At 43.7% G+C, this 144,179-nt stretch overlaps 1 long non-coding RNA gene across 1 annotated transcript; it reads right to left on the reverse strand.

The window, feature by feature from the left end:
• Positions 1 to 20,433: 20,433 nt before the first annotated feature.
• Positions 20,434 to 118,110, reverse strand: LOC115459037. The gene is made up of 2 exons (XR_003940194.1): positions 118,028 to 118,110; positions 20,434 to 21,813 (listed from the first exon to the last, which is right to left on the reverse strand). It is a non-coding gene; the product is annotated as an uncharacterized LOC115459037 (long non-coding RNA).
• Positions 118,111 to 144,179: the final 26,069 nt, after the last annotated feature.

The raw sequence follows: 144,179 nt of genomic DNA on the forward strand, positions 1-144,179 counted from the left end.
CAGGTTGGTTCTGGCTTTTGTCATCAGCTTTGCCATGTTCATTGCCCTTCTGGTGCTTATAACAGAAGTTTTTATACACTCGGTACATGTTAACAGTTTTAATCCTGTATGTTTCAATTTGTGAATAGTGAGGAATATCTTTTGACAGAAGCTTTTACCACACTCAGCACATGTGAATGGTTTTACTCTTGTGTGTATTCTCTGGTGCTTTGTTAGTTGTAATTAATGAATATAGTTTTTTTTTACATTCAGGAAAAAAAAGGAAAACATTTCTATTTAATAAGGTTTACTTTTCTTAATTTTGATCTATTGTTATGCTTTCTGCTCAAATGTTATTTTTGTTGTAATTCCTGAATATTGTTTCAGTTTTTCTTTAATTTGATCTGTGTTGAACTTCCTTGAGGTATATGTGGAATATAAGAAGCATTGCTTTGTAATGCTCTTTGAAACCAGACAGAACAAACTACTGGTATTTGAATGAACATACAGCTCCAATTAAGACCAATGAATTGGTTGATTCATCTCTGATTAAAAAAAAAACAAACACACCTTTTTGTGATGAAAAACTGGAACTTTGAATAATGTGAGACACTCAAATATTCAAATAATTAATTTTCAAAATTTACTGTTTGTTACACCTAGAGACACGTTTAAACATTACTTGAAGGAAATATTTCAAGTCCCACAGGACTCTGTAACACCAATATCCTTCAGCAAAGAAGGAAACACTTGAAGATCAAGGGGACATAGCTACTAACATTGATGTTTTTAATGTATCTGAGATATTGGAAACTTCTGGGATAGACTCAGTTTTGTTTGCAATGATAGTGATTACATTGGCACTGCCTTCAGATTGAGATTAGTTATTACAATTATTTTTCAAAAAGAGAGATGTTCCTTTTCTGGATTCTCAGTTCAGGATTTTTGGTGTGTTGCCTACCATTTGTTAACCTTTTTTTGTCATTGAATAAAAGGCTTTGCTTTATTTCTTTCAATTTTCTTCTTGTCATGGTTATATATATTTTTTCATCTTTATATATTTCCTTATATTATTGTTTCAGTGTATTTCATTACAAGTGATTAATCCTTGGATGGATTTTTGGTGTGTTGCCTAACATTTGTTAACCTTTTTTTGTCATTGAATAAAAGGCTTTGCTTTATTTCTTTCAATTTTCTTCTTGTCATGGTTATATATATTTTTTCATCTTTATATATTTCCTTATATTATTGTTTCAGTGTATTTCATTACAAGTGATGAATCCTTGGATGCATTTCACAATTTCAATAAATAGAAAAAAAAAGAATTAGGATGAGCAAAGTAACTGAATGATTCTGAATTTTATTCAGCGGTGTTTACCTCATGTTGATACAGGCATATTAGTGCTTCAGCTCTGCTCTGTGGTACCGATATTCAAAGTGAGATAGTCATCTGCCAATTCTACAAGCCTAACACTGAAAGAATTCAAGACATAGAAGTGCCTAGTGGCTAAATACTTGAAAAATATTAACACATAAGAAGCAAACCTTTGTGAATAGTAAAGTAATTGCAGAACTAGAAGCCATGATATGAAGTTCAGAAGGGGTAGACTCTGGAAGAAGAACAGGAGCTATTTCTGCATGGAAAGAACTGTGGATACCTGGAATGCCCTCCCACAATGAGTGGTTAAAGTTCAACAGTAATAGACTTCCAAAGGATATGGAATAAACATGGAGGATGTACACTTTCAAAAAGTGAAGGGATGATATGAGCATGACCTAATGCTACTAAAGGCCAGAGGCCAGGGTGTGTGTATGTGGTGGTGGTGGTAGTGTGTGTGTATCTGGGGGGGGAGAGCTAAGAGGTAACCTACACAAAGCCCAGTGGTTTTGACTGGGGTAATCTACATGAAGGACCCAAACTTCAATCAGAATGGAGAATTGGATGCTTTACATATTGACTGCTAATTGTGGTGGCTGTTTGGATTATTAGAAAACTTGGTAATAAGACACTGTGGGGGGTCTGGGGTGTTGGGTTTAATAATGGCATCATAGGGGAAGTTGGAAAGTAGTGGTAAAAAGTCAGCTGAAAGTTCAGGTAAATTACATGGACACAAAGAGCTAACATTGGGTCTCATATGGGAATCTATATGCTGCTCCTCTCCTCAACGTGGAAGACCTCCAAATGGATAGAAGGAACAGGCCAATCTGGTTCTTTTGTCCATCATTTACTAAGGAATAACTAGAGGTTTAGCACCCAGGCTTTGGAATCATTAGCCAATGAGGTTATGACACACAAATAATTACTCATAAGTCTTTTTCACCACGATATAAAATCTTGGTTGTTTGACTATATATATATATATATATATATATATATATATATATATATATATATATATATATTAAGAAACATTTGCTTTATACTGTTTGTAATCAGTCTTGAACTTCTTTTAGGGGATAAGCAAACAAAATAGCCAGAATTATGTTTCCAAGAAAATAGTTCAAGCTCAATTTATTTTATACCGCAAATTTTCAAAAGACAAATCTAAGCAGTTTACAATACATAATCAATATAGGGGAAGAAAAAGGAGCCAACACACCGCAACAAGGAACAACACAAAATGACAGTGGAAAGAGGAAAGATTACATATCAAGAAGAAAGGAATGAGGGAAAGGGAAAGAACAATATGGAGCTTAAAGCTGTCTCATATAGCTACCAAAGTCCTAGGAAGAAGGAAAAGCAAGGTCAGGCAGCCATCAGGCAAAAAGCCAAAGCAAAATATTATGCCTTCAGCTGAGACTTAAAGTTAGCAAAAGACTTCTCAAGGGGCAGATATTGGGGAAGGGCATTCCACAATGAAGGGAAAGCGACACTAAAGCAATAACTTTTAAAGACGCCCTGAAAGACCTGACAAAAAGAGGGAATCACGAGAAATATGTAAGCAATCTGCAAAATCCAAAATGGCGGTTTTAAACATATGTTGGGTGAATACATTTTGGTTAACAAATTATGTTTTCTACATCATTCAGTTAATTTTCCCATCTAATCTTATTCTTACAAAGAGCATAATTCATCAGAGCAGTAAAAAGTGAAACTGATATATTCTAAATCCCTGGTGCTGCAAAGCTCCTGCCAAGATGCAATAAAAACCTGTAAACATGACAGCAGCAGGTAGGAGGGAAGATCAAGAGGAAGGGGATCAAACAATTGCACAAGCTTTGGCTTGACAGTTTAATACTCAACTTGAGTCCATTTAGAATTGTTACTGTCACTTTGTTCAGTTGTTTTTCATGGACTGATAAACTGAGCACTGTATTTCCTAACTGGTTGTAAATGTTATGATATTTCTATTTGCAGGAATGAAAGATCGGTGAGCAAAACACAAAATATCAAAAAGAAAGGAACTACAATATTTTGATAGGAAAGGTAATACATGCACTCATAAGAGAACCTAGAACAAATTAACAGATTATACCAATTAAAAATCATCCTTCTCACTCTCTGTCCCAGGCACCAAGAGCACAATGAGCCCCATCAATCGTCAGTAAAAGTCTACTTAAATAACCATGCTTTCAACAGCGATTTAAATTTCTTTATATTGAAATCACCCCCGTAAAGACAAAGGTAGAGAATTCTAAAGATAGTGCTTTTTTCTTTATTGTTCCCTATGACAAGTTTTCTCCAGTTTTGCAAAGCGAGGTCCCAGTAGGACCCTACCATGATCATTTGTGGCCTGCAGGACCCCCACAGATGAATATGGAATTGTTATCGAAGATAAATAGATTGGTGTACCTTGACAAAATGCCTTGAAACCCAATAATTGTGCTTTAAATTGAATATGGTAAGGAATCGGCAGTCAATGATGATCTCGTAAAGCGAATGTAACATGATCAAATTTTTGTAAATGACACAGGAGGTGAACTATATTCTGTAATGTTTGAAGTCTAGTAAGCCAATGATTTAGAAATACCTAAATAGATAATATTACAGGAATACAAACGAGTCACAAAGAGAGAGAGAATTAAAGAATGGAAAGTATCATAGTCAAAGAACGTCCACACTGACAGAGAATTAAAACAAGCTCAATTATCGAGCCAATGATTGCAACAGTGGGGTTATCCTAGTTGACGGTTCATTCTGCCTATAAACGAGCCTGGTGTTCTCAACGTACTTTGTTGTTATTAGACAAACCTCCTGAGCAGATGGATAAATTTGTCTATGTACTATCTTATTCTACTTTGGCATCCGAGGTGTTTCAGATTATTTTACTTATAGCATGCAATAATGTGGTATCAGATGTACTTTTCTCACTTGGGGTAAGAAGATAAACAAAATAAAAATCCCAAGATGACTAAACTTCTTAAGAGCATTTGGACCTTCAGATAGCAAGCAAGATAGCCCAATATACTCTCAAATGGCATCAATGTATCTCCAAATCCTAATAAGTCCAAATAAAGCTCAATCTTCATTATTATTTAACATAGATATTTAATTAGGTAAAATTGTTTCTTATATTCATATTTTCTTCCTTCAACATTTAGAGTATATGCACATAAAGGAGCACTTAGCTTTAGAGTAGCAGGCAACCTCCCTCAACACGATCATGTTTTGTATAAACTGCATCAGGATGGAGGCTCCTCAGATTACTCTTCCAAACTTCAAAAGCTTTGCCCACTTCTTCTCGCATTCAATGAAATTTGGAAGCGTAATCTGGGGAGTGTTTTCTAATTCTGCTATATCTTTTTTGAGATATGGTGACCAGAACTGAACGCAGTACTCAAGGTGAGATCACACCATGGAGCGATACATAGACATTATAATATTTTTGGTCTTATTTACCATCCCTTTCCTAATAATTCCTAGTATCCTCTTTGCTTTTTTGGCCACTGCTGCACACTGGGCAGATTTCAGTGTTTTGTCTACAGTGACACCTAGATCCTTTTCTTGGGTGCTGACTCCTAAGGTGGACTCTAGCATCAGGTAACTATGATTTGGATTATTCTTCCCAGTATGTATCACTTTGCATTTGTCCACATTAAATTTAATCTGACATTTGGATGCTCAGTCTTCCAAGTTCCTAAGGTTTTCCTGCAAGTTTTGTGTCATCTACAAATTTAATTACCTCACTTGTCATTCCGATTTCCAGATCATTTATAAATATGTTAAATAGCACTGATCCCAGTACAGATCCCTGCGGCACTTCAATTTTCACACTCCTCCATTGAGAAAAATGGCCATTTAACCCCACCCTCAGTTTTCTGTCCAATAACAATTCATAATCCACAAAAGAACATTGCCTCCTATCCCATGCCATTTTAATTTTCTCAGGAGTCTCTCATGAGGAACTTTGTCAAAAGCTTTCTGAAAATCTAGATACACTACATCAGTTGACTCACCTATAGCCACATGTTTATTCACGCCTTCAAATTGGTGAGGCAAGACTTCCCTTGGCTGAACCTAGGCTATGTTCCATTGATCCATGTTTGTCTACATGCTCTGTAATTTTATTCTTTATAATAGTTTCCAGTATTTTACTTGGCACTGAAGTCAGTCTTACCAGTCTGTAATTTCCCAGATCACCCCTGAAATCCTTTTAAAAATTTGGTGTTACACTGGCCAATCTTCAGGTACTGTGGATGATTTTAGCAAATGGTCCCACGGATTCCCTCACAGGCTTAATGATTCTGATGTACCTGAAAAAGTTGTTACTATGTGTTTTTGCCTCTGTGGCAAGTTTATCTTCATATTGTCTTTTAGCCTTCTTTATCAATGCTTTGCATCTGGCTTGTCATTGCTTAGGTTGCTTCTTATTTTCTTTATTCTGATCCTTTTTCCATTCTTTGATGCTCTTTTGGCTCTAATAGCCTCTTTCACCTCACCTTTTAACCATGCTGGCTTTCATTTGCTCTTCTTTCCACCTTTGTTAATACGTGGAATACATCTGGTCTGGGCTGATTTCAAGTCCTAACTTTTGCGGTCGATCCTTTTAGCTTCTTTTTAATCATTTTCCTCATTTTATCATAGTCGCTGTTTCGAAAATTAAATGCTGTTACAGTAGATTTCCTTAGTGATTTCACTCCAGATATCAGCTCAGATTTAATCATGTTATTATCAGTTTCCTAGTGGAACCAACACCGTTACCTCTCGTACTATGCTCTGCATTCCATTAAGGACTAGATCTAAAATAGCTCCCCCTCGACGATTCCTGCACCAGTTGCTCCAAGAAGCAGTCATTAAGGTCTAGGAATTTTACATCCCAAGCAGTCTCTGGTGTACCATTTATCCAGTCAATACTGGGGTAATTGAAATCACCCATTATTATACCATTACCCAGTTTGTCAGCTTTCTTATTGTCTGTAAACATTTCTTCATCTGTCTGTTTGCTCTGTCCTGGAAAGCACACAGACAAACGGTCTGCAAGATGCTGAACAGCAAAAAAGAAGAGCAGTCCCATGTGACGGAATAAAACAAAATGTATTCAACGCAGTTAAGTAAAAACAGCATACAATTATCCTCTAACCACTCTTTTTTTTTTTTTGCTTTTAAGTAGTTAGTCGATATTCTACTTGCCTTGCTCATTCCAGAGTAATAAGCTACTTGTTCCAAAAGCATTTTAATACCAGCATCAGCACGTAACAGGTAATTATACTGAAATGTTAACTTATGTAAATAGAACAAACAGTGGTATAATTAGGATGTTGCTGATATTGTTTTTCAAGTAATTTCATGTTCCAAATTTAAGAGTTCCTTCTTTCTTAGCTTATACTGACATATAGAATATTCCAATGTAAACACAGAAGAACACCAGTCTTTGCACGCTCAAAATCACAAAGAACACAGTGAAGATGACACAAGAATATGATCTTTAGATGATGTTTAAAAAGTCCAAATTTATTGTGTAGCTCAAAGGACTCGACACGGCCGTGTTTCGGCCAACCGGCCTGCCTCAGGAGTCTTTGCAGTCTAAATTAAAACACATAAATAACTTAAAATGTCAGCAAGTATATACATACAAAATTAAATGAAACTGCACAAAGGACACAATCGGATTAATAATATTCTTACTTAACATTAAAATCATAAAAGTGAACCTATCCTAAAAATATAAAAATAAACAAGTATAAAAATGTTAAACTATTGGTATCACTTATAAACAAACATGACTAATAGACATAAGTAAAATTTAGAGAACAATCATCACAATTATAGGTTAAAATAATCTTCTGAATTATAAGTTAAACTAACCTTTCATAGAAATAAACAAATGCAAAAACATTGGTACTTTTTATAAATGAAAATAACTTGTGGACATAAGTAAAATTTAAAGAAAAGTCATCATAATTATAGATTAAATAATCTTCACAATTATAAGTCAGATGGATCTTTCTAAGATAAAAGATTTTTATATTCACCCAACAAAACACTATATACAGTGGGGGAAATAAGTATTTGATCCCTTGCTGATTTTGTAAGTTTGCCCACTGACAAAGACATGAGCAGCCCATAATTGAAGGGTAGGTTATTGGTAACAGTGAGAGATAGCACATCACAAATTAAATCCGGAAAATCACATTGTGGAAAGTATATGAATTTATTTGCATTCTGCAGAGGGAAATAAGTATTTAATCCCTCTGGCAAACAAGACCTAATACTTGGTGGCAAAACCCTTGTTGGCAAGCACAGCGGTCAGACGTCTTCTGTAGTTGATGATGAGGTTTGCACACATGTCAGGAGGAATTTTGGTCCACTCCTCTTTGCAGATCATCTCTAAATCATTAAGAGTTCTGGGCTGTCGCTTGGCAACTCGCAGCTTCAGCTCCCTCCATAAGTTTTCAATGGGATTAAGGTCTGGTGACTGGCTAGGCCACTCCATGACCCTAATGTGCTTCTTCCTGAGCCACTCCTTTGTTGCCTTGGCTGTATGTTTTGGGTCATTGTCGTGCTGGAAGACCCAGCCACGACCCATTTTTAAGGCCCTGGCGGAGGGAAGGAGGTTGCACTCAGAATTGTACGGTACATGGCCCCATCCATTCTCCCATTGATGCGGTGAAGTAGTCCTGTGCCCTTAGCAGAGAAACACCCCCAAAACATAACATTTCCACCTCCATGCTTGACAGTGGGGATGGTGTTCTTTGGGTCATAGGCAGCATTTCTCTTCCTCCAAACACGGCGAGTTGAGTTCATGCCAAAGAGCTCAATTTTTGTCTCATCTGACCACAGCACCTTCTCCCAATCACTCTCGGCATCATCCAGGTGTTCACTGGCAAACTTCAGACGGGCCGTCACATGTGCCTTCCGGAGCAGGGGGACCTTGCGGGCACTGCAGGATTGCAATCCGTTATGTCGTAATGTGTTACCAATGGTTTTCGTGGTGACAGTGGTCCCAGCTGCCTTGAGATCATTGACAAGTTCCCCCCTTGTAGTTGTAGGCTGATTTCTAACCTTCCTCATGATCAAGGATACCCCACGTGGTGAGATTTTGCGTGGAGCCCCAGATCTTTGTCGATTGACAGTCATTTTGTACTTCTTCCATTTTCTTACTATGGCACCAACAGTTGTCTCCTTCTCGCCCAGCGTCTTACTGATGGTTTTGTAGCCCATTCCAGCCTTGTGCAGGTGTATGATCTTGTCCCTGACATCCTTAGACAGCTCCTTGCTCTTGGCCATTTTGTAGAGGTTAGAGTCTGACTGATTCACTGAGTCTGTGGACAGGTGTCTTTCATACAGGTGACCATTGCCGACAGCTGTCTGTCATGCAGGTAACGAGTTGATTTGGAGCATCTACCTGGTCTGTAGGGGCCAGATCTCTTACTGGTTGGTGGGGGATCAAATACTTATTTCCCTCTGCAGAATGCAAATAAATTCATATACTTTCCACAATGTGATTTTCCGGATTTAATTTGTGATGTGCTATCTCTCACTGTTACCAATAACCTACCCTTCAATTATGGGCTGCTCATGTCTTTGTCAGTGGGCAAACTTACAAAATCAGCAAGGGATCAAATACTTATTTCCCCCACTGTATAATCTGACTGAATAAAGATGGTTTGATCATGACAATTGACACCCAAATATAAGCTGCCCATTATTTATCCCTATATTAGAATAAATGCATGCTAAATGTATCAAAACAGCAAGTTTCTTATACCTAACATTATAAATAAAGAAGTTTTAAGCATAAAAAGTTCAAAATGGATTCCACCTGGTAACCCTGATCCAGTTATCTTCACCTTCTACAGATGTGTCCTAGACGAAATTCAGAAATTGGAGCAGACCTCCCATAGCAAACATTTCTACAATTTAACTTGAGATGAATATGAGGAACTCAGAACACTTTAAAAAAAACAGAGATGTAGTTAAAAAACCAGCAGGTGGAATAGTAGTGATGGATAGAGAGAAATACACCAATGAAGTATACAGACAAATCCTTGATCAAGAATATTATATATGGTTGAAAGAAGATCCAACACCAAAACTGCAAGAGAAGATTAAAGAAATAGTTCTATTAGTAAATGACACGGGCTATCTAACTCCCAAAGAAAAACACTTCCTACTTTTGCCACACCCAGTGACTCCTATATTTTGTATTTTACCTAAGATCCATAAATCTTTGATAGATCCACCAGGTCATCTGACTATCGACCGAAACCTCACACTTGATACTCATGTGAAGCATACAACGAAGAGAATGTTCCACTCAATGTGGAAACTCAAAAGAGTAAAACCTTTCTTCCCGAGACATATCTTCCGCACCTTGGTACAGTCAATGGTGATAAGTCACTTGGACTATTGCAATGCACTATACGCTGGCTGCAAAGAACAAACTATCAAAAAACTCCAAACAGCCCAGAACACAGCCGCCAGACTCATATTTGGAAAATATGAATATGCTAAACCCCTAAGAAACTCCACTGGCTCCCACTCAAAGAACGTGTCGAATTCAAGATCTGCACAATAGTACACAAAATTATACACGCAGACACCCCAAGCTACATGCTAAACCTTGTGGACCTGCCTCCCAGAAATGCTGTAAGATCATCCCGCAAATATCTCAATCTGCACTTCTCCAGCTGCAAAGGACTGAATACAAACTGACACACGCTACCACCTTCTCCTACTTGAGCGCGCAGCTGTGGAATGCTCTATCTACAGACCTGAAAGCTATTGATGATTTAAATAACTTTCGCAAATCTCTGAAAACTCATCTCTTCCAAAAGGCCTACAAGGAAAATACATAGCCTACAAACTACCTCAACAAATCACACAATCACTACAGCTCACCTTTAACTTACCTAACACTTCCCGTCTATCCTCCCTTACCCAATCTTTAAACAATAAGAATTATACTTATCATGAAATGAATATGCTTATCTTCTCTTACCAACATTCAAACTTTAAGAATTGTACTTGTTATTACGAAATGATTATGTCATAACCACACTCTGTAAGCCACTTTGAGCCTACAAATAGGTGGGGAAAAGTGGGATACAAATGCAATAAATAAAACCTTTTATGCAAGAACATGCAACTTTCACAGGATTCTCATTCTCTACATGTTCCATATGTTTTAACTTTCTGCAATATCACATTGCCATTTTCTTTTAATGCAGTAAACTGGTAAATATGATAAGCATCATGTATTAAAACAAGCTATAGCAGCCAGTGTAAAACTGAACTAAGCTCAGCATAGTGGTTTACATCTGGTTTAGTGATTTTCTGTGCATAGCAAGGATGGTAAGGTAAAAAAAAAATCTGTATTAAATCATCAACTGTAGTTCTAATCTTAGTGCAGGTGAAAGCTTGGCTGTTCAACCAGGCCTTTAATGGAAGAAGTAACTAACTGGTTAGTCTCTCACACACACACAAGGCGTGACTTGGGCTGCACATACTGCAGCAGGACATGTTTATCCACTATTATTTAACCATTTCTCTGACCTCGTGTGCAACTTTCTTTAAATCAGTCACCTTACTTTCTAACTCTTCTTACTCTCTTACCTATCTATAGGTTACATCTTTGTTTTACCCTTCACTATCAATTAAAATGTTCTATTACGTAGTGTGTGGACATTGTAAGTAGTATACTATCAGGCTCATTTTTGAAAGAGGACGCCCATCTTTTGACACAATCAGAAGATGGGCGTCCTTCTCACAGGGTCGCCCAAATCGGTATAATCGAAAGCCGATTTTGGGCACCCCCAACTGCTTTCCATCGCGGGGATGACGAGTTCATGGGGGCGTGTCAGAGGCATAGCGAAGGCGGGACTTGGGCATGCCTAACACATGGGCATCCTCAACCCATAATGGGAAAAAAAGGGCGTCCCTGACGAGCACTTGGACGACTTTACCTGGTCCTGTTTTTCTTACGACCAAGGCACAAAAAGGTGCCCGGACTGACCAGATGACCACCGGAGAGAATCAGGGATCACTTTCCCTTACTCCCCCAGTGGTCACTAACCCCCTCCCACCCACAAAAAACATCTTTTAAAATATATTGTGCCAGCCTCAAATGTCATACGCAGGTCCATCACTATGCAGGTCCCTTGAGCAGTTTTAGTGGGTGCAGTGCACTTCAGGCAGGTGGACCCAGGCCCATCCCCCCCTACCTGTTACACTTGTGGTGGTAAATGTGAGCCCTCCAAAACCCACTGTACCCACATCTAGGTGCCCCCCTTCACCCCTAAGGGCTATGGTGGTGGTGTACAGTTGTGGGTAGTGGGTTTTGGGGGTGGGGGGTGGGGAATAACATGTATAAAATGTTTGTACGTTTGGGAAGCTTGCCAGGTGCCCTTGGCCTGGATTGGCCACTGTTGTGGACAGGATGCTGGGCTCCATGGACCCTTGGTCTTTTCCCAGTGTGGCATTACTTATGTACTTAAGGTAAGGGAGCTGTGTACCTGGGAGCAATTTGTGAAGTCCACTGCAATTCCCCCTACGGTGCCCAGTTGGTGTCCTGGCATGTCAGGGGGACCAGTGCACTACGAACGCTGGCTCTTCCCACGACCAAAGGGCTTGCATTTGGTCATTTCTGAGATGGGCATCCTTGGTTTCCATTATTGCCGAAAATCAGAAACAACCAAGTCTAGGGACAACCATCTCTAAGGACAACCTAAATGTCAAGATTTGGGCGTCCCTGACCATATTATTGAAACAAAAGATGGACGTCCATCTTGTTTCGATAATACGGGTTTCCCCACCCCTCCACTGGGACATTTTGTGAGGACATCCTCAGCAAAACTTGGGCGTCCCTTTCGATTATGCCCCTCCACGCCATACTTTGTATTATTTGAATATTTTTACTGCTATAATTGCCTATTGTTTATGTTTGATCTAGTCTTACTGTACACCGCCTTGAGTGAATTCCTTCAAAATGGGGGTAAATAAATCCTAATAAATAAATTAGCATGGAAAGTTATGCTAATGAACTGCACATGGAATTACCTCCCAAGTAGCAAACTTTGAGGCATTTTGTGAGAAGTTGGGGACTCTGACCACCTAGAATTACCTTAATGGCCTGTAACCTAGAATTGCAGGCATATAAAAGTGAATGTTTGTTGGCAAAAAGGAAGTACCTTAACCAGGGGCAGCCCAAAACAATCTGCTGCCTGAGGCAAAAAATGAGTTGCTGCTCTGGCTCCTCCACCACCACTCTTTCCTCCCCAACTCCTTTCCCTGAAATGACCTTTTCTATTATTTTCTTGTTTTTCAAAAAAAGGTGGCGGAAACCCCATAGGCTGCCTTGCCGCCGGTCCCTTCTCTCTACTGCAGGTGGCTTGCCTCTCCGACATTATTTCCTGTTTACTCAGAGGCAGGCCACCCGTAGTAGAGAGAAGGAACCGGGACCGGCGGCAGGGCAGCCTATGGGAGTTGCTACCACCGCCTTCTATTGAAAAACAAGAAAAGAAAAAGGTAATTTCGGGGAACGGGGTTATGGAGGGAAGGGCAGGAGGTGATGGAGCCTAAATAAGTGCTACTTGAGGACCCCACCTCAGGCAGTACAATGATAGGGCCGCCACTGATCTTAACTCAGTTATATGGTCTACTTCTGGGCTTGCATGGGGATATTTAAAGAGCCTTGCAGGTTGCTCAAAGTGCTCCAGCCAGAGTCCTTTTTGGATATTCCCGATATATGCATGTAACCACTATGTTAAAAACTTTGCATTGACTCCCTATTAAACAAAGGATTGCTTTTAAATCTTTATTATTAGTTTTGAAAGTAAGAAATAATCTGGTTTCCTCTACTTTGTTTACATACAAACCTGTAAGAGCTTTGCATCTTCTAGCACAGACCTTTTAGAGGTGCCATCTCTTCAGGTTATCAAGCTTGATGAATATCACATCTTCTTTTAAAGTTTAGGAGCCTAAATTATGGAACAAATTGCCTACGCATATAAGGCCTTGGATCAATTTAGGTAGGAGCTAAAAACATTGTTATTCTTGAGGGATTTGGTGATCAGCAAGCCTCTGAATAGATACGAGTCCAATCAGCTCAGGTAAATGTGTGTGTAATATGCAGTTAATGATAGTTTGCTGTCTGTGTGAGGATTCGGCCTCTGTTTGTATAATGTCATATCATCTCTGTGAATGTACTTATTGTAAACCACCAAGAGCTCTATGGATTGTGTGGGTTATAAATGTTCTAAATAAATAAATCACTGCCACTCTTCTTGACAATCACACAAATAAATACTGTTCACACCATTGCTTCTACCATCTTACTGCCCAAATTCTAAACAAAAAAAAATACAAAATTGTGTAAAAGGGGAATTTGTGCAAAAATTTCTCCAGGGATTCAGAAGATACACTCAAAGCTGTCCAGGTAATTTAATTTCACTGAAAGGTGTGTGGCAAGCATCAGTTTATTATCTTAAATAACAATGAAACTTAACCATACTGTGATGCAAAAGGTTTCTGCACAGGTTTACTATAAAAAATTTATTTTATTTATTAATTCTTTTAACAAATATATCCTACAAACAAATGAGATAAAATAGAAATTGGAAATAAAATAGTGCAATTTACACATAGTAATATAAAAGGAAAAAGAAAAGCACTTTCGTTCACAATGTTGTAGGATCCAAGAATTTTAGGAAAATAAAGGAAAAACAAGAAAAAATATATCACTCAATTCTCGCATACCTATACAGTGTTCCCCAGCCTGTCTATTCAGTGTTCATTGAGACTATACAATGACATTTATTCCTTCTTTAGCTACAAGAAAATCATCCAGTTGCTTAGGTTCAAAAAATTGAATCTGTTTACCCTGAAATAATACAAATCATAAACAAGGAAATTTCAATACAAAATTGGCGCCCAAGGCCAAAAAGGCCTTATGCCTTTTCTGTGTTTCTTCTGAGAAATCAGGAAATAAAGTTAACTTTAGAACCAAAAAACAATGTATCTAAATGTCTAAATGAAAGCTTCAAAACAGCATTGCGATCCATCTGCAATGCAAAAGATACCACCAAAGTAGTCCTTTGTGTAATTCAGGGGCGTATCTGCGTGGGGCCACAGGGGCCTGGGCCCCCGCAGATTTCGCCCTGGAGCCCCCTACTGCCGTTAACCCTCCCCCGCCTACCGTTGACGTCCTGTACGTATAACATGCTGCAACGTCAGACTCCGTCCAACTGGAAGGATGCAGCTTTCACAGCACGAGAATGAAGAACTTAAACAAGATCTCGACTGGGCTGGCGGGGGTTGGGGTCCCCCGCCAGCTGAAGTAATATTTAAAAAAACCGGCAGGAGGAAGCGGACCTCGGGGGTAGGTGACGGTGGTAGGCGGGGAAAGGGTTGACGGCGGTAGGTGGGGGAGGGTTAACGGCGGTAGGGGGGGACGGCGGCCGGGGGGGGGGCTATAATGTGCCCCCTCACTCTAGCCCCTGCCCCCCCTACCGCCGAACCTCAGATACGCCCCTGGTGTAATTACTTCTAATGATGATTCCAAAAAGGATGTGAGGTTCATACCAGATCCAGCTTGGTCTGGAGGAATCTTATCAGGAAATTTTCCCGTGACCAGCAAATACTGGCCTTGAGTTATAGTGGTAAAGAGTCACCTGACATCCCCAAGATTTCAATCAAATATTTCTTAAGCATGTCTATTGGTGAAATCAGCGGCGACCTGGGAAAGTTGAGCAGTCTCAAATTATGTCTCCTAACTTGATTTTCCAAATACTCCAACCAAAGATATGTAAAATTCTTTTCCTTAATTGAAACTGTACTCAGCGATTCCAATGTCTGAATTTTATTCTCCAAAGAATTTATTTTAGAAGACTGCTGGGCGGTTTCCTGTGCTTGGAGAAGAGCAGCCTCAGATAAATGTTTTATATCCTTAGTATTTTTCAAAGTCAGATTTTTTAAATAAGTATGCACATCAGATGTAAGGTCCCAAAGTGACTCCAATGTCACAACAGTAGGTTTCACAAAAACCTGAGTAGTTACATCAGGAGTAGTAGAACTAGATATTTGGTAAAGAGTACTCACAGTTTGTTGAGGTAAAATTTGTTCTGCACTTTGCATTATGTCCTGACCAAACATCAAATTCTTTGCTGCCTTGGAAGCGTGCCCTCCCTGCTCATCCGGTTCTTCATGGCCGGGGTCAGGACCTACCATGGCAGCGTTACTTCCTGGTTGTGGTGGTGCCGTTCGTAAGACGGGGCTTAAAGAAGCCCCATCTACACTGCTAACCGATGCAAGGGCGTCGGTTCCAACAGAAGTAGAAGACGCCTGAATGGGTCTGGCAGAAATTCCATATCTGTCGAGGGTCATCTGCGTCAGAGCCTGGGTTGCAGTGGGGGTCGAGGGAAACTCCCGCACCTTCCCTCTCCTCTTCTCCATAACTGAGGCACAAGGAGCCGCTTCAGCGAGTGACTTGCGGTAGGGTCTGGAAGCTGCTGATGCGACTGTCACTGCGCCATCTTGGATCCTCTGAGCCAAGCAACATTCATAACTGTCTTTATTAAAGACATTATCCAACATAACATACCAATCCACCAAGTCATCCATCCCTAGAGAAGTTGGCTCTGTGAACATTAGATAGAATCTCTGATGCACTAGATTTGATTACTTGCTGGTAAGTTATAACAAAACACAAATAATGGCTAAATTCTTTATTTTGTTTCAGTTAGAGAATACATTGAGACAGCATAGAACAAATATGATTATTTTTTGCTTTTCCTGTACAAGTATGAAAAGGCGACAATGTCAGCATTATACAACTTCTCAAACAATCTTCCAGTTTTGTATTAAGAAACACTTAAGCTTGGGCAGTCAGAGGCCTGCTCGGTATGTTTGTAGGAAATGGCACAGTTTCCGTGCCAGTGTTCTTTTGCTTCAGTGCATGCCCTCTCACCTGTTTCTGTACAAGGCAGCTAGGGTTGGGTATTTCATATAAACATATGCCTAATGCAGAGTTTGTTATCCACAATAGGATGGCTACAGAGCTGAGAACAGATAAAATTCCCAACTAGAAATTTTTGCTTAGAAAAATCAATCTAGTCAGCAACAGTCATGGGGGTATTACTTGCATTAGATATATATTCAGCTTCGGTTTGGATTTTTGAAATGGTGAGTTGCTGGTCTAAGATGTAACTGTGCCAGTGGTCAGTAGTTTGATTAATTTATTTGGCTTTAGCTCACACCTTTTTCAGGTACACTATTTTGTAGAGAAATACAGATTTTAACCCAAAAAACTGTTCTCTCTCATGGGGTAGGATAAGCACTTTTGTGGATATCATTACTATCTCATCAAACATCATTAATGCTATGGTTTTATTATACCATTCAGAAGGGCACACCACCATCTCATATAAAAATAGCCAGGTTGAGCAAATTTATCTCTATATACGACCAATAAGTTATTATGTTATTGGGTCGTGTACATTGGATGGATCACTACATATAGATGTGAGGTAAAAATGTTATGATGTTCACTCAACACTCTACCTCCTTCTGCTTCTCTCTTGGTGCCTCTCTTTTTGCCCTTCAGTAAGGGGTATCATATCATGTTCGATCTTCAGTATCATACCAGTTTTCTATTAATTCTCCCTCTTTTATGTAAAAATTAATTCGTTATTCCAGCAATTTCCTGAAAATAAAATGGCAGGGCATATCTCATTTGAAGTTATTCTCAACATGGTATTTGGTGGCCAACCAAAGAACAATCTCCTCTCATGAGCACTCCTGGCCCTGAACATCTCAATCAGCAAAGTGGCTGAACAACTGAGTAAACCAAGTCTTATACCTGATGCTCAAAATACAGAGTTTCCTTATGGTTCAGTCAGCAGAGCTTCAATCCAGACCAGCAGCACCCTCCCACATTACCAAAGCATTTCAGTGTACCCTGTAGTACCTTGGTATTCTAGTAAATATCTGATCACCCTACCAACAGCTCTCAATCCTAACCTGTAGCACTCCCTGCTAGTTCAGTACTGTGACTCACAAATGTCTGCCAATGCACCTTAGAACTGACCTGCAAACACTGCCCCTCATAATAAAAAGAATTAGGCTTCCTCTGAGCAGACGGCCATTCATTAATATGATGGCGGGCAAGAGAACCCCCCCCCCCCCTCAGATTTGTTAGCTGTTTCTGACCCAGTTTCTAGTGGTAAAAAGGTCAGTGAATTAACTACTTTACTACTAATCCTTTCAGCGCATGAGTTTCAAGCAAAGAAACTTTAAAAGGAACAGAGTGTCTGCTAAACCTATGAGAAACACTGAGAATGCAAAGGAACTTTTACCAATCAAAGACAAAAACACAGGCTATAGCTGTAATACCTGAGTCATGAACTCTTAGTAAGCTTATGTTTTAATAAAGCTATAAATTTACCACAGAGCAGAATCTGTTAAACATCCACACAAAGGAAATCTAAAACGTTTTCTCTCACCAGTGTTGAGACATTATAAATTCATGGAGCCGTCGCTACTAGCACTAATGCAAAACAAACAAAAATAAAACGTGGGATAAACCAGCTGGCTACAATATCTGGATCTGGTACATCTTTTAATGGAATACAGAAGAGGATGTGATCACTCTCATCAGGGTACGATGGGCTCAGAAAACACATATTCTATCAAGTTAATACAGTAAAACGGAGCAAACAAGGTGACAGCATGGAAAGTCTTGCTTCTTTCACATCTAGAATTCAATGTCAACATCAGCGACTTGCTGTCTTAGAAATATGATGGTTTCACATGCACAAAAATGAACTTATATAATCTTTATGTGATGCCTTGATCCTCATCTATGCTGCTGGAAAATTTTCACAGTCAATTCAATACATCTACAAATCCATTTATTCTATTCTGCTACTCAGCTACGTAAACTTACACTCAACAGAAACAAGAAAGGAGAACCTCAAGTTTGCAGGATAGATGCCTATTCTACATGAGAAAATTCAAATGAATCATACAAAGTAATTTAACAAGTTTACATTTCTAGACTTAGCCAAAAGTCTAAAGCAAGGTAAGAGAATATAGACAGTTCAGAAATTTATTTATTTGGGGGGGGGGGGGGGGGGGGGGAGGGCTCAGTTGTTCCTCTATTTTCTCCTCCTCCTAGTTCATTAGGAACCAGTGCTGGGATCCTGATGCCATAAGCTTTCACTTACAACTGCCTAGCATTCCCCTCTCCCCCCCCCCCCCCCCCCCCAGTTTAACTACTCCCTCACCACTGCTCCTAGTCTGGTCACTGCAGAAGTGGTCCAAAGTCCAGAAGCCATGCACCAGGCCTTCTTCTTGAAGCCTGTAGCATTGGGCTGCAAATCTGCCAATGATCAGGATTCCTCTGTCCCCACATCCAAGATGCTGTGTATGCTGCCTTCATAGCATGCCCAGCCCCAGCCTATCTGTAGATTTGATCTGGAAATTGAACCAGGCTTCCTTCCACTGTGCTATCAGGCCAGCCCAGAAAAAAACATTTCTAAACACACCTTTAATATAAGATAAGTGCAAATAAAAAACGGCTGTATGTGAAATATATACCTGCTTTGTAAGAGGCTGGTGTATATTACATTTATTCACACTGTAATTTTAAAATATAATAAATACTTTTCATGTTTGACAAGTTAACTGGTAATTTAATCAGCTCACAGCTTAGTCCCATTTAGAACAAGTCTTAAATGCCGTACAGAGTGATCACAAATTATTTAATTTGAAGATTTAAAGTTAGTTTCTCGACCCAGTGTGTCTGAGGAAGGGGGATGGGTCGAGACAATTTAGTTCTATCTGGATTATATTTTTAGAGTCACATATCAAACCTTTTATTTTTGCCTTAAAAACAATTTCATAATTTTTGTCAAGTATCCTTTGTCAAAGAAATTTTTATTACAAGTTATGAAAACCTGCTCGCCAGGAAAGCTAGATTAACACATAGAACTTGTTTTGACAAGTCCCAGACACATCAGGAGATAAAGTGGCCTCTCTGAGTTAGACTGCAGCAAAGTTTTAAAGTTACATCCAAGGACTTTTCCTGAATCACAGAGCAATGCTCTAATGGCTAAATCCCTATTCCTCAAAGGAAACTGGGGTTAGGAGGGGAAACATATTCCAATTTCAGTTTTCTCAAGCTTATTATGAAAAGTATTTAGGAGGTTGGTTGGGGGGAGGAAGTCATTAACGTGGGCTATTGTTAAGATGTGTTATTTTACTGTTAACCCCAGTTATTAGTAACTAGGTCTCATTGCATAAAATGGGATCTGTGCTAAAAAAAAGCACAAATTAGTGATAAAATAACATACTTTAACGGTAGGGTATATGGGACCCAAGTTCCTAGGTAGCTTCTTGGCTTAACAATGTTTAACTATATTGGCTTTGTAAGAAGGAAGGCTACTGATAAGAAGGCAGCTCATCTCCTCCCAAGCTGCAAAGAAAGGGCGACCAAAATGATTAAGGGAATAAACTCCTCTCGAATGAAGAAAGGCTAAAGAGGTTTGGGCTTTTTAGCTTGGAAAAGAGACAGCTGAGGGGGAGATATGATACAGGTCTACAAAATACTGAGTGGTGTAGACCACGTAAGCATTTGTACTCTTTCGAAAAGTACATAAACTATGAGACACTCAAGGATGTTACATGGTAGCACTTTTAAAACATAAAATGAACAGGAGGAAATATTTTTTCACTCAAATAATAGTTAAACTCTGCAACTCATTGCCAGAGGATGTGGTATCAGCAGTTAGTGTATCTGGGTTTAAAAAAAGGTTTGGACAAGTTCCTGGAGGAAAAGTCTATAGTCTGCTAGTGAGACACAGACATGGGGAAAGCCACTGCTTGTCCCTAGGATCAGTAGCATGAATCTTATTATTTGGGATTCTGTCGGGTGCTTGTGACCTGAATTGGCCACTGTTGGAAGCAGGATACTGGGCTAGATGGACTACTGGTTTGACCCAGTATGGATATTCTGTTCTTAATTAAAGCAGACGTGCCTCCTAGAAATGTATTATAAAGGTTCTGAAATAGTCTCATTTTTCTAGTGGTTTCCTTTCTCTGGTTAATCTCACTAGGAAGGAGGCAACCATGCTTAACTCCCTTTTTTTTTTTTGCTTGTCATATGTCTGAGGCATCTCTCCATACTTTGGCTTTTTACCCAGCAAGAGTCACAGATCATAATTCAGAATGAGACAGGGTTACAATTTGGAAACATCCGAGAAATGAAATAGAAGTGAATCCTCCACAATTTATTCTTAGAAACATGTTGAGTTAAGAAATTGCCTGGATTACTAAAGCTGACAGAATATGAGGCACTGCTGTTTTAAATTTCATTAGAAGCCATTCATGTTCCTGTGGGTCAAAGACTGTGTGCCATATAAGGTGGTCTAGATTATGGTCACAATCTTTTTATTTAATTTAGGGTTAAAAAAAAAAAAAAAGCCTGGTTTGCTACTTGGTCTTGTTTCATTATTGAACTGATCAGTAGAGTTTGAATACAGAATCATTTTGAAAAGAAGGAACTGACAAGTGAGACCATGGAATTGTTACAAAGCTGAAGTTCACATCTGTGTCTTTCATGCTTCTACTAAAACACCTGACAGGTTGCGCTATGAGAGAAATTTATACTTTGGGTCACATAATATAAATAGTCTGATTGCCTACTGAAAAGTTCATCCTGAGTATATAGGCGAGTTGTTCTTGTCGATCCTCTAGAGAATAAAAGGAACAAAATGTTTTGATACTGCAGTATTGCACGCTGGGGCTTGTGTACCTGAGATTTCAAATTTGTACCCCACCCCCATCCCCAGTGTATGGCTAGGAGTTTGGTGCCACTTCTGGTCTTGGAAATCCAGAAATTTGTTGCACCTATAATTGTAAAGTGATGGGCCATCATATTAAAACATTAGGAAAAGAAAAACTGTAGCAGTCTAGAAAATCTCAAACAAATCTGAAAATATCAAGATAGGCCTATTTTTAGTTAAAATACTCAAAAACCTGAGCCTGTAAAAAAATACAAGCGTTTGTGAAAGTTCTCTTTTTAGGAAGCTGAAATTCTTGACTATATTAAGCCTTGTGTAGGGAATGAGCCAGAGTCTTATCCTGCACTGCTGCCTTCATTAGGCAATAGCTATACAGAAAGCATTAGAATTGATGGCCATCTCCTCCTTTTTCTGTATGGTCTTCCTGTTTAGATTATGCTGCCGTTTAGAGTGCCGACTCTCTTATTGCACTGACAACATGCGCAGTCTTGGAAGCTGATGCCTCAGAGCTGTAGAAGGCGTTGGTCTGATTTTCCCGGTGAACTTGTAGGAAGGGAGGAATGGATGAGGCTTTGATGTGCATAATCCTGGTGTCCATAACTTCACAATCTATCTGCATCATGACTTCATAATCTTGACCGTTTATCACATTTTCTGTGAAAGGGAAAGAAAGAAAAACGCAACTTAAGACACTTTTCAGTTAATACCATACACAAATTCAGTTTTTTTTAATTATTAAATTTTCTATTAACATAATACCATCAAGTCCACTCAGTTTCAGGAAGCATGATGTATCACTGTACATTGCATTCATATAACTGTGTATCAATCATGGGCCTCAATTGATGTCAACAAAATTTCAAACACATACCCACTAATATTCAGCGTTACTTAGCTGGCCAGGACCGGCTCTTGGGCAATTAAAATGCGCTTAACCATCTATCTGCAAATATTAAGCAGATGATCGGTGTTATCGCCTGCTGAATATTCGCAGTCAGCACTTAGCGGATAACCAGTCATATTGCACAATATAACCAGCTTTCTGCTAATATTCAGCGCTTTAGCTGGCTAAGTTTGGTGGTCAAATTGGGCCGCCAAAATAGCAGACCTAGCTTTGGTCAGTTTAAACTTAACTGGCCAGTGCTAATATTGGCCTGGCTGGTTAAGTTTAAACTAGCCAAAAATAAACTGGATATTCAATGCCTGTCACTGAATATCCGGACTCACCGCTGACCATGGGAGTTACCTGGACTGCCTCCCTAGTCTGAATTCTGGCCCCATACATACTGTCTTCTCTCACCCACTAACTTACAGCAAATTATCCTCTACACACACACACTTTTCAAGTGATACTCATTACTTAATCTTTCCATCTTCCTCTAATCCAAAGTACTGGAAAAAGGGACTCTATTCTTAAACAAATTCTGAGTGATTATTTATTTATTTTATTTAGAGTTTTGCTCACACCTTTTTCAGTAGTAGCAAAAGGCGCGTTACATTCAAGTACACTGGATATTTCTCTGTCCCAGGAGGGCTCATAATCTAAGTTTGTACCTTAGGCAATGGAGGGTTAAGTGACTTGCCCAAGATCACAAGGAGCAGCAGCGGGATTTGAACTGGCCACCTCTGGATTGCAAGACCAGTGCTCTAACCACTAGGCCACGCCTCCACTCCACTGTTTTTTTTTTTTTTTTTTATTGCCGGAAGCTTTTGCATTATGAGATAAGTCAAGACCTTTGAAACCACCTGTCATTATCTGGTGTTTTCCCATTCTGCTGTAACTTCATACTGAACAGCTATCAATAATAGTACTAGTGATTTGCATTTCAGACATTCCTAGAAATATCTCCCCCCTCCCCAACACTAATAAGCCTTTTGTGATTTTCTGAATAATGTCTTAAGACAATAAGAATCGCAATACAGGATCAGGAGCCCCTTTTTTGTTTTTAGCTATTACTTTTAAGACTGTAAATTGCTTTCAAGTCTGAGTGATAAAAAGCGGTATAGCAAATACCAGAACTAAACTAATCCAAGTTCCAGAGCTCAAATATGCATTCAGAAAAAAATTGATTTTCTTTTCTGTTTTAAATGTATTGCTGTGTAATTTCATAGGCATATTCACTAGTCTTTGTACTTTTTGAAAGAGTAAACAATTGATTTGCATTTACCCATTCTACTACACCCAGGATTTTATACAACTTAATCAAATTTCCCTCCTCATCTGCCTCTTCTCCAAGTTGAAGAGCCCTAATCTCTTTATTCTTTTCCTCATATGAGAGTTGTGCCACCCCCCCTTAATCATTTTTGGTCACTCTTCTCTGTACTTTTTCTAATCAACTATATCTTTTTTTTTCAGATGCAGCAACCAGAATTGTATACAATAAACAAGGTGAGATCATACCATGGAGCAATACAGAGGCATTATAATGTTCTCTGTTTTATTCTCTATTTATATCCCAATAATTCCTAACACTGTTTGCTTTTGTGTCTGCTGCTTTACACAAAGCACATTTTAATGTGCTGTCATAGGTTCTGACTCCTAATGTTGAATCTAGCATCATGTAGTTATTATTTGGGTTATTTTGCCCTATGCAAGGGCAGGCACAGCAGAGTGCCTTTTTGTATGAAGGAGCAGAAGCTCTGCCCCTAACTCCAGCATCTCCCCTTTCCTTACCTACCATCCTATGCATCCCATGGTTTCTCCTCTCCCCCAACCCCATGGTGTCCATTCCTCTCCTTTCCTACTTCAACCTCTTCCTCTATGGTGTCCAAAATTTCTGGCTTGATTCCTGTCCTAATTGGTCTTCCTATTCCTGCTGTAAACTCTTGTTATTACTTAGGACTCACTATAGATTCTTAATTATCCTTTGAGAAACAGATCTCCAGTGTTATTAAAATCAGGCTTTCAATCCTGGCATAGACTGTCATTTTCATAGTCTCTTTGATTTTCTATGCTGCACACTTTTTTTGATGTGTTTCTGTTTTCTTGACTAGACTACTGTAATTCTGTCTATGCAGATGTCTCTGGCTACCAAACTTAAGCACCTTCAAGGTTTACAAAACTTTGTGACCAGGACACTTTGCCTGGTCCATAGACATGACCACAACACATCTCTCCACATTCAACTGCACTGACTTGTTCAGCTTCACATCTCCTTTAAGAGTCTATCAGTGGCATAGCTACAGGGGGCCTGTGCCCCCCAAATTGGATCTGGGGCCCCTGGTTTGGCTGGCAGGGGTCTCCAACCCCTACCAGCTGAAGCCTTTCTCCAGCGTTGTTCTTTGCTCTGCTTCCTCTCACGTCACGTGCATGCTCGGTTTCAGTGAAAGGCTTCAGCTGACAGGGGTTGGGGGACTCCCGCCAGCCAAGGTGTGTGCGGTTGCAGCAGGGCAGGGATTGCGGCAGGGAGGCAGACCAAACTGTGCCCCCCCACGCACTTTGGGCTCTGGAACCCTGCCCCCCAAACGTTGAGGTCTGGCTATGACCCTGGATTCTATGCTTGGTACATAGAGCGCATCAGTTGTGTCTTCCATTATATGTTTCCTTCTGATTATTCCTTATACTCTGCCCTGCCTTCCCATTGCCTAATTCTCCTGAATCCTATACAGGTACATTATGAATCCACTAAGCATTCTGCTTTTTTTTCTTTCTAGCACCTAAAATTTGGAATGACTTCTCGTCCTTCATTCATGCTGAGCAATATTTCAAGAAATTAGAGAACCTGCTCAAAATGTGTGTTTTTTTTTTTTTAACCCTGGATTTTGATGACTGGACACTGGGAACAGTTGCTTAGTTGGGTGTTGGTTACTCAGACAGCAGATTCCTTTCTGATTATTTACTTTTAGACTGTTCACCACTTTGACCTGCCCATCGGATTAAGCAGTATATCAAACTTTATAATAAAAAACCATTTCTCTCCTTCCCTCTCAACCCCCCCTATCTCTTCAGAATCTCTCCCTCCCCCCACCCGTGGTGTCCAGCATTTCTCTCCTTTCTTCTCCCCACCCCTGCAAAGTATGGATTTACCTCCCTCTCCATTGCCTCGATGCTCAGAAAAAGCCAACAAGGACACTAGAGGCCACTAGTGCCAAACTAGCGCCCGCATTAGTGAGCGCAGAGAGAATGCTCAGATGCTCTGGCGTGGGAAACGAGTGCACCAGAGATTAGCGCAAATAGCATATTAATGTAGTCAATGCATTTTAATAAGGTCATTTCCTATTCCCTCTCAATGCTCAGCGTGTAAAACAAAGCCGCCTTACTGCTGTAAAAAATAATGCCAGCTCAGAGCAGGCGTTAAGGTGTTTGAAGAGAGGATTTCTCATGCTTCTTTCCTTGAAATTCTGCTGGTTTTTATAAAGTTTACGCACAGAAAGAAGCCTATGCAAGCCCCAAATGTGCATGAGTGCAAGCGAACCTGAAACAGTGAAAGCACACTATGGTGCCTGTTTCCTGCATTTAAATATAAGCCTTTCAATTAAAAAAAAATTTGAAAAAGTTTATATTTAAAGGCATAGAAAACAGACGCCAACATGTGCTTCACATTCGGGTTTTGCCTAGCACAAGCGCCCAGGAGCTAGGCTTCCTGTGAAATTCTTCTGTGCATGTGCCAAGCATGTCCTCCCTCCTTGCTTTGTTTTAACAGTGCACATATAATTTGCATACCATTTCCTTTAAGCATTGGCAAGCTAATTTTATACGCTGTACCGGCGGTATTTTTGATGCGCTGTTGGCTTACCATAGCAGTTGTGAACATTAGGCTGCCAAGGTGGTGACACTCTGCATAGCAAAACAGGCACTGCGACTGTCTGGCATGGGGCCTTGAATATCTGTACATGCTCAAGGCCTGCTGCCTCCTGCCCCCTTCAAATTCAAAATCCTCTGTTATGCAGATTGTAGCGTTGCTCCCCAGTGCAGGGAGGTAAGAGGGAGGGGGGGGGAAGAAGAAAGACGCTGGAGACCATGGGGGGGGGGGGGGGGGGAGGAAAAGAAAAAGAAATCAGCACCTCATAGGGAAGGAAGGAAAGGAGAATTCTAGGGGTGCCATTGGGGTGCAACAGCTCTGTTCCGATGCCTATGTCCCTATGTGAATCACTTTGCACTTGTTCACATTAAATTTCATCTGCCATCTGAATGCCCCATTTCATCTTCCAGTTCCTGCAATTTCTCACAACCAGCATGTGATTTAACAACTTTGAATAATTGAATTAAAATTATCTACAGATAATTTCATACCCTTTCTCTGTTAGTCACCCCATGACTAAAATTTCAGCCATTCTAGCTCTGGATATTTTATCCTGCATCTTTCTCCCCCATGATATTTGATGCTCAGGTTTGCCAACTGGATTAAAAATATGAGTCTTTTCCAACACATCTTTTCTTACAGCTGTCTTTTTTTTTTTTTAACTGAATAAGTAACATCTCAGGCAGCTCTCTCAAAATGAATCACTTTTTTTGCATTGCTACGTCACCAACTCAGATTCAGATTTAAAGGATAATAGATTTGATATACCACCTTTCTGTGGTTCAACCAAGCTGTTTAAATCTTCTCTATATATATAATTCTCACCTCCAACGTTCTGTCCTGCCTGGGACCGTGGCTCCTGTAGTCTGCTAGGCACCATCATGACGTGCACCCCTCATGCCCCTCCCACCGAGTTCCAGACTCTGTCCTCCCTCCGATTTCAACACCCTCCCCCCCCCCCCCCGCGTTACGGACCCCTCGACCCCCCCCTTCCAGACGAAAACACTCCCCCGCCGCTGTCTCGTAACTGTGCTGACGGGGGACCCCAACCCCCAACAGCTGAAGTTCTCTTCTCGGCTGCGCCGGGGCGTTGCTTCATGAATGATCAGCTGTTCAAGTTTCTGTGCGTGCGTCTGACATCAGACGCACGCACAGAAATTTCAACATATGATCATTCAGCAAGCAACACGCCACCACAGACAAAAACAGAACTTCGGCTTTCGGGGGTTGGGGTCCCCCCGTCAGCACAGGTACGCGACGGCAGCGGGGGAGTGTTTTCGTCGGGAAAGGGGGGGTCCAGGGGTCCGTAATGCGGAGGGAGGGGGTGTTGAAATCGGAGGGAGGGGGGAGTTGAACTCGGTGGGAGAGGCGTGAGGGGGCCTTGAACTGGGAGGAAGGGAGGGAGGGAGGACGGCTTTGAACTGGGAGGGAGGGTGGGAGGGGGGTCTGAAACTCGGAGGAGACAGAGCGAGACAGCGAGAGAGGGTGGGGGATTGCCTTGCTAGTGCCCGTTTCATTTCATAACGAAATGGGCCTTTTTTATTAGTTTATTATATGCAGGTACTTTCACTTTTCCCAGCAGGCTCACAACTTAAGGGGTCCTTTTATTAAGGTGCGCTGAAAAATGGCTTTTAGTAGTGTGGGCGCGGGTTTTGGGCACGCGCTAATCCATTTTTCAGCACACCTGTGAAAAAGGCCTTTTTTTTTGCCGAAAATGGATGTGTGGCAAAATCAAAATTGCCACGCGTCCATTTTGAGTCTGCAACCTTACCGCCAGCCATTGACCTAGTGGTAAAGAACCCAGGCGGTAATAACCTACGCGCATCAAATGCCACTTGGCGCGCGTCCAAAAATAAAAATCATTTTTCAGATGCGCGTAGCGGACACGAGCCAAAAATGAAATTACCGCAAGAGCCATGTGGTAGTCAGGTGGTAACTCCATTTTGGCACGTGTTGGGCACATGTAGACGCTTAGTAAAAGGGCCCCTAAGTTTTGTACTGGGGTCTTTATGTTAAGAGACTTGCACCAGATCACAAAGAGCCACAGTGGGAATTGAACACAGTTCCCCAGATCTCAGCCCACTGTACTAACCAATGACATAGGAAAAAGTGGGAGGGAGGTTCTGGAAGCCAAATTTAGGCTCAAAGGTAGAAAGCTAAAATCCAGAAACTCCAGGGTAGCACTTTCAGAAGTGGTCCATGTTCCATTGGCAGAACCCAAGAGGTAGGCAGAGCTCCAAAGTCTCAATGGGTAGATGAGACAATGATGCAGGGAGGAGGGATTTAGATTTGTTAGGAATTGAGCAACATTCTGGGGAAAGGGGTGCTTATTCCAGAAGGATGGACTTTAACCAGGACTGAACCAAGCTGCTGGCACTAATATATAAAAAGGAGATTGAACAACTTTTAATTTAGAATTGGATAGTTTGGGAGGGGGGGAGCCAACAGTATCACTCCATGGTGCAATCACACCTTGAGTGTTGTGTGCAATTCTGGGTGCCGTATGTTAAAAAAGATATAGTAGAATTAGAAAAGGTTCAGAGAAGGGCAACAAAAATGATTAAGAGGATGGAACACCTCTCATATGAGGAAAGGCTTAAGAGTTTAGGCTCTTCAGCTTGGACAAGAGAAAGCTGAGGGGGGATATGATACAGGTCTACAAAATACTGAGTGGTCAGGTAAACGTAAATCAATTTTTTACTCTTTCAGAAAGTACAAAGACTAGGGGACACTCAAGGATGTTTTATGGTATTACTTTTGAAACGGAAAGGAGAAAATATTTTTCCACTCAACAAATAGTTAAGCTCTGGAACTCATTGCAGAAGATATAGTATCAGTGATTAGTGTATCTGGGTTTAAAAAAAGGTTTGGCAAGTTTACGGAGGAAAAGTCCATAGTCTGCTATTGACACAGGGAAAGCCATGGCTTGTCCTGGCATCAGTAGTATTAATCTTGCTAATATGTGGGATTCTATCAGATACCTGTGATCTGAATTGGCCACTGCTGGAAGAAGGATACTGGACTAGATGGGCCGTTGGTCTGTCCCAGTAAGGCTATTCTAATCTTCTTAACCATTAGGCTACACTTTTTTTCACTTGCTGACTATGCCAAATTTTTTGTGACATACCTTCCACCTCTTGATGACACATTGGCTGAGAACCACTGTACTAGAGGTATAGTTAGAACAACTTTCTGACTGAATTCATAGGCATTTAATACTATTTTCTCCTGAAAATAAAAAGCCATCTTATTACAAACATCTATAAAATCCTTACTTGCAGTAAATTCCTGTTTCACCGAGACCAAATTCTGAACCATTAAAAACCATCTCCTTGCCTGTCCATAACATTATGAAGACTAGCCATATAAATAAATACAATAAAAAGATCCTTGGCAGTTTTTTTAAAGCATTATTTTATGTCATAGTTGCTCTTTTCTAAAATACCCCATCATCACTCATTAACATGGATTTCAAGCATTTTTACTTCATTTTTTTACATTTCACTTTCAAAGTTCCCAAATCTGACACATACCATAGGGAAGGCTTATCAATCCTGATACTTTAATCTTTTCCTCAGGGGCAACAATATTATATGTCTTGTCTGTAAATTTCACAGTCATTTCTGATGCACATAGGGCCTAGTATTCATAAGAATAAAGACCCAAGACTGATAGAAAATATCAATAGATAATTCGTGATTGGCATGTTTTTGAATGATTAAGTGGCATTAGGCTGCAAAAACAAACAAACATTGTCCAAATTCAATCAGAAAGTGATCTGTCCAAAGCTGTGGCACAATTTTATGCCTATGTTTACTAAGGTGCACTATGGAAATGAATAGGTGCGTTAGCGTTCAACGCGTCTTAATTTTAAAGGCGCATTAGAAACGCTAACGCACCTTAGTAAACATTTTAGACCAACAGCAAGCCATTGAGATTTTGGTGGGTAAAAGCATGGTGATCTCCTTTTGATGAAACTCTCAATAAAGGAATATCTATTTGTTCAAAGATGTGAAGAATTAGTTATAACCAGACAGCTGTGATCTCACACAGTAATTCATGTGGTCTTTCTTTGATATATTTTTGATTTCTGTTATTTGCATTGTAGTCTTTATGGACATACACCAATAATGAAAACAAGCTAAAACCTATTCTACAAATAATATCCCTTATTTTTATACTGTATCTTTGCGTATGCCTTGTAGCGCTATAGAAATGCTAAATAGTAGTAGTAGTAATTTTTATACTGTATCACTACTTAGATTTTTCAAAGATAGGATATTCAGTCATGACAATTACAGTATTTAAGTCATGCTCATAATGTATGTCATTTTTTGCTTAACAGAACAAAGTGCTGAGATACGTGGCATTTAAAGTTCTCTCTGCCAATACAAACACACATGAATTCATGAAATTCACATTAATACTTTAACTACTGTTTTGGATTAACTTGGATTGTAGCAAGAAGAAATTCTTCCATATCTTAGTTGCTACCTGCAAAAGCCATTATCTGATGAAATATACCTACTACTACTACTACTATTTAGCATTTCTATAGCGCTACAAGGCATACGCAGCGCTGCACAAACATAGAAGAAAGACAGTCCCTGCTCAAAGAGCTTACAATCTAATAGACAAAAAATAAATAAACTAAGCAAATCAAATCAATTAATGTGAACGGGAAGGAAGAGAGGAGGGTAGGTGGAGGCGAGTGGTTACAAGTGGTTACGAGTCAAAAGCAATGTTAAAGAGGTGGGCTTTCAGTCTAGATTTAAAGGTGGCCAAGGATGGGGCAAGACGTAGGGGCTCTGGAAGTTTATTCCAGGCATAGGGTGCAGCGAGACAGAAGGCGCGAAGTCTGGAGTTGGCAGTAGTGGAGAAGGGAACAGATAAGAAGGATTTATCCATGGAGTGGAGTGCACTCCAAGTCTGGGTGAGAGATCATCTCGCTGCTTCTGACGCATGAGCCAACCAATTGAAAAGCCGGTTGACCAGGTGAGTGCATTATTATTAGCATTTGTATAGCGCTACCAGATGCACGCAGCGCTGAACACCTGACACAAAGAGACAGTCCCTGCTCAAAAGAGCTTACAATCTAAGTAATACAGACAAACAAGACAGTTACGGGTGAGGGAAGTAATGGGTGAGAAGGGAGGAAGAGACAAGGGGAGGGCAATTGTGGTTAGGAGCTAAAAGCAGCAGTGAAAAGGTGGGTTTTCAGCATGGATTTGAAAACAGGTAGAGATGGAGCTAGACGTATAGGTCCAGGAAGTCTATTCCAAGCATGGGGCAGATGAATCTCAGAAATGGTTGGGGGGCCCTTTTACTAAGCCATGCAAGCGTCTATGCGCGCCCAACACGTGCCAAAATGGAGTTACTGCCCGACTACCGCGGGGCTCTTGCAGTAATTTCATTTTCGGGCGAACGTAACGGATGCGCACCAAGTGGCATTTGGCACACGTAGGTCATTTACCGCCCAGTTACTGTGCGAGTCTACCACTAGGCCAGGGGTAGGCAACTCCGGTCCTCGAGAGCTGCAGGCAGGTCACGTTTTCAGGATAACCACAATGAATATGCAGGAGATAGATCTGCATACCATGGAGGCAGTGTATGCAAATCAAGTTCATGAATATTCATTGTGGATATCCTGAAAACCTGACCTGCCTGCGGCTCTCGAGGACCGGAGTTGCCTACCCCTGCACTAGGCCAATGGCTGGCAGTAAGGTCTCAGACCCAAAATGGATGCGAGGCAATTTTCATTTTGCCGCACGTCCATTTTTGGCAAAAAAGGCCTTTTTTACAGGTAACTAAAAAATGGATCGGCGTGCGCCCAAAACTTGCGCCTACACTACCGCAAGCCATTTTCAGCGCAACTTTGTAAAAGGACCCCTAAATTTCTTGACTTCATAGCAGAAATCAAGAATGGGCCAGGGTGAAGAAAACCAGGGAACATGCACAACTACAAGTACAAAGAGAGACAAATTTGAATTCTTAAGAAAAAAACAAAACAAAAAACTACTTGGCATTTATAATACAACTCTCACTCTACAAAATTCCACCTTTATATTTTTACTTTATTTTCCCACAAAACATTCTCAGAACTAACAAGAGACCCACTACCTAGAAAGAGACTTGATTCAAATGCTGGCTTTTTGTCACCTCCATTTTGATGCAGTTTGAAACTCATTCTACCGGATTTAAATGGCAGAACTATATGTGCCACAATGCACTGAGTTCAGTCAAAATACAGGAATGATCTAGTTTCTTTCTAGAAAAAAAGGGTCACTTAGTTATTCTGAGTTTTTCCTGTTCTACTCATTTGACTGATCAAAAATTCTCATATTTATGAGCAAAATTGCCTCAAGTGACTTTTGCTTATTATTTTCCCAGGAATTTGCTCCCATATGGAAACTGTAGGAAATGAAAAACTGTTGAAGTAAACTGAATTCCAGGCTTTTTGAACTTTTTAGCTCATTTTGATATAAAAAGCATTTATGTGATTAGTTTCACATGAATGTCACAAACGGACTCTAGCAGTGCTGGCAGACAAGCCAACCATATTAGTGTTTATTTTACAAAAAACAAAACAAAAAAAAAAAATCAAGAGAAAGTTTGGGCTGTGGCTGTGAAGCTCTCATTAGGTTGAGGAAGAGGGAGGGCCCAAATATCTACTGTGTTGGTTTTGCTAGGCTGCAGTGGCAAGGAGCTGATGATGTTGCAAGTTAGAACATAGAACATGGTTTCCTTGTGGCATCAACCACAAATTTAGGTCTTTTACTGTTGATTTTGAAAAATCTGCTGGTTTTGTATGGCTGTGCTAACCCTTTGTTGCTATGTCTTATGTGAAACGTGTCTAATTTCACTTTTTTTCAAAGCAGATTTCCCTTTTTGGGTTTTGTTATAGATGTTGGTGTTTTCTTTGTAAACTATCTTGATTGCTCTTCAGATTAAGGAGGTGGTCTATAAGTTCAAAAAAATAAAATAAAATTCATGAGTCTGTGGAAGCAGAAGATGGCACGGTTATTACAAGTCTAAACAATATCTGGCAATCAGACTTACTTACTCTTCAGTATAAACCACAATGTTGTATGTAAGTCTTACATGCAACATTATGGTTTATACTATTACAAGGCCAAGTGACAGAAAAGTGTCCATATCAGTAGGCAGGTAAGAGAGCTGTACTGGCAACAAAAAAGCAGAAAAATGAGAACATCCTAAACACTGGGGTCTGTGGAAGCAAAATTAAGATGCTTCTACATGATGGTGCTAGTTTTGGAACAAAACAGCAAAAAGCAGAAGGTACCCCCTGAAAACCAAATAAGAACTAAAAACAATAATTTTCAACTTGTTTTCTTCTGTGAATGGTACAATATCCACTCCATTCCCAGATATACCCTTGGTAGCTCTGACTGCGGTCCTTCTCCATGATTTCCTTCTATGAACATCAAAGAAGTATTTGTTTAGCATGTTTGCTTTATCGTCATCATCTTTCAGTCTTACAATTCCATTCCTAGCTTTTCTCTTTTCCCCAATATATCTGAAAAAGGTCTTGTCACCTCTTTACATCTTTAGCCATTTTTCCTTTCGCCTGTGCTTTCGCTAGCTGTATTTCCCTCTTTGTTTCTTTGAGTTTAATCTGGTAATCTTTTCCGTTATCCTCTAGTTGTGTTCTTCTATATTTCTTGAATGCAGCCTCATTTACCCTTATTTTTTTGGCCATTTGTTTGAAGAACCATATCGGCTTCCTGTTTCTCTTGTTTTTGTTTACTTTCCTTGTATAAAGATCTGTTGCCAGAAAAGTAACAGAGCAGAAACTCAAGCCAGCCAAGACTCTGCAAACAATTTTATTATTTTGGGACAGAAATCTTTACTCTAAGTTGGCTTACCTTGTGTTTGGCTCTTAAGAGTCAAATCAGAATGACTATTAAATTTTAGAGCTTGTAGACCTCTCCTGCTACTCTAAAAGTTGTCTTCTTCATCCTTGTCATGCTCTGCCTGTTAACCTATTGCAGAGACCAAACAAACCCCGTGCACTAAATGTCACCTGGGAAGAATACGTTTAGTCAAATATTTATGTTTCAGCTCAAACATAATAGACCAGTGAGACAATGCAGAACCCATCGAAGAAGCAGTAAATGCAAGCTTCTCACCGTGTAGTAAAGTGACCCATGCAAATTACTTTATGCGACACTGGAAAGACAATTCCACAATGTGACACTAGGCGCCCAGTACTTCCATACACTAATGCTGGCTTCTTTCTCTCTTATGTAATTGAGTACTGCTCAGGAATCCACATTCTTACAGGTTTTTGTTGTATTTGTTTTTACTTCCCGGGTGCACATTTCCTCTATGCAGATGAACATTTTACAAAGAGAGAAGAACCTGTGCTCTAAATACCTGATCGCAAAACATAGTAATATTTTAATTAGGGCTATAATCTCTGCCATTTTGCAACCTTGGAATCTGCTGAGAAAATGTCCTTATTGCTCTAGAAGCATTCATTTTTTACTGTCTGCATATTAAAATACAGTAATTTGACATTATGGAGTGGAGAGAACAACAGACTGCTCAAAACTACAAACATCCTGTGAGACCACTTCAGACAAATTTAGGTAGCAGATAAATTTACTAAATAAGGAAACCTATTGCATTCAAAATTGCACAAATCATCGTGGTTTCTATAAAATAAGTGAGAACAGGAAAGAAGATATAATAAGGGGGAAGCGGGGAGGGAATGGAAGAGAGTGAGGGAGTTTTCTAGTTTCACTTGCTTATTGTACTGCTTTGGAAAATACAATCTTTTCTTTTGCATTGTTGACTATTTATAACACATAACATACCAGTACAATACAGGGCTAAATTTAAAACTCTATGTTTGATTTTTAAGGCCCTGAGTACCTGAAAAATAGGATGAGCCTCCACAAACTACCAAGGACACTAAGGTCCTCCCAAGGGCTTTCACTAAACCCATCCTCTCCAAAAGACATTACACCATGTGATACCTGCAAGCCAGCCTTCTCTGGAGTAGCCCCCACACTCTGGAATGCACTGCCTGAAAGGCTCCGCTTAACACAAGACTATCTCTACTTCAGGAAGCAGGTGAAAGCTTGGCTCTTCAACCAGGCCTTTAATGGAAGAAGTAACTAACTTGTTAGTCTCACTCACACACACAAGGATTGACTCGGGCTGCACATGCTGCAGCAGGACATATTTATCCACTCCTACCCTAGCTGAGATAATATTTAACCATCTCTCTGTTCGATTATTTTTACTACTCTAATTACATACTGCTCATGTTTGATCTATTCTTATTGTACACCGCCTTGAGTGAATCCCTTCAAAAAGGCGGTAAATAAATTCTAATAAATAAATAAAATATTAAAAACAAAATACAAAGTTTAAAAAAAAAAAAAAAGAACAGGGCATAAATACCGGAAAGGAAGTGGATGATGGGATAAGAGGTTTTCAAATTAAGCATTATTTATGTTTTCTTCAAATGTATTTTAACATTCCACACTAAATGAATTATGAACAGCTCAAGCCAGTCTGCTTTTGTTAGGAATAAGCAAAACTTTCACCCCCTGCCCAGTACAATCTGTACATCCAAGTACAACCTGACTTTATTTTATGTCAAGTAATCAGATTTACAGAAACCTTTTTCTCTTTTGTGGTGGTGAAGAGGACTGAAAATCAAAGAAACCAGGATTCAAACTCCAATTCCCCTTACTGACACTTTGGGTAAGCCACTCTCTCTCCCACTGCTTTAGGTTCCCACTTAAACTCTAAAGCTTTCTGTGACAGAGACTTATTGCACCTGACACTTAATAATCCTGTAAAGTCACTGTGAGTACCATTTGGAAACTATTCCACTATTTAAACAACACAGGCCGAACTGGATAATGTTAGCTGAACCATATTGTAGTTGTACTGTTTCTTCACTTACATGCAATAAAAAGATTTAAACAAACAGCACAGGCCATCTTCTATAAAGCACAGGCATGCTAGAGAATCTGTCCTCAGGTCACTGCAAAAGATAAAGGTGTCTACTTTAACCCTCTGGAGTCCAAAGATTAATTTTCAGGAATTTGCTCTACTGCCTTTCATTAAACATCTAAACATGTGCAAAACAAACATCAGGATATATTAAATAAACATTTATCTGTCAATACTTAAAACCTGCAATATACTCTGATTATATAAATAAAATGAGCTTAAAATCCTAAAAATACTGCCTTAACTCGCATGTGGTTTTGTAAACAGTTCTGTTCATTCTAGTGGCCATAAATTCCTAACTCCTGCTTGTAATGACCGAGTGCTACTACCTTTTGGATACGTGATATTTTGACAGCATGAAAATTCTGAATAGTATGCATGATGCCACTTGCTCTACAGAACAAGTTGTCTTCAATGAAAAACATCATTAATGTGGACTGCTCTGCAAGGGGAATTAACTCTAACTGTGGCAATAAAGGTCAGCAGCACAAATTAATTTACAAAAGTTATACACTGGGGTGGAAACACAGATGTGGTGCCAGTCCAATATTCCTCGTTATCGTTTATTGAAGGTTAGTTTTGAATTTTTCCACTCTTTCCTCCAGCGTCTCTTCTGTGTGAGTTCAGAGCAAACCCAAGCCACAAGGACTATGATTCTTCTTGAGCTCAGATTTAACTAATGACGTCTTAAGCAAAGAAATACCACAATTATTATCAGGAGAAGAGTGTGAATAGAAGAATGGAGTGTTCTGTCTGTATTATATTAGCAATGCTGCTCTCAGGAGAGGGCGGTCCTTGACCAGGAAACCCCTGGGTGAATCTCTGACCTACCAGAGGTCACTCACCCTTTCAAGTGCCTGTTTCTTTGGACAGTATTGCTTAAAATTCATAAAACTAGCTTTCTTCCAGTGATGCATGGTAGAGTTCACATCTGTCATTTGTCTGTTGTCCATGTGTTCAGGCTTGTAATTGTTGCATGTCTGACAGTTCTCCGTGGGAACATCCCAGATGTTCTAGGGACAGGAAATATTTCTTCTTTGGTCATATGAATTATCCACACAATGTGAGAAACCATTCCCTCTGGTGCGAGTTAGACTGGAAGTACATCTTTATTTTCTTGTCCTGTCTCTCATTTCTGTTTTTACATTTTATCTTTCCCCCTAAACCAACCTCTCCTCCTCCCCCATTCTCTATTTCTGTGGATAACACTCTCATCCTTCCTGTTTCATCAGCTCGTAACCTTGGGGTCATCTTCGACTCCTCCCTCTCCTTCTCTGCACATATTCAATAGACTGCTAAAACCTGTCGTTTCTTTCTCTAATATCAGCAAAATTCGCCCTTTCCTTTCTGAGCACACTCCCAGAACCCTGATCCACACTCTTATCACCTCTCGCTTAGACTACTGCAACTTGCTTCTCATAGGTCTCTCACTCAGCCATCTCTCTCCTCTTCAATCTGTTCAAAATTCTGCTGCACGACTAATATTCCGCCAGGGTCGTTATGCTCATATTAGCCCTCTCCTCAAGTCACTTCACTGGCTTCCTATCTGTTTCCGCATACAGTTCAAACTCCTTTTATTGACCTATAAGTGCGTTCACTCTGCAGCTCCCCAGTACCTTTCCACTCTTATCGCTCCCTACATTCCTCCCCGGGGACTCCATTCACTGGGTAAATCTCTCTTATCTGCACCCTTCTCCTCCACTGCTAATTCCAGACTCCGTTCCTTTTATCTTGCTGCACCATATGCCTGGAATAGACTTCCTGAGCCGGTACGTGAAGCTCCATCTCTGACCATCTTCAAATCTAAGCTAAAAGCCCACCTTTTTGATGCTGCTTTTAACTCCTAACCCTTGTTCAGAACCCTTATTTTATCATCCTCACTTTAATGTTCCCTTATCTCTTGTTTGTCTGTCTTAATTAGATTGTAAGCTCTGTCGAGCAGGGACTGTCTCTTCATGTTCAAGTGTACAGCGCTGCGTACGTCTAGTAGCTCTATAGAAATGATAAGTAGTAGTAGTAGTACAATTGGTGGTATAGAAATGATAAGTAGTAGTAGTAGTAAACTACCAAGTACATTATTTTAAAGTCATTTTCTTCTCTCCAGTGTTGGGAACGTATGCATTATGGACTAGATTCAGGAAATGGCGCTCAAGAGTAGCATTGAGTGCCGATATGCCTGCTGAAACCAGGTGTAATTCCCGGCACCCAATTTGGGCTCACATCCCCGGTATTCTAGAACACTGTGCTCAAATTTTAGAAATGCCCCTGACCCGCCTATGCACCTCCCATGGCCATGCTTCCTTTTGGATGGCAGACTGACATTGTTCTAGAATAATACGAAGCAAGATGTATGCACAAATTCAATTTAGTGCCAATTATTGGCACTAACTGGATCAGTGTCCAAATTTAGGCATCATATATAGAATCTGAGGATAAATGTTTCCCTTTCACTCTGCTTTACAGCAATATGGGACAGAATGTAGGTTGAAGTGCAGTAGAGTGGAGAAGTAGCCTAGTGGTTAGTGCAGTGGGCTGGGTTCAATTCCCACTGCAGCTCCTTATGACTCTGGGCAAGTCACTTAATGCTCCATGATTGTAAGCTCACTAGGGACAGAGAAAGAACCTGCATATAATAAATAGAAACTGCTTTGATTGTATCACAGAAAGACGGTTTATCAAATCCCATTACCATGACTGAATATACCATGCAGCTAGTGTGTGCACAGAATATCCACTGTTCCCACAGAGGAAGAATGTTTATTACTTGGGCTGATCTCTTCAAGTGCTGAGGGGCTTGGATAAAACACAGCTTTTTCCATATTCAGTTTTTGGCTGGAGACAGGCAGGTGGTTTCCGTCACAATGAAACAGCCAATAAATAAAGTAAAGCATCTGAGTTTAGCAGAGCTTAGACCTAATGTACCTACACATCTGGAATCCTGTACAGATTTTCAGACTCCAGCTTTACTTTATGTACTCCAGATGTACTACAGCATTTATCCTTTTTGGGGATATAGGAACAAAAAAAAAAAAATAAACCCACATAGCACATCTGGTCCTTTAAGTATATGATCAGCAGGGTCTCATTATTACAAGGAATAAAATGGAAAAAGTTCACATGTCCAAGAGAAGGAAGAGGTTCTGGATGCATTAATATATAGGAGAAAGCGGAAAGAAATCTGCTTTAATGCTTAATTTTATAGTGCTACCAGACATACACAGTACTGGACACTGATAAGTGCTCAGATACAACGCATCCCTGTCTTAAAGCTTCTAGTCTAAGTGGGTGATTGAGGTAATGGGACTGAGATTTTGGATTTAGCTCATCCTTTCCTCCCCCCCCCCCCCCCTCCAGTATGAGCTCAAGGTGAGTTACATTCAGGTACTGTACGTATTTATCTGCACAAGAAGGCTTGCAATTTAAGTTTGTACTTGAGGCAATGTAGAGCTATGTGGCTTTCCCAAGATCACAAGGAACCAAAATGGGATTTGAACCTGGCCTCCCTGGTTCTCAGCCTGCTACTCTAACCATAAGGCTGCTTCTCTACTCCCAAAGTAAAAAAGTGTGTGCGCGAAAAACGGGAACTAGAGCCCTAGCTTCCCTCATTTTCAGTCCATTGCTCTAACCACTTGGCTACTTCCTGCTTCAAGAGGTAACCCTCTAATGCATCCCTCCCAGTACAGTCTTAAATACACTAGAACAATGTTTCCCAAGTCAGGTTTTCAGGATATCCACAATGAATATGTATGAACTTGATTTGCATACACTGCCTCCATTATATACAAATCTCTTTCATGCATATTCATTGTGGATATCCTGAAAACCTGACTGGTGAGGACCGGATGGGAAATACTGCACTAGAAGACAGTACATAGAGAATCTGTGCTGGTGATAGCAGAAAGCGAATGCTACATACCTGTAGAAGGTATTCTCCGAGGACAGCAGGCTGATTGTTCTCACTGATGGGTGACGTCCTCGGCAGCCCCTCCAATCGGAATCTTCCTAGCAAAGTCCTTTGCTAGCTCTCGCGCGCCCGCGCGCACCGCACATGCGCGGCCGTCTTCCCGCCCGAAACCGGCTCGAGCCGGCCAGTCCAGTATGTAGCAAGACAATACACTTCAAGGGAAGACACAACTCCAACGGGGAGGCGGGCGGGTTTGTGAGAACAATCAGCCTGCTGTCCTCGGAGAATACCTTCTACAGGTATGTAGCATTCGCTTTCTCCGAGGACAAGCAGGCTGCTTGTTCTCACTGATGGGGTATCCCTAGCCCCCAGGCTCACTCAAAACAAAAACCATGGTCAATTGGGCCTCGCAATGGCGAGGACATAACTGAGATTGACCTAAAAAATTTACCAACTAACTGAGAGTGCAGCCTGGAACAGAACAAACAGGGCCCTCGGGGGGTGGAGTTGGATCCTAAAGCCCAAACAGGTTCTGAAGAACTGACTGCCCGAACCGACTGTCGCATCGGGTATCCTGCTGCAGGCAGTAATGAGATGTGAATGTGTGGACAGATGACCACGTCGCAGGTTTGCAAATTTCTTCAATGGAGGCTGACTTCAAGTGGGCTACCGACGCAGCCATGGCTCTAACATTATGAGCCGTGACATGACCCTCAAGAGCCAGCCCCGCCTGGGCGTAAGTGAAGGAAATGCAATCTGCTAGCCAATTGGATATGGTGCGTTTCCCTACAGCCACTCCCCTCCTATTGGGATCAAAAGAAACAAACAATTGGGCGGACTGTCTGTGGGGCTGTGTCCGCTCCAGGTAGAAGGCCAATGCTCTCTTGCAGTCCAATGTGTGCAGCTGACGTTCAGCAGGGCAGGAATGAGGACGGGGAAAGAATGTTGGCAAGACAATTGACTGGTTCAGATGGAACTCCGACACGACCTTTGGCAAGAACTTAGGGTGAGTGCGGAGGACTACTCTGTTATGATGAAATTTGGTGTAAGGGGCCTGGGCTACCAGGGCCTGAAGCTCACTGACTCTACGAGCTGAAGTAACTGCCACCAAGAAAATGACCTTCCAGGTCAAGTACTTCAGATGGCAGGAATTCAGTGGCTCAAAAGGAGGTTTCATCAGCTGGGTGAGAACGACATTGAGATCCCATGACACTGTAGGAGGCTTGACAGGGGGCTTTGACAAAAGCAAACCTCTCATGAAGCGAACAACTAAAGGCTGTCCTGAGATCGGCTTACCTTCCACATGGTAATGGTATGCACTGATTGCGCTAAGGTGAACTCTTACAGAGTTGGTCTTGAGACCAGACTCAGACAAGTGCAGAAGGTATTCAAGCAGGGTCTGTGTAGGACAAGAGCGAGGAGCTAGGGCCTTGCTGTCACACCAGACGGCAAACCTCCTCCACAGAAAGAAGTAACTCCTCTTAGTGGAATCTTTCCTGGAAGCAAGCAAGACGCGGGAGACACCCTCTGACAGACCCAAAGAGGCAAAGTCTACGCTCTCAACATCCAGGCCGTGAGAGTCAGGGACCGGAGGCTGGGATGCAGAAGAGCCCCTTCGTCCTGCGTGATGAGGGTCGGAAAACACTCCAATCTCCACGGTTCTTCGGAGGATAACTCCAGAAGAAGAGGGAACCAGATCTGACGCGGCCAAAAAGGAGCAATCAGAATCATGGTGCCTCGGTCTTGCTTGAGTTTCAACAAAGTCTTCCCCACCAGAGGAATGGGAGGATAAGCATACAGCAGGCCCTCCCCCCAATCCAGGAGGAAGGCATCCGATGCCAGTCTGCCGGGGGCCTGAAGCCTGGAACAGAACTGAGGGACTTTGTGGTTCACTCGAGATGCGAAGAGATCCACCAAGGGGGTGCCCCACGCTTGGAAGATCTGGCGCACCACTCTGGAGTTGAGCGACCACTCGTGAGGTTGCATAATCCGGCTCAGTCTGTCGGCCAGACTGTTGTTTACGCCTGCCAGATATGTGGCTTGGAGCACCATGCCGAGACGGCGAGCCCAGAGCCACATACTGACGGCTTCCTGACACAGGGGGCGAGATCCGGTGCCCCCCTGCTTGTTGACATAGTACATGGCAACCTGGTTGTCCGTCTGAATTTGGATAATTTGATGGGACAGCCGATCTCTGAAAGCCTTCAGAGCGTTCCAGATCGCTCGCAACTCCAGGAGATTGATCTGTAGACCGCGTTCCTGGAGGGACCAGCTTCCTTGGGTGTGAAGCCCATCGACATGAGCTCCCCATCCCAGGAGAGACGCATCCATTGTCAGCACTTTTTGTGGCTGAGGAATTTGAAAAGGACGTCCCAGAGTCAAATTGGACCAGATTGTCCACCAATACAGGGATTCGAGAAAACTCGTGGACAGGTGGATCACGTCTTCTAGACCCCCAGCAGCCTGATACCACTGGAAGGCTAGGGTCCATTGAGCAGATCTCATGTGAAGACGGGCCATGGGAGTCACATGAACTGTGGAGGCCATGTGGCCCAGCAATCTCAACATCTGCCGAGCTGTGATCTGCTGGGACGCTCGCACCCGCGAGACGAGGGACAACAATTTGCTGGCCCTCGTCTCTGGGAGATAGGCACGAGCCGTCCGAGAATCCAGCAGAGCTCCTATGAATTCGAGTTTCTGCACTGGTAGAAGATGGTACTTTGGGTAATTTATCACAAACCCCAGTAGCTCCAGGAGGCGAATAGTCATCTGCATGGACTGCAGGGCTCCTGCCTCGGATGTGTTCTTCACCAGCCAATCGTCGAGATATGGGAACACGTGCACCCCCAGCCTGCGAAGCGCCGCTGCTACCACAGCTAGGCACTTTGTGAACACCCTGGGCGCAGAGGCGAGCCCAAAGGGTAGCACACAGTACTGGAAGTGGCGTGTGCCCAACTGAAATCGCAGATACTGCCTGTGAGCTGGCAGTATCGGGATGTGTGTGTAGGCATCCTTCAAGTCCAGAGAGCACAGCCAATCGTTTTGTTGAATCATGGGGAGAAGGGTGCCCAGGGAAAGCATCCTGAACTTTTCTTTTACGAGATATTTGTTCAGGGTCTAGGATGGGACGCATCCCCCCTGTTTTCTTTTCCACAAGGAAGTACCTGGAATAGAATCCCAGCCCTTCTTGCCCGGATGGCACGGGCTCGACCGCATTGGCGCTGAGAAGGGCGGAGAGTTCCTCTGCAAGTACCTGCTTGTGCTGGAAGCTGTAAGACTGAGCTCCCGGTGGACAATTTGGAGGTTTTGAGGCCAAATTGAGGGTGTATCCTTGCCGGACTATTTGCAGAACCCACTGATCGGAGGTTATGAGAGGCCACCTTTGGTGAAAAGCTTTCAACCTCCCTCCGACTGGCAGGTCGCCCGGCACTGACACTTGGATGTCGGCTATGCTCTGCTGGAGCCAGTCAAAAGCTCGCCCCTTGCTTTTGCTGGGGAGCCGCGGGGCCTTGCTGAGGCGCACGCTGCTGACGAGAGCGAGCGCGCTGGGGCTTAGCCTGGGCCACAGGCTGTCGGGAAGGAGGATTGTACCTACGCTTACCAGAAGTATAGGGAACAGTCTTCCTTCCCCCGAAAAATCGTCTACCTGTAGAGGTAGAAGCTGAAGGCTGCCGGCGGGAGAACTTGTCGAATGCGGTGTCCCGCTGGTGGAGAGACTCTACCACCTGCTCGACTTTTTCTCCAAAAATGTTGTCCGCACGGCAAGGCGAGTCCGCAATCCGCTGCTGGAGTCTATTCTCCAGGTCGGCGGCACGCAGCCATGAGAGCCTGCGCATCACCACACCTTGAGCAGCGGCCCTGGACGCAACATCAAAAGTGTCATAAACTCCTCTGGCCAGGAATTTTCTGCACGCCTTCAGCTGCCTGACCACCTCCTGAAAAGGCTTGGCTTGCTCAGGGGGAAGAGCATCAACCAAGCCCGCCAACTGCCGCACATTATTCTGCATATGTATGCTCGTGTAGAGCTGGTAAGACTGAATTTTGGCCACGAGCATAGAGGAATGGTAGGCCTTCCTCCCAAAGGAGTCTAAGGTTCTAGAGTCTTTGCCCGGGGGCGCCGAAGCATGCTCTCTAGAACTCTTAGCCTTCTTTAAGGCCAGATCCACAACTCCAGAGTCGTGAGGCAACTGGGTGCGCATCAGCTCTGGGTCCCCATGGATCCGGTACTGGGACTCGATCTTCTTGGGGATGTGGGGATTAGTTAATGGTTTTGTCCAGTTCGCAAGCAATGTCTTTTTCAGGACATGGTGCAAGGGAACAGTGGACGCTTCCTTAGGTGGAGAAGGATAGTCCAGGAGCTCAAACATTTCAGCCCTGGGCTCGTCCTCCACAACCACCGGGAAGGGGATGGCCGTAGACATCTCCCGGACAAAGGAAGCAAAAGACAGACTCTCGGGAGGAGAAAGCTGTCTTTCAGGAGAGGGAGTGGGATCAGAAGGAAGACCCTCAGACTCCTCGTCAGAGAAATATCTGGGATCTTCTTCTTCTTCCCACGAGGCCTCACCCTCGGTGTCAGACACAAGTTCACGGACCTGCGTCTGCAACCGTGCCCGGCTCGACTCCGTGGAGCCACGTCCACGATGGGGGCGTCGAGAGGTAGACTCCCTCACCCGCATCGGCGAAGCTCCCTCTGCCGACGTAGTCGGGGAGCCCTCCTGGGAGGTGGCCGCAGTCGGCACCGCACGCGGTACCGACGTCGGGGACCTCACCCCGGGCGATGGGCCAGCCGGCGCCACGCTCGACGGTACCGGAGGCGCAAGCACCGCCGGTACCGGAGGGGTAGGGCGCAACAGCTCTCCCAGAATCTCTGGGAGAACGGCCCGGAGGCTCTCGTTCAGAGCGGCTGCAGAGAAAGGCATGGAGGTCGATGCAGGCGTCGACGTCAGAACCTGTTCCGGGCGTGGAGGCTGTTCCGGGCTGTCCAGAGTGGAGCGCATCGACACCTCCTGAACAGAGGGTGAGCGGTCCTCTCGGTGCCGATGCCTGCTGGGTGCCGACTCCCTCGGCGACCCAGAGCTCTCGGTGCCAACGCGGGGAGGGGACCGGTGTCGATGCTTCTTCGACTTCTTCCGAAGCATGTCACCGGAGCTCCCCGGCACCGACGAGGAGGACGTAGAATCCATCCGTCGCTTCCTCGGGGCCGAGACCGAAGGGGGTCGATCTCGGGGGGGCTGTACCGCAGGAGCCCTCAGGGTAGGAGGAGACCCACCCGAGGGCTCACCGCCACCAGCAGGGGAATGGACAGCCCTCACCTGCACTCCACTCGATGCACCACCGTCCGACGACATCAGGAGACGAGGTCCCGGTACCACCGACGTCGATGCAGCTATCCGATGTCTCGGCGCCGATGCAGAGGGCCGATGCCTCGATGCACTCGATGCACTGGCAGCCAAGGAAGAAGGTCTGGACGCTGATGACGTCGATGCACACGATGACCCCGGTGCCGATGCCGACGAAGAGCCCGAGAACAAAACGTTCCACTGGGCTAATCTCGCTACTTGAGTCCGCCTTTGTAAGAGGGAACACAGACTACAGTTCTGGGGACGGTGCTCGGCCCCCAGACACTGAAGACACGAAGAGTACCTATCAGTGAGCGAGATTACCCGGGCGCACTGGGTGCACTTCTTGAAGCCGCTGGAAGGCTTCGATGTCATGGGCGGAAAAATCACGCCGGCGAAGTCAAAATCCGAAATGACGAATTTGGAGCACCAAAACTTTAAGGGAGAAAAAATCTCGACCGAGGCCGAAAGAGGCCTACCCCGACAACGAAAGAAAACTTACCGGGGCAAAACTGGAAATACAGGAAGGGGCAAACGAAACCCAAGGGGGTTTCCGGAGCACTTTCCGAACGAAAATGAAACTTTTCCGAAGAAAAACACGTCGATTTAGATAACGGATGCGCGAGGTCGACTCTCCGGGGCTCGACACGACAAAAACACAGCCGTACCGAGTGCGGACGAAAGAAGACTGGCCGGCTCGAGCCGGTTTCGGGCGGGAAGACGGCCGCGCATGCGCGGTGCGCGCGGGCACGCGAGAGCTAGCAAAGGACTTTGCTAGGAAGATTCCGATTGGAGGGGCTGCCGAGGACGTCACCCATCAGTGAGAACAAGCAGCCTGCTTGTCCTCGGAGAACACACAGTAAAATAACAAAACTAGCAGGAGCCTGTCATGTACCGCTTATTTACAGAGCATGCTGATGGAAAAGGAAAACAGTCAGGCAGATAAACAGCTACTACTACTACTTAACATTTCTAAAGCGCTACCAGGGTCACGCAGTGCTGTACAATTTAACAAGGAAGGACAGTCCCTGCTCCAAGGAGCTTACAATCTAAAGGACAAAGTATGCAGTCAATCAAATTGGGGCAGTCTAGGTTTCTTGAATAGAGGTAAATGGTTATGTGCCGAAAGCTACATTGAAGAGGTGGGCTTTGAGCAAGGATTTGAAGATGGGTGGGGAGGGGGCTTGGCGTATTGGTTCGGGAAGTTTATATCAAGCATAGGGTGATGCGAGGTAGAAAGGGCGGAGCCTGGAGTTGGCGGTGGTGGAAAAGGGTACTGATAGGAGGGATTTGTCCTGTGAGCGGAGGTTATGGGTAGGAGCGTAAGGGGAGATGAGGATAGAGAGGTAATGAGGGGCTGCAGATTGAGTGCATTTGTAGGTTAGTAGCTAAACCACTATAGAAGGAAGGGTAAAACAGGATAATTCAGTGGTAATTTTAATGAAACAGTATGATTCTTGTAACACAGATTTCAGTACTCCCATAGGAAAACATATCCTAAGACAGTGCAAAAATAAAAGTGAATAAATTTGTGTCAGGAGTGAACAATTGTACTAGAAGGGAGGGAGTATAGTCTGAAGAGTTTGGAAACCACATCCATAGGCAAGAGCAAATCAAAATAGAAATCAAGGTTCTGCACCAAAAACCAACTGGAAAAAACGAGTCTTCAGCAAAAATTTTAAATGTGGAAAAGGGTTCAGATCGAATGAAAGGGGGAAGGTCATTCCAGAATTTTGGACCGGTAAAAATAAAGCTGAGAAGCATTTACCTTCATAATGAGCCATAAAGGGGAGGAGAAGAGGTGTTACTTTCATTGAGCAAAGCTTTGGGGTGGCAGGTGGGGGGGGGGGGGGGGGGGGGGGGGGGGGAGAAATCAGACACTTGGAGGGGGAGTTTTTTCATTGAGAGGTTTATTAGGTTTCTGTGTGTTGAGCATGCGAAGCATGGTTAATTGCAGGTACAATCTAGTCCAAGGGTGGACTACCACGATCCTCGAGGACCACAACCCAGTCGGGTTTTCAAGGTTTCCACAATGAATATGCACCACATTGATTTCCATGTACTACTTCCATTGTAAGCAAATAGATGTCAAGCATATTCATTGTGGAAATCTTGAAAACCAGTCTGGATTATGGCCCTCAAGGACTATGGTTGAACACCCCTTATACAGCCACTCACAAACTTTTCTCATATGTATATGCAAATGTGGAATTAAAAAATACACACACATAAAATGACAATGAGCTGATAAGCAGTAATCTAGGACACAAAAAGATCTTGGTTCATTCATATCTTTGACAATGTATTTTTTTTTTTTTTTAGTACATAGCAGCTTACATATGGTACACAGTAACTATAAACACAGCAATATGGCCTGTGCCATTCTGACATCAATGAATTACTTATACTGAAGTTCCACAGTTCAAGACTAAAATAAATATTGAGGAGAGACACATATGGTAACCACCATGCTCTAGGTTACAAGGAATAGGCAAATCTGTTCCAGTTTCTTCCTTGAAATGCTCTTAGAATGATTTGAATCCTATCTGACCACTTGGACACACCTACCACATAACAAAACTAGAAATATCAGTTTTTTTTGTTCCACACTAGCTAAATCAGAGAATTGCTCATGATGCCTTTACAATTCCTTGGAACCAAAGCTCTGCTACATGTGTTCCCTCTAATTCCTTTAATATCCAAAATCATTCAGATTATTATTCAGGCTTAGATTGTTTATTACTTAAAATATTTTACAAGCCACGACTATCCTCAATTCTAAATGGGGTACAAAGTAACGCACAAAATCATACATAACATAAAAAAAAACGAAAAACAAATTAAAATAAACACATAATAAAAGATTAAACACAACAATCCACTTTACCTGCTATCAGAATTCAAAATAGCTCTTCCTACCATCATCATAGTACTCTGTTGGCTACATCAAGGAAGCAGAGGAAAGGGAAGTTTGAAAGAAACAGTTTCCTGTTATGTTTCAGTAAACTACTGTTTATATGCTGCAGAAGTTGAAACTAGTTCTCCCACAGAAACTAATTGGGCTATTTGGCGTGTGTGTGTGTGGGGGGGGGGGGGGGGGGGGGGGGGTATTTCTCTGGAACCCTTGGCTCCTATTGGGCCTATTTTCACACTTGATGTGTCTTTTCACTGGTTCTTCCCCTTGCCAGGTCTCATTCCATTTTCAGTTATTTTGCTCCCTGACATTCTTGACTCCATTTGTATATTTATTTCCAACATTCTGTTGAGCTGGAAAGACTAACAAATGGGGAGAGCATGTGGAACATACCTCATGGTATTGTTTCCAGCTTCTCTGGGTGTATATCTGTGTTGGCTGTGTACATCTGTGACCGGGAGAGTAAAGAAGATTGGAGAGGCAGCTTTGAAAGAACAGCAGTGCCCAAAGACATACATTCAGCCATTTGGGGGGGGGGGGGGGAGGAATATTATTAGAAACACAGAAGCAAAGAAAATAATGGCAAATGAAAGACCCATCTAGTCTGTACATCCATACCATTTACTATTCTCTTTACCTCCCTTAAAAGGATAAGAAACAATTTCTCTAGAAATTCCTGGTTTGAACTGGCCAATTACTGAACTCTTGTGTGCCATTTTACCAGTATTTCCCCTAGGCTCCATTTTAAAATTTCTTTCAATTCTCATACTTATTTTGCCTTCAGGCTGACAGACACTCTCAACCCCTTCATCTATAATTTCTTTCCAACATTCACTGGGTTGTAAAACAAGGAGAGGTGCTGCAGGAAATGAAGGGCTCTCTCTGATTATAGTCTAACCAAAATTTAGTCCAATGATTTTGGTTCTGACAATATACAAAAAGCACTCTGTTTTCCAAAATGGAACATTATTCCCTATAGGGATGGCCTTGTGGTTGGTTGGGATAGTCTACCTTCATCCCAAAAGTGAAGTAAAGGGCATGGACAGGTTGCCTCTTTACTTCTAAATTAAAAAAGCACTTTATGCTCCCATGGAGTCTTATACCCTACCAGTATGGTTAATTTAAAGACTAGTGGATACAGCCAAAGGGAATTTGGCAGGAAAGTAAAAGGCATGTTTAATATGGGGTTCTCTCTCCCAAAAGTTATTTTGGTCCGGCAAATTCCTCCAGGGATGATTTGACTGATGTCAGACATATACTGCTGCTCAGAAAACCAGATGGGGCTTAGATCTGCCAACTAGAATGAATGCTTTATAAAATAAATACTGTAAAGAAACACTAGGTTGAATGAATGTCTGTGGGTACAGCCTGTCTGAATACTAATGCAAAAGGATTCAGAAGAATTAAAAATAGAATAGCTGATTCAGAACTGAGCATTCTAGGATGGCTGTTACCTCAGGGGACTTGACAGCCACTGAAATAATGGATGAGAATAGGGTATGAATAAGTTAAGATGATATCTAAATTCCTACCCGACTGCCCTTAGACACCCCATTATTGTACACATAAACTTTGCCTCTGACCTTCAGTACTTGTTTTTCCAGGCAGATGAGAAGTGCTGACCACTGGAATTTCTGGTTGGCTAAGTTTCTAGAACCTTTTGTTGGTTTACATCTGAAAAACAATTCTACCCTTATGAAGTACCTATAATTCGGAACTTTCCAAGCTCTGTGTGTTTATACTTAATTCAAAATTGTTCTAATACATAGTTACTGCAAAGAGGTATGACAGCAATTTTCAAAAGCCATTTAGGGGAATAATCAGCTTTCTGAAAATTTCCCACCCTCCTCATATGTAAGAGTAGATCCGCTGTACAGCAACACATCGAATTATCCACACTGAGTGGAGGCATATCTGGCTGACTGGTTAGGGTAGGAGTGCTATACAATTCACGGAGTTCAGCAGTTTTCAAAACTGGCTGCTTTGTTTGAAAGGGAAAATTTTTCTACAGTAAAAGCAGACAAATTTCTGGGTATAATTTTTGTCTAGACCAGTGTTTCCCAAGTTGGTCCTGGAGTACCCTTCCCTTGCCGGTCAGGATTTCAGGATATCCATAATGAATATGCATAAAAGACTTGCATACAATCAATCTCATGTATATTCATTGTTGGATATCCTGAAAACCTGACTGGCAAGGGGGTACTTCAGGACTGACTTGGGAAAGCTTTGTCTAGGCAATTACCAGAGCAAGCAAAAGCCCATCATACGCACTTTCCCTTTTACAACTGCTGAAAAGTTTGCATGCTGAAGGCCTTGAGCTTTTTTGACAACCACCCAAATGCATAACAGTTGAGTATGCTTAGGATGCTGATGATTATTGCCCATTGCTAAATATTCGTGACATACTGCTCTAATTCTGTGGTTGGAGGATTTACGACAGTAATGATGCCTTTTTCACCAGATCTGTCTACTTCTGAAGTCTTTCCTTATGTCTTATATCCCTCCCATGAATTGCTTACTTAAATTTATACACATGCTTTCAAAAAGAACTGTAGCAAACAATCAAGCATGGAACAATCTGGATATAATAAAATGGAAGAAATAAAAAGATAAACAAGGGGGACCACACAGAAAATATGAATTCAATAAGGATTTTATATGACTGAAGGTAAAAATCATAAAACATAGTAAGTTGCTCAATTAAGATGTGGGGGAGCCAGAAAGAAAACAGTGAAGTGGATGTAGTGAAGGGGCAGAAGGGAAGATGACAGACTGCAGCAAGGACTGTGGGATCATATTGCTGCCGCATGAGCGACATCTGCTCTGCGCTGAGGAAGGATGCACTGTTGCTGCCTTTACTATGGATATATAGCCTATTTTGTAGTCTCACCAACAACAAATTCCCCTGAAGAAAGTACACATGAAAACGGCACCAAAATAAGAACATACCACCTGTTATACTAGATCAGAACAAAGGTCCATCACACCCAGTATCCTGTTTCCAACAGTGAACAAACCAAGGCCGCAACTACATGACAAGATCACAGAAAATGGCTATATTTCACGTTGCTTAATCAGGGCTAGGAAGTGGATTCTCCAGGTTTGACAATAATAGTTTATGGACTTTTCCTCCACAAACTTCTTACCCCTTTTTAAAACCCAGCTAATGCAATTGCTTTTATCGTATTCTCCAGCAACAAACTATAGAGCTCAAGTATTGAGTGAAAAATATTTTCTCCCGTTTTAAATGTATTACTTAGTAACTTCATGTTGTGTCTCCAAGTCTTTGTGCTTTTTGAAAGAGTAAACAATCAATTCAAGTTTACCAATTCTACTCACTCATGATTTTATAGACCACCATCACATCTCTAAATAGTCCTAAACTCTTTAGGCTTTTCTCATAGGGAAGCTGTTCCATCCTCTATCATTTTGGTAACCCTTCTCTGTACCTTTTCTAATTCTGCTAGGTCGATAAAGATGTGGGTTCCCAGGTGTGGCTGCACCATGGAGCAATACAGATGCATTATGATATTCTCTGCTTTATTCTCCATCCCTTTCCTAATATTTCTTAGCATTCTGTTTGCTCTTTTGATGCTACAACACACTAAGTTGTCCACAGTGACACCTAGATCCTCTTCCTGAATGGCAGTTCCCAATATAGAGCAAAACGTTGTGCAACTACAATTTAATTCTTCCCCCTATGTGCATCACTCTGTACTTATTTTAATTTAATAACATTATTTATATCTCATCTAACCACCAGGTTCAAGGCAGGTTACAACAATAAAAACTACAAACAGTGGCAACAACTTCTACATATAACGCTGGAATAACCAGATTTTTAGCTCGTGTGAAATATTTCTAATAGACAGAAGATTGTTCCAAAGTTCAGAACAGTGTACTCTTTTTAGTACTACTCAACCAATAACTTGTAAGAAATGAAGGCGCTAACAAGAGTTCTCCTGAAGATTGTAAACATTGAGATACCTTATAAATATTAACCAAACCTCCTAAATAACCAGGACATAAGCCACACAGAATTTTAAAGATAAAGGTCAGCAATTTGAACTCAACCCTTGCTCGGATAGGAAGCCAATGTAATTTACACAAAATGGAGTTGCATGATCAAATGTGTTTCCTTTCAAGATCAATTTAGCAGAAACGTTTTGTAAAACTTGAAGTCTTTGCAATTACTTAGCCGGTAAACCTAATAAACCGACATTGCAATAATCAAGAGTTGTTAGTGGTTGCCTGAATAATTAACTGAAAATAATGATTTTCCTGTTATGAACTAATCACTCTTTTTAAATATATCCTTAAAACAAAGTGCTGGGACATTCAATTAAGTATCTCCAACCCCCCCCCCTCCAAAAAAAACCCATCATTCATCAGTGTCTTTACAGTATTAAAATCTGACAAAATAGCAAAAATCAATATCATTCACGTAGGAGAAATATTCAATCTTCCACCTATGCAGTATGGAATCTAAATCACTTATACATAAATTAAAAAGGATAGAGGAGACCCTTGAGGGACACCCTGCCTCATATGCCATGAATAGGAAAATTCGTCCTGCCATTGAACCTGCATGAATCTCTTTTTCAAGAAACCTTTAAACCATTTTAGCATATTCCCACCCACTTCCAACCCTTCCATTTTACCCAACAGTACATCATGGTGTACTAAACTGAATGCTGCCAATAGATCTAATTGCATTAGCAGCACCTCCTCGTTTTTATCAAGATAATGCTAAAATTACTGGCCGAAAATCTGATTGAAAAGGATCTAACAATTCAAAACAGTCCAAATATTCCTTTAACTGAGAGGTGACGATAGCCTCCATCACTTTTGTCAATGTAGGAATATTTGCAACTGGGCCATAATTATACAATCCAAGAGGGAATTCACCAAATCTGTAAACCAAAGGCAAACCTGATCTGGCAATGATCTCAAAAGCTCAGCACACATAGATCCAAAATACAGTGTCCCTTAGCAAACCAGTTCACAGTAGGTCAAATATAATTATCATCTACTGGTCTAAAAGAAAGCCACAGTCAATTAACTTACAAATGTATCCGATCCATTGGAGGATGGAGATAGAGAAAAGATGCTTACCTCTGGCTGGTGTTCCCTGAGGAGAGCAAGTCTCTTATTCTCACACGTGGGTGACGTCATCTGACAGAGCCCCAGTGGGGACGCTGATTCGCTAGCACTAGAGAAATTTCTAGCAGCATCCCACCGCGCATATGCTTTCCTGCCCAAAGCTTGAGTGAGGGTCCCTCAGTCAGGTGAAAAGCACAAAGAGTACAACCAAAAAACAACTCCTAGGGGAGGTGGGATGGTATATGAGAATAAGCAGCCTGCTGTCCTCACAGAACACCAGCTACAGGTATCTTTTCTTTCTCCGAGGACAAGCATGCCACGTTATTCCCACATGTGGGAATCCCTAGCTACCAGGCTCACTGAAAGCTAGGATAATGGAATCTCGAAATGTCAAGACTAAAGTCTCAATCAACCTGAAACTATATATGTACTAGGTGTAGTTGCAGTCTGGAACAGAATAAAACAAACAGAGACAAGGAGGGTGGAGTTGGCTTCTAGACACCAAACACACTCTACAAAACTGCCTGTCCAAACCAACTGTCGTGTCGGGTGTCCTGATCCAAACAGTAGTGGGATGTGAATGTGTGGACAGAATACCACGTTGCAACCTTGCAAATCTCCTCTATGGAGGCTGATCTCAGGTGGGGAACCGACACAGCCATGGCTCTAACATTGTGAGCCATGACATGTCCCTCAAGAGTCAGCCCTGCCTGGGCATAAGCAAAGGAAATGCAGTTTGCTATCAATTTGAAAGTGTGCATTTGCCGATGGCCACCCCCCAATTTGTTGAGATCAAAAGAAAAGTAAAGCTGGGTGGACTGTCTATGGGCTTCAGTATGCTCCAGATAGAAGGCTAAGGCTCACTTGCAGTCTAATGTATGTAGTACACTTTCGCCAGGATGGGCATGAGGTCTCATGAAGTGAACAACTAAAAGTTGTACAGAAAAGGACTCACCAATTGCACCAAGATGAAACCTTACAGAGCTGGTTTTCAAACCAGACTCAGGGAGGTGCAGGAGGTACTTAATCAGTTTTTGTGTAGGGCAGGAGAAGGGATCTAAGGCCTTGTCCTCACACCAGACTGCAAATCTTCTCCATTTAAAAGAGTAACATCTCTTAGTATAGTCTTTCCTGGAAGCCTGCAAAATACGGGAGACACCCTCAGGCAATCCAAGGGATTAGAGATCTACACTCTCAACATCCAAGCCGCGAGGGCCATAGGTTGGAATGTAGAAGGAACCCTTTGTTCTGCGTGATGAAGTTTGGAAAACAGTCCAATCTCCATGGATCTTCTGAAGACAACTCCAGAAGAGCGAACCATATCTATCGCAGCCAGTGAGAAGCGATCAGCTTCATGGTGCTTCGGTCTTGCCTGAGTTTCAGCAAGGTCTTCTTCTCTATCAGAGGCATAGGAGGATACGCTTACAGAAGTCCTCTTCCCTAATGTAGGAAAAAGGCATCTGACACAGTCTGCCATGTGATCTGAGGCTGGAGCAGAACTGAGGGACCTCGTTGTTGAGAAGAGTGGCAAAAAAGATCCACCGAAGGGATGCCCCATTCTTGGAAGATCTTTCAGGCTACTCCCATGTTAAGAGACCAGTTGTATGGTTGCAATATCCTGCTAAGTCCGCCTGCTAGGCAGTTGTTCTTGCCAGGAAGGTATATGGCACGCAGGCTCATCCTGTGGAGAGCTCACTGCCACATAATCTAGAGCTTCTTGACACAAGGGGTAGGATCCTGTATCTCCTTGATTATTTACATAAAACACAGTCTGGCTATCTGTCTGAATTTAGATAATGTGGTTTTGGAGCCAATCTCTGAAAGCCTTTAGAGCATTCCAAATGGCCCATAGCTCAAGGAGATTGATTTGAAGATGAGCCTCCTGAGCGGACTACTGACCTTGAGTGTGAAGCCCATCTACAGGAGCTCCCCAACCTAGGTCAGATGCATCAATTGTCAGCACCTTTTGATGTGGTGAAATTTGGAATGGAAATCTCGGAGTCAAATTGGACCGGATCATCCTTCAGAGAAGGGTGTGAGCCAAATCCGGCATCAGTTAGGTTCCTCATGGCTTGAGACCACTGGAAGGCTAAGGTTCACTGGGCTGCTCTCAAATGGATCCATGCTATGGGAGTAACATGCACGGTGGAGTCCATGCGGCCCATCAGTCAACATTTGCCAAGCTGAAACCTGCTGGTTGCTGTGGACCTGTGAGGCAAGCGCTATCAAGGTATCCACTCTCACTAGAGGAAGGAAAGCCCAAGCCTGTGAAGTCTAGCATGGCTTCTATGTACTCTAATTTTCGTATTGGATGGAGATTGGACTTGGGATAATTTATGACAAACCCAGTAGCTCTAGCACCTGAACAGTCAACCACCCTGACTTGACTGACTGGTCAAGAACACATCGGAGGAGGGGACAATCATCCAAGTAGGGAAACATATACACTCCCAGTCTCTGAAGATATGCTGTGACTACCACCAGGCACTTGGTGAAAACTCTGGGGGCACATGCTAGGCCAGCATTTCCCCTTCTCCCCCATAATTCCAACAATACTCTGTGCCACATGGGACAGTCCACATACAGAACAGCAGTGGAAAAGGAAGAAGAGGAAGATGCTGGACAGAGGAAAAGGAGAATGAAGGGGAGATGCTGGATTGTTGGGAGGTGGGGGGGGGGGGGGGGGAGATATGCGGGACCCGGTGGGGATTAAGAAGGAGAAGAGCATATGCTGGCCAATTGGCATGGGTAGAAAGGATGGATACTGGCCAACTGGGATGGAGGGAGGGCAAGGGGATATACTAGACTATGGAAAAGCAGTCATGGCCTTGAACCGCCTCTGGGGGTGGGGTGGGAACAGAAGCCTGAATGTTTACTTAGGTTGTCACAAACTTGGGCCAGCCCTAATTATTACTTTCTCATGTATAAAAAGGGGTGCATTATGAAAGACTTCCTTGCTGCACCATATGCCTGGAATAGACTTCCTGGGCCGGTACGTCAAGCTCCATCTCTGGCCGTCTTCAAATCTAAGCTAAAAGCCCACCTTATTCACTTGTTCAAAACCCTTATTTTATCATCACTTTTAATATTCCCTTATCTCTTGTCCTGTTTTTCTGTCCTAATTAGATTGCAAGCTCTGTCGAGCAGGGACTGTATTTTCATGTTCAAGTGTACAGCGCTGCGTACGTCTAGTAGCGCTATAGAAATGATAAGTAGTAGTAGTAGAAAGTCAGTCCGTTTTGAATGGGTTTCAGCACCAAGACTGTATTAGTCTTGGTGCTGGACAGGTTGTACAGATGACTGGACTCAAAATGATCAACATACATTAAAATTTATTTAGTGCCTTTTGGAAGAAATTCACTCAAGGCAATGTACAGCAAAAATAAGCTGAACATAGGCAATAGGTTATTACAGCAGTAAAAGTATTCGAATAACAGTACATTTTACGGCACAGCATGCTACTTACAATGTCAGCACAATACACATTAAAACATCTTAATAGACAGCATAGGATATAATTGGAGATGAAGCACGTAGACAGGCAGAAAGTAAGGATTACTAACTAATGGAAAAATTGCGCATGGAGTCAAAGGTGGGTGAAAATGATCTCAGTCAGAATAAAAGTGAATAAGCAAGTACTGCTACAGTACTGTGCAGACTGTGCTAGTTCTTGTGTATGTGACTAGATACTTGATTGCTTCTTCCATTAAAGGCTTTAGAGAACAGCCAAGCTTTCGCCAGCTTCCTGAAGTAGAGACAGTCTTGTGTGAAGCAAAGCCTTTCTGGGACTGCACTCCAGAGTGTTGATGGATATTTCATCTGTCTTTGATACTATGAGTCACAGGATTCTAGTTCAAACGTTTACAGAGATTGGTTGTGTGTGTGTTGGGGGGGGGGGGGGGGGGGAGGTGGGGGGAGTGTTAGCCTGGTTTAGGTTGTTTTTTTTTTTGGCAGGATCAAGTTTTTAAAGTAAAACGTGGGGACTGCACATCAGGTGTACCACAGGGTTCAAACCTTTCACCCTTACTACTGAATATTTTAATTGCTGTTTTCTCATCTTTTAAAATATATTTTATAGATTTGTGGATGATGCACAGCTAATTATTCATTTTATATGATCCTGAGAGAATGTCTAATAAACTGAAAATGTATGTATAAGATAATTAGTTGGCTTAGACAATCAGCTGCTTTTAAATGTGGCTAAGATTGATTTTTTTTTTTTGGGGGGGGGGGGGTGTGTATCTTGTTCATTATCACAGGGGCCAAATCAAACTGTTTTTACAGGGATAGAGAAATGTTGAAGAGGTAAATGTTTGGGAGTGATATCAGACACCACTTTATCAGAGTGTGCTCCAGGGACGTAGCCAGAAACTTTTTTGGGGTGCCCATGGGTACACTGGGGGGGGGGGGGGGGGAAGTATTTCCTGTTAGCTCTTCGCCCCCTAAATCATACCTTTGCTTGTGGGGATGCTCAAGCGGAAGAGATTCTCTGCCAGAGCTGCATCCGTGGAAGCAGCACGGAAGCCAGCAGATGCAAGCACTTCCACAGATGCTCAGTTCAATGCACTCGCACCAGCAGCTACAACAGCCTGCCGGTTTCCTTGGTTCTTCAGCAGTACAGGTGCAGCTCCGGCAGAGAATCTACTTGGCTGGTGGGGTTTGGGTATCTCCAGCAGTCATGCATCCGGTGCCACAATTCTGAAGGGGGCCTGAGCCCAAAGAGCGTGTGTGCGGGGGGGGGGGGGGGGGGGGGGGGCAGCCCCCCTTACCTAAGCCACTGGTGTGCTCATATTTGCTTTGTAGTATGGGCTGAATTTTTTACATTGTGTGCCATTATCTGATGTGATTTTATTTTCACAGCGGTGCAGTCTATGGTTTTATTGGAACTGGATTACTGTAATTCAGTTTATTTATGATTGCCAGAGTTCAATTATAACAGAAGGAGGCAGCACAAGCTGTCTGTGGTTGCCGCTATTATGAACGTATTACACCATATTTGTGTCACCTTCACTGATTACCCATTTTAGGCCAAATAACATTTAAAATACTCATTTTGATATTTTGAGCCATTTGTGGGTTGGCTCCATTTCATATGCAAAGGCTAGTGAGCCCCTTATGATCCAGGTTGAGGTCTGTGCTCAGAAACAAAAACTTGATGATAATCCCCCCCTCCTGTACAGCTCTAAAATTAGTTTCTACTAAGATTACATCTTTTTCTGTTACAGGACTACACTCTGGAAGGTTGGCCTTGCGTTTGGAAGATTTATTGGCAATTTGGAGAAGGTTAAATAAAGCATTGGTTGTTTGTGGAGGCTTTTGGAGTGAGGTTGTAACCAAAAGAAGTTTTTGGAATATGTGGTAGGAATGATTATTTCTTATTTCTAAAAGACACATTTTTTAAGTGAAGGGGGGATTGGGAAGTTGGTTGTATGCTTATGTGTTGTCTTAATTGAATGTATGATATTGTTTATGTATTTTGTTCCTCACTGAGGGGGTCTTTTACTAAAGCTTAGCTCGAGTTATCTGCAGCAGGGCCCACAGGAATATAATGGGCTAAGCTTTAGTAAAAGACCCTCTAAGGGAAAGATTTACTTGTATTGGGAGGTAGTAAGTCGTAAAAAAATATGTAGGTATTTCTTTCCAATATCCATTCAAGTTAGAGAGAATAAAAAGCATCTGTCCAATAAAGACCCCTGCATTTACCTTTCTCCATTGGAAAAAAACTATTTAGTCCTACTCTTTCCTATCTTTTAACCAATTTCCAATCCACAATAGGACACTGAAAATATTAAAAAGCAATGGGATAGAAAGCAAAGGCCACTCATAAGGAACTTAGTCAGTACTTTCTGAAACTTCAGATGCTTTATATCAACTGGATTACCAATCAGTCACATGTTTATCAATCCCTTAAAAAAAAAAAACGTAGTCGATTGGTGAAGCAAAACTTACCTTGGCTAAAATTCATATTAGCTCTTGCCCATTAAACCATGCCTGATTATATGTTCACTAATTTTGTTCTTTAGAGTGGTTTCTACTATTTTGCCTGCCTTCTATGGACTTTAGTCTATAGTTTCCTGGATAACTCCTGTAACCGTTTATAAAAGTTAGCACTACACTGGCTACTCTCCACCCTTACGGTATCATGGAGGACTTACGGTTATAAATTACTACTAGATCTGCAATTCCACTTTTGAGTTTTTCATATCTCTGGAGTGTATACCATCTAGTCCAGGTGATTTGCAATTCTTTAGTTTGTCAATTTGCCTTAATACATCTTCCAGGTTTACTGTGATTTGTTTCAGTTCCTCTGAATCACCACCATCAAATACCATTTCTGACATGGTATTTCCTCAACATCCTCCTCAGTACAGACTGAAGCAAAGAATTCTTAGTTGTATTGCTGTCCCTTTGTTCTCTGTTAGGGCATCTATTAACCCCTTGATTGTTTAAATGTTTCAACTGACTCATTTACAGGCTATCTCCTTACAAATTCTCTTTTTGCCTACTAATTTGCCAGTGCTCATGCATTTTCCTATTTGGACCTGCTTTCCATTTTTTGGACAATGTTTCATCTCACTCTTTAACCATGCCAGCAGTTGTTTGGGCTTCCTTTTGCCTTTTTTTAATGTATAGACTATATTTAGTTTAGGATAAGATTTAGAGGGCAGAAATATAGATCCCATATATCCAAGAACAAATAATCTGGATAATAAAAGCTTTAGGTTAACTATATCAAATGTGCAGGAAAGATCCAATGGTCAAATAATGACAGTTTTCCCAGCATCCATAAATTGCAGGATTTAATTAGTAGTGCTGCAAGATTCTGAATTTTGATGCTGACAAAAGCCAAATTGGCAAGGATATAATGCATCGGTTTTCTCAAGGTGACTTTAAAGCTGCACAAAAACTTCCCGTTTTCAAAATTGTTGAATCAAATGGGGGTCCATTATTATTTAAAAAAAACAAAAAACTGATGATCTAAATTTGTGCTCTATTTTCAGTCAAAATTAGGAGCATGAGTTTTCAGCTGAAAATTCATCTTAATTTAGAAGCTTACGTTTATACAGTTAAGCCTGCCATTCATTTGCCTAGACTTATACATTCAGCTCATAATTCATACATGGAGTCTAGTGTTTAAAATCCGTACTAAGATCCCAACTTCTTTTCCCTGCTCTATATCCTCCTTGGTTACCATCCACTTTATGTGCTGCAAAATTTAACAGTTTAGTGAAATTTAGAGTAAAAATTTATGCACTCTGTCCTAATAAATTTTCAAAGAGGCTAATTTATAAGCATAACTCTCAAAGGGCTCCTTCTACAAGCAGCACTACCAATTAGTGTGCGCTGAGCAAGCCCATGGAACTGAATGAGCTTCCTCGCATTCAGGGTGCTGCTAATTGGTAGTGCTGCTTTGTAAATGGAACTCAAAGTTAGGAGAAGAGCAGGCTTATTTTCGAAAGAGAAGGGCGCCCATCTTTCAATACAAATTGGGAGATGGGCGTCCTTCTCCCAGGGCCACCCAAATCAGCAAAATCGAAAGCAGATTTTGGACGTCCCCAACTGCTTTCCGTCGCAGGGATGACCAAAGTTCCCGGAGGCGTAGCGAAGGCAGGACTTGGGCGTGCCTAACACATTGGTGTCCTCGACCCATAATGGAAAAAAGAAGGGCGGCGTCCCTGATGAGCACTCGGCCCTTTTTTCTTACGACCAAGCCTCAAAAAGGTGCCTGAACTGACCAGATGACCACCAGAGGGAATCGGGGATGACCTCACCTTACTCCCCCAATGATCACTAACCCCCTCCCACCCTCAAAAAACAACTTAAAAATATTTTGTGCCAGCCTCAAATGTCATACTCAGGTCCCTCGCAGCAGTATGCAGGTCCCTGGAGCAGTTTTAGTGGGTACTGCAGTGTACTTCAGGCAGGCGGACCCAGGCCCATCACCCCCCCCAACCTGTTACATTTGTGGTGGTAAATGTGAGCCCTTCAAAACCCACCAGAAACCCACTGTACCCACATCTAGGTGCCCCCCTTTACCCCTAAGGGCTATGGTACTGGTGTACAGTTGTGGGTAGTGGGTTTTGGGGGGCTCAGCACACAAGGTAAGGGAGCTATGCACTTGGGAGCAATTTGTGATGTCCACAGCAGTGCCTCCTAGGGTGCCCGGTTGGTGTCCTGGCATCAGGGCCGTTCTTAGGCTGAGGCGACCGCATAGGGCCCCGCGCGGCGCGCCTCAACTCTGCCTCACTCTGACCGACTCCCGCTCGGACGACCGCATCATGATCCCGCTCGGCCGCCGCCACTGCTTCCGCTACATTAAAAAATGGGGGAATTTGAAAGTACTGGATCTTTTCTTAGTATTTTTCCTTTATTCTCCTTTGTTATAAGAATTGGAACTACTAATTGTAGTGGACTTGAACTGAATTTCTGGGGAGTGGGGGTTCATGATAGCATTGTGCTTATTATTTCAATCAGTTTTGTACAAGTTGTACAAGTTTAGCTTCATTTGTCTTTATTTGAAATTTCATAAATAACAAATTTTCTAAAAATGGAATAATCTTATCAATGGGGCGGAGCTAGGGTGGGGCCCCACCAAATTGGTCTGCACAGGGCCCCGCACTTGCTAAGACCGGCCCTGCCTGGCATGTCAGGGGGACCAGTGTACTACGAATGCTGGCTCCTCCCACAACCAAATGGCTTGGATTTGGCCATTTCTGAGATAGGCGTCCTCGGTTTCCATTATTGCCAAAAATCAGAAACGACCAAGTCTAAGGACGATCATCTCTAAGGTCGACCTAAATTTCAGGATTTGGGCATCCCCGACCGTACTATTGAAATGAAAGATGGATGCCCATCTTGTTTCGATAATACGGGTTTCCCCGCCCCCTTCACAGGGCCGCCCTGCGAGGACATGCCCAGGAAAACTTGGGCGTCCATTTCGATTATGCCCCTCTAAATCTTTTAAATATTGGGCCCATGATGTATTAGATCTTGAGTGCTAGTTTACTGGTGACTGCAAATCAAGAGATAATTTTTTTCAACAGTAGAAATATAATTGCCTCCGCCCAACAGCCAGGAATGTATCTACAAACTGGAATTAATCATAGTTAAGACACGAGAATCCAAGCCAAAAGCAGTTTTTGTTTTTTATAACAAAGTTGGAAGGAATAGGATCAAGAAGGAAAGAGGAAGCCTTCACGGTTTCCTAAATTTTGTTAAGTGGTAGGATAAAATAGGGTGGGAAGACTCACCTATTAGTTGGGGAGACAAATAACGCAAATGGGGGAGGGGGTTAATATTGCATTCATGGCAGCCCATACATTTTAAACACCAGCCACCACAAGTGTTTTATATCCTGATATTCAGCGCTGGCATCCAGTTACCGAGCACTGCTGAATATTTAGGGATAACTTGGCTGCTGTTACTTATACATAGTAACAGATGGCAGATAAAGACTATATGGTCCATGTAGTCTGGCAGCAATGTGGCTAGAGTTGTACCAGCTGCTGTGAGCCTTTATGTCTTTGGGTTTAGGCATGTACCTGCCACTCTGTGCAGATTACACCCCTTTATGTCATTTGCTTTGCTTTGATCCCATCCTCTTGCTAGATAGGGATCCGCTATATTTATCCCATGCCTTTTTGAATTCTGTCACTGTTTTTGCCCCAACCATCTCCACTAGGAAGACATTCCAGGCATCTACCACCTTCAGTGAAAAAGTATTTCCTAATGCTGCTTTTCAGCTTATCTCTTTACAGTTTCATTTCATGTCATATAGCTTCCCCATTTTTGAAAAAGATTTGGTTGCTCATTAATAGTTTTCAAGTATGTAAACATCCGTATCGTATCACCCTTGTCTTTTCTCTCCTATAGGATATATGTAATCAGGTCTTCTCATTCATCTTCTGGTGTAGACCCCATATCATTTTGGTTGCCTTCCTCTCAACTACTTCAAATCTTTTTATATCCTTAGCAAAATATGGCCTCCAAAACTGAACACAGTATTCCAAAAGGTCAACATTAAGCAGAACTTACCCAACTAGGAATGGCTCATACACAGATAAGTCCCATTTATCAGGTCCATCTCCAGATAATGTGTCTAAAAACCTGGACAGACCTCCTCGGTACTACCCGGATGGAGCCTGAGTTGAGTTAGCATTTACCTGATTAGTAACAATATTCAGTCTGCTAACCAGCTGTGCTAATTTTATTCAGTTACTTATCTGACTACTGATCTGAATATCACTTATCAGAGTACCAATCTGAAAATTGCCGGTATACAGATAAGTTGATACAATGGTTGGAGGAAGAGGAGCTGTATATGATAGGAAATGAGAGACTGATCTACATAGAATGAGCGAAGGACCTCAAAAACTCAACACAGTACTCCAAATGGGGCCTCACCAATGACTTGTACATAGGCATTATTCAGAGCGCCTCCCTTCTGCTGGTTATGCCTCTCTCAATGCAGCCTAACATCCTTCTGGCTTTGGCCACTGCTTTGTCACATTGTTTCAACATCATCCTGAGATCCCCTTCTTGTTCCATGTACATCAGCCTCCTATCACATACATCTCTTTTGCCTCCATTTTATCAACTTACCTGTATACCAGCAATATTCAGATTGGTACTAGGATAAGTAACCGGATAAAGTCAGGACAGCTAGGGTCCCTTTTACTAAGACGCGGAGGTGCCTACATGCATACAACGCGTGCCAAATTAGAACTACTGCCTGGCTACCGCGTGCCCCTGGCGGTAATTCTAATTTCTACATGTGGCCAAAATGCGAAGCAGAACATTTCTATTTTCTACTGCGTGATGCTAACTGGACAGACGGCAGTGTATGCGTGCTGACAATTACTGCCTGGTTAATGTGTCAAGACCTTACCACTAAGTCAATGGGTGGCGGTAAGGTCTCAGGCCCAAAATGGACGAACGCTGATTTTTATTTTGCAGCACGTCCATTTTCGGCAAAAAAAAGGCCCTTTTTGCAAGTGCACTGAAAAATAGACCTGCGCGCGTCCAATACACGTGTCTACACCAGCACAGGCCATTTTTTCAGTGCACCTTAGTAAAAGGATCCCCTAGTCAGTAGACTGAAGATTGTCACTAACCAAGTAAATTCTAACCCAACCCAGGTAGTACAGAGATGGTCTGTCCACATTTTCAGTGGCATTACCTGAATGGTGGCACTGGCAATCTGGACACAGACCTAGTTAAGTGGGACTGCGTATGAACCGTTCCTATCTGGGTAAGTCCTACTGAATATTAATCCCTTGGAATATTTATCATGGGTTAATAACTCATTCATTCCTAAAACATCACAGTGGTATATAGTAAAAACAATCATTCATTTCCATACATCTACCAGTTCAGTTTTTAGCAGTATCAGATGTTATACTAAAGACTATCTCCCCCCACCCCCACTCAACCCCCCTCCAAAAAAAACAATTATGTAGCTGAAGCAGATAACCAGGGTAGATTGCCTATCTGGGTATGTCACCTCTGTTTAAAAGCTAGTGTATATGGGTCTTTCCAGTTCTTGCTTAGATGGTTACAACCATTAGGCATCTACAACCCTGCAAATGACAGCATGAGTGACAGGGCTGGGCACTGTCGCAATGTGAGTGGAAGACTTAAGCAGAGTTGTAGAAGCAACAACACACTTGCAAAAACACAAATTAAAGACTATATATATATATATGAAGAGACTAAGTATAATAATGCATACTTTCCTTCTTTTATACAGCAAATGATACATACCTGTAGCAGGTGTTTTCCCGAGGACAGCAGGCTGATTGTTCTCACGACTGGGTTGACGTCCACGGCAGCCCTTCGAAACTGGAAGAAAAATCTTGCGGGAGGTCCCGCACGCGGGGTACGCCCACCGCGCATGCGCGGCCATCTTCCTGCCCGTGCGCTCCCGCTCAGTTAAATGACAAGCAAAGAAATAAAAAAGACACAACTCCAAAGGGGAGGAGGGAGGGATGGTGAGAACAATCAGCCTGCTGTCCTCGGAGAACACCTGCTACAGGTATGTATCATTCGCTTTCTCCGAGGACAAGCAGGCTGCTTGTTCTCACGACTGGGGTATCCCTAGCTCCCAGGCTCACTCAAAACAACAAACAGGGTCAATTGGGCCTCGCAACGGCGAGGAGATAACAGAAATTGACCTACGAAGAACAAATACCTGGGAGTGCAGCCTGAACAGAACAAAACCGGGCCCAGGAGGGTGGAGTTGGATTCAAACCCCAAACAGATTCTGCAGCACCGACTGCCCGAACCGACTGTCGCATTGGGTATCCTGCTGGAAGCAGTAATGTGATGTGAATGTGTGGACAGATGACCATGTCACAGCCTTGCAAATCTCTTCAAAAGTGGCTGACTTCAAGTGGGCCACTGACACTGCCATGGCTCGAACACTATGAGCCGTGACATGACCCTCAAGAGTCAGCCCAGCCTGGGCGTAAGTGAAGGAAATGCAATCTTCTAGCCAATTGGAGATGGTGCGTTTCCCGACAGCGACCCCTTTCCTATTGGGGTTGAAAGAAACAATTGGGCAGACTGTCTGTGGGGCTGTGTCCGCTTCAGGTAGAAGGCCAATGCTCTCTTGCAGTCCAATGTGTGCAACTGACGTTCAGCAAGGTGGGTATGAGGCTTGGGAAAGAATGTTGGCAAGACAATTGACTGGTTAAGATGGAACTCCGACAACACCTTTGGCAGGAACTTAGGGTGAGTGCAGAGGACCACTCTTGTTATGATGAAATTTAGTATAAGGAGCATGAGCTACCAGGGCTTGAAGCTCACTGACTCTACGAGCTGAAGTAACTGCCACCAAGAAAATGACCTTCCAGGTCAAGTACTTCAGATGGCAGGAGTTCAGAGGCTCAAAAGGAGGTTTCATCAGCTGGGTGAGGATGACGTTGAGATCCCATGACACTGCAGGAGGCTTGACAGGGGGCTTTGACAAAAGCAAACCTCTCATGAATCGAATGACTAAAGGCTCTCCAGAGATGGCTTTTCCCTCTACACGATGATGGTAAGCGCTAATTGCACTCAGGTGATTCCTTACTGAGTTGGTCTTGAGACCCGACTCTGATACGTGTAGAAGGTATTCAAGCAGGGTCTGTGCAGGACAAGAGCGAGGTTCTAGGGCCTTGCTCTCACACCAAACGACAAACCTCTTCCAGTTAAAAAAGCAACTCTTCTTAGTGGAATCCTTCCTAGAGGCAAGCAAGACACAGGAGACCCCCTCAGACAGACCCAATGAAGCAAAATCTACGCCCTCAACATCCAGGCCGTGAGAGCCAGAGACTGAAGGTTGGGGTGCAGAAGCGCTCCGCCGTTCTGCGAGATGAGGGTTGGAAAACACTCCAATCTTCACGGGAACCAGATCTGACGGGGCCAAAAGGGCGCGATAAGAATCATGGTGCCACGGTCTTGCTTGAGCTTAAGTAAGGTCTTCCCCCACCAAAGGTATGGGAGGATACGCATACAGGAGGCCCTTCCCCCAATGGAGGAGAAAGGCATCCGACGTTAGTCTACTGTGTGCCTGAAGTCTGGGACAGAACTGAGGCAGCTTGAGATTGGTCTGGGAGGCGAAAAGGTCCACCGAGGGAGTGCCCCACTCTCGGAACAGCTTGTGTACCACTCTGGAATGGAGCGACCACTCGTGCGGTTGCATGAGTCTGCTCAATCTGTCGGCCAGACTGTTTACGCCTGCCAGGTACGTGGCTTGGAGAAGTATGCCGTGCTGGCATGCCCAGCGCCACATCCCGACGGCCTCCTGACACCGGGGGTGAGATCTGGTGCCCTCCTGCTTGTTGATGTAGTACATTGCAACCTGATTGTCTGTCCGAATTTGGATAATTTGGAAGGACAGACGATCTCTGAAAGCCTTCAGCGCATTCCAGACCGTCAAGGAGATTGATCTGAAGACCTGCTTCCTGGAGGGACCACACCCCTTGGGTGTGGAGCCCATCGACATGAGATCCCCACCCCAGGAGAGATGCATCCGTCGTCAGCACTTTTTGCGACTGAGGAATTTGGAACGGGTGTCCCAAGGTCAAATTGGTCCGAATCGTCCACCAGCGCAGTGAATTGCGACAACTGGTGGGCAGGTGGATAGCATCTTCTAGATTCCCCGTGGCCTAGCACCACTGGGAAGCTAGGGTCCAATGAACAGGTCTCATGTGAAGACGAGCCATGGGAGTCACATGGACTGTAGAGGCCATGTGGCCCAGGAGTGTCAACATCTGCCGAGCTGTGATCTGCTGGGACGTTCTGGCCTGGGAGGCGAGGGACAGAAGGTTCTGAGCCCTTGCCTCAGGAAGGTAGGCATGAGCCGTCTGTGAAATCAGCAGAGCTCCTATGAATTCGAGAGATTGGACTGGCTGGAAATGGGACTTCGGGTAATTTATTACAAACCCCAGCAGCTCCAGGAGTTGAATACTGCACTGCATGGACCAAAGAGCTCCCGCCTCTGAGGTGCTCTTCACCAGCCAATCGTCGAGATATGGGAACACGTGCACCCCCAGCTTGCAGAGGTACGCCGCAACCACTACGAGACACTTCTTGAATACCCGTGGTGCACAGGCGAGCCCAAAGGGCAGCACACAATACTGGAAGTGACGTGTCCCCAGACGGAATCGCAGATACGGTCTATGAGCTGGCAGTATCGGGATGAGAGTATAAGCATCCTTTAAATCCAGGGAACATAGCCAATCGTCTTTCTGAATTATGGGGAGAAGGGTGCCCAAGGAAAGCATCCTGAACTTTTCTCATACCAGACATTTGTTCAGGCCTCTCAGGTCTAGGATGGGGCGCATCCCCTCTGTTTTCTTTTCCACAAGGAACTACCTGGAATAGAATCCCTGCCCTTCCTGCCTGGGTGGCATGGGCTTGACCGCATTGGCGCTGAGAAGGGCGGAGAGTTCCTCTGCAAGTACCTGCCTATGGTGGGAGCTGAAGGATAGAACTCCCAGTGGGCAATTTGGTGGGGTGGAGATCAAATTCAGGGTGTATCCGCACCGCACTATTTGGAGAACTCACTGGTCAGATTTTATAAGAGGCCACCTTTGGTGAAAAACTGTCAACCTCCCCCCGACCGGCAGGCCGTCCGGCACGGCTACCTTTATGGCGGCTATGTTCCCATGGATCCAGTCAAAAGCCCGTCCCCTGCTTTTGCTGTGGAGCTGCAGGGGCCTGCTTAGGCGTACGCTGTTGACATGAACGAGTGCGCTAGGACTGTCCCTGTGCCTGAGGAGGCCTTCGGGCAGGCTGGTTGTATCTACGCTTGTTGTAAGCATAGGGTGCAGCCTGCCGGGCCCGGGAAAAACGTCCACCTGTGGAGGTGGATGCTGAAGGTGCCCGGTGGGAGAGCTTGTCGAGAGCGGTTTCCCGCTGTTGCAGTTGGTCCACCAACTGCTCGACTTTCTCGCCGAAAATATTATCCCCCCGGCAAGGGACATCCGCCAGCCATTGTTGAGTCCGGTTATCCAGGTCAGAGGCACGCAGCCATGAGAGCCTGTGCATCACTATACCCTGGGTCGCGGCTCTGGATGCCACATCACAGGTGTCAAATACCCCTGGACAGGAACTTTCTGCACGCCTTCAGCTGCCTGACCACCTCCTGAAAAGGCCTGGACTGCTCCGGCGGGAGCTTGTCAACCAGGTCCGCCAGTTGCTGCACATTGTTCCGCATGTGGATGCTCGTGTAGAGCTGGTATGACTGGATTCTGGTCACGAGCATGGAAGAATGGTAGGCCTTCCTCCCAAATGAGTCCAGAGTGCGAGACTCCAGCCCTGGGGGCGCCAAAGCTGCATCCCTCAAACTCCTGGCCCTTTTGAGAGCAGAGTCACTTGGTAGCTGACTCTGGGTCAGTGTGGACTCTGTATTGGGACTCTGCCTTCTTAGGGATGGTGGGATTAGATAAGGGCTTCAACCAGTTCCGAAGCAGTGTCTCCTTGAGGACATTGTGCAACGGTACCATGGAAGACTCTCTAGGTGGTGATGGATAGTTGAGGACCTCGAGCATCTCAGCCCTCGGCTCATCCACGGTAACCACTGGGAAGGGAATGCTAATAGACATGTCCCGGACAAAGGAGGCAAAGGAGAGGTTCTCTGGAGGCGAGAGCTTCCTCTCCGGTGAAGGCGTGGGGTCGGAGGGAAGACCCGCAGACTCCTCGGAGGAGAAATATCCGAGATCCTCCTCCCCCACGAGGCCTCCTCCTTGGTGTCGGACATGAGCTGTCTGAGCTCAGACCGCAACCGGGCCCGCCTCGACCCTGAGGAACCACGTCCTCGATGATGGTGCCAAGAAGTGGACTCCCGCGCCAGTGGGGACAAGCTCCCGCCATCGAGGTCGACGGGGATTCCACCTGAGTGGCGACTGAGACTGTGTCGAACACCGCATCACGGGGCCAGAGCCAGCCGGCGCTTCCATCGACGGCACCGCGGGTGCAAGCAGCCCCGGTGCCGGTTGGGCCTGGCGCATCAGCCCCTCCAGGATACCTGGGAGGATGGCTCGGAGGCACTCGTCCAGGGCCGCTGTCGGGAGAGGCTGGGGAGCCAGTGCGGGCGTCGGTGCTCGAAGCTGCCCGGGTCCAGGAAATGGTACCGGGGTACCTGACGACCTGCGCATCGACACCTCTTCAATAGAAGGGGAGCGCTCCTCTCGACGCGGGCACTTCTTAGGGATCGAATCATCTCTCGACGTCCCTGAGCTGCCCGTGCCACGCGCCGTGGGCGACCGATGACAGTGCTTCTTCGCAACTTTCTTCCGATGCCCGTCATCGGCGCTCCACGGCATGGACGAGGAGGCAGTGGAGTCTCCGCACCCTCTGGGGGGTCGGATCCGATAGGGTTCGGTCCCGATGGCCCTGGGCGGCAGGACCAGTCGAGGCGGACTGCCCACTTGGTCGTTCACCGCCGCCATCGCTGGCAGGTCGTTGGGCCAAGGGGACCGGTACTCCTGGGGTCGATGCCATGCTCGGTGTCGAAGTCGTCGACATTGGTATCGATACCAAAGTTCCAGCCGTCGACACCGATGCCGCCGACAGGCCGGCGCAAGTTCCGAAAAGACGGTCCCGAAGAACTTGCCTCGCCACATGCGTCCGCTTTTTCAAGCTGAGACACAAGGTGCACGCCTTGGAATTATGCTCCGGGCCGAGGCACTGGAGACACCATGCGTGAGGATTGGTCTGCGAGATCTGCCGGCCGCACCGACCAAACTTTTTTAATCCGCTCGGGACCTTCGAGGACATCGACGGAAAAATCGCATCGGCAAAGTCAAAACAGTCGATGGTGGCGGTAAAAATAACACCACGAAAAGAAAGAAATCGGTGGCGCTGCCAGGAAGCGAAATAAAAGAAAAAAACTCAACGATAAGGATTTTTTTTAACGAAAAGAAAAGAAGAAGCGCGTAAAGTAAAAGAAAATTGCGGCTAGGCTGCAAAACGGTTTTCCGGGGCTGACACGGAAAGGGACGAAGCTACGTCTCTCTCTAGCGCGGAAAAACAAAAAACTGAGCAGCCTGCTTGTCCTGGGAGAAAAATATGTACACTAAAGCAAAAATAAGAATCCGTGAATATGGCCAACCACAGGTTTTCAGTGATATGGTAAGATACAAAAGCATAAGAATACAGAAACTTGTTAAAAATGTTATAAAATGAAGACAGTCATATAAAGAAGTGATGGCCTCAGCATGGATACATGATGTAGTCTGAGAACCAATAGAAGAGTTTGTTCCCAGGAATTCCTGGCACCCCTCAAAACCAGTGACACATACATAGCCAGACATTCTTTTGAAGTCTGAATCTGTATCAGTTCCAAGTTTGAACCAGTTCTCATGCTGCTCTGGGGTGTTAAGAGTATACAGTACAACAATGACAATGCCAGCACTTCTCTCATTGGATCACAAAGCAAAATGAGTACATGAAACTGTGTCAAAAATATTGAGAAATATTACGTATGTTGTTTATAAAAATAATCAAGACATATTATAGAGTAACCGAGGGCACGGTATAATAAAATCATTCCTTACACCAGTGGTCTTCACAAATTTTTAAGTGGGTACCACTTTGGTTCCAAAGTAATTGAAGGACAACTGCCTAAAATCTTCCCATGCAAGACTGCTATACTACTAACCAATGCATATCAATGAAATCATATCCTCGCTAGTCTCTCAACATGTCCCTCATCTTGTGCCATCAGTCCCGCGCTCTCTCAAGCCCCCCCTCCCAATCTTGTGCTGCTAAGTTTCTCTCGCACTAACCCCCCCCCCCCCCTAAAAAAAAAAAAAAACAACAACTTCCCCTGCCTTTTCACTAACAATCTCTTGCTGGCATTGCAATGAAAGTCACTGTACTAGTGCCCTGAGAGAGAAATTCCAAGCTTTTATCTTTTCCAGCAGGTCTTGCATATACTGGTTTACGAAGAGCTGTTATGAAGCTATGTGGGATGTGAGCACAGCATTTTGATAAAACTTTCTCCTTAGAAAGTCCAGGGTACAAGCATCTCTCCTAGGGGCCAGAGGAGCAGGTCCTCATCTGCTTGACTTCAGTATGTGCAGCCAGTATTATTCCTTGTGAGTGTATGTGACTAACAAGTTAGTTACTTCTTCCAATAAAGGCCCGGCTGAAGAGCCAAGCTTTCACCTGCTTTCTGAAGTACAGGGAGTCTCATGTTAAGTGAAGTCTTTCAGGGAGTGCATTCCAGAGTGTGGGGGTAACTCTGGAGAAGGCTCACTGGAAAGTATCACACTGCGTCCTCTGGAGAGATGTGGTTAGGGATACTCATTAGGAGGACTTTGGTGACCTTGGAGGTGTGTAGAGGGAGACTATGTTCATCAAATAATCTCACTCATGTCCTTCAGGGGCCTTGAAGATCAGATAAAGTTTTAAATTTAGCCCTGTACTGAGGTAGCCAGTGAAGTTTTTGCAAAAATGGTGTGATAGGTTTACATCACTTACAACCTTCTATTAGTCTTGCTGAGCATTTTGATTTACTTGGAGCTGGTGCAGACCCTTTGTAGAGTCCAGTGTAGAGTATATTACAGTAATCTAGTCTTGATGTTATTATGGCATGCACAACTGTGACAAGACTTGCCTTCTCAATGTAAGGAGAGAGGCAGCATAGTTGTCGCAAATGATAGAAACAGCTCTTGAAGATTCTTGGATTTGGGGGATCAGCATAAGTATTGAGTCTAGCAGTAATCCAAGATTCCTGGAGGTGTGATTTATGGGGGAGTTCGTATTTCCCAAATGAGGTTTTGATGTCAGGTATGTGCCCACTTGTGTTAGTGACCCATAGAAGCTCGCCCACAGGTTAGTTTCTCTTACCTTAATGGCATTAGTAAATTAATGCTACCTTCCTCAAAGGGACCAAATGACCAGCCATCAGTGACAAGGTACCACTTCCACTCAAAACCCAAATCATGAATTGTATCCCATGTAACACCCCTTCTGAGCAAAGCAGAAAATATTTAATCATATGTAATTATCATTACAACGTTTCACTATTTAAGAAACGGGTTCACTTCCTGGTAGAGAATCTAAAGTCTAATAATCACTATATAAAGTATTCAGCCAAGGAACTAATACACAATGTAGTCCAGACAATCTTATTCAAGAGATATCCACTGAAAAAGATCAAGTCTAAAGTGTTGGTCCAACAACCATTTGAGACACACAGATCCTTCATTCCATCCCTAAAACAGAATTGAAAAGGGCATGTTACTGCATCAAAACAGATATTAGAGTTCCCCAACACAATCATGTTAGGGAAGCGACACTTCCCAGATCAACTGATGCAATGCCTATATCCTTTCTATCCCAACATCAGGGGTGCAATATCAAAAATCTCAAGCACTTCTCATTCTTTCTTTCAATCATGAGACAGTGCCTTGACTATGACAAAAGTGAAGTTTATGTAACTGCTGACCAGTCAAAATTCCAATTTGTTTACCTTCCTCTGCATCATGCACCCAATAGCCTTCAAGACGCAGTAAACATTCAGTTACTGATTCAGGAATACAAACACCCTATCCTGTGCTCTCAACTCCATCAGATAAATCATCAGCTTTATTCCTAACAGAACACGCATTCAGAAGCTAAATCACACTCTTTAGAGTGTTTACATGCCACAGTACTCAAATCCTTTACTTATTACTATATATTTTCCCTACTCATTGTCCATCCTTATATCAACCACTGCCCAGACACATCAATATAAAAACTACAAAAAACAAGAATTATCACTCCCTGAAGCAGCTTGCTCTTATTTGTACAATCACTCCCTCTATTACAATTCTCTCTATCCATTCTCTATTGTCCTTGATCTAAGATAAGTCAAAATTTCTTTACCACTGTCCCTCATCTCTCCAGCTGCCCATAATTAAAAAAAAAAAGTAAAAAAACAAAACCCCATACTCATCAACCCCATCAAACTGCCAAACTCCCCTCGACTCAACACTAGTATTTCCCCAATTACGCCATCCAACCTACTTCCTCCCCCGAAAGCCAAAAACTATCTAAAAATATCATCTAACAAAGAAAAGCCTAATCATTTATAGTTTAAACAAACAAAAAATAAATACATCATTAAAAATTAAAAAAAAATCACACCCAAACACTACACAAAGACCCCCACATTTCATTTCCAGAAAGATAGCCCCACTAGCAAAACCTGCAAAAACAATCGCAAAAAAATATCTAAAACTACAAACCAAACACACACAATTTATAATGAATAGAACAAAAACAAACAAAACAACCAAACAAGGATTAATATTATTCACTAAACAGTCCACAAAGGGGCACACTCAGCATAACTCTTTAGTAGCATGCCTCAGGATCTGCTTGAATTTGAAGGCAGGGGGATGGCTAAAAGTGATGTCTGATATGGGCAGGGCTCACTGCCCTACTCACAAATACAGCAGCTTAAACCAGCAGCAAAGCTTTTAAAGTGCACTGATGCAGTCAAAGGAAGTATTGCGGTGACTTCAGTGTCTACTACAATTTAAAGGCAGGAGCTTTCTTAACAGAGTTGATTAACTGGAGAATGTCCAGCATTTGTGTCCTGGGATCTTCTTTATCCATAGAAAAGGGAGAGATCTTTCAATGGAACTTTCTCCTTTCTTACAGAGAAGAGGGATAAAAGGGGAGACCCACTTACCTCTCCTACTGGAGTCCTTAGATGTAAATCAGAAATCCCGTATTTCTCAAACTTTGAATCAGAATGGTGGTCTGATGGAAAAGTCCAATGAAGACCAGGCTAGTGGTCAAGGTCTCAATGAAGGTCCCCCTTGACTGCTGGGGTCCAGACTGAAGATAGTGTCTTGAAGTTTCAACCCTGATATACTGGAGATGGATATTTGAGTAGTCAGCAGAAATACTGGTTCCTCTGAAGCACCGGTATTGATGCCATGCCTCCAGGTTGATATCCTTCTACATCAATGTTGAGGCAACTGGTGCCAATGCAGCAATGTTTGCCAAATGGTAGTGTCTTCCTGCAGCCTCCTATTCAGCTCCTCCATGAAAAATGCTATCTTCTTGGATCACATGAAGTCTATGAGCAGATGTGACCTGGGGTCCTTGAAGGTTGTTGCATTCTCTTAGACGTAATGAAAAATGAGTAATCTTCTTTGCAAGGAAGCTTGGGAGGTGGTATAATCTTGCTGCTCCAAAACTATGAGAAGAACTTTTTAACCATAAAGACTGCATTAAGATGTCAGGACTATCAGACGCTGAAGATGAAAGAACTGAAGTGGTCGTGTGATGGCACTGATGTGGGAATGCCTGAATAAGCATTGTAGCGCTATAGAAATGCTAAATAGTAGTAGTAATATGCACAGAAGAGCTTTCTATAAAGCTTGATTACACTACTCCAGCTTTGAGCTCTGTCAGATGACATTGCCCACTTACAAAGGCTGCTACCCTGCTTACCCTCAAAGAAAACTGAACTACTCACTGATAGGCTACTATATCTGACCCAGGATATGGATTTCATTTGTAGCTGTGCTCAAAGTAAAAGACAAAAAATGTTAGGCTATACAATACAGATATGACATGTTTTACATTTTGATCTCTGTTCATGGAACAGATTTTCTTGGAAATTCACCTTACCTCGAATAGAAACTTAGAGAGATCTTGGTATGTAGGTACCAAAAGATTTAGGAAAATTATATAATCTAACAATTTCTCTCTCCTGATATGAAGTTAAGCTGGATTACATAAAGTGCAGAGCATACCAGATTATAAAGCTGGGACGTAGAGAAGCAGTAAATATTAACATTTTACTTAATCTTTCTCCCTGATAATGTACCCAAAACATTCCTTCAGACTTCCAACAGCACTGTTCCTGGTTAAACCAGAAGCCTACCAGACAGACACCCTCTTTCGAGTCATCTTTCAAAGACTTCCAAAAATATTATTTGGCCTTTTATAGGGGGGGAAGCAAACAACCGTGACAAAAAAACGGTTCTAATGAAGCATAAAGCAAAGACGAGTATGGCCTTTTCCCCTTAGATTATATTGTGGCACTTAATAATTGATTATTGTCAATCTAAAGGGGAGAAAAGCTGGGCAGGATTGAAAAGGGAGTTTTTGAAGAACAGCAATCTCACAGATGTTTAGATTTCTTTTCTAATAAAAGAGCACTGGAATATGAGGCAGCCAGCAGTGGAACACCCACTGACTCTATAGAGTGACAGCAAATTTTAGATAAGCAGCAGTTGCATCATTTCATTTTTCATCATCAATCAATTTCTGTCTAAAGGGGCAGAAAAGAATTCAGCTCTTGGGCAGGATTCCTGTCCCCAGCGTCTATCAAAAACAAGTTTAAAACTGGATTTATACCACTTAAATGTGTACACATAAAAGGATTTTTAACTCAGACAAAAAGTTTGAAAGTACCTAAGGCCCATGTTGTGACCACAATGAGGATTTTGTGACCCCATCTGGCGTTGTAATGCACAGTTTGAGAAGCCCTGTCATAGGTTTTTTGCATGTTAAAGAAACTAAAAGTAAGGGGCTATGCTATTTTAAGGAATGCATGCAATATCAGACAAAACTAGAAATATTCCTCTGGAACAAAAGAAAAATCTGAAATGTGAAATACCAATTGAAACATGGGACAAATTCTGGACAATAGTCTATTATTTAGGAACATGTTCTCTGATAAACAATTCAGGCAGTGAAACTTAGGGAGAGGGAAGAGAAGATGGCTTTGACTATGGGTACCACAGGCAATCATGCTGTTCTGAATTAAAGTCAGTCCCCCCAATATTCAAAGCTATTTAACCAGCCAGAGAGAGCTGCTGAACAGTTAAATAGCGTTTTGGCGCATAACTGTATTTAGCGTGAGATAACTTATTTCCATTGAATATTCTCAGTTAGTGCCAAAAAGTTAACTGGCTATATCGCACGATAAGCAGCAATATTCAGCACTGACCAGCTAAGTTCAGCGGTCCTATCTTTTCTTGCTATTAACTTAACCGGTCAGTGCTGAATATTCACTTAGCTGGTTAAGTTAGCGCTATAAAAATGCTAAATAGTAGTAGCAGCATCGGCACTCCCCCCCCCCAAAACAGATATTTTTCGGTGGGCCGGCTGTCAGCCCGACTGCGCTGTCCCTGCTCGTGAGGCCTGTCCCGCTGTTCGTGAGATTCCTCGGGAAATCCGTCGGCGTTTGTCCGTTGATCGCCTGCTCCTCACCGGGCCTGAGCCTGTCTTGGTCTGGGGCGCCGTGGCTTGCTGTTTGTCTGCTGTGGCTGCCTCTTCCTCGTTCTACATCCTTCCTGTCGGGGAGTCTGCTGCCTTTGCTGCCCTAGCCCAGGCAATCTTCTGGCCAGTGTGTTGGAGTTGTTCCCCTGCTGACACCGCCGGCTCTTCCTCTTCTGCCGGTCTGATGGAGGAGCAGTGGCGGAGACCCTTGGCTTGGAGGACCCCAACAGTTGGAGCTGCGGAGGAGGAGGTCCATTTGAACCACCATCTTGGATTCTGCACCGTTAACTCTGGTGATCGTTGCTGCATGCTGCTGCTGTTTCCTCAGTGCCTTATCTGTGCTATCTGGGCACTGCTGCTGTTCCTGTTTGAGGATCGCCTTGCTGGACCTAATCGAGCCATTCTGTTTTTCCTGGATCTTCATCATCCCTCTTGGCTCACCTGTTTTTTTGCCGTCCATCTAAGTCTCTCTTCCCTTTCCCTTCTTACCCTGCTCTTTCGCTCTTCCTAATGTAATGTAATTGATTTTACTGTGCACTGTATTGTATTTATTTAATAGTTCATTGTAAGCCGCTTTGAGGCTGCAAAACTGCGGCAAAAGGCGGGGTATAAATGACCTAAAATAAATAAATAAATAAATATTTAATGCCAGCTAGCGGAAATGTCCCAGCATTGAATATCCGGAGTCAGTGCCGACCATGAAACTTATACTAAACTGGTTAGCATTTAATGTGCAGAGTGGTTGCCTCTGATGTGCAGACTCCTGAGAAATTAAGGTTCTGACTTAGAATCCTAACCACTAGCCCACTTCCTAATTTTTTTGGGACTCTCAGAGAATGGTGACTGTTAGGTAAGAAGTTCTTTTTCTCAGTTAACTCCCACCAAACCTCCTTATTTGTCTTCACAAAACTGTAAAACCCACAGAAGAATTTTCTCTTATATGTTTCTGAATAGCATTAAATATGTCTGCTATTGGTGTATAAATGCCTTATAGTAGTAATGATTTGCTACCAAAGAATACTACAGTAACATAATAAATGATGGCAGATAAGAGGTATGTTTAAAGGCAATAAATCCGGTTTAAATTGGCACAAGTTTAAAATGTAAGCAGAAGAGCCAATCAAGGCTTCAGCTGATGATATTGAGAACATCTATGAGAATATAAATAAAAAAACATTTTTTTGCACCACCTAAAACCTAGGTGGTTTTCAAAAATACACTCATAATAAAACTTACCAATACATAAGACAAAATTAATCGCACATAAAAATAGTGCCCCCGGTCCAGACGGGAGTATTAAGAGTTAAATGTTAGAAGGGAAAATAGGATGACAATGTGAACAAATGTGGAACCTGCAACTCTCTCCCAAAGGCCTTTGCTATATACTAACTATAACCTTTTTTGTCTGTGAGATTTTTTTTTCCTTGAACCCTCCCAGAGAAGGGAGAAGGTCTGAAGCAAACAGAATCATGGCTCTATTTGCGCATCTTTCATTTAAATTTATAATTCAATATATTTATATACTAGTAAAAAAGCCCCGTTTCCGATGCAAATGAAACGGGGGATAGCAAGGTTTTCTTCTGTGTGCATGTGGGAGTGTGTGTGTCCCTGCCCTCTGCCCTCTCTCCCTTCCCCTGTGCTGTCTGTCCTCTCTGTCCCCTCCCCCCTCGGAGTCGAGTCCTTCAGTGTTAAGTTTCCTGCTGTGCTGTGTTACAGAGATAGTGAGGGCTTCTGCCCTCTCTCCCCTCCCCCTCTGAGTCCTTCACTGTTACAGAGAGAGCAATTTGATTTCGTGCTTTGCTGTGTTTTCCTTCACTGTTTGTGTTACAGAGAGCGAGGGCGGGGCAGACACTCATGGGGAAACTGGATATCTCTCCCCCTTCACACTTCCGGCTGGAGGCTTCATTTAGAACATTGGTGGTGCCTTTCATATAGAGAGATATGAATGTATATGAAAGGTGCACAAATGAAGCTAAAGTTGAAGACACGATCTGAGCTACTGTTCACAAGTTTCTAATTTGTGTTAATTCAACCTTTTTGGGTCTGTTAACCGTGAGATTAATACATGCACCATGTACTTTTCTGGTTCATATGGGCTAAAATTTAAGCTATGTAATGCATCAAAGTTCTTTTATACCAATATAGCAGATGAGGAGAAGGGGATAGAAGCATGTATTAAGCTTGCTCCATGGTCAACAGTGTTATCTGTTCATGGTTGAGACAATGTATAGAGAAGTATTTCTGTGGACAAATGGAAGACCTTTGTTTTACCACTGTCCGAGTTTACTCTTCTCAAAAATCTGAATATTTTTCCTAGCATGATACCAAACTATAGACTTTTTTGTTTGACTTACACAAGAGAAACTTTGTGAAGAATACCGTTTCTCATTTTTCATAGATAGGATTGATAACGCACACAAATGGGTGGCATCATCAGACAGTGCCATTATAAAACAGATCTCCCAGAGTTCAGAACTAAGTATATTGAGCATGTGGGGTCCTTTCCATGTTCAGTGTCTAACCAGCTCCTCAGTTTTATTATTTTTTTTGCTCTACTGAACAGACTCAAAAAAGTTCTCCCATCTTCAAAGAGTTTTTTCACCTCTTGTTCTTGTCTCAAATACTGTGTGCTGACAGCCTTTATACACAAGAGGGCTGCAAGAATGTCTGTACTATCCATAGCGGACCACAACATTGCGTAACGTTGGACCCAGAAAGGTACAGAGCTCCATAGATCTTCTGTGATAAGTAAAAATTAACTAAAAATGATGGAAACAAACGGCTAGAGTGGCTAGTCTGAAAATATTTGCAAAATACAGTATTTAGACCCAACAAAACTCTGGTTAATAACATTTCTGTATATACTTCCCATGGTCTTGTGGGCTGCATAAAATTCAACGGCAGGCCACATTTAGCCTGTGGGCTACAGGTTCATTTTTCTCTGTTTCTATGCTGATATACAGATACTTGTCCCTCTAGATTCCTCTTCTGATACTATGGCTAGTATTTCCTCACATCTGGATGAGATCGCAATATGGCTCTGCCAAACTTATGAAATTTAACCCCTCCAAATCTGATGCTGTTATCTTCTTTATGCACCCCACTACATCATCCTTCACACTTCTTACCATTAATAGTGTCCCTGTCAAAGGTACTGTTAAAATCCTTGAAATTGTTCTTGATAAAACATTATCTATTCATAAACATGTGGGCAGAAGAAATTTAATGTGGACAAATGCACATTGGGGGAGATGACCTGAGATCTGAATCAGTTACCTGATGCTAGGGTCCATCTTGGACATCAGCACTAAAGAAAAGGATCTGGGTGTTGTTGTAGATAATACACTGAATGGGAAAATTAGGTTCTTACCTTGGTAATTTTCTTTCCTTTAGTCATAGCAGATGAAGCCATTACGTATGGGTTATGTCCATCAACCAGCAGGGGAGATAGAGAGCACTCAAACTTTCACAGTGCCCTCTTGGCCAGCTAGCTCCACTGCCTCTTCAGTATTTGAAGCTTCCAAAGCAGTATGGCAAACCGCAATGGGAATCACAAGAGCTTTCCTCACAGCGAACGATGGCCCATCACAAGGGCATGAACTCATAAAGGAGGGAATGCACATCCTCCTGGAGGGAATAAACTCATCCTCCTTATTGTATAGGTGGAGGGGAACACCCGCGCCTCCTGGAGGGAATCACACATCCTCCCAACACACTGGAGGGAATAAACTCATCCTCCTATTTATAGAACTGGAGGGGAACACACGCGCCTCCTGGAGAGAATCAACACATCCTCCAAAAAAAACATGCTGGAGAAAATGAACACATCCTCCTAAATTTAAACTGAACATGAATCCTGAAGATTGTTTTCTAACTTTCTCCCAAGGAAGGAACGTCAGGAAATTAGAACAGAACCTGAAAAACAGATTCACAGCATACACACAATCATACAGGGAGGGCTCGTGGCTTCATCTGCTATGACTAAAGGAAAGAAAATTACCAAGGTAAGAACCTAATTTTCCCTTCCTTGTCATCAAGCAGATGAAGCCATTACGTATGGGATGTAACAAAGCAATCCCTAGATAGGGTGGGAACAAGCCACACCACGCGCTAGCACTTGTGCACCAAAACGCGCATCCCTCCTGGCAGCCACATCCAGCCTGTAATGTCGGGCAAAGGAGAGCTTAGAAGCCCATGTTGCTGCACTGCATATCTCTTGAAGAGAGAGTGCTCCAGTTTCAGCCCAAGAGGAAGAAATCGCTCTAGGAGAATGTGCCTTAAAGGCTACAGGCGGAACCCTGCCGGCCAGCAGATAGGCTGAAAAGATAGTTTCTTTGAGCCAGCGGGCAATAGTGGCTTTAGATGCTGGAGACCCTCTGCGAGAACCGGATAGCAAAACAAACAGATGATCAGAAGTCCTGAAAGAGTTAGTAACTCGCAGATACTGCAGCAGAGTCCTGCGCACATCCAAAAGGTGCAGCTGCCCAAAAGAGTCTGGAAACTCTTCCTCTGAAAAAGAGGGCAAGAAAATAGGCTGGTTTAGGTGAAAGGCTGACACCACCTTAGGCATAAAGGAAGGCACGGTCTGAACAGTGACTCCGGACTCTGAAAATTGCAGAAATGGGTCTCTACAGGACAGCGCCTGGAGCTCTGACACCCGTCTCGCCGAGGTAATGGCCACCAGAAAAACGGCCTTCAATGTCAAATCTTTCTCCGATGCTCGCCGAAGCAGCTCAAAAGGAGATGCCTGCAGGGTTTTCAAAACTAGCCCCAGGTTCCAAGCTGGACAGGGTGCTCGCACTGGAGGTCGGAGCCGAAGCACCCCTCTAAGAAACCGTGCCACATCTGGGTGAGCAGCCAAAGACACGCCTTCCACCTTACCACGAAGGGAGGCCAACGCTGCCACCTGCATCCGCAGAGAATTATAGGCCAAGCCTTTTTGTACACCTTCCTGCAAAAAGTCCAGAATCGGCGAGACAGGAGCCCGCATTGGAGCAATGGCTCTGGAAGCACACCAAGACTCAAACAGGCACCAAATCCTGACATAAGCCACGGAAGTAGACCGCTTGCGGGCTTGCAGGAGAGTGGAAATAACTTTATTGGAATAACCTTTACCCTCAATTGCGCCCTCTCAATAGCCATGCCGTAAGACCAAAGCGGCTGGCGTCCTCCATGGCTACCGGTCCCTGAGTCAACAGGTTCGGTACCAGAGGTAACGGCAGAAGAGCCTCCAGGAGCATCTGTCGGAGGTCTGCATACCAAGGTCTCCTTGGCCAATCCGGGGCGATGAGGACCACTTCTCCTGGGTGCAGCCGAATCCGCAAGAGCAGGCGCCCTATCAAGGGCCATGGGGAAAACACATAAAGTAGACCCGGAGGCCAGGGTTGAGCCAAGGCATCCAACCCCGCTGAGCGAGGATCTCTCCGTCTGCTGAAGAAGAACGGGACTTTGGTATTGGCACTTGTCGCCATTAGATCCATCACGGGCTTGCCCCATTTGGCACAGATCTGCAGGAAAACTTCGTCTGCCAGATTCCATTCTGCTGGATCGATCTGATGCCTGCTCAGATAATCGGCCTGCACATTGCTCTGACCTGCAATATGAGCTGCCGACAGACACTGAAGATGCAGCTCGGCCCAGTGGCAAATCAGTTTGGCCTGCGCGGCTAGTGCTCTGCACCTTGTTCTGCCTTGTCGATTTATATAGGCCACCGTTGTCGTGTTGTCCGACATCACTCTGACAGCCAATCCTTCCAGGGTCACTTGAAAGGCCAGAAGCGCCTGAAACACCGCTTTCAACTCTAGGTGGTTGATGGACCACTCCGACTCCTCGGGTGTCCATAGACCCTGGGCATGCTTCCCCTTGCAGTGTGCGCCCCAGCCCTTCAGGCTGGCATCTGTTACCACCAGGCACCAAACGGGGAGCGTCAGCGGCATTCCTCGCCGCAGCATGCTGTCCGAGAGCCACCACTCCATGCTGAGTCAGGCCGCAGGGAGCCAAGTAAGTCTGCACTGGTAATCCTGAGAAAAAGGAGACCATCTCCGGAGTAGGGAATACTGTAGAGGTCTCAGGTGCGCTCTCGCCCAGGGTACCACTTCCATCGTGGCTGTCATCGATCCCAGCAGCTGGACAATGTCCCAAGCTCACGGGCGGGGCATCCTCAGAAGCAGACGGACCTGATTCTGAAGCTTGCACCGCCTTAGCTCGGGTAGGAACACATAGCCCGAGACTGTGTCGAACCTGGCCCCCAAAAACTCTAGAGATTGTGAAGGGGACAGGTGACTTTTGGCCATATTGACGACCCAGCCTAGAGATTGCAGTACTGAGACCACTCTGGCTGTAGCTTGTAAGCTCTCTGTTGCAGAGTCTGCTCTGATGAGCCAGTCGTCTAGGTATGGGTGAACCCTGATACCTTCTCGCCTGAGAAAAGCAGCTACTACCACCATTAACTTCGAAAAGGTTCGGGGAGCTGTGGCGAGGCCAAAAGGCAAGGCCCTGAACTGGAAATGTTTTCCCAACACCGCAAACCTCAGAAACTTCTGGTGCGGGGGCCAAATCGGTATGTGCACGTAAGCTTCTTTCAGGTCCAGAGACGTGAGAAACTCTCCTGGCTGTACCGCCGCAATGACGGAGCGCAGGGATTCCATGTGGAAATGCCGCACTCTCAGGGACTTGTTCACTTCTTTTAAGTCCAGAATAGGGCGAAAGGGCCCACCTTTTCGCGGCACCACAAAGTAGATGGAGTATCGGCCGCAGCCTTGCTCGGCGGGAGGCACCGGGGTCACTGCCCCTAACTGAATCAAACCTTGTAAAGTCTCCTCCACCGCCGCCCGTTTGACGGCAGAACCGCATCGGGACTCCACAAACACGTCTCTTACTGGGGCGTTGAATTCTATTCTGTATCCATCTCTGATCAGGTCCAGAACCCACTGATCTGAGGAAATCTTGGCCCACTCCTCGACAAAGAGGGAAAGCCCCTGAACTCCTGGTCTTGAGCCACCGGCTGCGGAACGCTTGTCCGAGCGAAAGGAGTTCCTCTGCTGACCACGGGCACGTGAAGTGAACCCAGCAAAACGCCCCGGGCGGTACCTTCTAGCTTCACGGAAGCGAGGTCTGTACGAGGAGTGGACCGCCTGGCCCTTAGAGGAAGGCCTCTGCCTATCTTCGGGCAAGCACTGGGGTTTTGGATCACCCAGGCCTTTCACAATTTTCTCCAACTCCTCACCAAATAGGAGAAGTCCTTGAAAAGGCAACTTCACCAACCTTTGCTTGGAGGCCATGTCCGCTGCCCAGTGTCGTAGCCACAGACGACGGCGAGCCGCCACTGCTACTGCCATTTGTTTAGCCGAAGCTCTGACAAGGTCATAAAGGGCATCAGCCAGAAAGGACAAGGCCACCTCCATCCGCGGAGCCACATCCAAGAAGGGCTCCGCTCTATCTCCGGGCTGAGCCACTGCCTGTTGCAGCCAAGCTAGGCAGGCTCTAACAGCATAACAGCTGCATGCAGACGCCCGAACAGTGAGACCTGCAATTTCAAAGGACCGTTTCAATGCTGTTTCCAGCCTACGGTCTTGAGCATCCTTCAGGGCAACACCTCCTTGAACAGGGAGGGTAGTTCTCTTTGTCACCGCAGTGACTAGGGCATCCACTGTAGGCATTTGGAAACGAGCCATATGTCCCTCACGCAGAGGGTATAACTGCCCCATAGCCCTGGAAACTCTCAAAGGTCCCTCGGGGTCAGCCCACTGAGCCGAAACAAGCTCTAGGATGGAGTCATGCAAAGGGAAGGCCCGAGCAGCTTTCTTGGTACTAGCCATCCTGGGATTACCCGAGGAGGCCATGCCACTGTCAGGATCTTCAATCGAGAGGGCCTGCAGGGTATCTGAAATAAGCGCTGACAGCTCATCACGGTGGAAAATCCTCACCGCGGAGGGATCATCCAGATCCTGTGGTAAATCCGCACCTGACTCTGGTTCCTCAGACCAAGAACGTCTGTCAGAGTTCTCCGAATCCTCACACCCCGACCACGGGGGGGAAAAAGGTGCACCACAATCTGAAGGGGAATTAACCCTTCTGCGCTTATCTTTAGGCCAAGCATCCGGGAAAAAAACCTCACTGGGCAGTCCCAGGCCAGAATCCATCGGGGGGGGGGGGGGGGGGGGGGGGCAATCAGAGGAGCCTCAGGCGACCCTTGAGGAAGGGCTCTTTTCATCATGTATGCTTTATGCAGCAAAAGCACAAAATCCGGGGAGAAAATGTCACCCTGGGCACCCAAATCCTGTCCGGTGCTAGCCACTCCTGAAATAACCTCATCTCGAGGTGCCCCACCCGACTCAGGTCTCTCCGTGTCCACGGAGGCCGCGCCATGTGGTGTAAGCAAAATGGCGCCCGCTGCCAGCTCAGAGCGGGAAGAAACATTGCTCGCCATGCTCGGGCCGGCTCCTACGCCAGTACAGCACGATTTACAGAGCCCTGCTGCTGATTTGCGCTTGCCACAAGTGGAACAGCGCTTTACATTGTCCGCAGCCATCGCCGAAAAACGGCGGTAAAATCCAAGATGGCGGTTTCGCACCAAAATCGCCCCGATCGCAGGCCCACCCTGGAGGAGTTGGAAAACACTCTTACCTCAAAGGATGTAGTGTACAACTATGATCCTGCTGAAAATCAGGTCAAAAACCTCTGTTCCAGCGTCTCTGCGTTTAAAAACGCGACGCGATTTTTTTTTTTTTTAAGCTGTGAGGAAAGCAGAGGTATTGAAGACTCTGGAGGCTCAGATGAGTGGGAAAGGCAGGGAAAGGGCGAACCTATATGCCTGCATCCACTGTTGGTGGGTAAGGACATTTACTCACTCTGCTGCTCCCCAGTATCTCTCCACACTCGTCCTTCCCTACACCCCTTCCCGTGCACTCCGCTCCATGGATAAATCCTTCTTATCTGTTCCCTTCTCCACTACTGCCAGACTTCGCGCCTTCTGTCTCGCTGCACCCTACGCCTGGAATAAACTTCCTGAGCCCCTATGTCTTGCCCCATCCTTGGCCACCTTTAAATCTAGACTGAAAGCCCACCTCTTTAACATTGCTTTTGACTCGTAACCACTTGTAACCACTCGCCTCCACCTACCCTTGTCTCTTCCTTCCCGTACACATTAATTGATTTAATTTGCTTACTTTATTTTTTGTCTATTAGATTGTAAGCTCTTTGAGCAGGGACTGTCTTTCTTCTATGTTTGTGCAGCGCTGCGTACGCCTTGTAGCGCTATAGAAATGCTAAATAGTAATAGTAGTAGGAAAGCAAGGCAATATGTCCACATCCACAGAGGTATGGGTAAGGCAGGGAAAGGGCTAACCTATGTGCCTTTAAAGTGAGGCTGCTATAGCCTCCAACACCCCGGTTAACAACTGGCAAGCCAGGAACCACCTCCCGGCAGATTTTTCTGGAGCTCGAACAAGCTGCTGCCACCCTGCTAGGGGAGATAGAGAATACTGAAGAGGCAGTGGAGCTAGCTGGCCAAGAGGGCACTGTGAAAGTTTGAGTGCTCTCTATCTCCCCTGCTGGTTGATGGACATAACCCATACGTAATGGCTTCATCTGCTTGATGACAAGGAATCACATGATCAGTGTGCAGCAGCAGCCAATAAAGCAAACAGGATGCTAGGAATTATTAGGAAAGGGATTAAGACTGAAAATACTATAATGCCTTTGTATCGCTCCATGGTGCATCTGCACCTTGAGTATTGCGTACAGATTTGGTCGCCGTATCTCAAAAAGATATAGCGGAATTAGAAAAGGTTCAAAAAAGAGCGACTAAAATGATAAAGGGGATGGAACTCCTCTCATATGAGGAAAGGCCAAAGAGGTTAGGGCTCTTCAGCCTGGAAAAGAGACGGATGAGGGGAGATATGATTGAGGCCTACAAAATCCTGAGTGGTGTAGAATGAGTAGAAGTAAATCAATCTTTTATTCGTTCCAAAAGTACAAAGACTAGGGGACACTCGAGGAAGTTATATGGAAATACTTTTAAAACAAACAAATAGGAGGAAATATTTTTTCACTCAACGAATAGTTAAGCTCTGGAACTCTTTGCCGGAGGAGGTGGTAACAGCGGTTAATGTACAGTGGTGGAAATAAGTATTTGATCCCTTGCTGATTTTGTAAGTTTGCCCACTGACAAAGACATGAGCAGCCCATAATTGAAGGGTAGGTTATTGGTAACAGTGAGAGATAGCACATCACAAATTAAATCCGGAAAAATCACATTGTGGAAAGTATATGAATTTATTTGCATTCTGCAGAGGGAAATAAGTATTTAATCCCTCTGGCAAACAAGACCTAATACTTGGTGGCAAAACCCTTGTTGGCAAGCACAGCGGTCAGACGTCTTCTGTAGTTGATGATGAGGTTTGCACACATGTCAGGAGGAATTTTGGTCCACTCCTCTTTGCAGATCATCTCTAAATCATTAAGAGTTCTGGGCTGTCGCTTGGCAACTCGCAGCTTCAGCTCCCTCCATAAGTTTTCAATGGGATTAAGGTCTGGTGACTGGCTAGGCCACTCCATGACCCTAATGTGCTTCTTCCTGAGCCACTCCTTTGTTGCCTTGGCTGTATGTTTTGGGTCATTGTCGTGCTGGAAGACCCAGCCACGACCCATTTTTAAGGCCCTGGCGGAGGGAAGGAGGTTGTCACTCAGAATTGTACGGTACATGGCCCCATCCATTCTCCCACTGATGCGGTGAAGTAGTCCTGTGCCCTTAGCAGAGAAACACCCCCAAAACATAACATTTCCACCTCCATGCTTGACAGTGGGGACGGTGTTCTTTGGGTCATAGGCAGCATTTCTCTTCCTCCAAACACGGCGAGTTGAGTTCATGCCAAAGAGCTCAATTTTTGTCTCATCTGACCACAGCACCTTCTCCCAATCACTCTCGGCATCATCCAGGTGTTCACTGGCAAACTTCAGACGGGCCGTCACATGTGCCTTCCGGAGCAGGGGGACCTTGCGGGCACTGCAGGATTGCAATCCGTTATGTCGTAATGTGTTACCAATGGTTTTCGTGGTGACAGTGGTCCCAGCTGCCTTGAGATCATTGACAAGTTCCCCCCTTGTAGTTGTAGGCTGATTTCTAACCTTCCTCATGATCAAGGATACCCCACGAGGTGAGATTTTGCGTGGAGCCCCAGATCTTTGTCGATTGACAGTCATTTTGTACTTCTTCCATTTTCTTACTATGGCACCAACAGTTGTCTCCTTCTCGCCCAGCGTCTTACTGATGGTTTTGTAGCCCATTCCAGCCTTGTGCAGGTGTATGATCTTGTCCCTGACATCCTTAGACAGCTCCTTGCTCTTGGCCATTTTGTAGAGGTTAGAGTCTGACTGATTCACTGAGTCTGTGGACAGGTGTCTTTCATACAGGTGACCATTGCCGACAGCTGTCTGTCATGCAGGTAACGAGTTGATTTGGAGCATCTACCTGGTCTGTAGGGGCCAGATCTCTTACTGGTTGGTGGGGGATCAAATACTTATTTCCCTCTGCAGAATGCAAATAAATTCATATACTTTCCACAATGTGATTTTCCGGATTTAATTTGTGATGTGCTATCTCTCACTGTTACCAATAACCTACCCTTCAATTATGGGCTGCTCATGTCTTTGTCAGTGGGCAAACTTACAAAATCAGCAAGGGATCAAATACTTATTTCCACCACTGTATCTGGGTTTAAAAAAAGATTTGGACAAATTCCTGGAGGAAAAGTCCACAGTCTGCTATTGAGACGGACATGGGAAGCAACTGCTTGCCCTGGGATTTGTAGTATGGAGTGTTGCCACGATTTGGGTTTCTGCCAGGTACTTGTGACCTGGCTTGGCCACTGTTTGGAAAACAGATTACTGGGCTAGATGGACCATTGGTCTGACCCAGTATGACTTCTCTTATGCTCTTATGTATGTAACTTGGATCCATATTGTTTCATCAGGATTGGATCAGGCTATTACTTGCCTTGATGGCTATGCATATACCAAATAAGTGACGTGTACTCCCATAGAAGACATTGAGAGTTACATTTTTTCCATCCTCTGCAAATCTTAGGACTAGTATAGGACTAATTATCCTAAAAGCTTAAGAAATGAGCTGAGCTTCATTTAACACACAGCAATACTTTGGCAGCTCAGCACTGACATATGTTAGCTTCATTTCCAAATTTGACAGCTGTATATAGACCAACACATACAACTACCTTCATTACATTGCAATGATTCATTAACTAGAGTCCTAAACCCCACACAACTAATTTTTGATCTGGTGACAACTGGGCTGCTGGATTGTTCTAAAGAAACAGATTGCTATGTGGCTTATTCTTCGGAGCACAAAAAGATCATAGCAAGTCTAATACTGTGGTAAGTGGCAAACATTTGGTCCTCAAACGAAAATTGTTTAGCACAAAGTAACTGTGTGACTCACAATACACTGCCCACCACAAGGTTTCACAGACTTTTAAGACTATCTTTGAGTTCAGACAAACTTGATGTAGCAGATCTCAGGTCATCGCCCCCAATACTCAACACATGAAGGTAACTATTAGAGCTGATGATCTTTGGGTGAACAGCAGATATGATCTCTGACACACTCCTCTCCACATGAGACAGAGCAGCAAAACCTTTCCTCCTCACTAAGTGAAGTTAAATAATACTATGAAACAACTGTACTTCTTGCAAACAAGTCTATAATCCCTTCAAAATGGGCAGAGGAATCTAAGTGGATTCGCACAATGGATAGGGGTGGGGGAAAAAAGACATTCACTTGTAACAGATACTTTTATTTCTTGATCAGTTACATTTTTGTGTCCGCATAATAAAATTTACATCAGATCTGTCTCTCAGCAAGAAAAGTCAGTTTAACTTGGTATTGTTCAATTTAAAAAATTGTTAGACTCAGCTATTTTTTGCAGCCTTTATGTAAGAGTAACCTGTTACGATTTTCTGATGTGGAAGAGCAGAACTGTTTGTCTGATGATCTATAATGGTTACATTATTTGTTTTACTTTTGTATGTACGTTTTAATTATGCTTTTTTTTAAACCACATACGCACATACGCTGTAAGTGGTGTATAAATGTTAAAAATAAATATCTTAATACTTCTGGGCCCATATGGTAACTTGTTTAATATCTAAAGGGTTTGCACAAATAGGGAATACCTTGCTAATCTCACTGGAATAACACATACATGACAGTTTACTGGCACTAAACGGGTTATGGATACTTTCCCCCAGTAGACATGGGGTATTCTATTAATCTAAGACAAAGTAATACGTTATTCAGAGAGGGGGAGGAGGCTCTTGTCCCTAGCTCCCACCCAGGTTTACACAGACATATTTATGAAAGTTATTCATTCACATGGGATATTCCCAGATCAGCCAATAAAACTCTCCCAACAAGGGGTACAGAGCAGAAGTAGATGCTTCACTTTACAACTCAACATAGAAACTCTGGTGTCAATTCAGTGATAGCAACACAAACTCGTTCCTCTACCAGACATTGTGTGATGTAAGACAAAGCCTTGCAGACACTCAGAATCTTATCATACCATACTTGCACCATAAGAACTCAAACTGCACCAACCCTACCTAAGAAAAGTCAGAACTGCAAATGCTCTAGAACACCAGCATACCTCCAAGGATTTGGGTGGGGGTAGGGGGTCTTTCAGTAAGGATAGGGGATACAGGGGCTCTTTTCCAGCTAGAAAAGATGGATGCTATAGATTTCTATATGGAACCTACATGTCAGAATCCCTCACCTCTGTTACACAAGGAAAACAAAGGCCTTCATTTAGTAAGAATAAGAGACTGCAAACTAGAAACAAACATGTAGACAAAAAATGAAATGGAAAACCAAATAAACCAGACAGTGAGCAGTGGAATCCCGAAGGAGAAACAGAGATGCATTTCTTTCAGCACAGAACAAAATACAAGAAATGAATGTTTTCAAAGCTAACATTATATATATAACAAAACATATATTTGTTTGTGTCCTTGTTTTCTGACCATTTTGTTTTTCCAATTGGGTTGTCCCTAGTCTTTCTTTTCCACTCCCTTCTACTGCTTTTCTCTAAGTCCCTTTCCAGGATCTCATTCCATTTTCTGTTTCTTCTTTGTCCTGTCTTCTTTGTACCTAACTCCGTCGATGATCCTTCTGTTTCATTTTTATCTCCCCATTTCTCTCATCTGCCCTCATCTGCCTTTTTATCTGCCTGTAAGTAGATTTCATTCCTCCCCCCCTATTTAGCAGCTTTCTACTTTTTATACTTTCTTCCCTTCTCCTCCCATCCCCAACCCCCTCTCATTCCTTTTCCAGCCTATTCCCTAAATTGTATCCACTTTCTATTCTCCCATTTCCACCTTTTGAATTCATTGCCTTCCCAGTCTCATCAAATCTCTGCTCAATAAACCTCCTCACCTCCAGTCCCTTTTTTATGTCTCACCTAATTATTCAGGCTTAAGCGTTAATTCCATAAACCGTGCTGAACTTTGTTGCAGCTTACAGAATACCGCTTAAGTGTTTTTTTTTCGGCAACAATTTTTTTTAGATGCCATATAGAATCTAGCCCATTGTCTGGAGTCAAGAAACTCTTTCAGTCATGTAGAGTTCTAGTAGCTGGATTCACTCTGAAGAAAATTGGATTCTTTCACCAATACTATTTAGTGAATTAAGTACTATCCACCACCCCCACAAAAAAAAAATAAAAAACAAACTGTGTATACACCTTCAAGATGACATTGAACTAAAACAGCTCAAGAGGTCTATCTAATGAAGTAACTTCCAGCACAGCTGATTTGTTCTAGCCTTGTATGTGCAGTGATAAGTTGCTCAGTTCTTCTGTATACTGTTTAAATGTTCCAAAGCTCAAATGCCAAAAATGACCAATTATTTTGGACTTAGGTGCAGTTTACAAGTGGGACAACCAGAGTCAGTCTTAACAATTGTGGGGCCCTGTGCAGGCCAGTTTGGTGGGATCCTCTGTCCCTGCCTAGCACTGCCCCTTGTTGACATTTTTTGTTTATGAAATTCCAAATAAGGACAAATCAAGCAAAACTAATTCAAATAAGCACAATGCTATCATAGGAAACCTAGTATTAAGTAATGAAAATAAACAGAAATTATTCAGTTCAAGTCTACTCAATTAGGAGTTCTAATTCTCATAACAGAGAAGAGAGTAAAGGAAAAATATTAATTAACTAAGAAAAGATCCAGGTATGTGGATGTGGGCAAGTACTTTAAAATCCCCCCATTACCGTAACCCACCAATACAGAGAGGTAACACCGGAGATCCCCTAGTAGTCAAAAAAGATGTCATGTATACAGGTTCCCAAAAACACATACTTCACTAAAGACAAAATCACAACACATTTACTGGTAGCAAAATTTTCCCTAAATCAGCTATAGCTCCAAGCCCCTTGCCACACCTACTGTTGCACCTTTCCCACACCCTGCCACTCTACAACCAAATGTCCACATTACTGTTGACATCTCAGAAGAAAAACTGACAGATGTATGTACATCCAATGATTATTTCACAAACCCTGTCTGTTACGACAAACTAAAATTAAATTAAAGTTTTGAAGTCACCTCAGTAAGGCCAACACACAATCCCTCCACTGCAAAACAGTAAGCACAAACTTGTGCAAAAACAAACACACTGAGAACCTCACCGTACCATAACAGCACTAGCTCCCAGGATGCAAAGAGAAACAACCTTATCTGTGAAAAGGCAGCACTGTAAATATTACACCTGACCCTAAAACCCCAATACACTATTCTAGTGAGAAAACAGAACAAATGAGACTGCTAAAGCTCTCTAAACAGAAACTACATGCTAGCAGAATAATGCACCTTCCTCACATGCGCAAAACACAGACAGACCATCAACAAACATGAAACAAGGAATTACAAAAGCTAAACTGGAAAACTCAAGGAGTCGACTTTGCATATACAGCAATACTAGAGAAACAGAAATGGAAGATATCAGAGAGACATATTTCCCAAAGCTGACATGTTCCAACTGATAAACTCAAAAAGCGAAGATACATACCTGTAGCAGGTATTCTCCGAGGACAGCAGGCTGATTATTCTCATTTGTGGGTCGACGTCCGCGTCAGCCCAGGAATCGGCATTTTGCAAGCAAAATATAAAAAATGTTTTGCCAGTCTTCTGGCGCGCATGCGCGGACCAACCTCCCGCCCGTCACGCAAACGCGCTCCTCAGTTAAATCAAAAGCATAAAAAGAAACAAATCAACTCCAAAAGGGAGGTGGGTGGGTTTGTGAGAACAATCAGCCTGCTGTCCTTGCTACAGATAAGAATCTTCGCTTTCTACGAGGACAAGCAGGCTGCTTGTTCTCACATGTGGGGTATCCCTAGCAACCAGGCTCACTCAAAACAATGAACATTGGTCAATTGGGCCTTGCAACGGTGAGGACATAACAGATTGACCTGACACCATAAACAACTGAGAGTGCAGCCTGGAACAGAACAAAAATGGGTCTAGGGGGGTGGAGTTGGATCCTAAACCCCGAACAGATTCTGCAGCACCAACTGCCCAAACTGACTGTTGCGTCAGGTATCCTGCTGAAGGCAGTAATGAGATGTGAATGTGTGGACTGATGACCACGTTGCAGCCTTACAAATCTCCTCAGTGGAGGCTGACTTTAAGTGAGCCACTGACGCAGCCATGGCTCTAACATTGTGAGCCGTGACATGGCCCTCCAGGGTCAGCCCAGCTTGGGCGTAAGTGAAGGAAATGCAATCTGCTAGCCAATTGGATATTGTGTGTTTTCCGATGGCCACTCCCCTCCTGTTGGGATCAAAAGAAACAAACAACTGGGCGGACTGTCTAAAGGACTTTGTCCGTGCAGAGGACTACTCTGTTGTGATGAAATTTGATATAAGGTGCATGTACTACTAAGGCCTGAAGCTCACTGACCCTACGAGCTGAAGTAACAGACACCAAGAAAACAACCTTCCAGGTCAAGTACTTCAGATGGCAGGAATTCAGTGGCTCAAAAGGAGCTTTCATCAGCTGGGTGAGAACGATGTTGAGATCCCATGCCACTGGTAGAGGTTTGATAGGGGGCTTTGACAAAAGCAAACCTCTCATGAAGCAAACAACTAAAGGATGTCCAGAGATAGGCTTACCCTCTACACGACGATGATAGGCACTAATCGCACTAAGGTGAACCCTTACTGAGTTGGCTTTGAGGCCAGACTCTGATAACTGTAGAAGGTATTCAAGCAGGGACCGTGTATGACAAGAAAGAGGATCTAGGGCCTTGCTGTCACACCAGACGGCAAATCTCCTCCATTTGAAAGAATAACACTTCTTCGTGGAATCTTTTCTGGAAGCAAGCAAGACTCGGGAGACACCCTCTGAAAGACCCAAGGAGGCGAATTCTAAGTTCTCAACATCCAGGCCTTGAGAGCCAGAGACTGGAGGTTGGGATGTAGAAGCGACCCCTCGTTCTGAATGATGAGGGTTGGAAAACAGTCCAATCTCCACGGTTCTTCGGAGGACAACTCCAGAAGAAGAGGGAACCAAATCTGACGCGGCCAGAAGGGTGCAATCAGGATCATGGTTCCGCAGTCTTGCTTGAGTTTCAGCAAAGTCTTTCCTACTAGAGATATGGAAGGATACACATACAGAAGTCTGTCCCCCAATCTAGGAGAAAGGCATCTGACGCTAGTCTGTCCTGGGCCTAAAGTCTGGAACAGAACTGAGGGACCTTGTGATTGATCTGAGTGGCAAAAAGATCCATCGAGGGGGTGCCCCACGCTCAGAATATCTTGCGGACTACGCCCATATTCAGTGACCACTTGTGAGGTTGCATTATCCTGCTCAACCTGTCAGCCAGACTGTTGTTTACACCTGCTAGATAAGTAGCTTGGAGAAACATGCCGTGACGGCGAGCCCAAAGCCACATCTGGACGACTTCCTGACACAGAGGGCAAGATCTGGTGCCCCCTGCTTGTTGGTGTAAGACATGGCAACCTGATTGTCTGAATTAAAATTACTTGGTTAGACATTTAGAGCGTTCCAGATTGCTCTTAATTCCAGGAGGTTGATCTGCAGACCTCTTTCCTGAAAGGACCAGGCTCCATGAGTGTGAAGCCCATCTACATGAGCTCCCCACCCCAGGAGAGATGCATCCGTCGTCAGCACTTTTCGTGGCTGAGGAACCTGGAATGGTCGTCCCATGGTCGAATTGGATCGAATCATCCACCACTGAAGAGAATTCCGAAAGCTGGTGGAAAGTTGGATTACATCCTCTAGATCCCCCGCAGCTTGAAACCACTGGGAAGCTAGGGTCCATTGAGCTGATCTCACATGTAGACGTGCCATGGGTGTGACGAACTGTGGAGGCCATGTGCCCCAGATGTCTCAACATCTACCGAGCCGTGACCTGCTGAAACGCTCAAACCATGGACACCAGGGACAGAAGGTTGTCTGCCCTTGCCTCAGGGAGATAAGCTCATGCTGTCTGAGTGTTCAGCAGAGCTCCAATGAATTCCAATTTTTGGACTGGGGTGAGGTGGGACTTGGGATAATTTAAGACGAACCCCAGTAGTTCCAGCACCTGATTTGCATGGACTCCAGAGCACCTTCCTTCGAGGTGCTCTTCACCAGCCAATCGTCGAGATAAGGAAACACATGCACTCCCAGTCTGCACAGAGACGCTGCGACTACAGCTAGGCATTTTTTAAACACTCTGGGCGCAGATGCCAGGCCAAAAGGCAGTACACTGTACTGAAAGTGCTGTGTTCCCAGTCGAAATCGAAGATACTGTGAGCTGGAAGTATCGAGATGTGTGTGTAAGCATCCTTTAAGTCCAGAGAGCATAGCCAATCGTTTTCCTGAATCATGGGAAGAAGGGTGCCTAGGGAAACCATCCTGAACTTTTCTCGCAAAAGAAATCTGTTCAGGGCCCTTAGGTCTAGGATGGGATGCATCCCCCGTTTTCTTTTGCACAAGTACCTGGAATAGAATCCTAGCCCTTCTTCCCCTGATGGAACGGGTTTGACCGCTTGGGCCTGTAGAAGGGCGGAGAATTCCTCTGCAAGTACCTGCTTGTGCTGGGAGCTGTAGGACTGAGCTCCCGGTGGGCAATTTGGATGCTTGGAGTCCAGATTGAGGGTGTATCCTAACCGGACAATTTAAAGAATCCACCGGTCGGAGGTTATAAGAGGCCACCTTTGGTGAAAAAACATTAACCTCCCCCAACCGGCAAGTCGTCCAGTACGGACACATTTACTGAGGCTATGCTGAACTGGAGCCAGTCAAAAGCCCGTCCCTTGCTTTTGCTGGGGAGCCGCAGTGGCCTTAGGCACATGCTGTTGACATGAACGAGCGCGCTAGGACTGAGCCTGGGCAGGCTGCCGAGAAGCAGGAATGTACATACGCCTAGCATAGGAATAGGGAGCACTCCTCTTCCCTCCAAAAAACCTCCTAGATGAGGAGGTAGTAGAAGAAGACTCCTCGCGGGAGATAGAATCCATAGCATCATTGTGCTTCTTGAGCTGGTCAACTAGATCCTCTACTTTCTCACCAAAAAGGTTATCCCCTCAGCAATGAAAATCCGCCATCAGCTGCTACATGAAAAGTGTCGAATGTACCCCTGGCCAGGAATTTTTGACACGCCTCCTGCTGCCTGACCACTTAGAGAAAAGGCTCGGCCTGCTCTGGAGGGAGTGTATCAACCAAGCTAGACAGTTGCCTCACCGAGTTCCACAAGTGGATGCTCGTAAAGAGCTGGTATGCCTGGATTTTGGCAGCAAGCATAGTGGCCTGATACGCCTTCCTCCCAAAAGAGTCCAAGGTTCTAGATTCTCTGCTTGGGGGCGCCGAGGCGTAGTCCCTTGTGTTCTTGGCTCTTTTGAGAGCGCAGTCCACCACCATGGAATTGTGAGGTAGCTGAGACCTCATCAATCGAGGTTCCCCGTGGATCCGATATTGGGATTCAGTCTTTTTTGGGATCACGGGATTAGACAAAGGGAATGACCAATTTCGCATAAGGACTTCCTTCAGTACATTATGCAAAGGAGCCGTTGCAGCCTCTGTAGGCGGAGAAGGATAATCCAGGACCTCAAGCATCTCAGCCCTGGGCTCATCCTCAACCTCCATAGGGAAGGGAATAGCCGCAGCCATTTCATGGACAAAGGAGGTAAAGGATAGACTCTCCGCTGGAGAAAGTCTCCTTTCTAGTGGAGGGGAAGGTTCAGAGGGAATCCCATAGGACTCGTCAGAAGAAAAAGTATCTGGTATCCTCCTCTTCCTCCCACGAACGCTCATCTTCAGTATCGGACAAGACATCCCTCAGAGCAGTCCGAAACTGAGACTGCCTCGACGCCGAGGAACGAAGTCCTCGATGGCGGTGCTGAAAAGTCGACACCCGCCTGGACTCCGGCGAGGCTTCCTCCACCGACGTCGAAGGGGAGTCGACCTGGGTGGCAGGCAGCACCGAGGTCGGGGACCTCGCCACAGGCGAAGGGCCAAGATGCCGCTGCAGCAATCCTTCCAGAAACTCTGGAAGCAGGGCCCTGATGCGCTCGTCGAGAGCCACCATCGGACAAGGCTGCGGGGTCGGTAAAGGAGTCGGTGGCAGAATCTGTCGAGGTTCGGGAGCAGGTACTGGGCTGCCAGAAGACCAACGCATCGGCACCTCCTGAATAGAGGGGGAGCGATCTTTTCGGCGTTGACGCTTCTCGGGTGCAGATTCCCTCGACGCCCCGGAGCTCCTGGCACTGTGTATCGAAGGAGAATGATGACAGTACTTCTTCGCCTTCGCTTGACACCCATCATCGAGACTCCTCAGAACCAATGAGGAGGAAGTGGAATCCTCACGCCTCCTCAGGGCCGGGTCTGACCAAGGTCAGTCCCGGGGGGGGGGGGGGGGGGGGTGTCTGCATAACAGGAGGCCTCAAAGCAGGTGGAGACCCACTCGATGCCTCACTGCTCCCTGTGCAAATAGGTCTTCAGAAACCATTACCTCTGCTCCAGACGTCAATGCTTCCCTTGATGTCGATGTCATCGACCTCGGTATCAATGTCGATATCAAAGGACTGGACCGAGCCCCAAAAAGCTTTTCTCGTTGGGCTTCTCGAGACGCTTGGGTCAGTTTCTTCATACGAAGACACAGACTACAAGCGGCTGGGCTATGGTCGGGCCCAAGGCACTGGATACACCAGGCGTGGGTATCGTTTGAAGCCGCTGGGTGTCTTCGATGATATGGAAGGAAAAACGGCTTCGGTGAAATCAAAAGACGCGATTGTGCCTGTTAGAAGAAAAAAAGGGCACAACCAGACCACGCGGGTCGAAAACAAAGGAAACTTTAAAAGGGCAAAAATAAAAAAAACTACGGGAAGTGTTTTTATTATTTTTTTTAAACTGTAGAATTGTTGAAAACAGAAAAGAAAAGAAGGCAAAAAGCCACAAAACGAACGAAGACTCTTTCCCGGGCCTGAGAGGAGTGCAGAAAAAAAAAAAAACAAAACAAAAAAAAAAACACACCTCTACCACATCTCAACGTGGAGAAAATAAAACTGAGGACGGGCAGGAGGGCAGTGCGCTGCATTAGCGCCAGAAAACTCTGGCAGAACTTTTTTAATATTTTGGTTTCAAAATGCTGATTCCTGGGCTGACGCGGACGTCGCCCCACATGTGAGAACAAGCAGCCTGCTTATCCTCGAAGAATATATTTTTTTCTATCTTTTTAGTCCGAGCATTTTATTTTTCCGTTCAATTTGGTCCGTGTCTCTTCTGCTTTTCCTGTATCTCCTGTCCATTTGACATTTCTTTTCTCTCTCTGACTGTCATACATCATCTTATCTGTCCTGTCCAGCATCTCTCCTCTGTGTCCCTGCTCAGCATCTGCCCTTTTGCATTCCTATCCACTCATTTTCCAGCATTGCCCTGTGTCCCTGTCTCTATTCTTACTCCATGCCTAGCAGCTCTTGTCTGTGCCCTGTCTGTCCCCTTTCTCTTCCCTTCCTCCCATACTATACTACCAAGGCCTTACTGCTCGCCAGCTCCCTTAATCAAGGTTCAAGGTGAGTTACAAACATAATAGAACATATCTTCAAAGGATGATCATTCTAGTGGTAAACTGAAGAAAAAAAATAAGAAAAAACAGCTTTGAAATGAATATTTTTCATAGAGGGAAACACCAACAGCATATTTAATTACAAAGCCTAGAGCTAGTCCTTGACTTTAACAAACTTACTAATTGAGATCCATCCTTAGGACCTAGTCCATACAAGAATTTAAAACCAAAACAAAGCGTTTTAAAAATGATTCGAGATTTAACCGGTAACCAATGTAAAGTACTCAACAAAGAGGTTACATGATCTATTTGAGTCTTTCTGAATATTAATCTGGCTGCTGAATTTTGGATAATCTTATCCTTGAGAGTTGCCGAGAGGCTAAACCAAGATATAATGGAATTACCATTATCTAGTAAGGACAAAATAGTTAATTGAACAATAATTCTGAAATGATCTTGTAAAAAATAAGATCTCAGCAGTCTCAGCTGTTTCAATTTAAAGTAAGCTTTTCTTATCAAGCTATTAATCTGAGGCTTCATGGTAAAAGATGAATCCCATCCACAAGTCAAAATCATCTGGGGAATCTTGACAATTTCTAGGAAAATCATAATAGCTTTGTTTTTTCAGCATTGAGTTTATACTTGGATGACCAGTCTTTTACCCTTTTTATACAGTCATTAAACTCAGAGAAAACAGAATGCTAATGAGACAAGATTTTGCAAACATCATAGCACTGAAACATCCTTACTAGGCCTTACAACTATTTTTTGGAGAAATCTGGACCTGTGATCCTCCTCTCTCTAGATCTTTCTGCTGCCTTTGACATCAACCATTGTCTTACTATCTCACTTACAGTCTATAGGAATCACTACTACTGTTCATCATTGGTTCACCTCCTACCTGGGCAAAAGGCAATATAGAGTTCACATTGAAGACACTCAATCCAACGCTTTTCATCTCTCAGTACGTGTCCAAGGGTCTATCTTTTCTCCTTTATTTTTCAGTTTGGCTCCCCTTCTCACACTGGCTCAGTCTGTTGACTTGACAATATTTGTATATGCTAATGACATTCAAATTCTCTGTCCTCTAGATCCTACCAGTCAGCAAGCTATCTAGTCCACATTTACCCTTAGTGAACAAATCTGTAAGGTTGCCCAACGGTCTTTCTATAAACTATGTCTCATCAAATCAATCCAACCTTTATTACACACTTTTGTTCTTAACATCCTCACCCACTCTCTGGTTATTACCTAAATAGACTAAATTCCCTCCATCTCGGTTTGCGTGTGAAGGACCATCGTAGAACACAGTTGGTTCAAAATACCGCTATCAGACTTCGTCATCTTAGGAAATATGACCACGTAACCCCAAATCTCAAAGCCTCCACTGGTTGTCTATCCCTCATCGAATCACGTGCAAGATCCTTCTATTTATGTTTAAAACACTCATTTGTTCCGAACCTCTTTGTCTCTCCCAATACCTTATTCCCCTATTCTCAGACATGCAAACTTTGATCCACACAACTTAATCTTCTTACGATCTCTACCCACAGAGAAATTTTCCATGAGCATAGTAGACACACCATGTTCTCTTTCCAAGGTCCCAAGCTATGGAATTCTTTGCCTCCTCATCTCAGACAGATTGCTTATTTACCACTTTTCACATCTGAACTTAAAACATTTATTTTTTCAGGATGCCTTTTCCTAAAGCTTCCAATGAGGCCATAGACACGTGGCAGACTCTATCCCCTCTTCTCTTTCCAAGGTCCCAAGCTATGGAATTCTTTGCCTCCTCATCTCAGACAGATTGCTTATTTACCACTTTTCACATCTGAACTTAAAACATTTATTTTTTCAGGATGCCTTTTCCTAAAGCTTCCAATGAGGCCATAGACACGTGGCAGACTCTATCCCCTCCCTTCTGTTCTTTCCTCCCCTTTTCTTTCCTATTTACACTGTAGTTCTTACTTACCCTATTATTGCATGTTTGTCTCCATTGTTCTTCCCCCCTCTTTTTTTTTTAAGATTGTAAGCCACCCAGATGTTTGTTCTGTTGGGCGGGGCAGTACATTTTCAATAAACTTGAAACTTGATATACCTATATAGGCAGTCTAACAAATTTCATCAAAAAGTAATTGAACTGATCAAATTACATTCCCGCGCGTGGCAAGCGACTCACTTGTGACATGGTAAAGCTATCTTACTTCAAAAGAAACTGGAATATCTGCATTTTGTGCTAATTTTTCACTGGACCAAAGAAAGTAGCACGGAAGCTTCACAGAGTTCAAAGATCCTTCTTCCAAACAGCACATCTGAAGATGGTATGTGATCTCATAATTTCAGACACTACAGCTGTTTTGATAGCACAGGGAAAGGCAGGTTTTGTTCTGCAGAATGCATTTTACTAACACTGCACCTTTAAAAGGTTGAAATACATTTTATGTAGTATCACCAGCAGGAGCCAAGACACACTGTTTAATAACATGATTCGTTTGTTTGCAATATTTCAGCTGGGCAAGGAAATGAATTCTTGCAACTTGGAAATCAAAGTTTTTCCAAGATAAAAGCCAAAAACAATGACTCTTCAGAGGAACATTCTCCCGCAATATAGTCTGTCACATGCTATTATGGTTGCTCTGAAGTTGCTGGTAATTTTCACTTATGGAAAGACAACCTCACTAGGAAATATACTCAGTCCTGGGGCTTAATAGAAACAATAAGGCTCTCAGGTTTGCTAACACTGCAGTGGGTATAATATATTGTAAAAAGATTCTGCCGTGTGTAATGCATTACATGGAGAATTCATGACCAAAGGCTATTAAATACTATTTGGAAAAACAGCCAATAATAATTTTGGTTGCTGCCAAAGTTCTTATCCAAAGCTTTCATTAGTTTTGGACAAAATACCTTTATTTTCTTAAATACTTCAGAACAATTTCTTCCGACAATGATTTGAGCTAAATGACAATGTATGCCTAGTTTCTAAGGGCAATGCATTCCTTTTCACAGCAAATACAGACCACAAAACCCTAAATCCTCATCCCACCCGACCTGAACATGTATATCCAAAAGGAAAGAAAGGATAGAGGAGACGTTTAAATAAGTGAATGGTATTAATCTACAAACAAGAAGCGGTAAAACTAGAGGTCATGAATTGAGGTTGTAGGGTAATAGACTTAGGAGTAACATTAGGAAATACTTTTTCGCAGAGAGAGTGGTGGATGCTTGGAAAGCCCTCCCAGGGGAGGTAGTGGAGGCAAAACAGTGATGGAATTCAAAAATAAATGGGACACAAAGGATCACTAAATAGAAAGAAAATAGTATCAAAACAAAACTTAAATGAACTCATAGCTGTTGGTATGTTATGATGAGCAAGAGTGGAGGAGTAGCTTAATGGTTAGTGCAGCGGGCTTTGATCCTGGCAACCTGGATTCAATTCCCACTTCAGCTCCTTGTGACCTTGTACAAAAAAAACTTAGATTGTGAGCACCCTTGGAACAGAGAAAGTACCTGTATATAATGTGTACAGTGCTGCATATGTCTAGTAGCACTATAGAAATGATTATTAGTAGTACTAAAAGGGCAACTCCGGAAGTGGGGGCCAATGCTGGACAGACTATGCCCCGTATATGGCAAGACAAATCAGGGTAGGCTGGAGTGGACTTCGACAGTAACTACAGTAGTTGGGAAGTAGGGCCAGTGCTGGGAAGTCTTAAGGCCTGAGTACTAAAAATGGCAAGCTCATATCACGATCAAGTATGCGTATTTTATACCACATTCGTATCATATGCTATGAGTGCAGGTGCTGTATTATCTCAGTGAGGGAGGGGAAGACATTTTAAAATGAAACTTAGCCAGTAAAATGTTGTTAGTAATACTATTGGATTGTTGGTTCAATTATGAATTGATAATGAATGCGACTATTGGGCAGAATGGATGGAAAATACAGGTCTTTATCTGTTGTTATCTACTGTGTTACAGTGCAGCACTGTTAGTATGCGGTGATTGGGAGTCAATGTTATATAACCACATATAAATGGAGCACATAACTGGAACAATAAAATGTCCAAATTTTTCAGCATGTGCTTGGAGTATTGGGCCACTAAGAGGTGTTCCTTTATCTCACTTTTGTGCAACCTATATGCGCAGTGCTATCAAGCTCGGGTTTGGCTGCATAACACATACGCTTTTGTTTGAATCTTGTGTGTGTCAATGTTTTGAAGTCACATAGTTTAGCTTCATTTCCAAACCAACCTCTGAATTGATTCAGAAATTTTGAGGTCCTTCGATAATTTACCTTGCGACTCTTTGTATACTGTATCCACGGTCAATAATTTTTCCTCCACTGAGTAGCAGTGCTTTGGCTTATTTCCATCCATCACAAATTAAAATATGCAGAATTAGGCAGAGATACGTCTCATCTGCGTCACACTTGGACCGGAAAAGAAGTTCGTTCTTGCTACTGCCAGGTCATTTCCAGTATAGCCTACTGCATATTATCAACTACTGCGCATAATTTAACAATTTTGGGTGGCAGGTTATTACCTCATAAAAAGCGATCGTGCACATTAATGGTGCACATATAATTGGTGTTCTACTGTACTATGTTACCTCAATCTCTGAAACAAACTTATAAGACCCACTTCTCTCACTTCCATCCCAGCAAACTGTTCAAGAAAATTCTTAAATGTCATCTCACTATAACATTTGGGAGGAGTGCTACATTTCTGTGTTATACTTTCAACAAACTATTACAGCATTACTGCATATCGACTCCAGCAAAGAAACTCAAGACGACCTTTAAACTCGTATCTACCAGGAAACTTGTACACTGCCATGTCACTACAACTCAACTTCAGCAGGAGCCACACAAGAATTCCCTTCACTATCACAGTGTCTAATAGGAACTTTTCACTCCAATCCTGCCCGAATACATACAGGAATAATTCAGAAAATCTCATCCTCATCTAGTAGATAGATCAGAAGCGAAACCTGAACATCCATCCTGTCCCAACAGAACAGTCCAAGAAGATCCTCAGTTACACACTATATAAAAAAGGCGGGAATCCAATTAAAGCAAAACTTAAATGACCTCATAACTGGAGTGAGCTTTGAGGGTAATTTCAGAGGTTGGAAAAGATCAATGCTGGGCAGAGTTCTACAGTCTGGGTCCCTAAATGACAAAAAGAGATCATAATCAAGGCTGGAGTGGGCTAGATGGCAACTCCAGTAGTTGGGAAGCAAGATAGGTGCTGCACAGACTTGTATGGTCAGTGCCCTAAAATTGGCAGGGACAGATGGATTAAGTATACCTGTGCTTAATCATGAAGAACTGGAACCTGTGCAGAGTACCAGATTCAATTCTGGCCACCTTGTTCGGTAGACTGGATGGACTGTGCAGGACCATCTGCTAGCATTTACTATGTTACATATAGTACAATTAAGTGGGGAGACAGAGGAATCAAGATATGAGTAGGGTGAGTTACAGTACTTCACTTCTATTTGCCATTTTACAAAGCTTTGCTTTTCCCCATGTACTTCAGGGTGCCTCTCAGAATATTGTCAAGTGTGGCACTGTCATGTAAGAGTTACAACTTAGGGTTGTATAGTCAAGACTCTTCATTTACTCTCTACCATCCTCCATATGAATCCCTTACCCTCCTTGTGATCCAAACTGGGTTTGGGATTTGAGATTTATTATTACCTTTTCTAAATTTGAACTCAAGGTGAGTGATACATGAATAATTTTCCTGCCCAAACTACCTTACGAGCTAATTGTACCTAAGGCAATGGAGAGGAAAATGATTTTCACAAGGTCAAAGTGTTAATGAATGAAGAAGGATATTAACGTTGGCTTCCTGTTTCTCTGACCATTGAAGGTGTTACTCTGCTCTAAACTTACTACTGTAAACTCTGTGGGGAAGTGACAATGCACAATGCTGTGTACATTCAGGGTACTAAACAAATGGAAGTTACTTAACTGTTTCAGGTGTTCTCCAAGGAGAGCAGGACATTCTCACATCTGGATAACATCATCCGACGGAGCCTACAGCAGAGACACTCCCACCACCCTTTAAGAGCATGCACCATAAGTATGCATGCCTTCCCACCCACCGTCGCCACATGGGGCCAGGACAGTCTAATATTCTAGCTGACAGAATACAACTCCCAGGGGGAGAAGAGCAAGGATATGAGAATATGTGTTCTGAAGTCCTTGGAAAATATATGCTACAAGTAACTTTTTTTTCTCCAAGGATAAGCAGGGCATCACACCTACACACATGAAAATCCATAGCTACCAGGCTGTTTGAAACAACAACAAAAAATAAAATAAAAAAAAAAATAAAAAGGGAAAAATGGAATAGAACAACTCTGCAACTAGCAAGGCCAAAATGTTTGGAACAGCCTGAAAAAGAAACAGAATGGGCCAAGGGGGAAGGATTTGGACCCTGAAAAAGTGTTGAAGGATTGCCTGACCAAACCAGCTGTCACGTCGGGACTCCTGGTCAAGAAGTAATGAGATGTGAATGTGTGAACAGACTATCATGTCGCAGCTTTGCAAATCTCCTCTATGGAAGCTGATCTCAGGTGGGCTATCAACACAGCCATGGCTCTTACATTATTAACTTGACATGACTCACCAGATTCATCTGGATATAAGTACAGTAGATGCAATATGATAGCCAACTGGATAGTGTGTATCTACTGAAGGCAGCCCCCATCCTGTTGGGGTTAAAAGAAACAAAAAGCTGGGTGGACTGTCAACGAGCTTTAGTGTGCTCTAGACAGAAGGCTAAGGTTCTCTTGTAGTCCAAAAAGTGTGTAGAGAACTTTCACTGGGATGGCACAGGGTTTTGGGAAGAATGTTGAGAGAACAATTGACTGGTTAAGATGGAACTGTGACATCACCTTAGGAAGGAACTTAGGATGCATGTAGAGAGAAAGCGAATGCTACATACCTGTAGAAGGTATTCTCCGAGGACAGCAGGCTGATTGTTCTCACTGATGGGTGACGTCCACGGCAGCCCCCTCCAACCGGAAACTTCACTAGCAAAGGCCTTTGCTAGTCCTCGCGCGCCGATGCGCACCGCGCATGCGCGGCCGTCTTCCCGCCCGAACTGGCTCGTGTTCGTCAGTCCCATAGTAGCAAGACAAAGACAAGGGAAGACACAACTCCAAAGGGGAGGCGGGCGGGTTTGTGAGAACAATCAGCCTGCTGTCCTCGGAGAATACCTTCTACAGGTATGTAGCATTCGCTTTCTCCGAGGACAAGCCGGCTGCTTGTTCTCACTGATGGGGTATCCCTAGCCCCCAGGCTCACTCAAAACAACAAACATGGTCAATTGGGCCTCGCAATGGCGAGGACATAACTGAGATTGACCTAACAACTTATCCAACTAACTGAGAGTGTAGCCTGGAACAGAATAAACATGGGCCTAGTGGGGTGGAGTTGGATTCTAAACCCCGAACAGATTCTGAAGCACTGACTGCCCAAACCGACTGTCGCGTCGGGTATCCTGCTGCAGGCAGTAATGAGATGTGAATGTGTGGACAGATGACCACGTCGCAGCTTTGCAGATCTCTTCAATAGTGGCTGACTTCAAGTGGGCCACTGACGATGCCATGGCTCTAACATTGTGAGCCGTGACATGACCCTCAAGAGCCAGCCCAGCCTGGGCGTAAGTGAAGGAAATGCAATCTGCTAGCCAATTGGAAATGGTGCGTTTCCCCACAGCCACTCCCCTCCTGTTGGGATCAAAAGAAACAAACAATTGGGCGGACTGTCTGTTGGGCTGTGTCCGCTCCAGATCGAAGGTCAATGCTCTTTTGCAGTCCAATGTGTGCAGCTGACGTTCAGCAGGGCAGGAATGAGGACGGGGAAAGAATGTTGGCAAGACAATTGACTGGTTCAGATGGAACTCTGACACTACCTTTGGCAAGACCTTAGGGTGAGTGCGGAGGACTACTCTATTATGATGAAATTTGGTATAAGGAGCATGAGCTACTAGGGCTTGAAGCTCACTGACTCTACGAGCTGAAGTTACTGCCACCAAGAAAATGACCTTCCAGGTCAAGTACTTCAGATGGCATGAATTCAGTGGCTCAAAAGGAGGTTTCATCAGCTGGGTGAGAACGACATTGAGATCCCATGACACTGTAGGAGGCTTGACAGGGGGGGGGGGGGGGGGGCTTTGACAAAAGCAAACCTCTCATGAAGCGAACAACTAAAGGCTGTCCTGAGATCGGCTTACCTTTCACATGGTAATGATATGCACTGATTGCGCTAAGGTGAACCCTTACAGAGTTGGTCTTGAGACCAGACTCAGACAAGTGCAGAAGGTATTCAAGCAGGGTCTGTGTAGGACAGGAGCGAGGATCTAAGGCCTTGCTGTCACACCAGACGGCAAACCTCCTCCATAAGAAGAAGTAACTCCTCTTATTGGAATCTTTTCTGGAAGCAAGACGCGGGAGACACCCTCTGACAGACCCAAAGAGGCAAAGTCTACGCTCTCAACATCCAGGCCGTGAGAGCCAGAGACTGGAGGTTGGGATGCAGAAGCGCCCCTTTGTTCTGTGTGATGAGGGTCGGAAAACACTCCAATCTCCACGGTTCTTCGGAGGACAACTCCAGAAGGAGAGGGAACCAGATCTGACGCGGCCAAAAAGGAGCAATCAGGATCATGGTGCCTCGGTCTTGCTTGAGTTTCAACAAAGTCTTCCCCACCAGAGGTATGGGAGGATAAGCATACAGCAGGCCGTCCTCCCAATCCAGGAGGAAGGCATCCGATGCCAGTCTGTCGTGGGCCTGAAGTCTGGAACAGAACTGAGGGACCTTATGGTTGGCTCGAGATGCAAAGAGATCTACCAAGGGGGTGCCCCACACTTTTTTTTTTGTTACATTTGTAGCCCGCGCTTTCCCACTCATGGCAGGCTCAATGCGGCTTACATATTGTATACAGGTACTTATTTGTACCTGGGGCAATGGAAGGTTAAGTGACTTGCCCAGAGTCACAAGGAGCTGCCTGTGCCTGAAGTGGGAATCAAACTCAGTTCCTCAGGACCAAAGTCCACCACCCTAACCACTAGGCCACTCCTCCACTCCTCCACTTGGAAGATCTAGCGCACTACTCTGGAGTTGAGCGACTACTCGTGAGGTTGCATAATCCTGCTCAACCTGTCGGCCAGACTGTTGTTTACGCCTGCCAGGTATGTGGCTTGGAGCAACATGCCGTAACGGCGAGCCCACAGTCACATGCTGACGGCTTCCTGACACAGGGGGCGAGATCCGGTGCCCCCCTGCTTGTTGATGTAATACATGGCAACCTGGTTGTCTGTCTGAATTTGGATAATTTGGTGGGACAGCCGATCTCTGAAAGCCTTCAGAGCATTCCAGACCGCTCGTAACTCCAGGAGATTGATCTGCAGATCGCATTCCTGGAGGGACCAGCTTCCCTGGGTGTGAAGCCCATCGACATGAGCTCCCCACCCCAGGAGGGACGCATCCGTAGTCAGCACTTTTTGTGGCTGAGGAATTTGGAAAGGGCATCCCAGAGTCAAATTGGACCAAATCGTCCACCAATACAGGGATTTGAGAAAACTCGTGGACAGGTGGATCACGTCTTCTAGATCCCCAGCAGCTTGAAACCACTGGGAAGCTAGGGTCCATTGAGCAGATCACATGTGGAGCCGAGCCATGGGAGTCACATGAACTGTGGAGGCCATGTGGCCAAGCAATCTCAACATCTGCCGAGCTGTGATCTGCTGGGACGCTTGTACCCGGGAGACGAGGGACAGCAGGTTGTTGGCCCTTGTCTCCGGAAGATAGGCACGAGCCGTCCGAGAATCCAGCAGAGCTCCTATGAATTCGAGTCTCTGTACTGGGAGAAGATGGGACTTTGGATAATTTATCACAAACCCCAGTAGCTCCAGGAGTCGAATAGTCATCTGCATGGACTGTAGAGCTCCTGCCTCGGATGTGTTCCTCACCAGCCAATCGTCGAGATAAGGGAACACATGCACTCCTAGCCTGCGAAGCGCTGCTGCTACTACAGCCAGGCACTTCGTGAACACTCAAAGGGTAGCACACAGTACTGGAAGTGACGTGTGCCCAGCTGAAATCGCAGATACTGCCTGTGAGCTGGCAATATCGGGATGTGTGTGTAGGCGTCCTTCAAGTCCAGAGAGCATAGCCAATCGTTTTCCTGAATCATGGGAAGAAGGGTGCCCAGGGAAAGCATCCTGAACTTTTCCTTGACCAGATATTTGTTCAGGGCCCTTAGGTCTAGGATGGGACGCATCCCCCCTGTTTTCTTTTCCACAAGGAAGTACCTGGAATAGAATCCCAGCCCTTCTTGCCCGGATGGCACGGGCTCGACCGCATTGGCGCTGAGAAGGGCGGAGAGTTCCTCTGCAAGTACCTGCTTGTGCTGGAAGCTGTAGGACTGAGCTCCTGGTGGGCAATTTGGAGGCTTCGAGGCCAAATTGAGGGTGTACCCCTGCCGGACTATTTGAAGAACCCAACGGTCGGAGGTTACAAGAGGCCACCTTTGGTGAAAAACTTTCAACCTCCCCCTGACCGGCAGATCGCCCGGCATGGACACGTTGATGTCGGCTATGCTCTGCTGGAGCCCGTCAAAAGCTCGCCCCCTGCTTTTGCTGGGGAGTCGAGGGGCCTTGCTGAGGCGCACGCTGCTGACGAGAGCGAGCGCGCTGGGGCTTAGCCTGGGCTGCAGGCTGTTGAGAGGGAGGATTGTACCTACGCTTACCAGAAGAGTAGGGAACAGTCCTCCTTTCCCCATAAAAACGTCTACCTGAGGAGGTAGATGCTGAAGGCTGCCGGCGGGAGAATTTGTCGAAAGCGTTATCCCGCTGGTGGAGCTATTTTACCACCTGTTCGACCTTTTCTCCAAAAATGTTGTCCGCTCGGCAAGGGGAGTCCGCAATCCACTGCTGGATTCTATTCTCCAGGTCGGAGGCATGCAGCCATGAGAGCAGCGGCCCTGGATGCAACATCAAAGGTATCATCAAAGGTATCATATACCCCTCTGGTCAGGAATTTTCTGCCCGCCTTCAGCTGCCTGACCACCTCCTGAAACGGCTTGGCTTGCTCAGGAGGGAGTTTGTCCACCAAGCCCGCCAACTGCCGCACATTGTTCCGCATATGTATACTCGTGTAGAGCTGGTAGGACTGAATCTTGGCCACGAGCATAGAGGAATGATAGGCCTTCCTCCCAAAGGAGTCTAAGGTTCTGGAGTCTTTGCCCGGGGACGCCGAAGCATGCTCTCTAGAACTCTTAGCCTTCTTTAGGGCCAGACCCACCACACCAGAGTCGTGAGGCAACTGAGTGCGCATCAGCTCTGGGTCCCCATGGATCCGATACTGGGATTCGATCTTCTTGGGAATGTGGGGATTAGTTAGTGGCTTGGTCCAGTTCGCCAGCAATGTCTTTTTTAGGACATGATGCACGGGTACTGTGGATGCTTCCTTAGGTGGAGAAGGATAGTCCAAGAGCTCAAACATTTCAGCCCTGGGCTCATCCTCCACAACCACCGGGAAGGGGATGGCCGTAGACATCTCCCGGACAAAGGCTGCGAAAGACAGACTCTCGGGAGGAGAAAGCTGCCTTTCAGGGGAGGGAGTGGGATCAGAAGGAAGGCCGTCAGACTCCTCGTCAGAGAAATATCTGATGTCCTCCTCCTCCTCCCACGAGGCCTCACCATCGGTATCAGACACAAGTTCACGAACCTGCGTCTGAAGCCGTGCCCGACTCGACTCCATGGAAACACGGCCACGGTAGGAACGTCGAGAGGTGGACTCCCTCGCCAGCATCGGCGAAGCTCCCTCCGCCGACGTCGTCGGGGAGTCTGCCTGGGAGGCGGCCGTAGCTGCAAGGGGCCAGCCGTCGCCTCACTCGACAGTACCGGTGGCGCAAGCACCCCCGGTATCGGAGGGGAAGGGCGCAACAGCTCTCCCAGAATCTCTGGAAGAACGGCCCAGAGACTCTCGTGCAGAGCGGCTGTGGAGAAAGACTGAGAAGCCGATGCAGGCGTCGATGTCAGAGTCTGTTCCGGGCGTGGAGGCTGTTCCGGGCTGTCCAAGGGGGAGCGCATCGACACCTCCTGAACAGAGGGTGAGCGGTCCTCCCGGTGCCGATGCCTACTGGGTGCCGACTGCCTCGGCGACCCAGAGCTCTCGGTACCGAGACGGGAAGGAGACCGGTGACGATGCTTCTTAGACTTCTTGAAGCAAAGCATGTCACCGGAGCTTCCCGGTACCAACGAGGAGGACGTAGAATCCAGCCGTCGCTTCCTCGGGGCCGAGGCCGAAGAAGGTCGATCTCGGGGGGGGGGGGGGGGGGGGGGGGGGGGGGGGGGCTGTACCGCAGAAGCCCTCAGGGCAGGGGGAGACCCACCCGAAGGCTCACCGCCACCAGCAGGGGAATGGACAGCCCTCACCTGCACTCCAAACGAAGCACCACTGTCCGACATCAGCAACAGCGGAGGTCCTGGTACCACCGACGTCGATGCAGCCTTTCAATACCTCGGTACCGACGATCCCGAAGGTAGGGGCCTCGATGCAGTCGATGCCGAAGGTAGAGGCCTCGATGCAGTCGATGCCGAAGACCGATGCTGTCGACGTTGATGCACTCGATGCCCATGCTGTTGTCGTCGAAGAGCCCGAGAACAACACGTTCCACTGGGTCAATCTTGCTACCTGAGTCCTCTTTTTTAAAAGAGCACAAAGACTGCAGGCATGCGGGCGGTGCCCAGCCCCCAGACACTGAAGACACGAAGCGTGCCTATCAGTAAGCGAGATTACCCGGGCGCACTGGGTGCACTTCTTGAAGCCGCTGGAAGACTTCTATGACATGGGCGGAAAAATCATGCCGGCGAAATCAAAATTCGCGATGATGACGAAGGGCACCAAAAAAAAAAGGGGAGAAAAACCCGAATCGAGGCCAAATAGGCCGATCCCGAAAGGAAACTTAAGCGGGAAAAAGCTGGAAACACGGGAAAAGGGTAAAGACCGATCGGTCTCTTTTTTTTTTTTTAGCGAAAATCGCAAAGACGCGTGAGGGTCAACTTGAGGGGCACGAAACGGTGGTAAAACACGACCGTCCCGAGCGCGGACAAAAGAAGACTGACGAACACGAGCCGGGCGGGAAGACGGCCGCGCATGCGCGGTGCGCATCGGCGCGCGAGGACTAGCAAAGGCCTTTGCTTGTGAAGTTTCCGGTTGGAGGGGGCTGCCGTGGACGTCACCCATCAGTGAGAACAAGCAGCCTGCTTGTCCTCGGATAACTACTTTGTTGTATAAAACATATCTGTTACTAGGGATTGGAGCTCACTCACCCTGCGGGCTGAAGTTGCCATCACCAAAAACAATACCTTCCAGGTTAAACACTTCAGATGACAGGTGTCAAGCTGCTTGAAAGGATTTTCATCAGCTGGATTAGGACAACACTGAGATTGAAACAATGGTATTGTGGTACTATGTTCCAAGATTACATCATATAACTACACATATAAGGCTGGCAAGGCCAGCTGCTGATTGCCCTGTTTATGAAGCCAGTGTTTAATCATCAAGAAGTGGAACCTGCACAGAGTGCCAGACAAACTGAACACTCAGAAGCTATGGTAGTATAAAAAAAACGACTACAATTAGATGGACTGGATGAACCGACGTTTACTATGTTACTATGCTTCAAGCTTTAAAGGAAATGTTATTAAATGCAAACAGTAACTTAATGGTTGTAAATAAGGATTTAAGTAGTGCCGACCTCTGACAGAGAACTAAAACTTTTTAACTGTGGCTAGGAAAGCTTTCACATATACAACTATCACATAAATACTATATCCAGGCAGTAGCTGTCTGAATTTTTGCTAAAAAGCTAATACACATAGAGAGGTGTATTAAAAAGTCCCAGAACGGCAATGCACGATCAGACAGGTACAACCCATTGTAGTAAATTTCAATGCTTAATTAAATCCTAACTGTGGGTCTTTTAAATATACACAAAGTCCCCTCTCTATTAGCTTGTCCCAACTCTTTCAATGTCAAGATGTTGGTAACTATAGCTGGTCAGAGATAAAAATGCCCCAGGTTGTTCTTTGTTTTCTCTCATTTGATTGATCCCAAGTGCCCCGCACATGTTTTCCATGATCCCTTGAAGACCATAAGACCACACAAGAGTCCTCGGCTCAGGCTGTGTTTATGTCTCAGTTTTGAGTTTTACTGAATGAAACATGTCATTAAGAGCCAAGGTCGGTCTCTCCACAGGAGGAGCTGGAAGTGAGAAAAGCAGCTTCTTGTGCCTACAGAATAAGTCTGTACTGACCTTTTCCCAATAGTTCCCTCATACCTATACTTCAATTCCTTTGTGGGTCTAGTTTTTGCAAATTGGAAGGCCTTCCATGCCAATAGTTTTCATATTACAGGTGTAATTTTATAAACCACTTTCTGCGTGTAAAGCACACAGAAAAGAGCATTTATAAAAAATGCATGGATGAACACAAGTGTATATTATAGGTGCATGCACTGAAAAACAATACACAAGCGCATATATGCTGTTTCTGGGACAGAGCACATACATACATTTACACTTTCTTCGGAGCAGGTATAACTGTGTCTGAGCATTTGCATGCTATCAAGGTTGCTTCTGGGAGGTGATGTTATAAAGGCACATAGGTGCCTATATTGCCTTTATAAAACAGTACTTTCCAAGAACACCTGCACCCTAATTTATTTATAAAAAAATTCAATCAAATTTAATTGCTTTCTTCCGGACATATGTGCATAAAAAATGATAATGGGACTTCATATCAGAGGCATAAGGTTCAGTATAACTTTACATCATTAGAACCGCCTTCTGTATTTATAATCATTAGTCTCAAAGTTCCCAAACAGTTCTTCCATCAATAATCAAAGTCCCCAAACAGCTCTTGCATCCATAATCAAGGAGCGGAGGAGTAGCCTAGTGGTTAGTGCAGTGGACTTTGATCTTTGGGAACTGAGTTCGATTCCCACTGCAGCTCTTGTGACTCCGGGCAAGTCACCTAACCCTCCATTGCCCCTGGTACAAAATAAGTTCCTGAATATATGTAAACCGCTTTGAATGTAGTTGCAAAAACCTCAGAAAGGCGGTATATCAAGTCCCATTTCCCTTCCCTTCAATATTGTACCCAAACTGTAAAAATGTGGAATAAAAAAGAGAAGCCAATGACACCAATGCAATCAAGTTTCAACGCTGGCTCTGTGTCTGCATGGTACCTGGCTTGAAGTATGTTTATGGAGTATTGATGCAAGAGCTGTTTGGGGAATTTGGGACTAATGATTATAAATACAGACGGCGGTTCTAACTCTGAAGTTATACTGAACTTTATGTCTCTGATATGAAGTCCGTTATTTATAATTTTTTATGCATATACGTCTGAGAGGAAGCAATTAAATTTGATTGAAACATTTTTTTAATAAATAAATATTTAATAAAGCTAGAAACATCTGCAAAACAGATATGCACATATATTTTATTGGGTTTGGACATAAAATTATTTCTATATACTTTAAATACACTTTACTTTATAAAATGAGATCTCCCAATATATATATTCTTGGTATTTGGTCAGATAGTTAAGCCTAAAGTACCAACAAAAGTAACAAAGACTTGCATCAAAAATAAATGATTTAACTAGGAAATTGCAATATTAGAAGTCATCAAATAGAGAGAGAGAAGTGATTGTACACGTCATAAAATATCAAATGACAAGCTACATCATAGGCAGGCAGCCTGTAGCCTACATCCCAATCCTGCTATGCACCACCAATGTTTATAGTAACTCTGGCCCACTCCTATCTGTTGGATGTTTCCACATTTTCCACCACTAAGTCCTCTACTCGATCTGCTAGCATCATCCCTCAGATCCTTGGATGCCCTAATATGAGTGTGTCATTAAAGGTGGACCTACAGAACTCTGAATGATGATGGCAGAGCCACTGGCAGGAGTGTTATGGTTCCATCACGGTGGCATTGCCTAATGGGGTCTGAAGAGGGAAGGAACAACGGCAGAATTTTAAGCTCCTCTTACTGACTTCTAGAGGTCTTAGTTCTGCTGCAGTTTTGCTTAGGCCATATGAGACATTTGCATACCAAGGAGGCACATGCAGATCTCTCAAATGAACATTCATTGTGGATATCCTGAAAACCTGACTGGCTGGAGTGACACCAGGACCAGGTTTGGGACCCACTGGCTTAGGCAATCAAAAGTCCTTGAATTCTTATTCTTAATTAGTTTTTGAACATTTCTACAATTGTTCTTTCATCTAAAAAGTTTACTGTGTAGATCAGTAAAACAAAATGTATTTTTATGCATCCTGAATTTTATTTTTACAGATAGCAAAATGTGAAAAATGTACAAGGAATAAACATTATTGGGCACTGTATATTAAAAAAAAAAAGTGGTTTACAAATCTGTATCTTTTAAATTTGTTACATATGTTATGAGTGAAACCAACCATTTCTTGTTTAGGATTCACTTAAAAGCTATGGCAGTATAAATAAGACGACCACAATTAGATTCTTCCAGAGCACAACCATTAAATTTTGTACAGTATTGATATATATATCAATATATATATATATATATATATATATATATATATATATATATATATAACATTTTCAGACAGAACTGATACATTCCTCTCACTGAAACACTGAGAACATAATAGCAGTATGTAGAACTCAGGCTCTAATTTCACCCTTTGGATGGATTTAACTATTTTATTTAGTTTTTCTTTTACATTGTGTATGTTTTTTGTAAAACCATACAGAACTGTAGATGTTACATCAATGTTTTAAACATTAAACATCACATTATGGGGTAGGGCAAGGATGTAGGGCTAATTTCAGTACACTCCATAGAAGACCTGAGGTCATAAGAGTACAGGCTGAAGGCCATCATATTTACATTTTGAGCACCAGTTTATAGAGGGGTTGAGTGGGATATGGGAGAGGTAAGATAACTATAAAATCGGGATCATAGATCTGCTTGTTCCTAGAATTGGCTATGGCAATCTGAATACAATCCACTGTTGTAACGTTGTGTTGCTACAAAGCTTGTTGTACAAATTTGATCCTGAATAAAAACCATTTGAAATTAAAAATTAAACATCACATTAGTACTTTGACACTACAGCTGAAAAGAATTAAGGAGGAAGACAGAGGTATCCAAACCTTGAAAAAAGATAAAGTCATTTTTCCTTGGATGCACTACTCTTTTGTTATATCACTCTTTTTCTAGTAACACTGGAAACAAGAGGGCTATATTTTATCAGAAAACCGATGTGCTTTGCTTCTGCTCTATGGATCTTGCTACTACCTTCCCCCAGGATCTTCATTTATCCAGAAGCATGAGAGAATCTCTTTGTATGCACAAGGCTGACCCTGCTTCCTATTTAGAAACCTAGAAGAGGACAGAGGGCAAAGCAGATGAGCATGTGTTGCCTCAGTTGCTCCCACTCCCACTGCACTGCTACTACTGCTACCACCTGGACCATGATTGGGTGTCATCTAACTTCTCTCTCAGTCTGAGATTTAAAAAACAGTACCCTACAATGGGAGATGGGGAAACTGCAATGAGGAGGAGGAGGAAGATTTGGTCCTTGCACTTTCAGAAATGTTCCGGCACCCTCTCAAGTCTCCTGTTAAGATATAACGCAAACACCATTGCTCTTATCACCCTGTGTACAAAGAATACTGTTATTAAGATGGTAGATCCATGCTCTAGTTGGAAAAGTCTAGAATTGGGTGGCAAATTAAAAGTATGTTCTTTTATGAAAAACCAAGAAAACAAGTAATTTCAGGTTCCCATATGAGAGTAGCCTGGATGGTACAACTCATCTACTCTGTGTGTGTGCAAACAGTGGGAGAGGGACATGGAGTTGTTTCCACCATGTCCTCATCACTACTACTAAAAACATAAACGAACCCCGATCAGTAAGTCCAGGCTGAACAGATTTTTCAGATTACAGATTTGGTGGAAGATTGTGTCTGACCCTCATGGTACAATGCAACCAAAAACCACCACAAATAAATCTTCCTTCTGCTGCACAGCATGGAGAACTGAATGAAGCCAGAGACTGAAGAATTTCATGAGACAATAGAGAGCACAGCAGTTTTGACATCATAATTTTTGAAAAAGGTTCCGAAGTCATTGGGGTGGGGTGGGGGGGGGGGGGGGGGGGTTGTGCTCCACTGGACTATCAGGAAAATATTTTTTAAAAGGTTCTGGGGTCACCGGGGGGGGGGGGGGGGGGGGGGGGGGGTGGACCACTAGGGAAATAAGATGCAGAGGGGGGGGGGGGGTGTTATGGTCCATTGGACCACCAGGGAAATTTTAAAAAATAATTCAGAGGTAGGAAGCAAAAGCAAGTAGCCTTTATAGCTTCCTGCATGTGCTTCTCTCCTCTCCGACAGCTCCAGAACAGTTGTAAAATTTGCTCGTTAAATTAGGGCTGCTCTGGAGCTGTGCATCCTGTGGAATACACAGATTATGACTAGGGATGTGTGTAGGTAAAAGAATTTTGACCAGTTTTGTTTTTCCATCCAGTTCTTCCTATTTTAGGATTTTTTTTTCAGTTAGAGTTACACATTTAATAGCTATTTTTAAAAGTACGCTATAGCCTTTTAATGTGCACTAATCGACTTTCTACATGTTAATTCTTAGGTTACTGCACATTAAATCATTTCAGTGTGCACTAAATTTAAGGTGCACTAACAAATGCGCATTCCTAGTGGCAAAAGTCTTTGGCATCCTAGTAGGATAGATTATTGGACTGTGGTCCACACTCATAGCTGAAACTGTCTCTGCTAATCCCCACCTGTGATGTCAAATCTCAGACAAATAAATGAACAAACCAAAAATGTAAGTGCTTCAAACAATATCAGACCCAGAAAACCAGCAGCAAAGGGATCATCCGAGTATGATTGCATTCCAGCTTATTGTAAGACCACAAGACATCCTCACTAAATACTACAGCAATGCATAGAAAAAGGAGTCAAACTTACTATTAATGTTGATGGCTGGCAGCACTATAGACATTTTTGGTCTTGATGTCTTGTTCCGGTTGATTGCAGGCAATAGCAGATGATCCTTGAAAACACAAGATTACACTTATTATCCAACATTTTATAGGGAAGAGTTGTCTAGTACAGTGGTTCTCAAACCTGTCCTGGGGGACCACCAGTCACTCAGGTTTTCAGGATATCCTTAATGAATATGAATCGTATTCCTAAATGAGAGCCCTCTATTTCAATCTAGTTACAAATATCTCATAGGTCCCTATATAAAGTAACTACATATATTCCTGATATAAATTCTTTATTAGTACCCAAAATTCTTGGTGGTAGTTTAATATCACTGTGGTACCGAAGAAGAGAATGGATGATGACTAACCATAAGGAATAATGGTGATATTTCTACATTGGTAACAACAGGAAAACAGTTGTAATGCGTATACAAGGAAAAGTGGTTAAAAAAAAAAGAAGAACATAATGCTGGCTAATGCATATCACAAATAATTACAAGAGTATGTAGCAGAGTGGACTCAGAAACATAGAAAAGTTAATATGGGAGGATTTAATTTACAGCTAAATAAGAATGTAGCCAGATATTTTTGCAATGATATGTCATCTCTGTATCTCTTCACGGGAAAGAGTAATAATGTAATGTATATGGTGTATAGCATGAATGTAGGAGGTTATCAGAGAATGCGTGAGATATGAAAGATTAGAAGAACCCAGCAAATTCCAATTACTGGTTTTATAAAGAACTTTTGGTACTAAAAGAATTTATATCAGGAATATATGTAATGAATATGCATGAGAGAGACCTGCATGCCTGCGATTTCCATTATATGCAAATTTCTCTCATGCATATTCATTAGGGATAGCCTGAAAAGCTGAGTTGCTGGTGATCCCCCAGGAAAGATGAGAACCACCGATAGAAAGCTTCATTCTCCACATTTAGCTATAGTTACCCAGCATAATTTTATAATTTATAACTTTTATTCCATCTTTATCCAAAGCAGAGTATAGTAATTTTGATACCATAGTTATTTCAGAAAGTATTTAACATGGGAATAGCCATATTTGGAACAGTTATAAATGCCATCAAACACACTGATATCCGATTGGTTTATGTCATGTGATGTCACTATGCTGTATGAAGTACAGGTGATACTATTCAGCATACATGAATTCAGCTAGAGGTTCACTTACAAACTGTCTTCTCTCTACATTCTTTAAGTATTACTTTAATTTAGCTTTTAGTACTTTGTTTTACATTTATAGAAATTTCAGTGCTTTCTTTAAGTGTTTGAGATGAGATGAACCCAACCAGCTGGAATAAAGCCTTGGGAACAACACTGAGTAGTACCCCTTAGGAAGCTGCTAAATAAATTGTTTCTGTCCTCAACGAATCACTCAAATTATCACTCTAATACTAAACTCTGAAGTATAATCTGTACCATAAACAGACAATGTACTATGTTTTAACCGTGCCTAGTTGGCCCTTGGTAAGAAATGATCTGTTCAACTCTCTTCCTGACCTCCCAGTACTCTGTTGAGTTCCAACTGTTTGACTCAGAAAAATAAACTGAACGTTTCCTCAATAAAATTTATTTTAAACAGACTTGAGCCTGCCATGAGTGGGAAAGCGTGGGGTACAAATGTAACAAAAATAAAAATCAACCAATCCTATATAATAAAACGCACCTACAACATTCTGAAGCTGACTGCATGGCTGAGGCATTCCTGCTCTCTGTATCCATCTCCTGAATTGACATCACTTACTTCCGGGTTTGTCACAAGCAGAAGTGACCAACCACACGAGGTTTCTCGGCTTCAGAATGTTGGCGGTGCATTCTATTAAATAGGATTGGTCAGTTCTTTGAAGCACAGCCAGAGCTCAGCGTCCTGCACAGTAACACTCAGACACCAGAGAGAGAGAGAGAGAGAGAGAGAGGGGGGGGGGGGGGGGGGTATCTGTCACACACACACACTCTCTCTCTCTCACAATCAATGTCTTTCTCACTCTCACACACTGTCTCTCACACACTCTATATCTCACACTGTATCACATTCACTCTCTATGTGTCACACAGTCACTCACACACTCTTGGTCTCATACACTCGGTCTCACAGAGAGTCTGTGTCTCACACACACTCTGTCTCTCGCACACACTGTATCTGTGTGAAACACACTCTCTCTCTCTCTCACACTGTCTCTCACATACGCACTTGCACACACTCATTCTCACACACACACTCTCTTTCTCACAGACACACTCGCAACCAGACTCACTCTCTCTCTCACACACACACACTCGCACATTCACTCTCTCTCACACACACAGTCACTCTCACATACACTCTCTCAAACATACACACTCCGAGGAAAACCTTGCTAGCGCCCGTTTCATTTGTGTCAGAAACGGGCCTTTTTTTTAACTAGTATTCAAATATCACCCTTCTTCTCATCAGCCTTATGCCTCACCCACCATTTCCATGTCTTGCTGCTCAACACCCGTATTACTCTTAAGTAAAACATGTCCTGTCATACTAGTAGAAACAAAAATCAAGCCCTGAGCTCTAGGTCAGAGTTAGATTTCTACCAGAAGCCTTCAGCTGAATAACCTGATCCAGACCTGCCCAGCTTCATTGCTCCTGTACTCACTTTCAGAAGCTGTTTCCCAAGGGACTAGAAATGTGAGAATGAGACATTACAGAGACTCTTTAGCTTACATGCCATCTGGACTTCAGAGCAAAGCCAGTATTTAGAATACAAACAAGTAATGCTCAATGTATGCTATACCTCCAAAGCAGGAAAATCCTTTGCTCATTATCTGTTTACACATTGCTTGCTTCAGTCTGAAAATCTTTACTTTGATCATCATGATGTTAATTTTGCATTAAATATACAGCTGCCTGTACATACTATGGTATTATTGGCAAGACATTTTTCTGAGATCTCTAAAATGTATCTGAAGCTGGTCTGTCACTTCAAACTCAGATCTACCCAGTTCATTTGTTAAAATCATTTTTATGGTCTCAGGCACTGAACAGAAGAAATGACATAAGCAACATTAATCTAATTTAGTTTAAATTGAATGTTTCTATAGTCCCCACATTCAGCCAAAAAGGCAGTACAGGGTGGGGAACAAGGAGTAGCCTAGTGGTTAGTGCAGTGGACTTTGATCCTGGGGAACTGGGTTCGATTCCCACTACAGCTCCTTGTGACTGTGGGCAAGTCACTTAACCCTCCATTGCCCCAGGTACAAAATAAGTACCTGTATATATGTAAACCGCTTTGAATGTAGTTGCAAAATACCACAGAAAGGCGGTATATAAAGTCCCATTTTCCTTCCCTTACATGAGATCAATTACAAATTACATCACTTAACCCTTCCCCACTAATTGTGCTCTCTGCTTAATACGCATCAAGTGAATTCCAAATTGTCAAAGCCTGATATGCAAAACTTGCAGAAAACATAGCTTTATTCAGTCTTGAAAACTTCTCGGCAGGCAGAGAAATGGACAGATTTAATAGACGACGTTCACAAAACTGCTATGAAAGTGGAGGTGCTATCATTATTGATTTCAATGTGCCAGATACTGACTGGGACACCCCCCCTACTATGTACTTTAGAAGCAGGGAGAACTGTTCCACTAGCTCGTTAGTGGAACAAAGAGTTGGAGGGGGGGATATAAAACAGAAGCTTCTTTTTAATACACGTCATGGGGCATGCTATTGTTTTCCTCTATAGCATGAAATCAAGTTAGTGATACCTCCTATTTCCACTCTATACAGAAGCACTATTTTTACACACATTTTTTATACCCCGTAACCTGATAAGAAATGTACATCAGTACAAGCAGACAGCTGGCATCTGTCCATTTAGTTCTGGGTAACAGCCAGTGCTGAAGGAATTGAAAAATGTGATTTCCACTTAGCAGATGGCTTGAGCAGCTTGCCAAGCCTTGCACTTACAGAAAGGATGACAGCTTACACACAAATGACTCTGGTATGACTCCTGACAATTTCAACTCAGTTACTAGAAAAAGAGTAGCCTGCAGAAAACAACTTTTTGAGTACATGTTAACTTACTAATGAAAGGTGAGGTCAGGTTTGTTACAGGGATAGGCAACTCCGGTCCTCAAGATGGTTTTCAGGATATCAATAGTGAATATGAATGCGACAGATTTGCATGCAATGTTGCCTATCCTGATCCTGTCTTCAAAGTACAAAATAAGTCAAACTTCAGTGCTGCCAAAATTGGTTCTATAGGTGTTTTCTTTCAACCTTGCTAACCCAAAATATGGTTTTCCTAAAAATTAAACTTCAGGTTACAGAATGTTATGGTAGATACTAAAATGTTCCTCAAAAAGGCTATGAGGAAGAAGCAACTATGGAAATGCAGTTTACTACTAATTTCAGTAGAACTCCTTCTTCCAATCCTGTCTTCTATACTAATTCAAGATATGAAAAGCTCTAACAGCATATGAGGGAGCTAAATATGATCAACAGTCAACCAACTGGAGAAACAAACTAATACTATAACTATCAAATAAGGAAAAATTTGTTAAATAAGGAGCCACTCACCAAGGACTACTTGGATTAATTTAATAAACAAATTGAAACTTCAAATCTCCTGATAGTAGGTTGTAAAAAGTGTATACCTCTATCTTTCAAGAAATGCCTTTCTTATCATTGGTTTCATAATTAAGGTGAAAAAGATCAGAGTAAAAAAAATTCTTAAACGAACAGAAAAACGACAGATTCAAAAAAAATCCCCCTCCCCCCATTAACTCTCAAAAACTCTCATATGTACAAATGGTTCCAAAGTGTAGGAATGGTGTCATGCTTGATTCATAAGTTTCATCCAGTTTTGAGTGGTGTGGTTTTTTGAAGAGGTGTAGTTTTTGCATTTCATCCATGCTGAGATCTTGGATAAAGGACAGTTACTCTGGTGGAGTTCAACGCAATCAGCAAGGATAACTTCAGTTGACCTTCTACAGAGTCACTTTCTTCTATGTAGGTAAGTGTTATTTTTGTTTTTCATGCATGCCCGCTCATCCAAAGACATTTTTAAGAGAACCACTTTAATGAATGTATAAGGTACACTCACTCTGGTCTCCATTTTTGAGACTTAATTGTGGGGGATCTTTTGGAATTAGTTGTTTTTCCTCCCAGTTTGGGAGGTTTATTTTTTTACACCAATTCTTTTTTTCCCTTAATTATGAAACCAATGATAAGAAAGGCACGCCTTGAAAGATAGTAGGTTGTAAAAAAAGGTATGCCACTGAGGTTTCAAGTTTATTAAATTAATCTCCAAGGAGTCCTTAGTTAACGGCTCATTATTTAACAAACGTTTCCTTATTTGGGAGTTAAAAATGATACATTTTTTATTATTTTGATGCTATAAATGAATTTACCTTGACTGCTCACTAAGCTATATAAACATGAACAGATCCATTCTTGTAAACATACAAATGATGGCAGATAGACTACATGGCCTATTCCATTTCCTCAGTCCTTTTATTTCCTCTAAGGACAGTCAAAAATATTTATGCAAGCAGTACCAGTCACAATTATCACCAGTTCAATATACAGTGTTGGATAGATAAACTGGTATATGTCTATTTATGTGCCCAAAAAGGGGGATGGGATTTGGGAGCATTCTGGAGGTGGTTCCATTTAGACATATAGAGCAACATTCTTTATATATGGTGACTAAAATCTAGGTGCATCCGATTTACATGCCTATGGTATTCTATAAGCTGTGTTTACATTCAGATAAGGTCTACAGAATAGTGCATAGGCTTACTATATAGAATTGCTCTGTAAATATACAAGTTGTGTGTCAAATATCCGGTGTAACTGGAAGCATTTAATTTGGATGGTTCAAGTTATATAAGTGTATTCAGGGGCACTACCTATACAGATAACTCTGCTAAATATAGGTATAATTTTAATTATCATGAATTAACATGATCACAACACAGCTGAGTATTGACATCAAGAGTTCATGCTTGAATGTATCAAATAAAAGAGAAAAGAGAACATTGGTCAATTAGCTTTCAAGAGCTATGCTCCCTTCTTCAGGTCTACACAAAAGGCAAAAGGGGCACAGCTCTTGAAAGCTAGTCACAAAAATATGAAGTTAGCCCAATTAAAAGAACTGCCTAGAATATTTCATTTTTTTACTTAAATTGTCAGTTTTTCAGTAACACAACAATGACCTACATGGGTTGTCAAACTAGAAACAACAATTATTCCTCTGTCACTTTGTATAAATTGCTGGGTCTCACTGGAAGACTCAAGTTCCCTTATGCACAGACTCATGGGAATGCCCTGACTGTACTGGAAAGTGCTCCAAAGGCTCATGGTTCAATTCTACTGTATAGTGCCCAAATTTCAAGCAACAGAACAGCTGTTTCATACCGCAGCACCTTCCTGCCAGCAAGAAAACAGAAGTGGAGAGGGTATGCCTGGGGTAGTCAGTCAAAGAGCAGCAAAAAAAGAGCCACTGTGCTCCCCAAACAGGCCTTCTCCTTTTGCCATTCAGTGACTGGATGGGAGAGGGTGATGACACAGCAACACTGGAGAGCAACATAGTAAATGACACCAGATAAAGACCTGCATGGTCCATCTAAGTCTGCCCAAAAAGATATATTGCAACATACCATATGCTATGAGTTTAACTGTATACTTGTTCTTGATCTGTCTTTTTGCCATTTTCAGGAAACAGACCATAGAAGTCTGCCCAGGACTGGCTTTCTTCTCCAACTGCTACTGGAACAGCCCCTTACTCTTCTTCCACCATGTTCATGTTACGCCAATCTACAGAACTGAACTTTAACTACCACTGGCTATTTAAAGTATCCCTCATATTGCCATACAATGTTTACAAGTCCATACATAAGAATAACTATATGCCAACTAAAAAGTATGCTTTCAACAAACAAATGCCTCTTGTCACTACACGCAAAGCAGTGGGGTTGCTGTGTCAGTCCACTTTAAAGTGTACACAAAAATAAAATAAACTAAACTAAAACAAAAGATGATCCTTTTTACTGGACTAATAATACATTTTTTTGACTACATTTCAAGGTCCCAAACTTTCTTTCCTACTTCAGAAAGAAAGTTCTGGCCATCAAAAAATGTATTAGTCAGTCCAATAAAAAGTATCATCTATTTTTTTTCTCTTTATTTCTTGTTACTATACAAAGTTATACTGAGACAATAATGTTTGTTTTCCCCATGATTCTGTAAATGGACACATGTAGCATCATGATAGCTGCCTTGGACACACAGCCAGTTCAAGTCTGACCTCCTGTCATCAAGGCCACAAGATGTTTTAATACTTGCTAGAAAGCAAAATGCGTACAGAAACACACAACCATCTCCTGCTTCACTTCCCAACCTTTCCCCTATTAATATGTCACAAATAGGCAGGGGCGGACAGAGTAGTCTCAGCACCCGGGCACTGGGGGGGGGGGGGGGGGGGGGGGAGGCGAGCATGTTCTTTCCTGCCCGCTGCATTGCCACTATTCCCCCACCTGCCGGCGCTGCTATGCTTTCAAAATGAGGGCCAAGACTTACTGTGGTAGTCTTGCGGGTCTCAACAGCAGATGTAAATTTCAAAAACTGACATATTTCAATCACTATACTATAGGCTAAATACAAATAAAACAACAAATGGAAAATATGGTGATACCATTTTATTGGACTAAATACATTATTCAATTAGTTTTCAGAGGCCAAAACCTCTTTCCTCAGGACAGAACAGTATACTGCTGTTAAGGTATTCAGTTCTGACATGAGAAAGGAGGGTTGGGTCTTCAAACATTAATCAAAAATGTATTAAAATTAGTCCGATACAGGTATCACCTTATTTCCACTTTCTGTATTTATTAACACAGATACCACAATACGTTATCTTAAACTAAAAATAAATTTCATTCTTTCCTACCTTTGTAGTCTGGCCGTTTACTTTTTATAATTGTGCTGGTCCCAGTCTCTTGATTCTTCTTTAACATAAGAACATAAGAGTAGACATACTGGGTCAGAGCACTGGTCCATCTATCCCAGTATCCTGTTTTCCGAACAGTGGCCAAGCAGAAACCCAATCGTGGCAACACTCCATACTACAAATCCAAGGGCAAGTAGTTGCTTCCCACATCTGTCTCAATATCAGACTATGGATTTTTCCTAAAGAAATGTGTCCAAACCCGTTTTAAACCCAGATACGCTAAGCGCTGTTACCACATCCTCCGGCAAAGAGTTCCAGAACGTAACTATTCGTTGAGTGAAAAAATATTTCCTCCTATTTGTTTTAAAAAGTATTTCCATGTAACTTCCTGGAGTGTCCCCTAGTATTTCTACTTTTGGAACAAGAAAAAAATTTATTTACTTCTACACCACTAATGATTTTGTAGACCTCAATCATACCTCCCTTCATTCATCTCTTTTCCAAACGGAAGAGCCCTAACCTCTTTAGCCTTTCCTTATACAAGAGGAGTTCCATCCTCTATCATTCTGGTCACTCTTCTTTGAACCTTTTCTAATTCCGCTATATCTTTTTTGAGATATGGCGACCACAACCAAATGCAATACTCAAGGTGCGGGCACACCATGGAGCGATACAAAGGCATTATAGTATTTTCTGTTTTTTTCACCATCTCTTTCCTAATAATTCCTAGCATCCTGTTTGCTTTGTTGGCTGCACACTGAGCAGAAGATTTTAGCGTATTACCTACAACAACACCCAGATCTTTTTCTTGAGCACTGACCCCCAAGGTGGACCTTAGCATCAGGTAACTATGATTCGGATTATTCTTTCCAATGTGCATCATCTTGCATTTGTACACATTAAATTTCATCTGCCATTTGGACGCCCAGTCTTCCAATTTCCTAAGGTCTTCCTGCAATATTTCACAGTCCGCACATGTTTTAACAACCTTGAATAGTTTTGTATCATCTGCAAATTTGATCACCTCACTCGTCGTTCCGATTTCCAGATCATTTATAAATATGTTAAATAGCACCGGTCCCAGTACAGATCCCTGAGGCACTCCACTGTTCACCCTCCTCCATTGAGAGAAATGACCATTTAACCCTACCCTCTGTTTTCTGTCCAATAACCAATTCCTAATCCACACCAGAACCTTGTCTCCTATCCCATGACTAATTTTCTCAGTCTCTCATCAAAAGCTTTCTGAAAATCTAGATACACTACATCAACCGGCTCACCTTTATTCACCTGTATATTCATGCCTTCAAAGAAATGAAGCAAACTGATGAGGCAAGACTTCCTTCGGATGAACCCATGCTGACTGTCCAATTAAATCATGTTTATCTACGTGTTCTGTAATTTTATTCTTTATAATAGTTTCCACTATTTTACCGGGCACCAATGTCAGGCTTATCTACTATAATAAAACTCACCCTCAACGTTCTGAAGTCACTCAGTCACTCACTGAAGGGTTCATGGATTCATGGTGGTGAAGCCAGAACACTGACCATGTCTCTCTGCCCCGCCCTCGCATGACGGACCAATCAGAAAAAACACCCTCACCATTCTGAAACACAAAGGACCATCACAACACCGTTCCCAGGCAACACTAGGCAACGTAAGATGGACCAATCAGAGGAAACTACGTGACAATAAGGGAGGAGCATTCCCCAGCAGAATGGCTCATTATCTGTGCAGCACGGAGAGCACAGAACCACCGCTGGAACGAGAGAAGAATATTCCTGCTGTGGGTATGTGTAAAAATAGACCGGGGGGGGGGGGGGGGGGGGAGAAAATTTTAAATGCCTAATGCCGGTACTGAAGAGTGCCAGAGGGCCCATAGTAAAGACTATATTTGGGATCGCTTGACATGGAGTCAGAGGAGCCGGAAAACAATGTGCCCGTCACCATCTGGGACGTGGGCGAACAGGACAAGCTGCGGCCCAGCTGGAAGGATTACCCGCGACCCAGCCAGCAGCAAACAGTGACCAAGGAAGGGGGAGGAGTAGGGAAACACGCGGAGCGTATTTCCCTACTCCTTCCCTGCCTAGGAATCGCTGGAGACTGGCTGCCAAACTAACGAAACAACCGCACACCGACGCACCACCTCCATCATCCATCATTCAAAAGGCATCCACTCTTTCTTCAACAGAAATGCAAACTAATAATACAAAACAAAGAATACTCGTTTTCTCACGCAGCTACAGGTAACTCCCCAACCCCTTCCTCTTTTGCCAAAGCGGCCATGCCCAATCATCCCCAGCCTCATGCAAGCCGTCTCCCACCTCGGAGATTCCCCGAGCACTCGAAAAAAGATGGCGCAGCTTCCCGCAGCGCATGTTCCAGCATTCCCCTGCAGCCGGCCTGAAATGGACCGAACATACTGGATCACCACCCGATGGCCCGAGACCGTGCTCCTCTCCCTTCCGCCAACTTAAAACAACCATCCCCGTCCTCAGGCAAGCCGTCTCCCACCTCCAGGATGCCCAGAACCCCAGCCCAATGGAAAAAGACGGCGCTGCTTCCCATAGCACATTTCTCTTCCAGTGTTCCCCTACAGCAGCCCTGAAACGGCCAAAACATACCGACAGACCAAGAACGTGCTCCTCTACCTTCCGCCCATTTAAAACAACACTGCTGCCTCAGCACAACACAAAACAAAAAACCCAAAAAAAACAATCCACCACTCAGCAAAGGCTGACCCCCCTACAACCACATTTACATTTCACCAACAGAAAGACCCCCCTCCACAAACCTCCTTGACAGACAAAACCACACACACACAATACAACAGACACACACCCTCAAAGCCACACACCAATCCATCCCACTTTGCCAGCATAGCATAGCACATTCACCAACCCCCCAAGCAAAAAAACAAAACAAACAAAAAAAAAAAAGACACATCAACAACCTGCACACACACCCCATCCTCACACACACACACACAAAATAACTCTGACACACACACACACACACACACACACACACACACAAAATCCACATGCTAGCGCCCGTTTCATTGGTTTCGAAAACGGGCCTTTTTTACTAGTCAGTCTATAATTTCCTGGATCACCCCTAGAAGCCTGTAAGCCCAATCCCCTGAAGTTGTGCTCTACGAAACTTGTTGGATTGGGCTCTGGGGTTTCTTTTATTTTTGGTTGCAGCACTGAAAGCCTGTCTGCAAACTTGCCATATTGGAACTGAACTGAATTGATCTTAATTGATCTGAACCGAACTGCATATTGTACTTGAGATAAGTATATATATTTTTGAAGTTGAATTTTGATTTGCAAAGTTCACTAGTTGATAACATTAATGTGGGGTTTAGCTCAATGATTATATATTTTGTAAGTCTATATAGCACCTTAAAACTATATTAGGCTGAATAGATGACTCACATGCTTAAAATGAGAGCTTTTCCTGATAATTAATTTATTCATATATTAGTGTTTTATGTCATTTGAGGTATTGTTTATTTGAGTTTTCCCATTGCATTTAATCCTCTGTGCGAGAGTTTTTTTTAATTGGTTTCACGGAGTAAGGAGCACTTAAAGAGGACAGACTAAATAAATTCTTTGTTTCAGCCTTTACTGAGAAAGACTGAAGGAACCACCCATGCCATAAATTGTATTTAATGGTGATAATTTAGGGGAATTGAAACAAATCTCTATGAACCAGGAAGATATGAAGGTCAAATCAACAAGCTAAAGAACAGCAAATCACCGGGACTGGATGGCTGATATCACAGCTTCATAAAAGAACTAAAAAAAAACAAAAAAAAAAACCTGAATACTATCAGTAATCTGTATCATATCACTGAATTATTATGGTACCTAAAGATTGCAGGATAGCCAATGATGCCAAATTTTTAAGAGTGTAAGAGGTGATCCAGGAAATATAGACTGGTGAGCCTGACACAGTAAATGAAAGCAGATAAAGAACTGCATGGTCAATCCAGTCTGCCCAACAAAGGCAAAAGCTGCACCTCCATGCTGTGCAGGTTTTAGTCATTCATGTTTAAACACTGATTGGCAATTACCAACATGCCAACCACATATAGGTAGCTAAATATAATGCAGTCTTGGGACAATATTTTATAACCAAATATATTGCCAATAATATTTAACTTGATAATCTCAACATCAAGCTGTTTCCCCCTTTTTCTTGAGATGCACAGCACTCTCACTTGTAGCCTATGATAATAAAGTGAACTAATTTCACATCATTTGGAATCTTTCAATTCACCTAAGTTATTAGTTCTTTTAAGTTCTTCAGATATTCCAGATCTATAGTTAAAATATTGGCAGAACCAATTATCTATTCCATTCATATTAAAAAATCTTGAATATAACCAGTACCAGGACATGAAAAACCTAGTTGCCCTATCACTCAATGGTAGTAGAAAATCAAAATCCTTGAAGACTCAAGTCAATGCACCTCCAGACTCAAAACATTAGATGTGCTTTGGGGGTGGAAGGTTTTCCAGGCAACTCAATATATAATAAATTGCAATAATCTAATCTGGTATTAACACCTGTAAGATTTCTACAGTCATTGAATTCTAAAGTTCCTTTTAATCTATACAACAATCACAGTCTTTAGAAAGAATGAAGATTTAACTACTTCTATCTGAGGTTGCATTGATAAGAAGCATCTAATATCCCAAGACTGTGTATCAGTAAAAGACTTTGATACTGCCATGGAACGCCTATCACCCACCTGAGGTTATCCCTGCAGCCACTTAGGGGGTCTGACCTCAGCACTGCTCAGGTCTACCTGCACCTGGGCATGTGCTCTACACTAGCACCATCCTCCCACAGACTGAGTCCCAAACGCCTCTGGGCGAGTCTCCCACTCTCAAGCTACCCCGGTGTTTTCTAGGTTACTGGGGAAACTCTCAGGTGACCCACAGTTCCTAGAAAGCACCCACAGACCCAATGCACAAACCACCAGGATTCTTAGTTAGTCCAGACATGCACAGTCAATAAACTAAAAAAGGCTTATTGTCATAACAATATTGAACGGTGAACCATAAAACAGATGGAACAAAAACAGCACACAATAACAGGTAACTGAATATGTATCAATATTAAAACTATCTAAACATTTAATCACTACCTGGATAGTGACTGGGAAGGACAGGAAATATAACTGCTCACAGAGTACACAATATAACTGCTCACACGGTCTCAGTGAAGAGATCTTTCTCTCTCCTCTCCCTGGCTGAGGCTGGAGAAAACTTCAGTATTTCCAGACTGGAATGGAACTCCTGGGCCAATCAGAGGCCAGAACATTTTTAAAAAGTAGCTGGCCACATCACTGCAGGTTACTTCCTCTCTGTGTTAAACTAAAAAAGGAACAGTCATTTCTCTAACAGCTTTAAACATAAAACATGCACCACCTGCTGGCCAAACTAGAGAAATACACTTCATAAAATATTCCTATAATTCACATGCTGGAAAACCCGCTATTTTCACCACAGATATGCTTTATGAATTTGCTGTATATCAAAATTAATTGAACTATAAGCCTCCAGTCTATTGATTGTTATTTGTCTACCTTCTCTCTTTTCTTTTTTTAACTGTTTTTTTTATTAAGTTCCAGTTATACAAAACAGTGCTCTCAATTACATCTTATCATTCACAACATAATGCTGAACTTCTATGTCAACTTTTGCTATTATTCCCTCACCCCCCCCCCCCCCCCCCGTATCATGGTGGTGCTATTGTCTGTTCATGTAAGTGTTCATATGGTTGCCATACTTTGTTAAAGGCTCCCATTCGCCCTCTTCTCATAGCTGTCAGCTTTGCCATCTGGTAAAGGAAGTCCACACGTTGCATGACCCTCCTCATCTCAGGCGGTTGTGGGTTTTTCCAGTCTCTGGCTATAGCAAGTTTGGATGCCACCAAATATTGCGTGGCTAGCTTGTGCTGAGGCCCTGTCGTTGAAGCCGGTTTGAAATGAAGGAGGCAGTGCGCCGGCATGCAGGGGTAGGGGCATTGAAGAACTGTCGTTATCAATGTAATCACTTTCTTCCAATAGTCTATTATCTTGGGGCATTCCCACCAAATGTGAATAAACGTGCCTCTGGCCCCACATTGTCGCCAGCAGTCTCCTGATGTTTCTGGGTATATCTGCTGTAATCTGTCTGGCGTATAGTACCACCAGTACCTTCTTTCTTTTCACCATCCTTTTGTTTCTTAGGATAATGTTAAGAATTAATGACCTTTTTATGTCTGCTTACTATTATTATTTGTGTGTTACAACTTAGGCCTCCTTTTATTCCTTTTTCTCTCTCATATCCTTTTCTAAACTGATTGCTTTATGACTTTGCGGTATATCAAAATAAAGCAAACAGAACAGATATGCAAAATTCCAGAATCTTTATGGCTTTCAGTTATGCAGCCATATGTCCAACTACAAACTAACATTAGGTATCTTCAGCTTGGAGAAGAGATGGTCAAGGAGAGATATGATAGAGGTCTATAAAATCCTGAGTGGAGTGGAATACATAAGTGAAAAATCGATTGTTTACAGTTTCAAAAAATACAAAAAAGACTAGGGGATATGCTATAACGTTAAAAAGTAGTACATTTGAAACAAATATCAGAAATATTTATTTGCTCAATATGCATTTAAGCTTTGGATCTTATTGCTGGAGGAGGTGGTAAAAACAATGCATAGCTGCATTTATAAAAGGTTTGGAAAAGATTCAGAAGAAAGTCAACAGACTATCATGAAGATATACCTTGGAAGAGCAGTACAGAAACTAGCTACTTTTAGGGGTCCTGTCAGATACTTGTGACTTAGACTGGCCACTACTGGAAAGAGATACTGGGCTTGATGGACCTTTGGTTTAACCAAATATGGCAATTCTTCTGTTATGTTTTCATGTTTACTGAAGAAAGATACTAGAAAAGTTATATAAATTAAAAAATAAAATAGACACACTGCAAGAGTCGGGAAACATTTTTTTCCCTGTTGTTCTTGTTTTTCTTTTGTTAACTGTTAATGCTAAGACATGTTTTCAACCAAATGAAAGAGAACCTGGAGCAATGAAAGATGGGAAATGATACTTTGCATTTTAAGAAAGGCCTTTTAATTTTACTAACTGCCCACACAATTCTGTCTGCATGAATGCACTGAAAGCAGCCATAGTCTGGCCCTAATGGCAATGCCAGGCATTCAGTATTGTATTACCACATAACTGTTCAAATAAAAACACTTTTCAAGAAAATGGAAAATGTTTTTGTAATGACACTGTATGCAAAAGTTGGTTTTCATTTGCAATTCTACCGTTTCACAGAAAATCTTGTCAACTAGCATTATAGAATAGTAGGGCAACTCCCTGGCACTTGATTGGTTACAATAAGCTTTAAACTGCATTAATGTCTCAGAATACTAACATAGGAGGATCCTTGAAAGCCCTCTCACAATCTGGTTACTCAAGTTTTCCTTTAGTCTTCCCTTACCTAAATATGGCTTGTATGAACAAAAGTTTGACTATGAAAGTATTCCATAATGCTTATTTTCTTAATAAAAATGGATTTCATTCTCCCTCTCCCTGGCATGCAAATGCACTTCACCATGATTCCTAGCCAGTAAATTCCTGAAAGCAATGTGTTCTTTAACTAAATTCAGAGATTTTTCTATCTAAGCTGAAGAATAATACCAATTAGAGAGGTGGTGCAAGATCAAAGAAAAAATTCATCCAGGGACACAACTTGACATAAGAAGTTCCACTTTCTAAAAACAATGACGTAGATAATCTTTAAAGACTACATGACTCATAATTCAATGTCTTTGTCTCATTATACTTTTATTAATCTCAGTCATTTAGTCACGCAACACTAATGACTCACTTTTCTTTTGTAGATGGTATATTTTAATACAGCATAACTAAATTTGAACTACACATAAATCAAGTCAAAGAGAGCAAGCAGTACTGCTGTCACTGCACAAAAGAGTAGTTACTTACCTGTAACAGGTGTTCTCCGAAGACAGCAGGCTGCATATTCTCACAAGTGGGTGACGCCACGTCGGCCCGGAGGATTTTAAAGCAAAATCTCAAAATCTCTTTACGGCGTTCCGTCGCACGAGCGATCGTACTGCGCATGTGCGCACACCTCTTCCCGCTCGCTGTGCGGACACGCCCCTCAGTTATATCCAAAAGATAGAGGAGACAACTCCAAAAGGGGAGGTGGGAGGGTTTGTGAGAATATGCAGCCTGCTGTCTTCGGAGAACACCTGTTACAGGTAAGTAACTACTCTTTCTCCAAAGACAAGCAGGCTGATATTCTCACAAGTGGGGTATCCCTAGCTTCCAGGCTTACACAACAAACAGTGGTCAATTGAGTCTCGCAACGGCGAGGCCAGAATAAAAATTGACCTGAAAAGAAGAAACATCTAAATGAGTGTAGCCTGGAACAGAACAAACATGGGCTTAGGAGGGTTGGAGTTGGATTCTAAACCCCTAAGAAGTTCTGCAGCCCCGACTGCCCAAAACCGACTGACGCGTCGGCTATCCTGCTGAAGGCAGTAGTAAGATGTGAATGTGTGGACTAATGACCACGCCGCAGCTTTGCAGATTTCTTCAATAGTGACTGATCTTAGATTAGCCACCGACTCAGCCATGGCTCTAATTTTGTGAGCCGTGACATGGCTCTCTAGAGTCAGTCCAGCTTGGACAAAAATGAAGGAGATGCAATCTGCTAGCTAAGAAGAAATGATGCGGTTTCCGACAGCAACCGGCATTAAAGAAATAAACAACTGGGCGGACCGTCCGAGGGAGCTCGTCTGCTCCACGCAAAAAGTGCGCAGCTTGCTTTCTCCAGGGCTTGCAAGATGAGGGAGAAAGAATGTTGGCAAGAGAATTGACTGGATCAGCTGGTACTCTGATAGCAGCGCCAGTAAGAACTTTGTCTGCATGCGGAGAACTACTCTGTAAAGATGAGGAGTAAGGTAAGGTGCTTGAGCTACTAGAGTCTGAAGCTCACCGACCTTACGAGTTGAAGGAACAGCCACTAAGAAAAAACGACCTTCCAGGTCCAATACTTCAGATGGATCCAGTGGCCCGAATTGAGCTTGCAGCAGCTGGATGAAAACGACATTGAAACCCCAAGATACTGAATAAGGAGTGATAAGGGCTCTGACCGAAGCATAAGAGCCAACTGTGAAAATTATTGTGCTAAGCTCAACAGAAATAATCCCCCCTAGACACATAGAAGGAATTTTCTCAACACTGGGGGAGAAATAAACCTCTCATGAAGTGGACAGCTAAAGGCTGACCTTTTACACATTGATGATAAGCTCTCATTGCACGAAGATGAATACTGACAGAGTTGGTCTTGAGACCAGACTCAGACAGGTGTAGAAAGAACTCAAGCAAGGTCTGTATAAGACAAGAGGCAGGATCTAGGGCCTTGCTGTCACACCAGACGGCAAACCTCTTCCATGAAAAGAATAACATCTCTTTGTGAAATCTTTTCTGGAAGCAGGCAAGAGTCGGGAGACACTCTTCTGGAAAACTCAACGAAAACTACACATTCAACATCCAGACCGTGTGAGGCAGAGATTGGAGGTTGGGATGTAGAAGTGCCCCCTCGTTCTGTGTAATGAGAGCTGGAAACATTCCAACTCCAGAAGAAGAGGGAATCGTATCTGACGTAGCTAGAAAGGAGCAATCAGAATCATGGCTCCACAATCTTGCTTGAGAATCAGCAAAGTCTTTTCCACCAGATGTATGGGAGGATACGCATACAGAAAACCTGTCCCCCAAAGAAGGAGAAAGGCATTCGATGATAGACTGCCGTGAACCTGCAGCCTGGAACAGAACTGAGGGACTTTGTGATTGGATTAAGTAGGAAAAAGATCCACTGAGGGGGTATCTCACTCCCGGAAGATCTTTCGAGCTACAGCCATGCTCAACAACCATGACTGTAGCATTATCCTGCTCAGTCTGTCGGCCAGACTGCTGTTTTCGCCAATTAGATAAATGGCTTGGAGAAAACATGCCGCGTTGGCGGGCCCACCGCTACATCTGCATGGCATCCTGACTCAGAGGACAAGATCCAGTACTCCTTTGTTATCGAAATGGAGAGAATTAAACACCTCTGAGGGGAATTCCGAAGACTGGCAAACAGTTGGGTCACATCCTCTAGATACCCTAAAGTTGATACCACTGGGAAGCTAGGATGCACTGAGCGGATGTCATGTGCAAAAGTGCCATGGGTGATAAGGGAACACATGCACTCCCAGTCCATGAAGATACGCTGCAGAACAGCCAGGCACTAGGAAAAACATACTCTGGACGCAAAGTGAGTATAAGTATCCTGTAAGTCCAGAGAGCATAACCAATCGTTTTCCTGAAGTATGGGAAGAAGAATGCCCAGGGAAATCATCCTGAACGAAATCTGTTTAGGCCTCCTATGTCTATGATGGGACGCAACCCACAAGGAAGGACCTGGAATAGAAACTCAACCCTTCTTGTTCTGGTGGCTCGACTGCATTGCACTGAGAAAGACAGAGAGTTCCTCTGCAAGTACTCACTGATGATGGAAGCTAAAGGATTAAGCTCCCAATGAACAATGTGGAGGGTTTGATTCCAGATTGAGAATGCAGATTGGCCGGTACGGACGTTTTTTTTTTTTTTTTTATAGTGGCTATGCTGAATTGGAGCCAGTCAAAAACCCCTCTCCGGTTCCTGCGGAACAGCTGCAGGAGTCTGATTAGGTGCACGCCGCTAACTAGAACGAGCGTGCTGAGGCATAGCCTAAACCGGCTGTCGAGAAGTAAGAGTATACGTACGACCCCTTAAGGCACAAGGAAAACTACTCTTCTCTTCAAACAACTTCCGAGATGAGGAAGTGTAAGCACAGCATATCTACAATTTTCTGCTGAGTCTCCTCCCCCAGGTGAGAGGCACACAGTCATGAGAGTCTGCGCATCACTGTAGCTAGAGCAGAAATCTAGGTGTTACATTACAAGTGTCGAAATGCCATTGGACAGGAACTTGCAACACACCGTGTGCCACCTGACCACTTGGTGAAAAGGTGTAGCCTACTCCGGTGGGAATGCTCGTATAGATCTGGCAGGACTTGGTTTTGGACGCGATCATGCCAGCCTGGTACGCCATTCCCCAAAGGAGGCTAAGGATGTATGCTCTGGCCCCGGGGGCGCCGAAGCAAGTTCTTAGAACTCCTATCTGTTCTGAGTGGCAGAAGACTCAGATGAAGATGGTAGTCCAGGACCTCGAGCATCTGCATTGGGTTGATTCACAATCTCGACTGTAATGTCAAGACAGATAGAAGATCTAGAGGATTCTCAGCAGAGAAAACCCCATGACCTTCATGTTCATCAGATGAACCATCATTGAACTGAGCTAACTACTCAAACAGAGCAGCTCAGATCCAAACATTGACCAGTATAGAGCAACTGTCATACATACAATTATACCAGAACAGCTATGGAAAATTATGTTCTCCTGTAGGCAAACTGGCTGTTCTTAACATGCATTTCTGGGCCTGGAAGCCAAGGTATGGAGGCGCGGTAAGTTCTACGACGGGGTCAAGAAGTTGCCCCAGTAGGCTGCGAACACCCATACCAGAGGCAGCATCGGTGAAGGAGACCAGGTGAAAAGCTAGATGCCGCAGGAGGCGGTAGCACCCATGGCATCCAATGGTACCCATGGTCCCAAAGCCAAGGACAAAATCTGGAAATGCAAGGGAATCGAAACCAGACTGCCAGGTGACTTCCATAACAGAGATGCGACCGATGGTACCGATAGTACCCATGGCACCGACGGTACCGATGATACACATGGTACCGATGACCCCCGGTACCAATGGAATCCATGGTACTTGGCACCGATGATAGTCATGATATCTGGTATCGATAGTACCCACGATACTCTGGTATCGATGGTACCCACGATACTCTGGTATCGATGGTACCCTTGACATGTGGTACCGATGGTACCCATGATATCCGGCACCAACAGCACCGACGGTACCGATGTACACATGGTACCGACGGTGCTCAAGACACCTGGTACCAATGGCACTCATGGTACCGATGGTACCTGGTCATGATATCTGGTATCGATGGTACTCATGTACCGACGGTATCCATGATACCTGTCCATGGTACCGATGATGCCCGATACCGATGGTACTCATGATACTCGGTACCGATGGGCGATAATACCTGGTACCGATGGTCGATGGTGCCCATGATACCTGGTGCCGATGGTGCCCATGACACCTGGTACCGACGGCACCCATGCACCGAAGACACTCGGCACCGACGGTACCCATGGTACCGATGATACCTGGTGTCGACGGGACCCACGGCACCGATGACACCCGGTACCGACGGGACCCATGTACCAATGTTCCTGGCACCGATACTCCTCGGTACCGACGGCACCAATGGCACCGATGATACTTGGTACCGACGGCACCCATGGTACCGATGATACTCGGTACCGACGGTACCCATGACACCCGGTACCGATGATATCCACGGAACCGATGATACTCGGTACCGATGGCACCGTTGATACCTGGTACCGGTATCGACGTCCAATGCCAGGATACCTCCATAACAGAGGGAGCAACGCTCTCGGTACCGACTGATGTGAAGCCCCGATACCTCCATAACAGAGGGAGCAAAGCTCTGGGCACCGATGGTACCGACACCCGCTGATGCGCCCGAATGACCTGCCAAGCAGGAGGCGCCGAGGCAGGTGGAGACCTATTCGATGCATAACTATACCCAGCGTGCATCGGTCTCTGTCGGACTCCAGAATGATCTCCTTTGGGCATCCCTGGCAGAGTAGAATACGTCTCGTCTTTGAGACACTACTTGCGCTTCACAGGGAGATGATCCGGCCCAAGACACATCCGCCGATGCGCCCAAATCTCCTTTGGGCATCCCTGACAAGCAGCATAAGTCTCGTCTTTGAGACACTACTTGCGCTTCACAGGGAGATGATCCGCCAGAATCTCCTTTGGGCATCCCTGACAAGTAGCATAAGTCTCGTCTTTGAGACACTACTTGCGCTTCACAGGGAGATGATCCGGCCCAAGACATGTCCGCCGATGCGCCCGAATAACCTGCAGAGCAGGAGACGCCGAGGCGGGTGGAGACTCGCTTCAAAGGTGACACCACTGATTTTGTGTCACCAGGTTGCCCATTCAGTGGCTGAGCAGGGATGCACCTGCTTAACATACACCTTCACCACTTGTGTTGAAGCAGGCTCTCACAGCTCTCGAGAGCCATTTGTTTAAGTTTTAATAAATGGATCTACAAATGTGGGCTTCTTTTATTTGCTAGCGAGAGAGAGCCCACAGATAACAATATACCAGCACTTTTATAAGAAAAAAGAAAAGAGAAGCTTATAAGCTTTGTTTTCATTTCAGGCACAGCCCCTTGTGACTCTGGCAATTAGTTAACTTTTTCTTGCCCCAGGTACAAAAAGAACCTGTATAAATATAAGCCACAATGAGCCTGCCATGAAAAGTACAAATGAAAAATAAAGAACACCCAAAAGGGTAAAATAAAAAAAGAGATTTTACTCCGAGGACCTGATGAAAACACGAAGCCCTAACGAACTCCGTGTCTCCTCAGACGCGGAAAAAGAAAAACTGAGGGGCGTGTCCGCACAGCGAGCGGGAAGAGGTGTGCGCACATGCGCAGTACGATCGCTCGCGCGACAGAACGCCGTAAAGAGATTTTGCTTTAAAATCCTCAGGGGCCGACGTGGCGTCACCCACTTGTGAGAATATCAGCCTGCTTGTCTTTGGAGAACAATGTAATTCCACAACTCTACATACACAAGGGGAAGAACAGAGAGGATAGCAACTTGGTTGTACTAAGGGGTATTTCATAGGTGCCTGGTATAAGAGGCTTGGGGAGGTAAAGCCTCCCCAGCCGCAAGACCTCGACTCACTCAAGGCACTGTCTGGACTCCCAGGTTGTCCACATTAGGACCACTCAGGTGCCAGTATTTCAATCTCCTTGGGTCCAGTACCTCCTTTTCCCTCTATCCCACAGTTTTAGCATCTCTCCCCTTTCCAGCATCTCTCCCTCCGTCCCCCGCAGTCCCTCTAACTTGTCTTGAACACTGCTGGTAATGGCACTAAAGCAATAAAATAGACTGTCTGGGGGCTAAGCCTTCCCTGTGACGCGTCCTGCTCACGTGGAAACAGGAAGTTACATCAGAGGAGGTGGGATGTATCACAGGGAAGGCTGAGGCCCTGAGGTTTAACTGCAGTGGCACTCCTGGAGAATGGAGGGGGGGGGGAGGAAAGGGGAGGGACGCTGGACTTGCGGGATGGAGGAGGATAAAGGTACTGCTCTGCTGGACCTGGGGAGTGGGGCAGACAGGAAGAGATACAGGACTCAGGAGGAACAGGGAGAGGGATAGGTGCTGGGCAGGTTTTTTTTGGTGGGGGCGGAGATAATGGAACATGGGGGAGGAAGAGAAGGAACAGGGACAAGAGATAATAGAACATGTGGAAGAGAGAGAGGAGGGATACAGAGGGGTAATGCTGATCACAGGGGGGTTAGGGTCAGGGGCACATAAAATATTAGAGTTGACATTCTGAAAATAAATAAAAATAAAATACTAGGACAGACCAAAGGTCCATCAAGCCTAGTATCCTGTTTCCAACAGTGGTCAATTCAGTTCATGAGTACCAGACAAGATCCCAAAAGAGTAAAAGAGGGGAGATGATGGATAGGACAGATACGAAAGCAGAGGGAAGATGGCTGGTGAACACACAGAGAAAAGAAATGTCAAATGGACAGAAGACCTGCAAAGTCAGGGGGCAAAAAGCAGAAGAGAGACACCAGGACCTGAGCAAATACAAAAATAAATGCTCAACAACAAAGGTAGAAAATAATATTTTATTCTGAACTTATTAATTGCAATGTTTCAGCTTTTGGAACTGCATATCTCTGATAATTTGCATTTCAGCTTCTATTTCACAATTAGAGCTGTATGCAGAGTAAATTCTTGAGATTTCCAATTCAGTTGTTTGCCTTCATATCTCTATTAATGATTTGTGGTCCCATGTTTCATATCTGTTGAGGGTCTGTTTTGCAAGTATGATCAAGGTGCAGTATTCTGCTAGCGTGTAGATCTTCTTGCAGTACTGTTTATTTTTTACTAGGTGGTGTATTGTTGTTTCAGAGCAAGGTGTAATATTTACAGTGTGGCCTTTTCACGCATAAAGGCTGTTGCTCTTTCAGTTGTGGAGTTAATGCTGTTATGGTATAGCAAAGTTCTGAATGTGTTTTTGCACAAGTTTGTGTATAGTGTTTTGCATTGGAGGGATTGTGTTGGCCTTACTGAGAGTAACAAAAGAGAGGGTTCAAAAGTACACAAATCAAGAACAAAGGAAAGCAGAAAAGGGCCTCCAAGGCTAGAACAACAGTACAGTCTTTATTGGAAAAGGACTTGACACGGTGTTTCGGTACGGAGTACGTCTGCCTCAGGGGTGAAAACAAAATCCTTTAGAGTGAGAGTCCCAAATCATCCTTTAATGGACTCGTTTAGTAATAAAAGGTCACCATAACTTCTTCAGCACTCCTGCAAGTTTAATCTGCAGACTACTCTGCACCCCTCACAAGAATACGAACTGCACTCATTATCAGGACCGGTCTTAGCAATTGCGGGGCCCTGTGCAGACTAGTTCAGTGGGCCCCCCGTCCTACCTAGCCCTGCCCCTTGTTGACAAGATGTGTTTCCTGTGTAGGCACAGGTTAAAAAAAAAAGATTTTAAATGCTCCCAGGTTTCAATCTAATTCATGTTTAATGTGGGATAAAGTACCAAAAATAAGTAAATAAATAGACAGATAGAAGCTCTGAAGGTTGATCACCTAATTCTCATAACATGGTATCTGTTTAGTGGCTCTTTACCAAGAGAAAAAAAATCTCTGCACGAATATAATAGTACTAGGGTGTCCCTTTAACCAGCCCCTCCAAATGACACAGTTATTACCTTGATTTTTTTTTTTTTTTTACAGTATCCTCACCTCCCCGTTCCTTTAACCAGTCCCTCCAAATGACACAGATATTACCTTGATTTTTTTTTTTTATAGTATCCTCCCCTCCCGCTCCCCTACCTACCTATTCCAGACCTCCTCCCCGCTCCCCCAAGCCGCAGGGTGCCCTTCCGGCATGTACCTGAAGCCACCCTGGTGGTCTAGTGGAGTTTTCGGAGCAGGAAAGATTCCTAGTCTTTCCTGCCTGCTGCCAGCGCTGACCATCTTGCTGCCGCATCTTCTTTAAAATGGCTGCTGAGATTTCCAACGGCGGCCTCGCAAGACTTCAGTGGAAGTCTCACGAGGCTACCGCTGGAAGTCTTGGAACCCATTTTTAAAGAGCAACGCGGCAACAAGGGAGTCAGCGCCGACAGTGGCAGGAAAGACTAGGGGGCTCTTTCCTGCCCCAAAGACTCCACTAGACCACCAGGGTGGCTTCGGGTATGTGCCGGGAGGCACCCTGCGGCTTGGGAGAGAGGATGCAAGGAGTCAGATCATTGCAATGGCGGGGAGCAGGAAGGAGTACTGCGGGGCCCTTGGAAGTGTGGGGCCCTGTGCGACCGCTCCTGTTGCTCCTGCCCATTATTTTATAGGCCTCTATCATATCTCCTCTCAGCTGTCTTTTCTTCAAGCTGGAGCCCGAGCCACTTTAGCCTTTCCTCATAAGGAAGTTGTCCCATCCTCCACTATACCTTTTTTTGAGATGCAGTGACCAGAATAGAACATAATATTCAAGGTGTGGTCGCACCATGGAGTGATACAAAGGCATTATTACGTCCTCATTTTTGTATTCCATTCCTTTCCTAATAATACCTAAAATTCTATTTGCTTTCTTAGCCGCTGCCGCACACTGAGCAGTTTGTGTAGTTTAGTACTGTTAAATGCTTGAAACTTAAAATATGTAATGTCATCCATGATACAGAAGTTAATTTTTACGTGCACCTGAAGGCATTTCTTGTCATAAGAATAGCCAGCAGCCCTTCCTTGGGCTTCAGTCCCTTCACCACCATGCCATATTTATAAACTGAATGCGCTGCAAGAAAAACTTCAGCCACTGGCCTTCAAATTTCATTCACTGGGGTGGGCTACCCTTTGCACCTGGGGCATCTTACTTCCCTTCTCTATCTCTGTGCTCAGTTTTTTCCTTACCCCTTTCCCGATGCCTTCCAACTGCACTCTACAGCCATCGAGCTCTCAGACAGTTTGAACAATGAGATTAATGAACTACTCGTTGACCTTCCAGTTCCCAATCTCATGAAACAGCAAAAATCAACAAGCTCTCTGAAGGTGGGAGGAAAGAGGGCAAGTGGAACATGAGAGAGAAGAGAGGCAGTCTGGCTGAGGGCAAGTGGGAGACTGAGAGATGGCGTTATGCTGGCTGCACTATAGACACTTTTTTCAATTCACTAATTCAACTGCCTAAAAGACCTACAGTGGTGGAAATAAGTATTTGATCCCTTGCTGATTTTGTAAGTTTGCCCACTGACAAAGACATGAGCAGCCCATAATTGAAGGGTAGGTTATTGGTAACAGTGAGAGATAGCACATCACAAATTAAATCCGGAAAATCACATTGTGGAAAGTATATGAATTTATTTGCATTCTGCAGAGGGAAATAAGTATTTAATCCCTCTGGCAAACAAGACCTAATACTTGGTGGCAAAACCCTTGTTGGCAAGCACAGTGGTCAGACGTCTTCTGTAGTTGATGATGAGGTTTGCACACATGTCAGGAGGAATTTTGGTCCACTCCTCTTTGCAGATCATCTCTAAATCATTAAGAGTTCTGGGCTGTCACTTGGCAACTCGCAGCTTCAGCTCCCTCCATAAGTTTTCAATGGGATTAAGGTCTGGTGACTGGCTAGGCCACTCCATGACCCTAATGTGCTTCTTCCTGAGCCACTCCTTTGTTGCCTTGGCTGTATGTTTTGGGTCATTGTCGTGCTGGAAGACCCAGCCACGACCCATTTTTAAGGCCCTGGCGGAGGGAAGGAGGTTGTCACTCAGAATTGTACGGTACATGGCCCCATCCATTCTCCCATTGATGCGGTGAAGTAGTCCTGTGCCCTTAGCAGAGAAACACCCCCAAAA

Source organism: Microcaecilia unicolor, unplaced genomic scaffold (genome assembly GCF_901765095.1).
Source record: "Microcaecilia unicolor unplaced genomic scaffold, aMicUni1.1, whole genome shotgun sequence".
NCBI lineage: Eukaryota > Metazoa > Chordata > Amphibia > Gymnophiona > Siphonopidae > Microcaecilia > Microcaecilia unicolor.